Source organism: Syngnathus floridae, chromosome 4 (assembly GCF_059516105.1).
Source record: "Syngnathus floridae isolate MCC-2025c chromosome 4, RoL_Sflo_1.0, whole genome shotgun sequence".
Classification (NCBI taxonomy): domain Eukaryota; kingdom Metazoa; phylum Chordata; class Actinopteri; order Syngnathiformes; family Syngnathidae; genus Syngnathus; species Syngnathus floridae.
This window is the reverse complement of record NC_142416.1, coordinates 8,699,517-8,824,855: the sequence shown is the minus strand read 5'-3', so window position 1 is coordinate 8,824,855 and position 125,339 is coordinate 8,699,517. Positions and strand designations below refer to the sequence as shown.

The following is a 125,339-nucleotide window of genomic DNA, read 5'->3' as shown; positions in this document are numbered from 1 at the left end:
ATTTTCACTAAAATGCTTAACTTTGAAGAAATTGTAAAATATGATAATGGTGGCATTCTTGTTACATTATCAAGTAGACAATTTTAACTGTCTCTATTAAATGGACCTAACTTGTAGATAGATAGATAGATAGATAGATAGATAGATAGATAGATAGATAGATAGATAGATAGATAGATAGATAGATAGATAGATAGATAGATAGATAGATAGATAGATAGATAGATAGATAGATAGATAGATAGATAGATAGATCGGTCGCACCTAATATAGATAGATAGATAGATAGATAGATAGATAGATAGATAGATAGATAGATAGATAGATAGATAGATAGATAGATAGATAGATAGATAGATAGATAGATAGATAGATAGATAGATAGATAGATAAAAAAAGATAAATAAATACATACATACATACATACATACATACATACATACATACATACATAATAAGGCATCAATAGTGAGACAATTTGTGCTAGTTATAGATATTCTTTGCTGAGGCTCTGCAGTTGTTGCATAAGGATCCTATTGAACAAGCTGATTGGCATCACACAACCACAGGTCAAAATTTTGTGAGAGCTGGGGCTTGTGTGGGGAGTCTGGTTGATAGAGGGAGTGAAGCGTACTACTTGAGAGAGAGCCAAATGAAAATGAAAAGTTGCTCTGGTGTGAGCTTTTCTTATTTTTTCTCCTCTCATGTTGATGCCTTACTCGAATGTGTAGGTTTGGTACAGAGGTGAGCAAGCTGCCCTACATCCCTCCCTCAGTACCCCACCCCCACCCCCACCCCACCCCATTGGAAAGCTTGTGCCCAAGAGCGATCCATTTGAACTTCAATGAGAGGCAGCTTTCTTGTGAACACTTGAAACACACACTTTGGGAGGCTGTTAGAAGTGCCTGGGCATGTCTTCTTTACCTGATGTGATGTGAAGCTTTTGTTTGATGATTTCATACATAGATACAAGATGGTGTCCTTGGTTGTAAAAGAGGGAGCGAAGGAGACGAAAAGAGGATGGGAAGAGAGAGCAAAATAAACCACTGATGTCATGCAGCAGTTTTACCAAACCTGTTAGACAACAGTTGAGCAGAAGGTCCCCAAGCTTGAATTATAAACAAGGATTTCGCAACTTATAATATGCGGCTGGATGGTTTAATGGGTAGCACCCATGACTTCGGACAACTGGGACTGGGCATCAAATCAGTAGCATCCAATAGGGTCCATTGGCAAGACTTTATGTGGTATTCGTCGTTTCCCAGCCACTGTTGCGTCATTAGTCATATAAACTGTGCCAAAAATATCGTGCGCGTAACTTGCTGTGGCGACCCCTGACTGAAAAAAAGGCACTGAGCTGAAAGTCAAAACACATCTTTTTATTTTGTTTACTGTGGTTTCGACCTACAATGTTTTGTGGTTGCCAAAGGGCTGAAATAAATCACTGTACTTTTCGCCTCTAGTGTGCAAGTCAATGGCAGTTGGTCTGTTTTTTATTTGAATTATTATACATTTATTATTTATCATTATTATTGCATATTCATAGCAAAGCAGTTTTCCACACAAATGTTTATAGTAATTTTGACTTTACAGCATTAGCAAACATTAGTGTCATAGGGACAGAACTGTCTTAAACCTTCGTAAAGGGGTGTTGCGTAGTATGTGTATATCCTAATTTTGTTGTTGCTGTTGCTTTTTTTCTACTGAATTAGTCAAACACTTTTCCAATTGCGACAAGATTTTCATGTTCTGCTGCCACCCTCTCATTCTAAAGATCCAGTTCCACTGACCCATTTATTTGTAGTGCCTCAGCTTGACACACTTCATTAGTACCGTATTTTCCGGACTATAAGGCGCACCTAAAAACCTGAAATTTTCTCAAAAGCCAACAGTGCGCCTTGTAGTCCGGTGCGCCTTATATACGGATCAATTGATGAATTTGTTGATCCATACTGGTTATACACAGTGCTCTGCCAAAATGTTTAAGTACGTTTTAGTACGACTAGTAAATTACAAGGTCGCATCGCTTCCCAGCATTACAGCAACCGTAGTCAGGGGGGCGTCACTGAATAGCTGTTGTACCCGTGAGGCTATTTCATGTCAAAATAGGCTGCTCCGTTAATGTTTCGAATAAATTTACGGCTCGATATGGAAGGGAAACATAGGTAAGGAGTACCAATGCGTTAGATCGAACCTTAGTTCTGATCATTTTATAGGAGATAGTTTGAGAAACGCGATTGTTTACATTGGTAATTGGCTAGTGCAGGGGTGCTCAAAACTTTTTCAGCTTACGAGCAACTTTTAAAATGACCAAGTCACAAAGATCTACCCACTACAAATAAAATGAATAAATAAATAATATAGTGCGTGTATTTTTGTCACGCACTCAGAAAATGACATTGTGAGAAAAAAGTCCAACTTCCATTCCGTATAAAAATGATACGTTTTTGGCTTCTTACTTGGTCCAGCAACCCCACTAATTTTTGATGGTCATAAACTTTCTTTTGTTCAAAAGTGCGTTGATAAGCTTATAAACGTTGGCGGTTTGTGTGTGCGCGGCCGTTAAACATGCTGCGGTGAGAGGTTGTAATCACTGTCTATTGCGCATGTGCGGTTCACTGTGATTGCCTCCCGATAGGCCTACCTGTATGTCAATCAAGCGATGGGCTTGATTTTAGCATACAGCATTTTTTTTTTTTTAAACGTCATGCGATCGACCAGTAGTAGTTTGGCGATCGACTGGTCGATCACGATCGAAGTATTGAGCACCCCTGGGCTAGTGGATGCATACCGCAACCCTAGTCAACCTCAGTTTGTTGCAGTATAGCTTCTATTTTATGCGCCTTTTACTCCGGTGCGCCCTATATGGGAAATAATTTCTAAAATAAAAAAATCAATGAGGGTGCACCTTACAATCCAGTGCACCTTTTGGTGCGAAAAATACGGTAGTTGCTTTTACCTGTCCCATGTTCTGCCAGTTTGTCACTTGCATTTGCAAGTAGTATGAGGCTGGATGGCTGCCTTTTCCAGCCTTTCTGAAACTGTTCTCTGACCCTGAATGCTTCCCTCACTACTGCCTCTTCTTCCTACATTGTTTATTGACCTTAAATATTGGAAATGGATTTTCAGATTATTTAGGTTGACAATAAATACATGATAACTAGCTTTGACCTGTTTTGGATTTGTTTCAGATTTGGATCGCAGACCACAAAGCACAGCACCATTTTATACAATATTCACCTGTTTGGCTTTCTCTCACAGGTCACCTACTTCAGCCTGCATCCATCAATTAGAGTTAATAAAAATACAGATTTTACTCAGTCCTGTTTTTAGGTCCATGCTGGTACTCAAAACCTCACTACTTACAATATATATATATATATATATATATTCATTAACATTTATTAAACAAATACAAAAAAAACCAACTCAAACGGCAAACTGGTCATAAGCCTGACCTAATCTGTTCTTTAGCCTGCTTCCCTGATAATAACCACTGGATAGGGACCCGAAACCCAGGTTTCAAACCATAAATAAAATGCTCCACCCATCCATTATCATCCGTATATCTGTCACAGAGTCAGGAGCTTCAGCAGGGAAGCCCAAATTTCCCTCCTCCCAGTCACCTCTTCCGTTTCTTCCAGAGGGATCCCAAGGCATTCCCAAGCCAGCCGGGGGACATCTGCAGCGTGACCCGGGTCCTTCCCAGACTGTCCTGCTGGTGGGACATGGCCGGAACACTTTACCAAGAAGGCATCCAGGAGACATCCTAATCAAATGCCCAAGCCACCTCATCTGGCTCATCTCAACGTGGAGAAGCAGTGGCTCGACTCTGAGTCCCTCCCGGATGACCGCATTTCTTCGAAGGGAGAACACCCTGCGGCAAAAAAAACAGCGGTATCTCTGCAATTCAGTACTAAATTGTTATCTTTCCACTTGTTTTATCATGTATCTTCAAGTATATCTAAAATATTTGGAAACAAATCATGAAAATTACTTCACACAATCTTTTATTGTGTTGTGACGACAGTAACAGTAGACAGAAGACAAATAGCCGGCTATCTATTCTATTTTGCATCTCAATATGTATTGCTTGTCTCATGTGCAGTGAATGTCTGATGTCAAACTCTCACAAAAGCTTCTCTGTTGTTCCCGTCTGTTTTTCAACTTTGCATGATGCCCTATCAATTTTCTAAATCAAATTTTGTTTGTTTTGTAAAAATAATAACTTTGTCAATGCCTCTAGGTGACAGGCATCATGTTAAAATGACGAAGTTGGTCAAGTAGCAAAGATGTCACCAAGAAGCCCATCCGGAATTACTTTTCATGAATCTTCCTTTTAACAAGTCTCCTTTTAAGATCTTTCCCCATCATCAAGATCGAGAAAGGGCACGAGACAGCAGACAAAAGAACTCAAAAGCACAGACTTCACTTCTCCCTTGAAGATGTTAAAATTAGTGACTTTAAAAAAATCAAAGGCTCAACATTAAACGTTAAAAGATTCTTAAAACGTCGACACTTCTGTGTTTTTTGAATAAAGGACATAAGATGAGAGGTACTTGGAACACCACTTTGGTGTCACTTCAAAGGCTTAGCTTTAAGAAAAGTGCGCTAATACTGATAGGAGGATCAGTACCTGGCTCTGCTGACCTTTCCAAGGCTACTGACAGTCCCGTCACAGAGCCTGGTACGATGACTCCACACCACAGGGAAAGGATGGCTACCAGGGTCTGTGGGTCAAGGAGGTTCAGTTTTGACGAGTAACCTTGAAGGTCATCTTTTGTGTCTTGCTCTGTGATGGCTTCTTTCTTCTTTTTGTGGCCCCAAAAAGATGTCGGTCTTTGAACTCCAAAGTAACTATAAAAAGGGCTGGATTTCGTCCACTACCAATTGGCTGTCAGTGTCTGACTGTGCCATCATGATGGGCCAACATCATTAGACAATGCCGCACACAGGACACACATTGATACATTTCGTTGACACAGAGTATATAAACGAAGCCCCGTGGAAGAGTCTGTGTGGATGTGTGTTTGTCTTTAGGGGGTAAGGGGTCTTTTTAATTGGGTTGGATAACCAACGTAGGGACATTGGAGAGCAACAGGCCTGATGCGTTTGGTTTTATTTCAGTGTGGTTTGTGGTGTTTTCATGTCAATGATTTAAGACTGCCAAGATGCACATCTCCTGCAAGTGCTAATTGCTGAATCTTTCAAACAACAACAAAAAAGAAGTCAAGGCAGTACAACTGTAACTCCTCGTCATCCAATAGTTGGAGTTATCACTGCTGAAACTTTTAGGGATGCTTTTGAACTATGTGGCACATTCATGACAAACGAGATTACAAAATCTATTTACCAACAGCTATCAGTGCAAGACATCTCAGTAAAAGAAAATCTTTTTCCGTTAATGATTTTGATTTTCCAGTCTGAAATTACGGGTCCACATCCCTTTGAGCGGGTGTGACTCTTCTTTCTGATGCCCTCAATAAATACTGGATGAAAAGTAACAACACATTTTAAACAGATTTCCTCTGTATTTATTTGTAATAGTTATAATTTGCTGGCCTGGCAAAAGGAGGCTCTTATGTTAATCCTCAAGAATCGCAAGGATTTCCATTTATTCCTATTAATAGGGTATTTTTTAACGACTGCTTGCCTTTCAGTCTTACCAAATGAGCTGTGCACTCCAGACTGGTCTGCCTTCATAAATTCATTGGGAGGAAGACGCCTCTGCAGCACACCCCCCCCCCCTTATTACTTTGATCCATGAACGTGTTTTTGAATCCACTGGTTGTGTATTCGAACATCAATGGAAACGCCGTTGCAAGCGCTTGCTTTCATTATTTTTCACAGAGATAAAACGAGACGACAGAGGGAAGGGGCACGTCAGGGGTGCAAGGATGGCAAGAGTTAGACTTGGGTGTCTGTCCAGAAAGGCAATGATCATTCTATGTCAATTAGGAGTCATGTTGTTATCAACTTGTATGATTTGCCTATTAAAAATCAAGGGATGTTGCTGCTAAGGCCTCTCTGCAGTCACTACATAATCAGCGGTAAGGGCAACTGGGGCGGCGTCGTAGTAATTTCCATAGTGTGTCTGGATTTCTGTTCCTGCTGACTCTCTATCCAAGTGCAGGGTACCATCAGCTGTTCTAAGAGCATAGTGGGCGTGGACTGCGTATTTTTTTAATGGTCTTTGGAAGAAAAGAAGGAAGTTAAGTAGGGTAAGGAAGTTTAGCAAGGTAAATAAAGTAAGTCAGATAAATTTGGCAGAATCAAGAACCGTGCTTAATTTCTACATTCGCTGCACCCTGTTCTGACTACCCTCGCCACCTTATGCACTAGCTTTCTTAGGAGACATGACTGACTACAAAAACTCCGGAGGAACTACAGATGAACTTGTCAATATGCTAACTTGCGTTTGCATGTTCTCCCTGTGCTTGTGTGGGTTACCTTGGGTACTTTGGTTTCATCCCACATTCCTAAAGCATGCATGGTAGGCCAATTGGGCACTCCAAATTGTCTGTAGGTGTAGGTGCGAATGGCTGTCCATCTGTGTCCATCATGTGTGCACTGCCGTTGTCTGGCAACCGTTCCAGGGTGTCTCCGGCCTACTGCCAGAAGTCAGCTGGGATAGGCTCCAGCACGCCTGCGAAACTTATGAGGAAAAGCGGTTCCAATGATAGAAAGATGGGTAAAAGAAATATATTTAATTCCTGTCTAAATAATTGCCCCATTTTGGGAAACATACATGCAGTTTTATTACCGGGGTACTTCAACTAACAAGTGCCCCAACTTAGAAATTTTTCGAGTGATGAGTCGTCATGCAATATGACATGTCACGCCGCTTAATCAAGTGGAGTAAAATAAATAAATAAATTGAGCTCCAGTCCCTAATACACGCTCAGCAATTTGCTGAATGGAAAAAAACATTCAAACACGAATACAAAATGAAAACACTCACAAGCAACTGTGTGTCATGCACAACATGCACTTTCAGTCACACTAAAACTAACTGGCTGGCCATACATGTGATTTCACTCAGTAGGTCACAGCCCTCAAAGACACACATAAAAGACTACAGTTGCTGTAACATTGCAAGTTGTCCCTGAAGAATTAATAAAACTAGTTTGTCTTGAGATAAAATTTTATGTTTTACTGTGTTTTTATCTGGACCACTGGTTAGCACGTCTGCCTCACAGTTCAGAGGGAGCGGGCTCAATTCCACTTCCGGCCCTCCTTGTGTGAAGTTTGCATGTTCTCCCTGTGCCTGCGTGGGTTTTCTTCTGGCACTCCGGTTTCCTCCCACGTCCCAAAGACATAGGTGTGAGTGCGAGTGCGGATGGTTGTTTGTCTCTGTGTGTCTTTGGCTGGCAACCTACTGCCCGATGACGGCTGGGATAGGCTCCAGACAAAGCGGTATAGAAAATGGATGGATAGATGTGTTTTTATCCAATACAATGTAAAACTTTAAATGAAAGAAAAAAAAGTTCAAATGTGTTTGATTTCTGTCTTGCCACAATGAAGAGTTGGCCTTTTCCTGGAAGTCCTTCTCAAGTGAGGCACCCTGAGCCATGACTGCAGCAAATGGGGATTGAGGCGTTCCACAAAGTATAATGAGTGATGGGGCTTCTTTGATTCCGAGTAAGCTTTCATCTTCAGTCAAGACCTTGACTGCACTTTTTTTTCGTCCGTTTTTGTCTTTGTCTCTTGCTCTTTCCGTGTTGCAGATGGAGAAAAAGATGTTACATACAGTCCTCATTCAATGAGCTACAAAATCTCTAAAACTACATTTCTTATGTGAAGATTTTTTTTTCCTTGTGATTCCATCAGTAACACATTTTAGTTGTTGTCTTTGGGAGGTGGAAACATTTTGGCATGTGCCACAGTTCAAGACAATTATTTTCAAGTCTCAAAGACAGGCTTTTTTTTGTCGTTTTAGGGGCACATAAAGTCACAGGGGCAAAAGAAAGTGTATGATTTTGAACAAACAAACAGTCAACTTGAAAGTAAAACAACAAAGACACCATTTGTTCTTCTGCTGTGCACGGTCTCAGTTCATGGATTTAATCATTTGTTTCTAACTTGCAAAAAAAAAAAAAAAAAAACAAGAGTCACAGATCAAAACAAATGACTATCACACTATCAAATGAGCACCACACTGCCACAATTGCAAAGGCTGACTGCAGGAGAGTGAGAAGAGCGTTAAGAGTCAGATGGGTCACGTATTGTTTCCACTCACTTTGATGCACAACTTAAAACGCTTGCAAAGAGAAAGAGAAAGAAATCAAACAATGATGAAAGAACGAGGGAGGAAAAGGAGAGGAGAAGAAAAAAAAGAGGACAACATAACACAACGTTTAGCTATGTGCCTTTGTTTCATTAGTGGACCAGCTGATAACCTTTCTAAAGCTTGATCTGGAATTAAACTCATGGACCAACAAAGCTTTGAAGCTCTTTTCCTGTTTGTGCTCTAAATGTAGGTTGTGGTGAGGAGATAAAAAACTTCTGAAGGATACGCAGACTTGAAAGTCTCTTGGCTATTCATCGGGACATATTTGATGTTGTTCTTTTGCTCCTTCGCTAAATTAGCATATCTCTTTCAAAGCATTCCTCCCCCTCCCCATAACAAATGTGATCCTCTGCCATCACATGCTCACCAAAACTCATAAATGATAGAAATATAGCGTGTATGCTACTGACACATCAAAGGTACCATTACAAGATTAACGGCGATGACTCAAGTTTGTTGTCGCCCCTCCCCTCGCCTCTCTTTCTTCTCATCATTGTAATCAGGCACCTTCTGCTCCTGCCTTTATTTCTCGCCACTTTCATTTCAGACAAAATCACAGTCACTGTTGCTGTCGTCTTACCACTTGCAATAGGGTGAGATGACCTTTGCCTCGGTGTGTTCACTTTCATTCAGCTCATTGCCACAAAGCGTTATCACAAGCTAAATTTAGTAGCTATCGCATCGTCTCTCTGTGTGACAGCTCTCTTTTATCCCGCACAGTTCTCTTCTTGAAACGAGCCTTGTGCTGTGGATGACAGGGCAAATGTGGCACACAACCGGGGATGAGCAGCCCCGTGTAAGTTAAACAGCAAAGCACTTTTGGCGCCTCATCACTGTGCACACATCAAAACAAAAGACAGTGACAGAATCATTGTGATCTATTATTTAGCCCCCCTCCACATCAGACCACTAGTGCGTGCCATAGTGATGATCATGCAGATTAGACCTCTTTTCTTCCGGCTGCCCCACTAAACTCCCTCGCTTTTATTTCTTTAGGGATCTGCAATTTTTACCTTGCTTGCAGGAGACAAAGTGGTGTACTTTATAATAATGATGCCATTGGTGAAAGACTGATTTTTCAGTAGGTAACAATGCATTGTTCATCAAAACTATTTTGAAGCTGGTTACACACCACAGCTCGCTGTACTGCATGATTTGACCAGTTTTAGAGGGTTACTTTTAAAAGTCGTAGTTACTAGTTACCTGTTAAAAAAATGACTTAAGTAATGTAATTTAAGTATTGTAATACTAAAGTAATGTAACTTGAATACTTGTAATTACTTTTGGATTCTAAAACCAAACGTGCTAATGAAGGCAAAATAAAAATAAATATTGTGACAATATCCACCTCCGGCCCCCCCTGTGTGGAGTTTGCATGTTCTCCTTGGGTTTTCCCTGGGCACTTGCTGGCTGAGAATATAGATGATTGCGTTTTCAGTTATTTCTAATGGGGAAAATTGCTTCGGAACGCAACAGTTTCGCTTCTCAACGCTCTTTCTGGTAGTGATTTAATCATTTTGAAACAATTACCATGCAATTTTTAAAGTGTTCAGCAACTTCAGAATGATCTTTATTCGTTACAAAAATAACTATATCATCTGACTACATAATAGCCTTATAGCTCTAGCACACAGAAAGTATTGCCAAAACAGAATTTTACCCAAGATTGAACCTTGAGGAACACGTGTTTCAAGACCTTTAGGGTAGATTTTGTATTCTGTATCGTTACACACTTTGTATTCTGTATTTTAACAAACAACATAGGGAAATGGGCATCACACCGGGAGCATAGTCCTAATGATATTTTTCTAGGTTTAAATCGAAGTAGTGATCACAACACAGAGTCTTTGTTCTGTCCTCTTAGTGCTTGATTGTCATACTGAAAAGTGCAGACTTTTTTCCAGACATGCTAATTTTCAAAGTGAATGAGGATCTTGTTTCCCAGCCTCCAGTTTACACTGCTTATCATGACATTTTCATTGAAAATCGAATGGGCATTTGTCTAAATGAGGGTGTAGTAATGAGAGTGGGTGAGCGCATCATAAGGGGAGCTTTCGCCCGAGCAGTGGTACTGAATAGGGTAACAATCCATTGCTGGGTGACAGCCTACATAGGACCCTCCCTCGCCTCTGATAAAAAATGCTAATGTGTCTTCTTTGTACTTTGATGTGGGAAGGACTATTGTGTCTGCATTGCTGGGGGTTACTTACAGCTAGACGATGTAATCCTTTATTTGTCGCCATGCAGTGACACCCAGCCAAGTGGTGTGACAATCCAAATCAATCATGTCACACTGAACCATGTGCACGACTACCCCGCCTCCACACAATTTCCAAGGCTAAGCAACTGTAATTGGTTTCCCTCTTTCACCAGGAGGTTATCAGTTGAGAAGAATAAGATGATTTAGATATTAGATTAAAGCTCATTTTATATTCTTGACAAATCTTAACACAACTCCACTGCAATGATGGATTCCCGAAACATTTATTTATTTATTTATTTATTTATTTATTTATTTATTTATTTATTTATTTATTTATTCATTCATTCATTCATTCATTCATTCATTCATTCATTCATTTATTTATTTATCTATTTATTTATTTATTTAGAGTGAGTGTTCAAAATGTCAAGGATTTTTGAGAGTCGCGCCTTGCTAGAATCCGGACATGAGAGCGCAATACAAGAGAAACCATCACCTCCTGACACAGTTTTTGATTCATTCCAATGTCCCAAAGTGATTGGCCGATGTGAGGTGCAGAGCAGTTTTGTGATAAGTGTGATCACAAAACACAGTTTTCTACTCCACACCAGATTCACCAAGCCAGTAGATTTTGAATTTTCTTTATTTCAGTCATTTTCAAAGGCAGTGTGACCACCAATTGCCTGCTCTGCAGATGGTCAACCTTCATTGTTTTCAGGATGGTCATTATTCCCTCATTCCCAGAAGAGCCAGATGCCATTTTTCTCAGCTTGCATCATAGTGGGGCTTGATCAGACTGATTCATCCAAGAATCAGGAATGCAAAAATATACATGTCCTCTACATCATCAATGTCCAAAAATGAAAAGAGAATCTGAAGAGTTTGTCAAGTAACTGATGCCAGAAAGCGAAGTGTGCTTCGAAGTGTTGTTTGTTAATTGATATGGTTGTGGAAGACTGCCTGACTTTCTGCATTGTAGAGACGAGTGGGTTTAAAAAAAAGGTGTAAAATTATTGAACCCATCTTACATTCTCCTACGTACATGCCAAGTGTGAATTTAAATCAATTACAAGTAGTTCTTCTATTGCTTGTGTATTGTACTTGCTGCTTTTATGTATTTTCAACTTGTTTTTAGGCCCTAAAAGCCATGCCGGAAACTAATTATGATGTTTCCAAGGAGAAGTTAAAAGCCACTGTGAGTATATTATTTGTGGTGAGCTTAATAATCGACATGAGGACCTTCATAAATACTGAAGCATTCCTCGCCATCTCTGTCCATTTTGTTAATGAGAACACCATGTTCAAGTCTGTTGTGCTGGGTGTTACACACTTCCCGGCATCACACACTCCATTGAATTTGGCTGTTGTGATTAAAGACCTTCTTCTACAGTGGGGACTAAATGACAAGGTCACATGCTTAGTCACAGATGGAGCTGCCAGTATGGCTGTGTGTACAAAAGAGATGGGAGCACGCCATCTGCATGGCACATACATTAAATTAGATTGTCAAAAAAAGCATTCTATGTATGACTGAAGAGTGATCAGAAATAAGACACAAATGCGGGAAGATTGTTGGGTACTTGAAGATCGGCATTATAACAAAGGTAATATATTTTCCATCTTTGTCTCCCCATCACACTAATGTGTACATAAGCATAATTTTGATAAGAATAATCTTGCTTGACTTTCACAGGTTCAAACGCCTCCGCTGAAGCTTATCCTGAAAGTGGAAACACAATGGATTAGTTCCTACAACATGTTGCAGAGACTTTGATAAAAAGGAGCCAGTTACTGCTGCCCTTTCTGGCTTAAGTATGGATATCTCTCCTCTCTCCTCCTAGCAGCTCAACCTTCTGATTCATTGAAGGCTCTGGCACCATTCAATGATGCGACAATTGAGTTGTTCAAGGAAAATTATGTGTCAGGGTCTAAGGTCCTTCTTATGCTGACCATGCTTCATGCTGCTCTAGAAGGAGGAAAATTGATAAATATGGCCAGTCCAGAGGGAATTACATTTGTGGGATGTCTGAAATAACGTCTGACATGTTTGTTTACTCTGAAGTCACACTTAATCTCGGGAGGCTTTGCAAAATTTACCGTCCGGTGTGGGAATATTCATGAATGAAATCCCTTCGTGTGTGATGTGTTGGTCTTGTCGTGTGGCTGAACAGCACACACGGTATTGCCAAAATTGTTATACTCATGATTTTTTTCTTATCTCGTGTGGGATCTCTCATAGTTTGGAAGTCAGCCGACAATTTTTAAACCTTACCGTGTGCCCCAGGCTTTACAGACCGATTTTCTCTCTCAGGAAGCAAACTGTGGCAGCGCTTGGACAAATCCATGCAAAATAGTAAAACCCCATGTACATCTGAACAGTGAATGCTACAATTGAGGAAATACTTGGCAGAACCTGACATAAACACACAGGAAGATACCCTGCAGTAGTGGAAACAACAACAAAAAAATCCCTAATTTATTCAAATAGGCTCTCACTTACCTTTCTAAAAAAGTCTATGTGCACATGTGGAGTGGATTTTTTCCTAAAGCAGGAGAAATCCTTGTTTTAAAAAAATTTGTATTTGCTTCAGTGACCGCCTGAGCTGCGTTCCGCTCGGCGCGGTGGTACCTGTGAGCTCCCCACAGGACAAAATGGGCAGATAGGACTCTTTCTTAAACTTGATGGCAACCCTTACCTCTGATGCCAACCAGTGGGTTTAGGGATTGCCGCCACAACAGGCACCAACCACCTTAAGGCCACAGCTCCGAGCGGCCGACTCAACAATGGAGGCACGGAACATAGTCCACCCAGATTCATGTCCCCCACCTCCCCAGGGGTGAGGGCAAAGTTCTACTGGTGATGGGAGTTGAAATTTTTTTCTGACAGGGGATTCTGCAAGACATTTGCAGTAAACCTTCACAATACGTTTCAGTCCACCAGGTCGAACTGGCATCATCCCCCACCATCGAAGTCAACACACCACCAGGTGGTGGTCAGTTGACAACTCCGCCCATCTGTTCACTCGAGTGTCCAAAACATGTGGCTGCAAATCCGATGACACGACTACAAAGTTGGTCATCAAACTGCAGCCTAAGGTGTGGGGCTGTTTCTCTTTCCCACAATCCACAAAGTCTCATTATCATTGCCTACGTGAGCATTGAAGTTCCTCAGCAGAACGATGGAGTCCCCAGGCGAAGCGCTCTCCAGTACACTTCCAAGGACTCCAAAAAGTGTGGGAATTCTGAGCTTCTGTTTGGTCCATAGGCGCAAACAACAGTTAGAGTTTCTAACCCCTCTTGAGAGGACTGGTACCAGAGCCCAAGCTGTGCGTGGAGACGGGTGCGACTATATCTAGTCGGAACCGCTCTCCTTCGCACACTAGCTCGGGCTCCTTCCCTGCCAGAGAGGTCCCATGAGCTAGTTTCAGTAGCCAGAGATCCGACCGCCTTTTTCCCCCGGTCCCCAACTTTAGCTCCCTGTGCACCCTTTGGGCCCTTCCACAGGTGGTGAGCCCATGCGAAGGGGGACCCACATTTTCTTTTTGGGCTGTACCACCAGGTATTCGTCAAAGAGCCCCACCTCAAGGCCAGACTCCAGAGGGGACCCCAGTGACCCGCGTCCGGCCGAGGGATCATGTCCAATTATTTTTCTCATCAAAAGCGGCCGTGTTTTGTCTGACCCCTCACCTGTTTGCCATGGGGCCAAAAAGCCCCAAACAACTGAGCTCCCAGGAACATTGGGACACACAGACTCGTTAACCACAATAATCATTAAGGGTTTACTTTCGAATAATGTAATGGGTTTAGGGCAGGGCTGACACTAAATTAGGCAAGGTACACTTAGAAGTTCGCAACATCTGCTTTACAGTTATTTACCCAAACTCCAGTTTGTAAAGCGAAGACTGTAAAGTTATGAAGTATTTTGAGAAGACTCTAAGTGGGTTATGTGCTCCTCTGACGTTGGAACGTGGGGGAAAGAGGTGGGATGTAAGCAAAGAGGAGGGGTACACAAGGGGGTGTGTTATAGGAGGCCTTTTGTAATTTTACATGTGACAGGAGTGAAATGAGGGATGGAAATAGAACAATGGAAGAAGTGCTGAGCTTCTGAGGAGGCCCTCAAAGGCTTCCATCTTAGAAGCTGATAAAAGCCCCTCCACTTCATATCGCTGCACCCCTCTTCTTTGGCTCAGACACAAGCACACACATATACACGGCTCTCTGAAGAGGAAATCTTTGTATCCGTGTGGCTGAGCGACAGATCGCCAGGATGTGACAAACATGACGGTTTCAAACCAAGTAGATGTCTTGAAACAGAGTCACAGCAATGTCACATCCTGATCGTAGCAGGATAAAAGTAGAGTAAACATGGTACACATACCAGGAAATTTTGGTTGAAACTCTCAGTTCAAAACAGTTCGATCCACAGTCAAGTTGGCGGCCTATTTTATTGATGCAGTTTGATGCTTTTATGGGACTCAGAATGCAACATCGTATAGTACTTAGTGAGGCATGCTGGGAAAACAAAAATATAAATATCTATGTGTGTATGGGGAATTAAGAATGTGGCAGAAGACACAAGTACTACTAGACACTAATCCCTTATCTGTTTGCTACTATAATATATTTTGATTTTACATGCGAATGGAAATAAGAACCCCTCTTTTGTTTCTTGTATTGGTGGACTAGTCTGGACTCCTTTTGTGTTTATAGTGATCTTTCATTTTCATATAATTTCCATCATTTTTTCATTGAGTGTAAAAAAACATCACAATACAAACACCTATACTCTCCAATCCTAAAAGAAGACAAGTCTTATTTATTTTATTCAATTGCTATAACTTAATATAAAAAACTGCTAACTAGACTATTATAGTTCAGTTAATGCCGTTCATGAGAACAAAAATTAAAACAGTGTCCAATCAAACTTGTGAACAGATTTCATAATTCCTTAACATATTGACTTATTCTTTTGATTGTGATGCTGACTTGGGTTCTTTGGTTTCATTTTTCAGATTGTTCCATAAAATGACTCCCTTTGCAGAAACACAACATTCCAGAGTGTTTATATGCACAAAATCAAATCATTAATATACAAATTAAACAATTTTGTGTGTGAGAGAGTGTTTAGCTGTACAACATTAAATCATTATTATACCAATTAAACAATTTTGTCTCAAGGACAGACCCATGAGGTACTCCACAATGAATACTATGCAAGTCCAATCATACATTTGATACTACACTGTGTTTATGCAACTGTTCAGTCTTCTCTATAGTATATGAATTTTGATAAACCCTAAAATAATTCAACCATGTCAGCAATTGTGTACAATCAAGGTGAAAACATATCCAAATGAAAGTAACAAAACACATTTTAAAACTTCTCTCTTGCATTCTATTCCATTGTGTACAGACTGTATCATCCTGTTTAAGGGGTAGCCCTACTACAACACAACTGATTCAAATGATCCTCAGGTAGCACTGTGAAAGCCTGATAACGATATGTTGATGTTTTGGATCAGGTGTGATGCAATTGTGATGCATCTAAAGCAAGCCTGGATAGGACTTGGGCAGCCCAGCAGTAATCTGGGGCAGGAACAATAACTTTGGTTATATTACACCAAATACACACTCATGGACAAGTGTTACAATTGATATTATTCATTCAGTCAGGAGATGCTCCCTTTTGCTTTTTTTGTGCTTTTTTTTCAGGAACTACAAAATAGACTTCTAATATCATTCGTGATTGCATTATCCCACTCAGCATGTATTATTTGATTCCATAATTAACTTGTGTAGTTTTGACTCAACAGTCAGTTATATTATGCAGCACTTTGATTGGTCATGATGTCCCACTGTCGGTGTGCATGTCATAACACACAGAAAAAGGATTACGGTCAGGGCCAGTGTTTACCAAAGTGATTAATTGTCATGTGTCTGCAGTTGTTTTGTGGAATATAACACAAGTATAAATATGATTTGCACTGCCTCTCGTCTAAGTTTGCTTTGGTAGGCTCCCTAATTAGCAGAAGGGGTCATGGAGTCACGCAAAGTGCCCCACCACGATAAGGTGGTGATCCCGTCGGGGCACTTTTTGCAGCCATGAGGTCACCAAAGCCTAGTCCAAGAATATTTCCAAGTGCCATTGTCATATTCCCATCGACTGATCTTTATGGAAGGAAGGTGAAATATCATATTGCACTTGAAGTGAGGAGACGGTGAATATTAACAGCACACATGCCAATAATATAATAATGGGGATTTCCGGAAAGCCACTCGATGTATTCATCCAGCCTTTTGAAGAAATGTGGCCACACAAAACAGGTGTAGATTCACTCACAGCAAAGGCTGACTTCAAATCTTGAAAACATGGATTTTTCTCAAGACTAAGTTGTAGATGTCATTGAATCCTTTCAAGCAGCCAAAACACACTTTCAATTTGAAATTTCCTCATGGAGTGTAGCAGACGTGTACTCTGCTTGGACGTGCAGACTTTTCTAACAACATACTACACAAATAGCATGCTTTTTAAAATGTTATTTCATCAAGTGGCTGCACAAAATAAAAGCATCTGGATCCAAATACATTATTTATCTACTTATAAAATGTATCTAGATTTTTTTTTGCGACCCTACTATAAAGCAACGTGACCTCATGTGGTTGGCGCGTCCATGTAACAGTTCTCAGGCTCATCTGGGCTTCGGCCTTACTGTCCAGACGGACGGACAGACGGGTCACGCAAAGTGCCCCACCACAATAAGGTGGTGATCCCATCGGGGCATGGACGCACACACACACGCACACATACGCATGTTGACATGTGAAACTGTGAAAACCCTGCCTGCAGGCAGCTAAACAAGTGATACCAGTATGTCACATCTGCGCTTCAACAAATTGCCCCCATCCCTTGCTTTCTTATATTCTCTTCAATTACCACCCCTGTTAACCGTCATCTTTCTCCCTTTCTCCTCTTTCCTTCCGCAAGTTTCTGCCCCTCAGTCCGTTCTATTGTTGTCATTTTGACTTTTTACTTCAGATTTCAGTGGCAGACACAATAAAAGAAAATGCTGACCATATCTTTGAACATAAACTGTATCAGGTGTATCGGAATTGGAAATCCCCTGATACTCTTGCCCTGAGGTGAGGATCGTCTGAGTTTTATAGATGACTTGCCCATGAGCATGTAAAAACAAAATGAGCACAGGAATGTAAAAAGTGTTATGTCCCTGTCATAAATACAGAGAAAACATGCTGGTGCCCATACTTGTGAGGCACAGTTTTATAAGGGTCTACGACTATTCTCTCTCTCCTATTTAGCGGATCATATCCAAGGAGTAAGTAAATGACACCCATATAGAAACAACAACTTAGAAGTTAGAAGAGCAATGATTTTAAAAGCATGATCGATGTTGCCCTAGAGCTCATTCCAATGATTTTTAGGGTGTTCCCGTATGCGTCTGTATATAAAGGTATCATTGTTTTGGTTACAGGAGTGTGTCCTTGCCAGGTAGGCTTTACCAGAGGATATAGAGAACAATAGATCACTGTTGGAGTACACACCCAAATCTGTCAGGGATGGGCCTGTGGGGGGGCCCAAATACAGAAAAGCAGACTTAATTAAACCTGGGGCAGGTATGCGAAGAAGTGAAGTGAGACAGAGAGGTGCAGAAAAATACAAGATAGAAGGGCTTTGTATTTTTATGGTACCTTCTTAATGCAGTACAGTTCAATTCAAATTAGTTTGTCAAAAAGGGTTCCAAAACAATTGATTGTTTCAGCACCAAATTGTGAGGAAAGCAAACACAGTTGTACAATAGTGGTGGAGTTGGACAAAAATTAAAACACTGCAATTTGTTGATTGGTCAATACAAATTACATCAAATTAAACTGTACTTTCATTCTGTTATATGAAATGCATCAACAATCCAGTTATGATAAAATTGCATTCGGAGGATTATTGACCCTTAACTTTTGGGTCAATTTGACCCAGCAACGTTGCTACACAAATAGTGTGTATGTCATAGTTTAACCTTTTGCAACTAACTGTGAACCATGGGCACCCATTCAGTGTTTAAATGTCGGTCTACAAACAACTCTTTTGCTTCCATAAGGCTTTTCAATCCTCTTATTGTGCCTTCCTCATTCTGTCTAGCAGTCCTTTTAGCACTGATAAATTGAGATAGATCAATCATCTGGGTCCATAGACTATTGTAGGTCCGCACTTAACGTTGGTGTGAATGTGAGCGGTAAGGCAATTGGTGTCTGGGCCCAGTGATGTCAACCGATCGAGTGGGTTGCCTGTCGCCCAAATTCAGTTTAACAGGCGAAGTGGTAGAAAATGGACGTCTGGATGGATCGCTCAATTGTCTGTAACCAGCTCAGTCAAATCTGTCCACAATTAAGTGGATGTGATCTGACGTCATAGACCAAAAGTTCAAAACCCAACTTCTGACCGCATGATCCAGAAATGTTATTTTAACTAGACACATTTTTACTCAGGTGCAAGTGGCTAACACTGCAGCACAATCAAAGGTTCTGGACTTAAGTTTCTGCTCTACTTGGTTAGCTATCAACTTAGTATATGAGCTCTGTGAGTCACCAACATGGTAGAAAACAGATAAACGTACTACACAATTTAAATAAAAATAAGATATCTTACGGAATGTATTTCTAAAGTAGTTTTTCAATGCAGCTTGAACACGAGATAAAAGACAAGACTAAAGGATTCAATCAGGTGACGTTTATCCACAAACATCTATGGTAATGTCATCACAAGGGTGTTGTACATATGGAAAATATAACAGCACTTAGTCCAAAAATGACACGATTAGCAACAACACCAAGCCAGCCAGACATGTGGAACAGGGCGGATCATGTCACAAGAGTCAAAGCCCAAGACTGTACAGTATGATGAAAAGGGACACACACGCTGCAACTGATTGTGAAAAGCTTTTTTATGTGTTGCAGACCTTGACTCACTGAAGGGAAGAAGACCATCTATGGTCCGTGGATCGGTTGGTGGTGTGTCAGAGTCGGCTGCTAAACAACCGCTTATCACTCCAGCAGTGAAGCAGCCCTTTGTTGAAGAATCCAACCGATCTAAAGTTATCACAAAAACTATGAGCGCAGATGCTGTATGTGCTTGAGCATCTTTACGAAATTCCATTGCGCACCCATTTCAGTGAGATGATCGTGCCCAATCATTGTCAACAGGAAAGATGGGGGGACAAAATGTAGACAAATTCCTGTGTATCCACTTTACACTCACCACAAATGAGTGGATTTCCAGGGCAACAGGGATTAGACTGGGAGATGATGAATCCTATGCTGCAGACACACTTCCTCTATGTGAGTCAGGTATAAATCTGGTGCAGGTACTACCAGAAACAGTGACCAAGTGGAGGACAGAAAGACCCAATACTAATAATATCTCAGTCACAACAGATAATGCAAACCTATAAGCCGAGGAATGCTAAGTAGCTATGTTTCAGTAAATGTTTCAGTTTTTTATCTAATGGGCAAAAGTGTGACATTAAATAAATGGAGAACAAAGTTTTGGTGTCTTTTTAGGCATGCGGCAAGCTCTAGTGCTGCCCCACGGTCCTATTTGCAAGCCACAAATTGTTTTCTTGCATCCTGGACTCTTTTTGTCCCGCCTTCCCAAGATTGGAACCTTTGGGTCGGATTCATGTATTTTTGCATTGTGTGACATTTGCTATAAATGTGTCTTCGCAATCTATTCCTAGAATTTGACCAATAGTGTACCGGGGTGAAATGCCAGTCATTCACTGCTCAGCGTGCTCTATCTCCTTTTTGCCAAGCTCTGGCACTGTCCTGTGGTCCTACATGCACACAAATGATTTTGTATTTTTTTCTTTTTGTCCAGCCTTCTGAATGGTGCCGTCGAATCGTGCGTTTAGTGGCAGCACATAATGATCGAGCAAATTCTGATCACTGAACAGAAATAATTTATGACACCACGTCTGGCAATCTGACATAGCTGCCGTTGTTAACAACAAAAAAAATCAAGTAGTCTAAGCTTGGGATAAAATCACCTAAAAGATATAATATCTCTGAAGGGGGAATCCCACTTGTAAAAGATGCCATTATTTTTACCTCATACATCAGTTAGGTTAACCACTCATGTGTCATGTTGCGTTGTCAGGTAAAATAATGTTGAACACCGCAGAGCCTTTTGTCACTAATTCATGACAAATACTCTGTATGGTTGGATAATAAGGAGGAGATGTGGTGACAAGATGACAAAAGCAAAAATTACATCGAAATACAGAGATTTAATTTTGCTCTCATCTCCCTTCCTCCTCCTCCTCCTCCTCCGACTTTCAATCATGCCTACCTCCTATGCGTTGTTGCAAAAAAGTTCAGAAAGTCAAAGCATCCGTACTTTCCGACAGGATGAGCTCTGTTTCTGTCTCAACTTCTCAAAGATGAAACACAAATGGTATGTAAATGGCATCTTTGATTCTGTTTAATGTAGTCGGGCGACAAAGTGCAAAGAATAAAGACTTTTTTTTTCCTGCTCATACCTTTAAAGCTTTACAGCAGCACATCGTTACAGGACAGTGAGCTCCCTGCTGTGAGAATAATACGAAGAAATTGTTTTGAAGTGAGATGATGTGATAAGGGGAAAAGTATAATTTTTCAAAGACTTGCTAACACCTTTTATTGTGTTCCATCTGGAGCTCGTGAGAGAGAAACGTGTGAGTGTTAATTGAGGCATTGCTGATTGCTGAGTTGTGCATCTTTGAAGTTTATTTTCTTTATACATGTAAATTCGCTATTCGGTTGTGTTGCTGTCATCAAGGAAAATTAGGACGAAATATCTTTGTTTACGGGATTATCACATGACGGAGACGAGACGAGGCAAGACGAGCCGCAACGAAAATACTGATCTTTAATTTAAATGGATATGTGTGTATAACATAGTAATTCAAATCAGAGCATTTTCAATGTATGCAGCGGGTGTACATCTTCCGGCTGCTCTCGTCAGATGTCACCACAGCAGATCAATCATTTCCAACTCACTCTGTCCTCTGTATCTTCCTCTGACGCACCAACCACCCACCTCCCTAAACTTCCTCTTTGGACTCCCTCTTCTACTTCTGCCTGGCGGCTCGATCCTCAGCATCCTTCTCTCAATATACCCTGGGTCCCTTCTCCGTCCAAACCATCTCAATCTCGCCGTTCTGACTTTGTCGCCAAATCGTCCCACCTGAGTTGTCTCTCTGATTTCAGTCCTAATCCTATCCATCCTTGTTACTCCCAGAGAGAATCAAAATATCTTCATCTCAGCTCTGCCTTCTGTCTTTTTGTTAGTGCCACCATCTCTAAGTCCCTGTTAACAATATTTTGTTGAAATAACTGCAATGGGTGTATATAATAAGAAAAAAGCTTCTTTCATCTATGCTTCTTTTGGGATTCATACTGTATTGGGGTTAAATAGTAGTCGAAAACACAATTTTCCATCCATCCATTCATCCATTTTCGTTATCAGCTTTCGTCAACTAAAATGAGACTAGACAAGTCTGAAATCCAGAGGTAGCAAATACAGGTTCAGAAAGTCAAAACTCTTTGACTTCAGGCTTAGTTTATGCTTGACGCATTGGCGCATCTGCACAGCTCCGTGCCGGAAAAATGAAACAAGTTCCGCAACCACGGACCTCTGCAAGGTGTCTGCATGGGCCAAATCTCTGCATCGCGTAAGAGATTTCTGACCCACTGAAGCTCCCGTGCAGAAAACAAAGCAAATGAACAAGAGCTGTTGCAAACAATAGTGTTTCCTACCGCTAGATTCGTTGTTTTCATTCATTTATGTTAAACGTATGTGGACTGTTCACCCATAAACAATAGTTTGTTGAAATACAAAAGTAAGATAACATTGTTTTGTATTTAGGGTCGCTGATGGGTACACTCGCCTGACTTACAGCGAGATGTCGATTCCTGTGCAGTGATGATGTGCATGTGGATGTGGCTGGTTTGTGCCCTGCGACTATCTGGCTACCAGTTCAGGGTGTAGTCTGCCTTTCGCCCAATGTCAGCTGTGAAAAAGCTCCAGCACCCCCTGCGACCCTAAACAGCGGTGTTGAAAATGGAGTTGTTGTTTTTTAACTTTTTTTGTTATTCATATGCAATGGATGCTTTTTCATTGCCTCCTTTTGTCTGGGAGGATATCGACCACACTTGACGGCAAGCCGCGTAGAGTATAGAAAGCGGTGCTGGCCGGACTCTGCACATCTCACATCCACGCGGAATGTGCATGCGTCAAGCATACGCCAAGCTTTAGGTGGTTCTACTCAACTCACTTATCGTGAGCATTTTTGGGAACGTAACCCCTGCAATAACCTTTGCAATAATTGCACTGCGTTTGCATTCATTGTATTTTTTTGCATTTGCTTTTATTTTGCTTTGTTTGAGTCTGCTATCGGCTGTACATTACAAAATATAACCTGTTCTTAATTGTCTTACCTGGATAAATAAACATTTAATCACTACAAATACAATCCGAACTTGTTGGTATTTGGTTGATTAAAGGACTGACTTGAGTATTTTAAGTGACCTGACTGAGCAAACTGGAAGAGGAGAATATGGATAAGTTGCTATACCTGACAGATTCTTATGCAGTCAAAATTGTCACGAATTGGACAATACGTATATTCTTTCTCACATAATGGTATTTACCTGGAGACATTCCAGTTGCCACCACATGAGCTCCACATGGAGAAAGTAAAAACCATAAACTCATTCCAAAACCTCAAGTGCAATAATGTTTTCAGTTCTGTAATAACATATAACCCATACTACAATTAATTTAGCTTTTGCTGTTGGGTTTGTCTGAGCTTCAGTTTACCTCAACACTGAATGAATAAATAATGAATTATTTTAAGAGAAATATTAATGTACTGTAAACATTTTCAGATGGAGGGGGGGGACATACAATGTAAAATCGGACTGAGACGGAAAGGTCTCTTGCAAAAGACTTGATCACTGCTTTCAAACTACTTGTTTCAAACCAACAAAGACTGTGTCTGTCTACACTGACAGGCCTGATCCAGCTGGGCTTGACAGCAGAGCACACATGAAAGAAAGGCACAGAGGAATGGAGTGGCGAGAGCAATAGGAAAAAAGCAAGGGATGAACAGAAACACACACTGGGCTCCTGCTGTTCACAGCAGCAGGTGCAAGAGAGAGAGGAGAGGGAGGGAATTGATGGAAAGGGGGGTCCATGCACCTTTATTTAAAAGAGAAAAAGATTATGCGTGCTGTGGGCGCAAGATATGCGTAGCATTTACTGAATGAAGTTGCAATGAGATGAATTCTCAGCATGGGATTCTATAAAATGGAATCCCTGTTTGATTTTTTTATCATGAGGCTTTTCATTAAGATCCACTGAACTTTAGCTGTCTCGTGATATTTAGACTACAAGAGGCCATAAACAGCAAGAACTGCCACTCTGATGCCATCCCAGTAAAGGCTGAAATATTAAAGGCAAAGCTAGAGCTACGAGCAGCCTTAAAGGGCCTTCCCAACCCTGGCCACGTTGAGGTACTTTGGGGTACTTGCGTGTTTGTGGTACTCACACATAGAGACTTTCTGTCAGGGTTAGCATATGGTATGTAGATGAAACCAGGAATGCTTTGAGAAAATAATCGTAGGGGGCGTAGTGGAGCCATATTTTTAAACTGGCACAAGAAATCTCTGAAATATTCATTTGTGTACCAGGTCAGTTGTGCATGCAAAGTTTCATGATTTTTTCACCCCGGTTCAGACACTAATAGACGGCTTCATTTTTCTTTATATCGCCAAACCAACCGCATGCAACAAAATAAAAAAACTTTCAATAATTTTGCATCCTCAACATGTTTAGATGAAACACCCAAAGTTTGAAAACGTTTGAAGAAAATCTCCAGGAGGAATTTGATCAAATATGACCTGTATAATAGGCCAAAAATGCAGCCTAATTCCAAAAAGTCAAAATGGAAGACTTCCTTTTAGCTGTAGCATATGGCCACAAAATACATTTTTGTTGGTCTTGCATTGTTACACGTGTCCCAATATTCACAGATCCAGGTGACATGTAGAACTGGAAAATTTGTATGGGTTGCTGTAGAGCCATTTTTTGAAGAATGTCTAAAATATTATTTTTAGTACCAGGTCTGATGTATGTGAAAAGTTTCACGAGTTTTTTCCCAGTTTCAGGTCCTCAAATACAGAATTATTTTTCTTTGTAAACAGCATATCGCCACAGCAACAGTGTGCATCAAATAAAAACCTTTTAATAACTAAGAAGAAACACCCAAAGTTTGAAAGCAATCAGATAAAATCTCTAGGAGGAGTTTGTTAAAATAGAACTCCTGTAAATGTGCAAAAATGGGCCCAAATTGTACTTACACCTGTAAAAAAGCCAAGTTAAAACAACCCAATTTGGGTTAAAACCTAGGAAATTTGTACTAAACACTCCTTTTGTGTATATATATATATATTTTTATATATACAAAGTAAAAGCCTCACAACTAGTACTTGTATGGAAATCAGTGCCTTAATTGTCATTTATTCTTAAATTAGTAAAAAATGGTTGTGACTGCTAACTTCATTCGGACTGTGTGTACTGAGCTGCAGTCAGATGACCCTTATTTTATTATATATTTCTTGCAACTGAATAGCCCATTTCACTGTTTATTATGTTTTATTTTGCTATTAAATGGCTTCACTAGTAACTAACAGAACCTGTGTTAACATCCTTACTTGCATTCGCTTGAGCCAGGATGTGTCTTAATAAAAAATTTTCCAAACCCCTGTAGTGGGAAAGCTACGGTGGGTTGGGGTGGGGCATATCAAATTACAGTACATCAATCTTGAGGAGAAGCATCTTTCTTCTAGACTGGGTGTTGACAGACAGCAAGAGAATAGGCAAGGGGGGGTAGCCGCACATTTCGGCGTTTGATGAGGCAGAACAATATCCAAATCCCCAACCGCCTCTTATTTAAGTTACTGAGGACTCTGAAAAAGGAAGTTCTTCCAAAGTCGCTTAGAAGCTTGCGCACTTATAGGTGATGGGAGAGAATGGAGAGAGCAAGAAGTAGAGGGGCGGGAGGAAAGAAGATGATGTTTATGCATTAGATTTTCAAAGCCCCTTTCTCTGCAAGGAAATTCAGATTCAAAGGTGTATTTCTTGCAGGAAGATCTGAAGGATTCTTTCTCCCTGTTATTGCTTGAGTGACAAAGTCTCTGTAGCTTATCCAGGACTTTGTATGCACACGGTAACTGAGCATGAGGAGGCCCTACATAGCAACACTTTATCCGCTCGGGCAAGTGAGTGGTGTGTAACCGTGTATATATAATATTTAATATTTTCTATCCTCCAACTACATATTTGACATCAAAGAGTAGAGTAACGCCGAATAGTAACACCTTGGCTGTGCAATCAAATGGTACTGTTAAATCAATCACCTAGACACCCCCCCTTTCCCACCACCACAAGCATCAACTCTATGCAAACTATTGAGTCTGAACTGCGTGTGCCCGTGCTTGTCGCTGCAAATTCAAACACGCTGGAACAATATTAGCTGAGACTTCTTCTGAGAGGAAGTTTGAACTTCACAACTTCAGAGGCAGAGCACTTTGAAAGAGCTGAAGGAGCAGAGATGAGAGTGTTAGGGTGTGGATGCGCACACTTGCGTCGAGATAGTTGCTGAGTGCAGCAGTCATACAAACGTGTGATTAAAAATTCAAATGAGTGCCTTTAGAATCAATGCAAGGCTTTGAGGCTCCGTAATGAGGCTGATATATGAAGTTTAAACATTCCCATCTGCTGGAAGTGCCACCGTGGAAAAAGAGATGGAGAAAGGGAGGGAGGAAAAGAAAAAGGGGAAGATTTGTGGCTTTGATGCCGGGCTTTCACCGTGGGGCATGACTGCTTGGCTGGCTGTTACTGAGATCCGGAGCCCATTCAGTTTGAAACCTTTCCGAAGATAACACTTTGCGCAAATGTTCACCAAAATGTAAAGCAGAAGAAACACTGGAGTGCAGAGAGGTGTGCTGTAGAATAAAGAGAACACAATGACAACAATGGGCTAAAAAGGGGAGCTCTTGGAAGTAATGGATGAGGGGGGGAGTGGGCTCGATCAACAACAATCTCAACAACAAGAAAATAAAAATAAAAAAACAAGAAGAGAATTTAAAAAAAATAATGTGACATTCAGCTACCGTATTTGCCGGTGTACAGGTCGACTCGGTGTATAAGTCGACCCCCTAAAATTCGACGGAAATTTACGATTTTATGATATATCCTTTGTATAAGTCGAGCTCAATTGTTGCATTATATTAAACTTCAAAATTCAATATGCGAAATTTATTGACGAAATGTGTTCAAATTCCGGGAGGCCGTGCGCATGCGGCTGTTTATAAGCACCGCGGAGGAGATCGCGGCCGGCGAGCTCGCGCACGCCACCCGGCACCAACGGGAGGCCGGAAATAGCTCCAAGCCGAGCGGATCGGCACTTTATAAGCCCCGCGAGGAGATCGCGGCGCCTCATTGGACTTCCAGCGGCCGGCGAGCTCGCGCACCCGCCCGGCACATCCGGGAGGCCGTGCGCACGAGCCAAGTGGCCGAAAATAGCCCCCGCCGAGCGGATCGGCTGTTTATAAGCACCGCGGAGGTGGTCGCGGCGTCTCATTCGACTTCCAGCGGCCGGCGAGCTCGCGCACCCGCCCGGCACATCCGGGAGGCCGTGCGCACGAGCCAAGTGGCCGAAAATAGCCCCCGCCGAGCGGATCGGCTGTTTATAAGCACCGCGGAGGTGGTGGCGGCGCCTCATTCGACTTCCAGCGGCCGGCGAGCTCGCGCACCCGCCCGGCACATCCGGGAGGCCGTGCGCACGAGCCAAGTGGCCGAAAATAGCCCCCGCCGAGCGGATCGGCTGTTTATAAGCACCGCGGAGGTGGTGGCGGCGCCTCATTCGACTTCCAGTGGCCGGCGAGCTCGCGCGCCCGCCCGGCACATCCGGGAGGCCGTGCGCACGAGCCAAGTGGCCGAAAATAGCCCCCGCCGAGCGGATCGGCTGTTTATAAGCACCGCGGAGGTGGTCGCGGCGTCTCATTCGACTTCCAGCGGCCGGCGAGCTCGCGCACCCGCCCGGCACATCCGGGAGGCCGTGCGCACGAGCCAAGTGGCCGAAAATAGCCCCCGCCGAGCGGATCGGCTGTTTATAAGCACCGCGGAGGTGGTGGCGGCGCCTCATTCGACTTCCAGCGGGCCGCGCACTCGCGCACGCCGCCCGGTTCAAATTTTCTAAGTGCAACGCACAATGAGATGCATGAGAAACGGCCTTGGTTACCATCACATTTGAAGCGATGAATACGAAGTTAAATTTTATGACTCGGTGTATAAGTCGAGGTCGATTTTTTTCGGTCGATTTTGGATCGAAAAAGGTCGACCAATACACCGGCAAATACGGTAGTCATTTACAGAGTACATATATGTACCAGGTAAACATCATGGGATGTAATCAAAGGTGGGCATTTGGTCAGTACTTACGGACGGTCCATCAATCCATCTCAGATGCTCATTTTGCTGACCAATGGCAAACTTGCGTCTTTTGCTGACAGCTGACGCAAACACGGGGAGTGCACCAATTTTAAAAAGAAATCTCTGCGGAGACTATTGTGGCTAGCTGTGATTGGCTATGGAAGCAAAACCAGATGATGTCGCTTGACTTCACTTTTACAACACAAATCTGTTTGTTTGAGTCTAAGTCCAATATTTTCTGTGTTTTTATTTACGGATGAACCTTTATGGTTGTTGTTTTTTCGTAATTTTTTAGGAAAATTAGTGGAGTATCATTCATCATCCATATCAGGTATTATATTTTTTATTTTATTTACTAAAGTACTTTAAATCCACTTTTACGCCACTTACGTTCTAAAATGAGGTTTTACCAGCGACACAAGTACTGTAGATAGATTTAAAAATCCTCCCTAAATGTCTAAAGTATAAATAATCCTGGCTCATCTATCCATCCGTCTATCTGTCCGCCCGCCCGCCTGCCCGTCTGTCTGTCCGTTTGGGCAAGAACGCCGAAGCCCAGATGAGCCTGAGAACTGTTACATGGACGTGCCAACCACACGAGATCATTGCTTTATAGTAGGGTCGCAAAAAAAAAAATCCAGATACATTTCATAAGTCGATAAATAATATATTTGGATCCAGATGCTTTTATTTTGTGCAGCCGCTTGATGAAATAAGATTTTTAAAAAGCATGTTACTTGTGTAGTATGTTGCTCGAAAAGTCTGCACGTCCCAGCAGAGTACACATCTGCTACACTACATAAGGAAATTTCAAATTGAAAGTGTGCTTTGACTGCTTGAAAGGATTCAATGACATCCACAACTTAGTCTTGAGAAAAATCCATGTTTTCAAGATTTGAAGCCAGCCTTCACTGTCAGTGAAGCCACATCTGTCTTGTGTAGCCACATTTCTTCAAAAGGCTGGATAAATACATCGAGTAGTTTTCTGGAAATCTCTTTTATCATATTATTGGCATGTGTGCTGTTAATTTTCACCGCATCCTCACTTCAACTGGAATATGATATGTCATGTTCCTTCCATAATGATCAGTCGATGGAAATATGACAATGGCACTTGGAAATATTCTTGGTCTAGGCTTTGGTGGCCTCATAGCTGCACAAAGAAACCCAACATTTCTGTTGCTACTTTTGGCTCATCCCATCAGGGGTCGCCACAGGGAGTCACTCGCATGATCTTTTTAGTTTTCACACGGGATGTCCTTGCTGACGTGTCTTGGTCCACTAGCTGGGAGTGGAACACTTGCTGTCTGCAAAAAAAGCCAGCAGCATGTACTACTATGCAATCCCTCAAAGGAACATGACATACAGTAAACAGAAAGTGGGGCCTCGAATGGATTTAGAGTTAGCTTTCAATACTTCCACGGCTACTACAGTGCAACTAAAATACTTTTCCTACCATGAATGTGAGCACACACACACACACACACACACACACACACACACACACACACACACACACACACACACACACACACACACACACACGCACGCACGCACGCACACACACACACACACACACACACACACACACACACACACACACGCACACACGCATACACACACACGCACGCATGTACTGACACACTTATCTGAGGAAGCAGTGGCAGTCTTGTGCCACTTTGAAGATACCCACCATTAAAAGCTAGAAGACAGAGTTTTGAAGAGGCCTATTGAAAGCGAACCTGTGCATTTATGATGTAAATGTATTTTTTCCAACCCTTTCTTCTTCTTACCCTCTTTTTCTATTTTGACAGCCTTTGAAATTGTCATATGCACATTCAATTTAACAGTCAGAAATTCTACTTTGGGCCCATGTTTTTCTTCACTGCAATAAAATATGAAATAAACTTTAAAGGATTTGGCTGGATATTTGAGCTTGATTTTCCTTTAATTCACTGTGCCAACCACAGTGTATGAATTTTAGGTGAAAAAAAAGGTAATTTTCTGTCAGTTTTACTGTAATAACTGACTCATCAGTGTTCCTGCTTGCCTCTAGAGGCACCACATCCAATTTGGATTGCTCGATGGAAAATGATGAATCAGTCTAAAATATGAAAGGGTGCTACATTAAAATAAATTGTGAATTCTTTTAGCAAAATACAGGTCAATATTTTGACCCAAAATCACACAATTTATACTTGAACTCTGTATTGGACACTGCTGATTAACTAATGCAAGTAAAACACAAAGGACACCATACAATATTCTATCCTAAGGCAAACCAAAACAAATGAAAAAACAATACATGTTGTGTAACAAATAAATGTATAGAATGGAAATAAATACAACTTAAGTGAGAAAATATAAATGCGACGAAAGGTCCCTTTTATCTCCAGAAAGGCAAAGGAGCGAAGTGCCCCTACCTCACAGGTCAAGTTTCAGGTGAGACCTATACTTTAAGTTAGATTTGAGTATTTAACTACTCTGTTAAAACCTTTGTGCATTCCTCAATTTTTAATTTGCATCAATTTGTTCTTTTTTAAGTTGAGTGAGACACCACCATGGTGTGAAGGTCTGGCATTGGGGGTCTCAGCAATAAGGAGGTCAGGTCCACTTATGACATTACATCTTGCAAAGTATTCCACAATGGGCTACATTTTATATTTGAACTTTCCTATCACTGTCACAGCTAAGGTTTATAAAAGACTACAGTACTGCCAAAAAAAGACTTGCTGATCCAATACAGCTCGCCTGACATCTTTTTACCTCACGTGAATTCTTATAGGATTTGTTTATTAAGAAATGCTTGGGATGGGGCTCCAAACATTTGAAGTCATCCTGCATCTCATCCAACCAGCAAAGATACATTCTTCTATTATGAAATTCTTAAGACAAATGTATGACTAATACAGTATTAAAATATAATTTTGGATTACAATACACCATACATGATGAAAAGTTGCTCCAAATGAATTTAGCACTGGTTCAGCAAAATGTCAATAATCACCTTTTTATTTTTTTAAACACAACCATTATAACTAAAAACTAAAACTTTCGACAAACATTGCAATAATTGATGAATTTCACTAAAAATGCTTACTCAGGGGCTTTACTACTCTACACTGGGTTGGGTTATAGTAGATTGGATGTTCTCCCTGTGCTTGTGTGAATTTTTCTTCAGCAACACTATCTTCCTCCCACAATCCCATGACTTGCATGTTAATTTAATTGAACTCTAAATCAATTATATCCAAAGTCAGACTCGGGGGCCAAATATGGGGCCGTTCATTGGCGAGCAATGATTTGAAATTTGAGGAGAAGGAGGATTTTAACACACTGACAAAAGAGGCCGTTGTTAAATACTATCGTAGAAGAGAAAGTGAAATGGAAAGCGATAACTGTGACAGCGTCATGGAAGATCTTGGAGAAGCGGATTGAAAATACAGAGTGGGTATGTTTGTGCACCCCGGCTTCTATATATATTTGCTCTAGGAACGTCAACTCGGAAGCACAACAGCTTTGGAGACATGAACAATCAGTCGTGCTGCGCGTGTAGGATTCACAATAGCGCTTCAGCCGTGCATCAAATGTTAAAATGTGGCGACAACCTTGACTCTTTCCATTCATTAAATGTTTAGTTTTTCTCCAAGAGCAGAAGGTGCTAGATTGAATTTGGTGATTAAACTGCTGTATACCTACAATCTAACAACTTTTAGTGACAGTTATGCATTGCAAAAGGGTTCTAAAGGTCTCAAGAAAAACTTGAATATTTTCTCTCTGACCTTTAAAGCTGCATTCAGAGTGCGCACTGCTTCACTGCGACAGTTGGTAAACTCAAGAGCATTGTTCCATTGTGCTGTTATTCAGAGTGCACCAAATATGTCCTTCAACCCAGGATAGGGTATTTATGCAGCTATTTTATCAATTTTGTTAATTTAGGTGTATAAACAATGATAAATTTGGCACATTGTCAGTAATGTATTGTTAGCGAGACAAAGACATTATAGCTGGTTTGATTTTCACATGATCATTTGTTTGATCTGTTAAACTAAGACAGGCAAATAAGTGATAGAGTAATCATATACTATCCTCCTGAGACCCAGAAATAAATTTTTGTACTCCGTAGAGAACGTATGTTTTTGGTTAGTATCTCTGAGGCCATACGTGTCATTGTGTTAGTTCCTCTTGGGCCTTTCAGAAGACATCCTCGGCTTTTCACAGTTGCTATAACTGACCGATGTCCTCTCAAAAGGACATACACGTACATATTGTAAAAAATAAATAAAAACATGATTTCACTTTTTTTTTTTTTTTACTGCAGTAATGTTTTTTTTCCACCCCTAAGAATTATGTTGTGAAAAAAAATATAAATTGAAAAACGTTTTTTTTTCTGGGTCTCAGGAGGTTAAATTTGTAGTCGATATCACTATGTACAACAATATTCTATACCTCCAGAATACATTGACACTCTGTAAACAAGTACCTGCCACTTAAAGACATGAGATACTTATTAGAGCTGATATGTTTTCACTTGCAGACCACCTATAGGTTTGGAGAAGAGACAGACTTTGTGCTGTATTCATTTGCGCAAACAAGGATGCTGAGTTGTTGTGCCAGTCATTGGCAGGAGAGTCTTAATAAAGGCAAAACCCTGCCGTGCATGCTCTCTCTGTTCTACAACTCCTGCTGGTCGTCAGTCTCAACAGTGTCGTAATTTACTGTCAGAGAACTCCTCAAACTGGCCACCACACAGAGTGCTGACGGGGGACCGCAGACAAGGTAACAAAGATCACAGTCAAAAAGAATGAGTGAAAGAATTATTTCTTTCCTTTGCTGGAAAAAAAGAGTAAAGGCTTAAAAATAATGGAGGAGGTGGAAACAGGACAAACTGACTAAAACACAAACAGCGGTTTGCCTAGCTTTGTTTATGTTTGCCACAGGTTATTTTCCGGGGATGTGGAAAAAGAAGGGGCGAGATAGCAAGGTGGTTGTCAATGGTTGAAGCTACAGCCGCACCTGGCAGTGTGTGACTCGTCTTTGATCACTTGTCGAGTGAAATTCCACCAGTGGATTAGAGTGACTGAGGGGGCAGCTGCAGGTGGGACGGCTAGACGAGTGACAAAGAAAGAAAGAAGAGAATGCATCATTAGAAACAGCTCTGTGTATACAGCCTTAAAAATGCTGCGTTGAAAAGTAAGATTCAGGATTATTTGTGGCCGCGATCAACATTTGGAATTTAATACATGGAATCAGAAATGTATGTACCGTATTTGCCGGTGTATAAGTCGACTCGGTGTATAAGTCGACCCCCTAAAATTCGACGGAAATTTTCGATTTTATGATATATCCTTTGTGTAAGTCGAGCTCAATTGTTGCATTATATTAAACTTCAAAATTCAATCAAAAATATGCGAAATTTATTGACGAAATGTGTTCAAATTCCGGGAGGCCGTGCGCATGCGCAGTGGCCGGAAATAGCTCCAGCCGAGCGGATCGGCTATTTATAAGCACCGCGGAGGAGATCGCGGAGCCTCATTCGACTTCCAGCGGGCCGCGCACTCGCGCACGCCGCCCGGTTCAAATTTTCTAAGTGCCAACGGCTCTTGCGCCATAAAGAGTCCGCCTCGGCTGGTTCCCCATGTCGGCCAGAACAAATGAAAATTCGGCCTCTTCCCCTGGAAGTCTGGCCAAGTTTGGTGAATATTTTCTAAGTGCCAACGACTCAACCGCCGTAAAGTGTCCGCCTCGGCTGGTTCCCCAGGTCGGCCACCACAAGTGAAAATTCGGCCTCTTCCCCTGGAAGTCTGGCCAAGTTTGGCAAATATTTTCAAAGTGCGAACGACTCAACCGCCGTAAAGTGTCCGCCTCGGCTGGTTCCCCGTGTCGGCCACCACAAGTGAAAATTCGGCCTCTTCCCCTGGAAGTCCGGCCAAGTTTGGCGAATATTTTCTAAGTGCCAACAACTCAACCGCCGTAAAGTGTTCGCCTCGGCTGGTTCCTCCGGTCGGCCAGAACAAGTGAAAATTCGGCCTCTTCCCCTGGAAGTCTGGCCAAGTTTAGCGAATATTTTCTAAGTGCCAACGACATTCATTTAGACATGGCGATTGAATGTTTACGTACCGGTAGTTATTGTCGTTGCTTGACGCGCGATGACTCGCACATTCGCTCAATACCCAGTACTTCCCCCTAGCAGTCATCGTCGCTGCCTGGCTTTCGATGTCCGTTATTGAGGTGAGAATATTTGAAATTGTTGCTGAGGATGCGTGTTAATGCGACAAACGCTTTATAATGATTCAGTTTCTCGCTGTTTGATGAGCCTGACGGACGCACACCCACGCACAATGAGATGTATGAGAAACGGCCTTGGTTACCATCACATTTGAAGCGATGAATACGAAGTTAAATTTTATGACTCAGTGTATAAGTCGAGGTCGATTTTTTTCGGTCGATTTTGGATCGAAAAAGGTCGACTAATACACCGGCAAATACGGTATGTATGTATTTATTTATGTATTTATTTATTTACTTTTTTGGAAAACATTTTTATTCCACCTATTATCTGTACCGCTTGTCCCCGCGTGGGCCGCTGGCGAGCTGGAGCCTATCCCAGCAGTTATCAGACAGTAGGCAGGGGACACCCTGAACTGGTTGCCAGCCAATTGCAGGGCACACAGAGACGAACAACTATTCGCACTCGCACTCACACCTAGGGACAATATGGAGCGCTCAATCCCCCTACCAAGCATGTTTTTGGGATGTGGGAGGAAACCGGAGTGCTCGGAGAAAACCCACGCGGGCCCGGGAGAACATGCAAACTCCACACAGGGAGGGCCGGAGGTGGAATCGAACCCGCACCCTCCTAACTGTGAGGTGGTCGTGCTAACCAGTGCGCCACCGAGCCAGCCTATTTATTTATTTATTTATTTATTTATTTATTTATTTATTTATTTATTTATTTATCCATCCCTCCATCCATCATCCACCATCCATCATCCATCATCCATCTCCATCCAGCCATCCATCCAGCCACCCATCATAAAATGAAAATTACATGTATTAACCTATTTACATTTATGTTTTTCATTCATTTTTACAATTTACTTTTTTATTTTACATGTCAAAGATGAAATGAAACAGTATCAGTAATCGTGCTTTGTCCAAGTATTTTGCGTGTAGAGGGGTTCTCCATAGTCTTTTTTTTATCTCGGGCTCCCAGGGGGTCGAGAAATGTCCCTGCTCGTTAGTATCCTGTGATGCATAATGATTTGAGTCGGGAAATGCAGTTCAACCTATTGGCCAGCAGATGACAGCACTAGCAGCAACCTTGTCGTCACAGTTTTAACATTAACAGGATCTGAAGACTAGATTCGTGTAGTGTTTAGGACTGTTTAGGACTGTCACTTTTCTCCACAATGTGAATAAGCTGTAACGAAATATATATATATATATATATATATATATATATATATATATATATTCAAATGTGTCTGTTGAAAAATAAGTATTGACAATTAAATTATTAAAATAATGCAATAAATAATATTAATATTAATGACATTTATTATGTTTTTCTGATGTAGGAATGTAGGAGCTTTATTTTTATGTTTTTGTACACGGTCAAAGACACACCACCTAAAACCATTTACAAACAGAGCACTTAACAACATTCAGAAGCAAAGCCAAGAAAATAGTGGCTTACCAAAATCACTAAAAGAACCTACAAAAACATTTAAAATATTTAACAGAAAAACTTGACCTTTGGCGATTGTCTGTGAGGTCGGAAAAAGCATCAACCACGCCACACTGGTGAGACTCCTCTGGGTGTGTTGTGCAGAGATTCTGTGCATTTTGGGAAATAAAAGCATGGCGAGTGGTCTGTTCATTCTTCCTTGAAAAATTTGAAACAGGATTAATATGGTGAATCAAGACTGTTATATTGCTGCTAAGTTCAAAACAAACCTTTACAATGGTTTGTTGTAAGTCCTTGTTTACATTTCATATGCATGTTGTAGTTTTTTATCTTTTCCAAATTTTTAATTCTTAGCATCGACTGTTTGTGTGACTTTTTATAAATTGAATCCAATTCAATAAAAAATGTGCGTGCAAAAGAAGCTTCATGTTAAGGTTATTAAAATATGTTAATAGATGGATCAGAAAAAAAAATTCAAGGGATTTTTTTACAATAAATAAAATGCATGATTAACTATAAGTTAAATATAAAAACATGTAATTAATCGTGATTAAATACTTTAATTGCTTGACAGCAGACAGAAAGGGGGATGGGGGAGATCTGGATTTAAAAACATTTACAAGACGACTTCAGCTCTGAAGACATCGTATTCCATTATCACTCTCCGAGTCTCCGAGTTTCTCCTGGTCTGCAAATATTCAGCCCCATTTGGTTTTCAGTTGGTAAAATGCTGTTTTAGTGTTTGTGAACACTAGGTGGGGCTAGATGTGTGCACACAAGATCAGTCTAGTAGAGCAGGAGAAGTGGCAAATACATTCCTCATATACAGTGAATGACACAACTTCCAGGATCTTTTTGTTTTTAAAAGAAAAACAAAAAAAATCCACACCAATAAAACTTAGAAGTGGAATGCGGAAAACCTCTGTAGCATTGGGACTTTAACTTTAATTCTTTGTTGATATGTACAAAGCCAATGGATTTACAAACCCATCTAGTGGCATAGAGTGGAACTACGGAACTAGTGTCCTGTGCGACACAAACGTGTTGGGTTAATTTAAAGGGGAACAATGTTTAAGTTGTTCAAGTTGAGATGGGTGTGAATCCCCTGACAAACATCCTGAAACTCGATTGTCACTTTGAAGTAACCACCCAAAGCGCGTCCATGAGGGCTGCTGCATTGAACTGACGCTATGGTCCAAGTGCGAGCTCCCTGGGCTGCCTACCAACTGGATTTGAATGAAAGTCTCAAAGTGGAACACCCTGCAGAACAACTTCACTGGCACTGTCATTGTGGGCTCCGACACAAAATGATAGCTCGTCCAACCGGACTTTGAGGGCCGCATAGAAAGTCCAGGCCTGCGCAGTGAAATGCAGTTCAGCGTTGCACTGCAGTTCAATGAGCTCCATTTGAAGTACAGGAGGGGCATCTTGCACATTAAAGGAGAAAGGGTCCACAAACATTTGAAATGTGGCTCTGTGGGTCTTGAAGTTAGCAAATCTGTGATCAAATTCCTTCTATAGCTTCAAAATGACATCCCCATACTTCTCAGATGCGCCTGCATCCACGAGTGCCTTGCATGCTGGGAAATGGCAAAGGTTTGGCAAAGAATGCTCTCACGTTGTCATAGACAGCGCTGACAAGTTGTCCCTGGCCTTGTAATTAATTGTTCAGTACATTAAACCCATGTGTAATATGAACAAGAAATCTAAGTCCAAGAGCCATTTGGGATCACTTAGCAGAGGAACGGCAACCGTATCTTTCTCTATGAAGGCTTTTACTTCCGCTCTCAACTCAAAAAATCTCTTCTATGTTTCCTCTGCTGAGCCAATGTACTTCGGTGAAATAGAGCACATCCCCCTATTCTGACTCCATTTCCTCTGAAGAAAGCACGGAACCTTTTTGCGGGATCTGATTTGGTTGATGCATTTCACATCGACAGACATCACATTGTCAAACTTCAGGCATTTGCTGCAAAGGGTCTGTTGATGGATAATGCAGTGCAGAGCAATGGCCTCCTCCACACGCTCCTCTTTCAGTTTTTTTTTTTTTTTACCAAGTGCCACTAGTCCATCTTTCCTGCTATTGATGGCGCTCCATTGGTTGTTATTCCAACAAACCTCTTCCATGGCAAACTAGCAGTTTCAACGGCATCACACAGCTGGTGAAATATCTCCTGAGCAACTCCTCTGTGACTTCAAAATTGTCAGCAACACCACGGACATAGATTGCGAGCTGGGGGTGTCGGTGACGTCTGTGGTCTCATCAAGAGCGACTGAGTATGCACTGAAATATTTGAAATTAAACGTCACTTCACAGGTCAGAAACATGCCCTGCCACAGTGTTGGCAGAAAGGCTGATGCTGAGCATATATTTTCCACGCCATAAGGCGCTTTGGGTTAAAAGGCGCAGACTAAATTCCAGGGGTTTTCTGTACTTAATCCACACATAGGATATATCGCATTATAGAGCGCATGCATGCCATGACTTACGGTAAAAAACCAAACCAAACCAAACCAAACCAAACCAAACCAAACTAAAACAAAACAAAACAAAACAAAGCAAAACAAAGCAAAGCAAAGCAAAGCAAAACAAAACAAAACAAAACAAAACAAAACAAAACAAAACAAAACAAAACAAAACAAAACAAAACAAAACAAAAACGTCACAGGAGCAAGGCAGTCAGTGCCATTGTACTATATTCTACTATTTAATCATGTACTGTATTGTACTCACATTGTTAATCAATATTAATACGCAAATCCATCAACATCCTCATCTTCTGTAGCCAAATTAAACAGTTGGGCAAGTTCGCCATTAAACATGCCAAGTTCCCTCTCGTCATTGTCTCGTCACTCTTCTGCAATGTTCCTGGCTTTCCAGAAAGTTTTAATTGTAACTCGTAAGCATGTTTCTTTGTCTATGCCATTTTAGAGGGTCCTAATGCCGTTTGGTTTGCACTTCTTTTCCTTTCAGCTTTTCCCTTCAGGGGTCGTCACAGCGAAACATCTGTTTCCATCGCACCCTATCCTGTGCATCCTCTTCTCTCACCCCAACTAGCTTCATGTCCTCTTTCACTCCATCCATAAATCTCCTCTTTGGCGTTCCACTTGACCTCCTGCCTGGTGGTTCCATCCTCAGCATCCTTCTACCAATATATTCACTATACACATTTCCCTTTATTTTTGCTGATACTCTTTTATCACACATCACCGCTTGTTAAAACAACCAGGCATACGAACACACACGTAGAAAGTAAAAGTACCACAGAACAGGTTCCTATTCCTTAAGGACTGTGCACTATAGACTAATAAAAATGACAACATAGAGTATCTTTTTTGATTCCACTTAATACTGGTGCACAAACTTGAAGTGGCAATGTGCAGTCTTTTTGGCCATCTAGCGTTGAAACATGAGAATGCAATGACCTAAGCTGACACACATGCATTTATTTTGAAGCAAGAGACCACACTTCACAAGGCTATCACCAGATTTTTCAGCAGAGGTGCATACATAATGTCATCACAAGCGACTTATAGCATTCATCTGATGAATGAATAAAATCAGTGCATTGCAATTGTTACACATGATGTAGTCATTTATCCAGAAAATTTCGGATTTCTGTGATTGTCTCCTCCAGGAGAAAGATGGCAACGAAACATGTTAGGGTCCTGTACAGTGAGGGATGACCCATGTAACATAATTCGCAATCACTAGATCTAGGATTATATTTAAAAAGTATGTTGATTGATTGATTGATTGATTGATTGATTGATTGATTGATTGATTGATTGATTGATTGATTGATTGAGCATATTTTTTTAAAAAATACTAAATTTATTGGTGGGTTTTACTTTTTAAAACTAATGAACGTTGAAAAATCAAAACATTTGACACACTGTCTCTTTAAAGAGAGACAGTAAGTGAGAATTAAGTGGTAAGTCAGTAATACGTAGTTGCCAGGCTTTCCTTGGTCACATTTATTTTAATGTAATGTTGAGTTGGAAACTTATGAGAGCTTCATTAATAGATGGATTGAAGAATGTGTTATTTTCCATCACTTTTGCTTTGCACAATCCCTCCTCCTCCAGTTAATGTAAAAATATTTAAATGAGGTCCAGTACAAGTTAGGCACGTAACATTTAACAGATGAACTGTATTGTGGATACAGAACTTAATATCCACAAAACACATACTGCTCCTACTGAAACACGATAAAATATGTAAAGATCATTTTAGACTGGTTGTGGATTTACAGTATATTTTACAGCTGATTATTTTTATACTACAAATTGCTCTTTATTACGTTAACAAAGAAGCTGTGATAATATTTTATTACTACTAGTTTCACTGAGGAAAAAGAAGCAGCATTTCGTGAGAAGCAAAAGCTGTAGGAATATAACTGTTTGCATTACCTTTTATTGTGGCCCTCTGCACCTTCCTTTCGTGAGAATGTGCACTGCTGAAACCTCAAAAAAGGAAGTAGGCGCGGCTTCTTTTGACAAACTGTGATGCACAACATATAGAGTGCACATTCCATGATGTACGTTGTTGGTGAAAGGGCTGGTGTAAAGTAAGAGACTATTATATTCTTAAGGAACTTTTTGTACATTTGAATTTGTTATTTCGACAGACTTGTTTTTCTCTGGAACTCTGAATTGGATTAACATTTTTGAAGGTCATATTGCTTGGTTAACAACAAGTTTTTCTGAGAAATATTTCAAACTACTAAGGAAATAGTGACTCCGAGCTGTTGCCTAGCAACACTACATTTAACTTTGTTGCAATGCCTGTGATTGTACTCGAGGCCCGAGACTTTGCAAGTCCTCTTTTTTTGGTGAGGTCATGGGAGGTGTTATCCAGTTGTACTACCTTCAGTCTGGTGAGTGCACTGGAGTCATCAGAGCTAACCAAGAATCAGCTGCATCTTCAACACCTCCGCACCATCAAGACCTTCTGCATACTTACCTGGTGCTTCTTCTTCACACTTACCCTGCTGATCCACATTCTCAGCACCATCCAGTTTCACAGCCTCCTTCCTGTGTCCTGGAAAAACCTGACTGTGACTGTGGCAGTTTTGGGATCGCTGATGTGTCTCAGTGCCTTTATAGTTTTTCCATGGCTCATTATGGAGCACCAAACGGCCTGGCCACGTCCTGTGGCAGCCGTCATAACATCAGGCCTCACTTTTCTCGCCTATATCTTGGAATCCTACTTTCTATGCTCCCAGGTCCAGGAACAAAGAGGTTTCTTGGGCAGTCTACCTGGTCTTTTCAAGATTGTGGAACTGTGGGGTGGTTTTCAAATGATTCCTTTGTTTGTGGAAGCAGATTACGGCCCAAATCGTTGGCAGCGGTGGATGTCTGGAACGTCATATGGTGTCTGTATCCTCATGTCTCTTGTCACCCTGGTAATAATATTGGGTGAATTTGCAGGAAAATGTCATGTTCCTTTTGACAGATTAATGGTTGTCTTCACGATAATTGGACTGCTGCTATACATGGTAGCTACAGTGATTTGTTTTGACAAGCTACTACACCTAAAAAACAGTGCCAACAAAAGTTCAGAGTTAGTTATAATGGAGATAGTTGTTGTTTGTATCACACTGGTATGTTATACCGTGGACCTTACATTCTCTATTAAAACTTTGTGTGACAGGCTTCACACATGAATGAACTCTTTATGTTAAATGTAAGTGGTAATATATTTTTCCGAGTGTTAAAAATGTTGATCTGAAATGATTTTGTAACCTTTAACATGATTATTTAATGTAACAAGGACTTAAGATGTAGTCTAGTAAAATAACCCTTGCACCTTGACCTACAACCTTGAGCATTTTATTTTATACCTAAATTCCCTTGTAAATGAGGTATCAAACTGTCCGTCCGTGCGTCCGTGCGTCCTTCTGTCCATCCATCCATCCATCCATCCATCCATCCATCCATCCATCCATCCATCCATCCATCCATCCATCCATCCATCCATCCATCCATCCATCCATCCATCCATCCATCCATCCATCCATCCATCCATCCATCCATCCATCCATCCATCCATCCATCCATCCATCCATCCATCCATCCACCCACGCAACAATCATCCATTCTGGATAAAAGATAATTAACAAATTATCATGGGCTTTTAGGAACTGGTACAGAGTTGGTGTGCTACCAAATCTGTACACTAGATGACAACATTTACTTTGAAATGATGGACTCTGATGCGCCTTGCCGAACGTCAATGTTCATTTATACAGTGATCCCTCGCCACGTCACGCCTCACATATTGCGGCCTCGGTGCATCGCGAATTTATAAGTGACGGGAGAACGGCGTTTAAATACACGTTGATAGCGCGGGGCAAAAGAGGAAAAGGAAGGCTGGAGCGCCAGCAGAGCAGATGCACGAGGCCGCTGACAAGGCGGTCAGCGACCTCGCTTCGTGCGTCGTGGTGGCATCTGGTTACACAGCGGATCAGGCAAACGGGAATCCGGTGGTAGGCATGTGTGTGTCAAAGCAGACGAAACGGTGAGGACTGACCGTGAATTTTCATTTTTCAAGGGTGGTTCTGAAACGCATCCCCCATGAAAAACGAGGGATCACTGTATATATTATGTATGTGTTATGTTATATTTTACTTTTAAAACAATTTGTCGGCTTGGCGGTTATGGTAGAATCAAACCAGATTATTTTGTATTTTTCTATTCTTCGTCGCTGGGACAAATACAAAACCCTACACTGTAATGTTAAGAGCCGTCGAGCTGAATCTTTTTCAGTTTTGTGCCCCCTATGAAATATTTTTTCAGCCAAGGGTTAACCAGGGTTGTTTGAAAGTCAAAGACCTAAAACAGAGTGCTGTGACATCATATTCTGATGTATTTAACTTTAGAACTTGTATATTGGTCTCACGAACTATTTGGAAAAATATATCTGTGAAGAAATTAAAAAATAATGAAATATTAGATTTGTGCATCAAACTGTAATCAACATAAAGTGTCGTTTTGGGATTACAGTGTATTATAGACTTGTTCTAAAAATGAAATCATTAAGTTTATTTCAAATTAAGTTTTCAAGTAAGTGACAAGATGCTACACTGGGATATGACAAGGTGGGTCTGCTCTTGGGGATTCTGGGCTTTTCAGATAGTGGAATTAAAGAGCCAACTGAATATAAGATTATTTTTGTGAATTTATATTTCCATGAAATATTTACATAATTTGAGATATTTTAAAGGATATTTGTATTGATGCTACTTGTTAGATATATTATAGAATGGTATACGTATCCCTTGCTTCAAGTACCCACAGGGATACACGTGCCCCCATTTGAGGACTACGGGTTTTGATTATTTTTATTAATTATTTTGAGTGTTTTTGTTCACATCTGCCTCATCTGTTCTAGACTCTCTAAGTAGCTTTTTCGAAACATCGCTCGAAGTGATTGAGCTCACGGTGAGTCTTTGATCAATACTCGGTGCTTGACTAGTTTGGCCTTTCCAACATCCAGTGTTTTTTTTTTTTTTTTTTTTCTATAAGGAATTGAGACAGTTGTCAACAGGCTAAGCAAGACGGTGAACAGTTGGGCAGCTGATGACATTTGCACGAATTGTGCTACGGAACAATTTTGGAATCTGTCACGTTTTGTTGGACATTTGAATCAACTTGGTCACCCGCGGTAAGCTATTCTTTGTTGTTTTGTTTTTTAACAAGCCTGTTCTAGCACTAGTGTCGAGGTAACACTTTGACCAACACAGGGATTTAAGTTGAAGCGAGCTAACCACTTTCTCTTTCACGTATTGTCTAACCGCACGTTTGAGCTAAAGACTTGAGGAAGAATGGCAGTTGACGTTGGTGTTACAATCTGTTTGATTAACCATATGATCGTTGCCTTATATTTGTTAAGAGTTCAAGAAGACATTTGAAGCCCAATTATGCAAAATTACCACTCCTTCGAGTTGGAACACGGGTAATAACAGCTGCCACAGCCTCTAATGTTTGCACTACGCTTGCTAAGTTAACGACCCATTATGTTGCTATTACTGTCCATGAGTTAAATGTGTGTTTTTGTTTTTACGAATAATTTTTTGGGGTGATATTTTACAGAAGTCGCCTGAATATCATGAACATTTGAAACTTGACTCTGCTCTGGGCAGATGTACGTCCCCTGCTGGATTGAATGGCACTGAGAATACAAGGTAAGCACTTTGCCAGTAAATGTGAACTCATCGATCGGTTTCCTGAGCTACAAATGACCTTATGTGAGGACAAAGTCCAGCAGGCTAGAGAACGTGACTCAGAGTGGAATAAATATAGTAGGAAACTGAGTAGGATGAAAATACTAATAAATACACACACACAAGTATTTCTTAGAATCCAAATGCATATTAAGGGATAAAGTACATAACATACAGTACATCTTCATACAGACTGTAAAGGATACGGATGGAAAGTAAAGATGTGCATGAAACCTTTGGAAATGCAATAGGCAAAGTAGCGCTCCAGAAACATAGCCTCAAGGCGATTACTCAAATATGTAGAAAGTTGCAGACCTCGGGGACTAATGAGAGAATAAACCTCTCTCTTACACAAGTTTTCACATGGTTTCCCTTAAACCAAATTTTAAATGGGTTTAAAAGTGTGGATAGTAAATAGGAGAAAGGTGTTTTGCAGGTTTATTTGCTAATAACCCGCTTTGCAAGGTTTTTATCTAGAAACTCAGCCCACACTTCAACAGACAATCAGGTTTCTACTTCTCCTATATATTTAATACGTTCTACTGTCACCTTCTGCCCAGACAACCCAACCTACATTTTTCTAATTATTTTTCTCAATGGCTATTTTTGATTGATTTTTGGCTGTAAAATCCAGTTTCGTCCATCATGTAACATTTTTTAGCTTTAGGATCAATTTTAAGTTTTTGTAAAGTGCTTTGTTAAAGTAAAAAGCGCTAAATAAACATGTATTGTATTGTCCTTAAAAAGATCAAATATATGTGCAGAAATGAAACACTAGGATGGAATAGTTACCAGCTTTGAAAAAAACAAAACGAGCGAAAAGAAAAAAACAGAACTAATCCTCTTAATTCCTACTAGGCTAGCTTTCTGTTTTCAGATATTGATTGAACTGACCTACTGAGAGCTGCACACACACACCTCTCACAGCACTCTCTCAATTGTGACTGCACAAACAAATTGCTGCATAGCTGTAGATGAGGCTCATCATAATTAGCTCTTCTTCAGTTAATTTGTGGTATTTTACTTAGCTGTAGCTGAGGGGGGGAAAAAAATTACATGCTGGAGAAAATCAGACTGCTGCTTTGGAATCAGTGTGTACATTTTTGTTTTAATGTGCATAAAAATGCAACTAGTTAGTATAGTATAGTTATTTTCCCCAAAATTGTTACCCAGTTTTATCGAATGACCACCGTGTTTGGGAAGCTAGCGTTCACAATGACCAACATCATACAGAACAGCTGTTGCCCAAAATAACTTGTCAGCCATGAATTTTGTGTGACTATCTTTGCTGCTTCAGTATTTTTAAAGAAAGACATCTGTTGCAAAAATAAATGTGAAAAGTCAGTGTTTACAGTAGCCTACTTGACTCTTAGAACAATTTTGCTCAGGCATGAGAACTGTTTGGTACTATTCCGTTTGAAATCTAAATGCAAATTAACCACAAATGTGAAACTTGAAGCAGCAATGTTAGTTAAACGCCAAACTTAACATTGAATCAATTTTGTAACTGCAAACATTAGGTCTTGTTTTTTGGTAATACTTGAATTCCATAATTAATCATAAATGGTTTCATTTTTTTGTAAAGCCCGGATAACTGAGTGGCATAGGTTTGCCCCCACATTGAGGTGATGATGGTGAAAGGAGCAATATTGTAAATTTGGTGATGATCTGTGTTCCCATTTTTGTGTCTAGTTTTGTATTTGCCCAAATAATCTCCCTCTCTACCATCTAATGCATGGCGACATGTTGGGAACGGATGACATCATGTAATTGACAGGGCCTTTCAGTCAGCACTTGCTACTGAGTGATACACCAGATTGCTATGGATGGAGGTCTATTTTTAAAATCACTAGGTAACCTTAACCTGTCGTACAAGGATAAAAAAAAAATAATAATAAAAACAAAGCCCACTGCCTGTCAGGCGGGCCACGGGAGTTCGTTGCGCTGCCTGCTTCCTCATTCGAAATGAGATGTCCACGGGATCCACTCGGCCAGTAGAAAGCGCCTGATTGTAACAAATCTGAGTCATTCTCACAATTTTGTTTTTGTTTCATGGCATCTTCTGCGCTGTTAAAAATAGACTTGTGTCTCACCTGGTTAGAAAAAAAGGGAAAACAAATCAAACACCTGCGGCTGCAAGAAAGGGTGTGGGTAGCCTATGTTATGAGCGGCAGGTGAGGTGAGAAGCAATGTCACAGGTTGATTCCTCGAGACAATGCAGTGGTGGCTTATCCAAATGATTGATTGAATCGGATCTGTCGATGAATGTGAGTTAAATATAATTGTGGGCCCAGCATTAAATGTCAACTTGTCGAAGTTGGAGTTCATGCTATCTAGCAATAGTCGAAATACTGAACTTGGTGTGTGGTTTGTTTGAAAGGCAAACAGCTGCGTCTGCTTCTTGAAATGCTGTAAAACAGGTAGAGGCAGTTTTGTTTTAGGTTTTGTTTTCTCTCGTTTGTTGAATGTTTTTACAAGTCAGACTTAGGCAACACTTTGACCATCTGATATAGAACTGAATAGGTTTATTCATTCTTTTCAGGGTTCTTTTGAAAAAAAAAAAACCTCAACCTTCTCCCCACTCTTTTGTATCATGTAACTTTGTTAAATCATTATAATTTTGTTATTATAAAAGACAGTATTCATACTGAAGACAAGCAGTTCTGAAGATGAATGAATGAATGCACGTAAGCCTCTTTTCTTTATTTTTATAAATCGTAATTTTTTTTATAATCCTTATCCCTTCACATACCCACAATTGACACTATTAACGCCATCCCCTGATCTTATCCTGCAGGAAGGCAAGGAAACACAACAACAAAAAGCCATCTGGGGTCAAATAAGAGACCTTGAGATGGGACTGCAGAAGGGTTAATCCCCCTTTCAGGATGACCAGGTTACAATGGATGCCAACATTTAAGACATAGTGTAATACTAGACAAATGTAGCTACGAAAATAATGTGAAAGTCCATTCAATCACGTAAAGCGCTTCAAGAGTACGTCTTGAGTGAAGTGGGTCCCCGCCCAATTGGTCAATGCAGAAATTTCCATAGCGACGGCTTTTTTGTCGAGGGCGCTCGTTGCCCCCAGCCCTCGTCTGTGCCTCGTGTGCAGGGATGGTTTTTGAGTGCCGTTGGCACAACGCTATCCGTGGCCTGTGGACCGTAGTTTCGGGACCCCCTGTTCTAAAACCTTTGTGTTTACATTCATGAAAATATCGCTTAGTTGTCTTCCCTCATAGAGTTAAAATAATCTTTCTGTCTCTATAATGCCAAATTGGCAATGTTTTGCTGGAGAGCATTTAGCCGGATCACCAGTGAACACTTTTACTCATTCAGTTTGTGCCCAGAAAGATCGTGCAACTATCTGTTGCACAATCTAACATAACAGGTTTAAGAATTTGGAGCAGTTATTCATGAGCTCCAGATTATTATTATTTTTATTCATCCCTGCACTGTTTTACTCTGCCATGAGCTGTTTATTCACCTAATAACAATGTCGCCCTTTGTCACTCTGGTCACTCTGTTACCAAACAAGAAATGCTTTGCCCAATTACATTGCCTTGACAACAATGACGTTTTGTCATGGTAGAATGGCCATGGTGATGTATGCTCAGTTCCGATAAGATAGGAAAGAATCTTTCAAGATTCAAGAGTTTTCGCGCGTACATACTACTTTTAACAAATGAAATGAGCATTGTGAAACATGCTATGTCAAGATTTTTACTGTGTTTATCAATAACCCTCCCAATTTATGGACAATCTTTTGCCAAAAGATGAGGCAGTCTTGTACAAATGAGAAATGTCAATACAGAAGGAAATGGAGCCCTTCAACATCAATTCTATTTTTACACGACAACGTACGTACTATGTACCATCCAGTGTAGTATATATGGAGGTTCAAAATACTCATGACGGTTGAAGTACTGTATGTGGTACAATTTGGAGAAAACAGGAGAGTCATTGTCGACAAATTAGGGAGCAGTTTTTCTCTTTTGAACATGTGGTTGTTTTTAACTTGGTTGGAGGTTTCTATTTTCTCAGCGTCTTAATTTTGGGGGATTTAGCGGTACCTGGAAAACAATGTTTAAGCTTTTATATGCCCCATGGTCATCACACTACCTGTCCCTTACCGCATCAATTCCAACTAGGAACTTGGTGGTAAATTATATTGAACAGAAATGTCATATAAAATGAATATGATTTTACCGTTAGAACCTTTGGAGTCAGAACATGCTGTAGTCTATCACTAACATGTCTGTGTATTCATAAAGTTATCGTCTTCAAAGTTGCAAGTAAAACATCTTCAGTCTGTTTATAATCTTGCAAAAGCGCACAAAGGCTGCAATGTAAAAATCAATCATTCAGTCAAATGGCCTGCAACCTTAAGCAAAAACCAATAATGTCTCACCCTTTCTTTGAGTAAAATAATCTTTTTGTTTTTTCAACTCATCATGCTGGTTTGATTACTTATGGTTGTTATTTGATGAGCATGTCAAATTGTCAAGGAAGACGTTGTTGACAACGTGCCTCAATAGTTTGCCATTTTATTATGGCCACCCTTAGTACAGTGAAAATCCAAATACAAAATAACATGCTTTAGCCTGTATATATCAGTTTATCATCTGTTATTTCAATAATCAGTTCACAATTGGTATAAAATTTGGCTGAAGACAGGTGACAACATGTACAAGAGAGAGCGCTAAAATAATAATTAAAGGGATCATCCAGCTGGGAGGGCCCATCATCTTTTTTTGTTTGTTACTACAAAACTTAAATGTCCCTACCAAACTTAAATGTCACTGAAAACTGATCAATCGACACATCAAAATTCATGAGCACATTCCTGCTCTTGTTCACTTCAACCTGTAAAAATATATAAACCATTGGCGTAATATTTTAGATTTTATGGTGATGATGATATTGGTTTCTCTTCATAGAGCTCACTTTTAATGGTAATCAAATCCAGAATATTGTACCCATCGCTTATATATTGTCACAGGTTGAAGTGGATACTTGTAGAGCTGTCGATATGAATTTTGGTGGTCACTGTTTTTAGACACTAGGTGACAACAGACAGTGAGAAGCCAGGAAACAATATTACAATGCTTGCATTCTTCCTTCAATTATGTAGTCAGGCTGAAAAGTGCAACAAAGAGTCCTACCACCCATAAATAAGGGGCATCATTAAGACATACTAAATGTAGTCATAAACATTGCATTCAATCGCTCCTGAGTGTTTAAGTAAAGCCAAATGTGACATTTGTACTAACAGTACAGTATCCAATCAGTCCCAATATTCGACCTAATCAAGTCTCTTCTTTACTACATATTACTAACCTCATATGCTGCTCTGAAATACATTATTTTAATTCTGTACAATTAGACATTGTTTGTATATGGTATAAATTATACACCCAATTATACAAATACATAGTATTGAAGGTTATTTCAAACAATGCAAGATTTGTTTTCTTTTGGAAAGAGTTGGCTGGCAGACTGCCTACCCAGCCTTGTGACAATAAGTGGCCAACTTGTCTGTGTGAGAGTAAGCCAGAATGAACTCATACACAAAAGCACCATTATGTAATGTCATTGCCCATTAACATGTGGTACTGACATAGCCACTGTGTCACAAAGATGCCAATAATCTGAAATGGATGGAGTTGTTTGGAAACCACACCACATTTCATTGGGCCAATTCGTCTGTCTCTAAGCTGTGTTCGTCCTCTCTTCTAATTAGGCGAACTGATCACTTCCCAAGACATTATATCCGTATAACGTATGTTTGTGCGCAAATAAAACCCTCTGCATGCAACATAATGGTAACCGCATGCTGGCACCACATTGGCGATCAAACCAATTGGAGAATGTGCACAAGCAAACACTGCGGGTATCAACAACTGTATGTATTTTTAACAGTTTTACAATGATTTAATATTTTTGCAAAACTAACGAGTGTCTTTTTCGTCTTGGCAGATTAAGTGGGAGTACTGCGATGACTAGCCGGCATCCTAGCCATGCAGAAAGCACTTACTCCACAGACAACCAACCACCTGCTTTGGCCTCTAAGCTCCATGTCCATCGATCTGACTCAAATGAGACCCTTACAATCCACTTCTCAGCCCTTGGGAAGGAGGAAGAGGAGGAGGAGGAAGAGCTGTATACAACATCGGTCTCTTCCACATCTACCACTCAGGATGAATTAAATATTGTGACAGGAGTTGAAGCTAGTGAGGAGATGTTTGAAGCACAGCAATCAGAGCCTTTAGTTGATGTGACTCCCACATCCCACTCTATCAGACCTTCACCACTTTCCACTTCTCACACGACTTCATTGACGAATCTCGCTGCGCAAAAAGGCACAAGTTCGAATTCGTCGCCCACTAAATCTTTGAGCTTTCCCTCAGCTGATAAGTCTTTACTAAATGTAGTGAAATCTTTTTCCTCTGACATTGAGTCTAAAGATGGAGTTTCTTCTATTCCAGCTTCCTCAACAAGGCAGAGGCATCTCATGAAATCTCTGGTTAAATCCTTATCGTCGGACACATCTCAGGACTCGTCAACCTATCGCCTTTCAGAGTCCCGCCTTAATCTGCAACTCTTCAAACAATTCACTCAGTCCAGGATGCAGAATGCTACGACATCAGCAGCTAGTGATTCAAAAACAGTCCCTTCTTCACCACTAGTTTCACCAGACAATCGCAGCTTCTTTAAAGTTTCAGAGGTTGAAGCACGAATTGAAGACACTAAGCGTCGTTTCTCCGAGGCCATTTATGAACCACTTCAACTCCTGAGTAAGATCATGGATGAAAAGAGCGGCGGCAGCAGCCTTAGTCGACCTAAGGCTCTATCTGCCAGTGCATCTGAACTCTGCAACCTCAATTCTGTCACTGGCCAACTTGAGAGCAACAATAATGACTGCATCAAAGAGGAAGAAGGCAGTGTATTGGAGGGGGAAATTCCAAACAGTGGAACCTCTGATCCAGCCTCTGTTGCACCTTTTGACGTTAAGAGCCCCAACAAATCATCCTCATTCCCGATATCTTTGGACAAGTGTTCCATGTCTGCTCTTGCGAAACAAGAGGATGAAGACTTTTGTATTTTGTACAGCGAGGACTTTGAATCTTGTACTACTGACACTGATGCTGATGTTGGTACTGGAACTGGTAGGCAGCCTCAAGAGCCATTAAGCGGTACTACTGAACCTTGCAGCGAGAATGAATCTGAAGATACTGAGCCCTCCCCTAGTGTTCCTCACTATACCCTTTTCATCCTTACCCTTCTGATCTATGGGTGTTTTACATTGCCTTTGCCAGACCACGTCAGAGGGATGCTGCTTGGAGTGGCATTAGGATTCTTTGTAGCCTTAGGAGTTGTGTGGCTGACTGGACCAAAACCTGAGAGACCATTCAGATATTCTACAAAATATGCGAAATCTTGGAATCTTACACAATTAGATATTAAAGAACCAGAAATCTTCAAGGTCAGTGAAAATATATTTGGAAACTTAATATTTTCTTGATCTTAGAAAATGTCATCATTTATGCATTTATTGAAAACTCATTCAAGTCAAAACTTAAACCTGTAAAATGTTCTTCTTCTTCTTCAGGGCTGGATGAATGAAATTACAAACTACGACCCAGAAACCTACCATGCCACATTGACACACTCTGTGTTTGTCCGCTTGGAGGGCTCCGTCATCCGTCTGTCCAAACCAAACCACAATATTGCTCGACGTGCCATACACAATGAACCAAAACCAGATGTGACCTACATCAGTCAGAAGATCTATGATCTAACAAACAGCAAAGTATGTGATTGAATGATTCAGCCATCAGCACGCATGCACGCACATACACACACCACAATGTCAGTCATTCAAGACTGAGAGCTGCCACTTGGCTACTGATTAATGCAAAGGCCTACCTGTTTGATACACACTTCTGAAGTAATAAAGTAACAATACCGATAATAATGAATTGATGAATAAACTTCTATTCATATATGTGAAGACGATCAACGGGTTTTCACAATATTTGAGAAACATAGATATCAATATGCAACACTATTTTTGTAGCACTCTGCCAGTGTTTATATTTTCAGATAAACAGGCCCACTGGCTACTTGTATGTAGTTTTGGGGTCTACCCATTGTCCACGAGTACCACATTGGGTTTTTTTTTGTTTTGTTTTTTTAATTTCATGCATGATCATCTTAAACTGTTTTAGCTCTTGGACTAGCTAATCTTATTTAAACTAAACACAACAACTCTTAAACCAAACCAAATCATCTTCTAGGTCCATCTCGTGCCTCAGAGCCTAGCCAGGAAACGGATATGGAACAAAAAATATCCCATCTGTATTGAACTTGGCAAACAGGATGATTTCATATCTAAAGTGGAAGGTGACCCCAGTGAGAAAAGAGAAGGGACAGGAGGAACACAAGAGCCGACCCGGCCAATGTCTTCCAGTCGAGATCTGACTCTGTATCTGTTTGGAAGGACTGGGAGGGAGAAGGAGGAGTGGTTCCAGAGATTTATGTCAGCTTCTATGCTTAAGGTGGATTTGAAGAAAGTTGCAAGCCCTGCAAGCTCCAAAAGTGGTGAGTAGAAAATATTTTCCTCCAAAACATTTTCTGTGGCTCCCGTACAACTGTTGATTTTAGTAATTGATACATTATTGTTCACATGAATATCATCCATAATAACATTTGAATATCAGATGGGACTGGAAACTGTCTATTTCTCAGTCTTTTCTTTTAATTATTGCCCACAGCTCTGAGCTCTCACAGTCGTAGTAGTAGTCGCAGCAGTATGGATGATGTCTTGGCATCACAGCCCAAGACAAAAGATTCCCCAACAGTAGGCAGTGCCAAAACCCACTTGTTGGACTACAATGTCTACATGGCTTCATTATTGACAAAACCAGGTTCACTCGGATCCTCAACTCCCAGCGCTGAACTCATCTGTCCCCAGAGCAGCCCTGGAGCTGAAAAGAAGGTGTCGCATATTCCAATCTTCATCGTCCACTAAAAAAAAAGTTATTTGTAAGATGACATCAGTTAACATTCTTTAAGTATCTGCTTAAAATACTTTTAAGAAATAATATGTTAGATGGAAAAAAATATATACAATGATGCTTCCAAGTTTTACATACCATGGCAGAATGTGAAATGTGTACCATTGAAACAAGATCAGCTAAACACTTTTATGTCTTTTATGGGATTCATGTTAAACAATAAGTCCTTTTAGAAGAGCAGAATCGTTTGGGACAAAAAATAGGAATGAAGAAAATAATGAGATGGTCCCATTCAAACATTCACATACCTTTTAATAATGGGGTTTGACCTCTTTAGCATCAATGAAGGACTGCAGTGTTTTGTGATAGTTTTTCACGGTCTTTGGCAATTCTTTAAGCTTTTCCTAGTGGCTCGGTTTCTTCAGAATTTATAAACTCGTGGAATATTTTTAACACAGACACTAGTGACAATCAAACAAGTTATGGTCCACAACCTGTGTGTGAGTCAATATTATCAGGCCAAATATTCAAGGGAATCGACACTGATCAAGGCCCTGTAGTTGTCATTGTTATTTTAAAAAGGACACACACTTCTGTAATACCAATAACAAATTCATTCCATCACTATCCCCAAACCTTTCCGCATGGTCAGTGACCACCCCCGCCCCACCACAAAAAAAAAAAGAAAATAGTGAATATTTCACAAACTCTGCCATGGTATGTAAAAGTATCACAACTGTATGTTGCAGAGCATAGCATAACAGTTTAATCATAAGCTATTTGAACCGCATGTAAAATTATTACTTCTGTATATCGCATAGTATAACAATGTAATCATGAGCTGTTTAATAACCTTACTTGTATGCAGGTTTACAACATACTATACTGTTTCTGTAGCTACAAAGCCCCACCTCAATGCAGGAACAGCTCAAGGAGGAGGCAGAGGATCCCGTTGCCTGGGTGAATGCAGCTGTTGGTCGACTCTTCTGGGATTTTTTGCGGGAGCCTTACTGGGCTGAAGTTGTCTCCAAGAAGATTCAAATGAAACTCAGCAAGATACGGGTGAGCAAATTAAGGCCTGTTGCGTCATTCTTTTTAAAAGTGCAACTAAAGGTTTTTTTTGGAAGTTTAATTTTGCATTGTTTTAAGGCGTCAAAAGGGATGTGCAAAGGATTCAGTCAGTTGTGTTTTAATTGTATTAATCTTGCTTTTTTTTTATTAATTTATAGCTTCTTCTCTGTCATTATTTGATAATAATTATTTTAATCTTGAGGTCAAAATTGGTAAAATTGGTTTCTCAGTACCACGCTGGAAAAATGTTTTGTGCACAGACATATCCACAAGGGACTTACACATAGAAACAAGCTGTGTTAATGTGTTGTCTCTGTATCTGTGGCATTTACAAAACTCAATTGCAATTAAGTAGAAACCTGTAAAACATAAAAACAGTATATTTGATTTGCAAATCCTTTTCAGTCTATTGTCAATTGAGTGCACTACAAAAACAAGATACTGTATTTTATGTTCAAATTGACCAACGTTTGTCAGGGGGCACAACATTCAGTTTGAATTGGATACCTTTTAATACGTTCCACAAAAGCCGGATACTATTATGTTGCATAATCGTTCCTTTCCTAATAACACCCAATCAAGCATTTGGTAACTGAGGACACTAAATTGTTGAACATTTTTAGGTGGAATTTTTTCCCCCAAGTGTTGCTTGATGTATCTTCAGTTGCTTAACAGTCCAGGCTCTCTCATGTCTTGTCGGCCAAATGAGACCGACGCCTAACCCCTGTGTCGGCACCCCGTGCTGGAAAAAATGACAAAAATACACCGTAACAGAAAGACAGCGATGCTGATCATTAAGTATGTTCTGCTTTATCTTCCATACCTGGGATCAGTCTGGGTATCGGTGACTACTTAATAATTGAGCACTGGTATTGGCATCAATCAGAATAAAAGAGGTATCTGAACATCCGTTACAATAACATTCATCAGTTGCCACATTCATTACCATTTCTTTGTGGTCAATTCGATTGAACGTGTCAAAATGTGTTTGAAAATCATCGTATTCTGTTTTCCAAATTGACAAAATCGTATTTTTTGTTTTGCAACGAGTAATTTTGTCTTTTTTTCCAGTTGCCATACTTCATGAATGAGCTAACCCTGACAGAACTAGACATGGGTGTGGCTACACCGAGGATCCTTGGAGCATCCAATCCTTTAATTGACTACAAAGGTACGCTTAAGGAAATAAGTAAAACTTTCACCATCAAATCACCATCGATTATTCCATCTTTTTTGTCCTTTGTAAATAAAAGCACTGTTTAAAACCTGCATTTTATATTATTGTTTTGTATTGGTAGAGTGTCCGCCTCGAGACTGGAAGGTTGTGGGTTCAAACCCTGGCCGGGTCATACCAAAGACTATAAAAATGGGACCCATTGCCTCCCTGCTTGGCACTCAGCATTAAGGGTTGGAATTAGGGGGTTAGATCACCAAATGATTCCCGGGCGCGGCACCGCTGCTGCTCACTGCTCCCTTCGGAGATGGGTTAAATGCAGAGACAAATTTCACCGCACCCAGTTGTGTGTGTGTAACAATCATTGGGACTTTAACTTTAAAAAAGAAGAATTTGTGAAGGACAAAAATACTTTTCACAGCACTGTTGCACAGTTGTGTATTATGTAAAATTACAACAATCACAGACCTACTTTTGAAGTTTGTCATGTCGGAGATATTCTGTCGATTAATTTCACACTTGTTCAGGCCCTCCGGAGGCCAGCTATTTGTTTACAAACATCTCTGATAAAGTCAATTCTCCATATCTCATAAGTCCATACAGTTCTAGCCACCTTTGTCCCCATTGCTATCATTGTCAAATCTTTGCTTTATCTTTTTTGGCCTCAAAACAAACAGTATTTGCAGCCATAGCCTAAGCTGATGTTTGACTAGCAGATTACATAACATCCATCTGAGAACAAACAGGCACTATGAGAAAAGTTATGGCTTTGAAAGATTATGTTTTATTACATGCTTGAATGGCAAAACAGATCAGCAAGTACTGGTAACGCCTTTTTGCCAGCATGTGTGTAGAAGCACTGTTACTTAGGAAGGGAATGTCTGCGCTATTTGACTGTTGGTGCTCGACGGCCACGGGGCCTTCGTATTTTTTTTGCGCCTGTGTTGGGCAGCATTTTTCAAGACCCTGTTTTCAACGGAAATATCAGCGCTGTTTGAAAGCCTGCGTTTGTGTGGCTGGCTGGATGGATGGCTGACAGAGCTGAGGCTGAGTTGAGAAAGAGCATCAGTGTGAATGTGTACCTCGAACTGTGCGTCGGCGCTTAGCATTGAAGTGCATCTAAATGGGACAGGAGAACTCTATCCATCAATGCATGCTACTGCTGATTTTTTACCTTTCAAACTTAGCTTTAAGCAGACGTGTGTGACTTCATGGCCGCATCATGATGCATCTGATGGTGAAAGGACACTGATTCCCACTGCAAACAACCTGCTGCATATGTAGGGAATAGTTATAGCTAAATTATTGCCAAGGTTTTATGTAATGTGTCACACTATTATAAAGTCAGTGAAGTACAGTGACGGCTGTTATGAAATAAAGAGGTATTGTTCTACTCACAAGCTTTATGAAACTAAAAACAAATGATTCCATGTACCAACAGGACTTGGTATCTGGCCCAGTGCCAAAACTATCAAAAGCTGGTTACATAACCATGAAATTACTGTGCTTGATTGGCCAGACCTGAAGCCCTTAAAAATATGGAGTATTGCCAAGAGAATGCTGAGAGACACTAGACCTGATTTACTGTCATGACCAAAGCAATCTATGCTTTCATAACATCTCAGCAGCACCAAAGGCTGGTTGCCTTCATGTCAATTTCAATCGTAATGCCTTCTTTTCAAAACATTTTCATGTTTAATACAGTAGGTCATGCCAAAGGAGCTACAAAAAAAGTATTGGATTAACATGAATCTTCAGTTAAACTAACATGCATGTTTGGGGACTATGGGAGGAAACCCATGTAAACATTTGAAACATGAGCAAAAATTCAAGGCAGATCTTTTAAGCATTAATCTACATGTTCCCTTCCAAATAGGCAACATTCGAAATAGTACGGTTGTACCCCACTCATTTTCACTTTGCCCTCACAGGTCTGTGGTTTGACTTGGACATTTCCTACAGTGGGTCCTTCCTGATGACCCTTGAGACTAAGATGAACCTGATTCGCCTGGGCAAGGAAGGAGAAAGCCTCCGTTTCGGGGAAGATGGGTAAAGCATCCAAATGCAAATCATCACTACTTGCAAAAAGGGGCTTAATTGTTTCCATGTTTGATTTAATGGCTTTCCCCCCGGCATATAATATAAAAGACTACCTTTCTTTTTCAATAATCACCTGTTGTCAAGCCAACCTCACCTGTTTGTCTTAATTTTTTTTCCCTATACCTTCTCTTCCTCCTTTCTCTACTTTGCTGGATTCTGCTTTTATGCTGCTGTTAAATGGATACATTTCTGTTACTGGTAAGTGCTGATTGACCTCATTCAACATTCTATGCCTGTCTCATTTAGGGATGTGGAATTTATTATCCATAAATTTAATAAGGGCCTTATTTCTGAATGGCATTATTTTATTCTCAAGAACCACTTCTCATAAATGTAGAGGAATAATTTGTTGAGTTGATAATAATAAATTAATTTACAATGCACCACTATATATTTTTTAAGTCATGACGTTGACGTTAAGTGTTGCATAACACACCTAGATACCTAGATATGGTGGATAAATAAGGGGCCCCGAAGTCATTCCTTTGCGTGTCTGTTGGTGGTGTGATAGGTCCAGACCCCGAACATACTGCCTGGCTGACAGTGACGAAGAGTCTTCCAGTGCAGGCTCATCAGATGAAGAAGGTGCCACTGAGCAATCAAATGAAGTTCCTGGAGCAGAAGGGTGAGGAAGGGTTTCGAAATGTATCAAATAAGCTTGTACTCGGCACTTTGTTGTGTTCTACTGAAGTATTCCATATGAAGAGAGGGATTTCTTGTGTGTTACTGTACAGTGACCCATGTCTACCATGCTCCTGATTAATAATACTTTAGGTATCAGTCACTTGCTCTACTGCGGAACCAAAGAATTTCCTTGTCCCTTTAAACTTGAGTGATTGCCTCATCTTTTGGGCACCATGCTGCCCTCTGCTGATTAAAAAAGTCAATGCACAGTTTCTGTTTGCCTGTGACAATTCATTCAGAAGAGCTGTCAGGCTAGACCTGTTCTGTCTAGTTTATATATACATGAACTGATGAAACCTGCACAGATGAGAGTCAAACAGTCCAAATGTGATCAGCTCAATGACCTCGTAAAAGTGCTCTTTTGTGTGTAATCTGTAAAAGGAATCTTAATACAATAGGCAACATACTATACAGTCATGTCCCTAACAGTGATGTGTGGTGAGGTTCATGACTGGTGAGGTGATGATACTCTGAAGTCGGTTATAAAAATATGAACATTTCAATTTGGACTTTAATTGAAACATTTCTTTTCAAAGGCTTTAATTACTTTTCAATCAATGTAACAGTATTCAACAATGCAATAGCCCAAAAAAGAATATTTAATATCGCAAGTTCATAATGTGTCGTGTCCCCCCCCCCCCCCATCTCTCTTCCCGACCATGCACTTTCACATTCTTTTCTTGCTAATCAAAAAGACTTGTCACACATTCACTCCATATAATTGACAAACTGTTGAATGTGATATGCAGTACATGTGTGATAAAACATATTGGCACGAGGAAGACAAACAGCGACATTTTTTGTGTGAGTGCTTGCGACAACTGCCTGAGTTGACAATTTATGTGTGCATGTTTTTGAAATTTTGTCAAAAATAATTTGTAAATCTTTGTATTCTGTTTTTGTTTTACACAACGTCCCAACTTCAACGGAATTGGGGTTTGCATATTCCAACCAATCAATTCCATCCTAACATTGTATAATTGAGTGAGTAAACAAGTTCCTATTTTAAAATGTTATCTTGTGATTTTTACCTAGCTATACTTTTGTTGGAGGCCACAAACCCAGCAAAATCATGCGCTTTGTTGACAAGATCACAAAGTCCAAATACTTCCAGAAAGCCACGGAGACAGAGTTCATCAAAAAGAAGATGGAAGAGGTATCCAACACGCCTCTCCTCCTAACAGTGGAGTTGCAGAAACTCCAAGGAACTCTTGCTGTCAACATACCTCCCCCGCCCACTGACAGGATTTGGTATGTTTGTCTTCATGACCTGTGAAATAAATGTCACGCATTGCAAATGTAAAACTGCAGTGCGTTATCTGGCCTCTTGATATAGTAAATGTAAACTGTGTTTTTCTTTTTTTCAGGTATGGCTTTAGAAAGCCACCCCACTTGGAACTGAAGGCACGACCAAAACTGGGAGAAAGAGAAGTCACTCTGGCTCATGTTACTGACTGGATTGAGAAAAAACTGGAGCAGGAGCTGCAGGTACTGATGCGTTGTATATTTCTCGCATAGCATTTACATTTCAAGCGCTCTGTTCTGCATAAGACGATGACTCGTACATAAGTCCAAATGTATGAACAATAATAAGAATAATAATGATCTCGCTCTTTCTCATCATATTTCAGAAAATATTTGTAATGCCAAACATGGATGATGTGTGGCTGACTATCATGCACTCAGCTATGGACCAACGAACTGCTGCTGGACCTTCGGCTTGGTCTGCAGTGTACCAAGAGCCGTCTCACCCGGAGAGGGACAGCACCAGCTAGCTGCAAAAAAAATGCCTGTTTACAATCCAGTATTTCCCCCCCACTCCCACACCCCAAAAGATAAAATACAGATAACTCAAAATGGAAGTTGGGGCCAAAATCGATAGAAGAGAAATTACTGACAAAAATACAACCGCCGTGTGTTATCTTATCACCCAACAAAATATAAGCGATCAAGATTGATACACAAATACTGTCACTAATGAGAATGTATATGCTGCTCAATTTTTTAGCATTTGTCATGTTTTTGAAGGATTTTCATGTAAGAAGGAATGTATTGGTAGAGAACAGGCTTAATTGTAGCTCTTAGGGTGCAATGTATGACCTTGTTGCTCTACAAATATAGAAGCATTCACCAGATGTCTTAAGGCCTGCAAATAACGGGACTATTGAGGCCACGGAAAGCGAGCAGGTAATGTGTCGGGTGTTGAGGGTTAACTTTAATGTAAGCAAGTAAAAGCTCAGATTGGTGTTGATCGGGTGTTAAATAACAGTATTCATTTGTGCTGTGACTACAACCTGGATGCCACTTATGCCGATGTCCTTTATCCATCATGTCTGTATGGAAATAATGCTCAAAGGCAGATTTGAATTTACTGTGTACATTCCATATACAAGTGAACACAAGTGCAATGATATAAATGCTGCGTTGACTAATGAATGGTGTGGAAGACGTATGAAGGTCTACTGACGACTTTGTTTAACAGATCTTTTGAATGTATGTATGTGTGGATGGTTTTGTCTTTGTTAATTTTTTTGGATTGAGGTATGCAAGTGTCTGTGCAAAGACGTTTTCCTTTTGACATCTTGTGGTAAAAAGTATACAGTATGTCTCAGTGATTATGCAGCGTAATTATCTTTACATTTATATTTAACAAACTTGTCAGCGTTGGAAGTAAATTGAGTAAGTATGAAGTAAGTTTAAGCAACTTGAACATGAAAGGCCACGCTTCCAGAGAGCGACTCACCATTTGTAAACGTGTCATTTAAGTTTGACTACTTGATGATAATATTATGGTACTTAATAGAAAAACCTCACTTGCCAAGTAAAGGCTTATAGGCAACCTTTATGGAAAATAAAATAAAATAGATATCTCATACAATAATCACCAAAGTCCTCCCATTGGGTATGAAGTGCCAGTCCTCTCTGCTAAAAGGTACACACGCGTCTATTGCAATGTATTGCTAGTTACAATTGCTACAACATATTTACAATTGTTTACAGGATTTTGGTTTCTTCATTTTAAGCATACTAATGAGCTGATATTGTTTATCCGTATGCCTCAGTAGCTTTTTGGAAAGTGTTTTTACATGAGGTGGCATGTGGCTTCTGTTTTTGTCTACTTTGGAATTGATAGAATCACTGTTCTGGGGGTATATGAAGATCACAGCTATTTGTATCTCATTGTGCAATTTTTAAGGCCAAATTCAGTGATTGTGTATCTGCCTTATTTATAAAGTATAAATAAATCTCAATTGATAAAATCTTTTTTATTGGACCAAGTCTATTGTTTTTGTCCCTTGACGTTAAGGGTTTGAATGTAAATGTGAGGTTTCAATAAGCTGTAACAATAGACTGCCTGTCTACCCTTGCCCGACTGGAAATTTTCAGAACATGGTCATCTTGTGTGGAGATAATTCTTTACGCCAAATCCTTAAATATTTCTTGGATTCTATCAAAACACAGACAAGTATTAGGTTCGTTTCGACGATTTGTTATTGCACTTCCTGCCGCGGAAACACAGACAAGTATTAGGTTAGTTTCGACGATTTGTTCTTGCACTTCCTGCAGCGGATGTTTAGGGTTGCTAAGCAACCTTGTGTGGTACGTGACTGTGCGACGAAAGTGAAAGGCTGGTGAGTTTTAGAGGGGCGTCAATATTGTCAGTTTGTTCAGTGTTGGAATGAAATGTGGATCAGGTTGAGGTTGTTACTAATTGGTTTAATTTAAGACACGTCGAGTAGTTTTGTGCATAGATTGCCAGGCAAGCAAAACCTCACTTATTAGCACTAATCAGTCGGTTGTTAATTATTGTCATGCCGTGTCAAAAGAATGATATGATGGTTTTCTTGTTAATTTGACAGTCTCAATGCAGAGAGCCGAAGCGCAATCAGCTGATGGGGATGGATGGGTGGAGGCCGAAGAGGAACAAATTGAGCTGCTTGATGGCAGTGAACAAGAAGCAAACTACGTTGGAGCAAATACGTCTCCTCCACGGGTAAATGTTTAGAATAGACAAGAAACGATTTTGAACATAAGGTATTCAATTTCATGAGCACTAAAACGTTCATCGTTTTCACACCAGCCAAGATCAGAACTTGTTGATGTGACCCCACGGTCTCAAGCTGACGTCATTGATGCTGATAGAGACCCCGCTGCTACTCGTCATACTGGTCTGTTTTATAGAATAACTCAAACTGTCAAATTTATTGCAATAAAAAACAAAGATGTATGTAATGGCATATTCCATAAAGATACATTGTGAGTTACTTTAAAATAAAGTACAGCATACAGGCAAACTAATAATCACAATTGATTTTTGTACAACTCTTCAGTACAATATTTAAAAAAATACTGTATAATGTTTTCTTCTGTATCAGAGCAGGACAATACTTCCCAGGTTGGGTCACCAACCCATTTTGCAAAGTCATCAGAGGACATGAAGGAAGAAGAACCACTGATGGAGGATGAGGATGAGCTCATTGTTCTTGATGCTGAACATGTTTGTAGCTTCTTCAATATTTCTACAAATAATGTCATTGTAGATTTCATTTAAAGCTCACTTCAAACTCAAATGATGAAATCCAATTCAGTCCAACTGAAATTTAGAGGTGTACAGTACAAGGGTTGTACATTCTGCCAAAAACAATATTGATTCTCTGCTGCAGTGTTTCCCAATCTCACAAAAAGTCTATGTATACTGAAATGATGATCTCTGGTGGTTGGGAACCAGTGCTCTGCAGAGGTCAGGATTTCTTGCACACGTGTCCAGAATGATTCAGATGTCATGTTTGGTCTGTTGACAGCCTCTGGTTGCAAAGAAGCAAGCTGCACTGAAGAAGCAACTCATCAAGGATCTGGAGAGACTCAAACTGGATCTAAGGGAAGAGGTTGGATTAGATTGCCATTTTATGCTGAGGCAGATAATGTGTAGCTCACATGCATTTATTGTCAACATTTCTGTGATCACTCATTTGATACTTATAGACTTGTGTGCTATCGGATACCTGTGCAGGTGGGTTTTGAGAAAGCAGAGGCGAGCCAAACAGAGGAAATATACGTGCAGTTGTACAGGGAACAGGAGAGGCTCAAACGTCTCCAGAAAAGACTAGATGACCAACAGCAGACCAAGGTCTTGTCTGAAGGCAAACATCAAAAGGTGCAAGATGAACTTGAGGCAGTAAAGTTATGCCAGTCCAGCGCTACCACCCAGTGCAGTAACACGAGAGCCGATGGTGAGATGCTTGAATTACTCTGAGATTTGTCTACCATACCACTTAGTACTCTGATTAAACACAGAGTCTGTTTTCATGCAAGAGGAGAAAATTCTGAGAACATATTTAGTGTCAATAGACTGAAATTCTGACCATTTTGACAATCTTAAGTTAAGCAATGCTTCTAAGCTATTAAATAATTGTCATCTATTGAACGCAAGGAGAACAGTAAAATGCAGTGGGCACATTCACATTTGACTTATGGTCCCCCACAGCTCTCACCCAGATACAGTTCCTGACTGATGTTCTGTCACTTATCCATGTTGTATAGAAACAAAAGCTTATGACCTGACTTTAAATTCACCCATTGGTTTTAGAAACGACTCATATTAAAGCTGAGACGCTCTCGAGTGAGGTGTAACGTATGAATATAAATTTGCTTCACTCCGGAAATATTAATCATTTAATGTACACAGAAAGGTCAGATTTTGGTAAGACAAAAGTTAGCTACGTACCTCTTATATTCCCAATCATAAAAGGGTCAGATTTTGCAGCAGAATGGCGCTCCATCTCATACATTCATCTCTACATCAAAGTTCCCCAAGGCGGAGTAGATCAAGGTGCTCCAGGACTGGCCAGTCCAGTCATCATTGAGCATGTTTGGGGTTGAATGAAAGAGGAAGCTTAGAAGACAAAAGCAAAAAATCTTGATGAACTCTGACAGCCATGTAAGACGGCATGACAACTTCATCAATAAATTGTATGAATCATTAGCAAACTGCATGGGTGCAGTCCTTCAAGCTCATGAAAGTCAGACAAAATATTAAATATGTCTATAATAGCACAACAACTCCATTCACCAATGTTATGAAAAATTTTTGTATTTGATCTGAATTATTCGTTTGATTTTCACATTACTTTATTGTGGGCGACAAAACTTTTGTCTTGCCAAAATCTGACCTTTCTGTGTTCATTAAATGATCGATATTTCTGTAATGAAGCAAATTATTTCATACATTACATCTCATTTGGGAGAGATGACAGGTTATATATGCTTTTGTTTCTACAACATGGATAAGTGACAGAACGTCTGTCAGGGACACACACACAACTGCCGACGTCACAGACTGTTACCAGACCTTGTCTTGTGATTGTGGACTTAGGATGTAGTATTTGTCAGGAAATTCCTACATGTTCAGCTTGAATTTACATTTTCAAATCACGTTATTGTTAATGCATGTTGCTGGCGTCAGGCCAAAAACTCAGAAGTCACATTTTGGTGGAATTCTCATCTTTTTAAAAGTCTACAGTTTTGGTTAGTCTCGACGTGTGGGTGTTAGTTCTTAGAAAATATTGACCGATCAAAATTGTTGACAATGGCTTGCTCTTTTTCACGGTGGAATGCTAATGGTTGAACAAACCTGCCATTTTGGGCGTCTCCTGAAAAGTGATGATTTTGGAGATACGAGGATCGAGCTAGACACCAGCAATGTGAATGTTAGATATGAATACCGTATCGGCCAATCACGCCCCTATAAAAACTTCATTTTAAATGACTTGTTTCAACCAGGTAAAAAATGGTTTGTCTTTCCACATTTTAAAATGATCTTAAAGTTTTTAAAACCTTCCAAAGATTGGTCGTTGTGATAAATGAGAAGACTTGCACCTTCCGCTGTGATTTCAATCCTGTGCAAGGAAACATCGCTACTGAAGATGATTGTCTTCAGAGAAGTCATTATATGGATAGAGACATAAACATTTGATGGGACATATATTCCTACTAAACAAAATCAGGATATCATCCAACTATTCATTCATTTACTGGAACCTGAGTTCTCAATCAGCTCACGGGTGAGATGGAGCCTGTCCTAGCTAACATTAGCTAACATGTCGGCCCAAGCAGAGATTTTAACCCAGAACCTTAGCTTTGAAGCACACATGTTTACTGCTTGGTGGTGGAAATGATCACATCAGCTTAATTTTAAAAACGTGGTTTTCTTATCCATAGTATCCAACCTACAAACCGAGCTAGACAAACTGAACTCACAGCTCAATTTCACTCAAGAAATCAGTGAAGATCTGCATTCTAATCTAAAAGCCATGAAGAACATCACACGCAAAACAGCAGCTAAAAAGTCCCAAGTCGAAGACCAGAAACTCAACCAGGTGAACACATTATCTGCTCTATCCATGATCAGTCAGTGTTGATTGATTTACTTTTATGACGACACCAACAGGACATGTATGTGGAGCACCTCACAAAGGTCTTGGAGAGACTGACACAACAGAAGGATATGTATGAGGCTCAGACCAAAGCCCAGGCAGAGACAACTGAGGCAACCAAGGAAGCTCTTTCTGAGGTAAGTATAGCACAGCATACCTTCAATTGTAGACTGTGAATTAAATGCAGTTTGTCGTTAAAACAAACATTCTTTATTCAAGCAGTAGAGACCAGCCTGTATACCAGGGGTGTCAAACTCGTTTTTTTCACGGGCCGCATTGTAGTCATAGCTTTTTTCGGAGAGCCATTATGACTGTCAACCCAAATAAATGTATGAGCACCTCATATTATATATAGTAAAAGCTACAAAACAAACTGACAAATAACTCGTTTTCAAATCAGACTAGTAAAAACTGGTCAAATATTTAAAAAACAAAGATATTATTAAAAGTGAAGACAATTTGCAATTCTAGTCATGACACACAAATTTGATGCACAATTTGTCTTCGCGGGCCACATAAAATGATGTGGCGGGCCGTATCTGGCCCCCGGGCCTTGAGTTTGACACCTGTGCCGTATACTATATACTGATGCGCTGTCTCACAAAGGATTTGTTGAAGATCTTAGGTTGACCAACCATTTTGATTGGCCAATATTTGTTTATCTCCAGCTACTCTCTGTCAGAGAAACTCAGACAATCTTCAAAACTGTGAAAATGCAGGAACCCTGTTTGGTATTGGTAAATCAGTGTGTGTGTGCGTGTGTGCGTGTGTGTGTGTGTGTGTGTGTGTGTGTGTGTGTGTGTGTGTGTGTGTGTGTGTGTGTGTGTGTGTGTGTGTGTGTGTGTGTGTGTGTGTGTGTGTGCGTGCGTGCGTGCGTGCGTGCGTGCGTGCGTGCGTGCGTGCGTGCGTGCGTGCGTGTCTGTGTGTTTACATTCGTTTACAGGCGGAAATGCAAATGGTGTCCCTGGCAATGTCACAGAAACAGCTTTTACAGCAGTGGAACAAGAGCCTGATGGACTTGAAGAGACGAGATGAAGACTTCAGAGCAATGCAGGAGGCTATACGGTGAGATTTCTACATCAACAATGGATTGATGTCAAATTCTCTTACAGGTGGAAAAATCATTTTAGCAAAAATGTGATTGATGGTCTGAAAAAAGGAATAAAATACACAAAGCTACTGCTCACAAAACATAAACACGAAAACAAAGGTGTGCATCAATTTCTTTCATTTAGTTACCGCTACTTATGTTTCCCACAGCATGGCTGAGCACCAAGTGATTGTACTGGACAGAGAGATTGGAGGCATTAAGAAATCCATCTCTGGGCTACAGGAAGAAAGCGAGACCTTGACCATGCTGCTGAACTGTGGCCAGATGGACTGTGATGTGACTAAAAAGATGATTACTCAGAAGCAGACCCAACATGAAACTCTGTGGGCCCAATACGGCATCTACCTCCGTGCTTTGGGGCAGACGGAGCGGACACTCGCAGAACTCACGAAGGTTGACAAAACACCTCAAATGAGGCAGTTGTGACTCTATTGGCCTGAGTTTGAGTGTCTCTAATTCTTAAGGAGGACAACATTCTTGAGGCTGAGGTGACTGATCAGAGACGAAAGCTGGAGAAAAACAAAGAAAAACACCTGGAACTGGAGAACTACATCATGACTCAAATGATCCAGAAGCTCATGGACAACAAGGCCGCTCAGTATTACCAACGACTCACCAACAAGAAAGCCTCACTCAAGAAAGAGAAGGTATACTTAAAAGAAGCATCTTTGGTAACGGGCTGTAGTGGTAACAATTACAGGTTCAAACCCTCACATAATTTTCATTTTCAAAATGCAATTCGTTGGGAAAGTATAGAAGCCGAATTGAAACTAGACAACAGGAGTCAAACTCAAGACCCGTGGGAACAATTCAGGCTGCATCATTTTATGTATTGATGGAAATGGATTTCACTGCCAAATGTCTTGCTACTATTTTTCCTTGACTTCTGACTTTAAAAATGCGCTATCCATGAATGAGCTGTCTTAAAAAGACAAGACGTTGCAGGGCCAATAATGGGAACATAAAACACTTTATTTTGAACTGTAATACTCCCATTGTAATCATTCATGCCAAAATTCAATTCTGCTGAATATTTTTTGAAAGACCACACGTGCAAAAAGAGACCGTTGTCAGGGTGCAGTCTAACATCTCTCAAGCAACTACCGGTACATTTACATTACTGTATATGATTTCACACTTTTCATAGGCCCCCAGAAGGCAACCATAGCAGTGATGTGGCCCATGATGAAAACAGTTTTGAAAATTGCTTATCCTAACATGGGTTGATACTTGATACTGTTTCCCCACTCTTATATTCTTCTTTAAATTAATGGCAGATCTGCAACATTTTTTTAAAACTATTAAAAATAGTGTTTTCTTTATTTTTCTTTTTTTTCCACATAAACATAAGTCAGGTAGTCCTATTGTTTATTATCCCTCTCTGCTACTGGCTAGAACATTGTTATTTAAGCCCCACCCACAAGCTGTTCAGCTCACACCTCGTCGGAAAGCGTGAAGGACACATCTCTTTGCTACACTAGACTGGATTAATCAAAGAAAAGTAAGTAAAATGCTTTTATATTTTTTGGGGTGATCATTAGAATGTCTAGAACCTGTGCATATGCTTATTTTGTTAAATATATACCCCAAATGTAAATTAGTGCATGTAGTATATGTGTTGCAGATATGCAACACCGGGAGAGCGTGGTAGCAAAAAAGGCCCGAATTGTGACCTGCCTAAGTGTAGTGTAAATCAGCATGGATCTTCCAGTTTATATTATCTTCTAATATATTTACACGTTGTGTGTATGTGTAACATTTGTAAACAAGGGTGTAGAGCACTTTTGTCAAACTCGAGGCCCGGGGGCCAGATACAGCCCACCACATCATTTTATGTGGCCCGCAAAGACCAATTGTGCATCAAATTCACATGTCAATATTAAAATTACTAATTGTTTTCACTTTTAAAAATAGCCATTTTTATTACCATTCATATTTTTAAAATATGTTAACAGTTTTTCTTGGTCTCTGTTTTGAAAACTAGTTATTCATCTAGTCATTCACTAGTTTGTTGAGTACCGTACACTATATATAATTTGAGACATTCAGACATTTATTTGGGTTGGGAATTTTAATGGCCCTTCGAAGGAAACCATGACTATGACGCGGCCCGCGACAAAAATAAGTTTGACACCCCTGGTGTAGAGGATAGATCCAAGTAAACTCAGTTTATTAACCTCTTTGTCTATGTTCAGGAATGTGAAGGTAGGGTTGTTAGTGAGCGGTTAATTTTACCATGATCGTCACAGAACAATAGGTTGGTCAAACACTTTTGTGTGGCATGTTAATAGACTACTGCAGTGGAATGTGTAAATGCAAATGCACTCATGGTTTTTATTTTTCATTTTCAGCATGGTATTTCCAAGGGAAGCTTCTCGCTTCAGTGTGCAGGATGTGATAGATGCTGTCCAGAATGGAGAGAGTGATGTGGACATTGATTTTAATGAAACTGACGAGGAGTTAGATGAAGAAGATTGTGGTGATGTGAAAGAGAACCAACCACCCACTGACTGCCGAGTAGACACGGACATTGAGCCACAACCATCCAAACAGGCCAACAGATATCGGTAGCAGAAAAAGGATTTCACTAGCCCCAATACTGAATTGTCTGGTCCACCTCTCACCAAAGAAGTGATTTCTCTCCACACACCACTGAAGTACTTCAGCCAGTTTGTTTCTAAAGAAATGATTCAGTCTCTGACGACAAACAAAAATGAGTACAGCTTTCAAACAAAGGGAACATGTGTGAACACCAATCAATTCCAAGGAAATTGAGAAAATGTTGGGCATGTACCTCAAGATGGGCCTAGTACAAATGGCTGGTACCGTATGTACTGGGAGGAAGACACACGACACCATCCTGTTGCTGACGCGATGCCACGGAACAGATTCCAGTCTTTGTTGACAGCCTTACATTTCGTCAACAACTTGACAGTACCAGAGACTGAAAGGAAGGACAAACTGTGGAAGATCAGACCTTGGCTTGATTCATTCGGACAGAACTGCCTGCAGGTGATACCACAAGAGCACCACTCTGTGGATGAGATGATGATTCCTTTCGAGGGGAGATTCAGTAGCATCAAACAGTACATGCGAGGCAAGCCACACCCATGGAGCTTCAAAGTATGGGTGAGAACTGGAGTCTCTGGCGTGATGTGTGACTTTGATGTTGACCAAGGAAGCAACAATGGACTGCGAGCCAAATCAGAACTTGGCTTGTCTGGTGATGTTGTGACAACGCTAGCTTCAACACTGCCAGAAGGTCACAACTGCAAGGTCTATGCAGACAACTTCTTCACCTCTGTTCCACTGGTGGAGAAGCTCCTTGATCAAGGAATACATTACGTCGGACCAGCCAGGCAGGTGCGCCGAACCAACTGCAACCTTGAAGATGACAAGAGTTTGAAGAAGAAGGGGAGAGGAGCCTTTGACTACAGAGTGGAGGTGAAAAAGAAGAAGGGGAGAGGAGCCTTTGACTACAGAGTGGAGGTGAAACACAACATCTCTGCCGTCAAATGGTATGACAACCGAGCGGTCACACTTGTGTCGTCCTTTGCTGAAACTGAGCCTGTGGAGAAGATCCAATGCAACTTAACAAAGTCAACAAGACCTACATAGAAGTTGAAAGGCCTCACATTGTGGGCATCCACAACAAATACATGGGAGGTGTGGATTTGCTGGATTCATTCACAGCCAAATACAAGTTCCCTGTGAAATTTTGCCGCTGGTCCATGTACATCTTCTGGCACACCATCACCCTTGCTGTGGCCAACGCCTGGCTCATCTACAAGCGGGACTGCAAGGCTCTCGGGGTCTCTCCGAAAGAGACACTGAACCTGAGACTGTTCCAGGCACAGCTAGCATGCTCTCACATTCTGAAGGACACAATCCAGACTAATGAGAATCCAATCAGCGTCCCACCCAAGAAAACATGTCCACACCCACCACCGGATGTGCGTAAGGACCTTCTTGGTCATTTCCCAATGAAGACGAAGAAGAGACGGTGCTGCAGACACTGCCCTACAGGATACACCGACACACAGTGCTACAAGTGTGATGTCCATCTTTGTTTCAAAGACGACAGGAACTGTTTCTGGGATTATCACTGCTAATGAAGGAAGAAAAAGAAGATGAAGTGGCTTGATATTTGAAGTAGTGTTAGCCTTGATTCTGCATGCACCTAGTATACTGAGTGTGACTTACAAGCCAGTGTATCTAGCCTGATTGCATTGCAGATGTAATCTTGTTTTTATTTAGCTTTATAAAAAATAAAACCACAAAAAATATGATAAATGTTGTCATTATTCAGGTTACATACTGTGTAAATGAATTTAGCTGTCTAACATAGGAGCAAATAAGTTTACCTTGACTAGACAATGAGTAGGACCACACGAGGCCTACAGGAAATTCTGCTACCCATCCCACCCAACGTTGTAACGTTATGTGTCCATAAAACCTTTCCAAAACATGACAAGTTTGCAAACACTACATTATGGTGCCCAATGGGCTCTAACAACACTATGTGAAATGTTTCTTTTTTTTTTTTTTTTTTTTTTACATGTTTTACTACGTCTGGGTCTTACTTAACATAGAGACCAGCATGACATCACAATTCCTTCTCTCCTATTAGGTCTATCAGCTGTGGCATTTGGAGAGTGAGATAATGTCAGCCAAGGTGGAAAGTAAAGTGATCGATGAGAAACTGAAAAACCTGGCCCGATCTCAGAGGGACCTTAATGAGGAAATCACAGAATACAACAAGGTGGTCACATCTAATCAGGCTGACAGTTCTTCCATTGATGCATTTATCACACAGAAAGAAACCACTATTGCTAACTACAACAAAAAAAAGGATCTCATCGCAGCTCGCACTGGGGTAAGGATTCCTTGATTGGTTAACTTGTTGAACATTTGCAGCACTGATGTCAAATTCAAGGCGCTGGGGACAGATCTGGCTCATCACACCATTTTATTTAGCCTGAGAAAGCAAATAATGTCGTGCTGTTTCTTACTAAATGGATCTGTTACATTTTAAATTTTCACAGGAAATCTGTACCAAATTTGCAAATTTTCTTCACTTTTAACAGACATGACAAACATTTTAATGCAATCCCTTCTTCATAAATAGAAATGGATTAAACTACAATTGTATAATGAAATGTACTTCTCATTACAAATCGGCTGTACACAATCAGACTTTTGTTGCCGATCACGATCAGCAGGTATTTTAAAAAAAACATTGACAGGTCAACAATTTAACTAAAAGGTGGACCAATCTATCTAATCTATTTAAAGTTTTAAACCCCGTTTCCTTGGTGAATGGGACTGGCCTAAATCACAACTAGCCCAGATTTGCGTAAACTTCACATCCATTGAAATGTATTGGGGAAAAAAATAATAATTCAATCCTAAAAAATATCCCCAAAACACTGATAAACACTCAATACACAGAAGAGGAGAATGGGAGGAAAATGAATATATTGGAAATAAATAGTTTGTGTGTGGGAGGGATATGACTGTAGAAACCTTGGATTATTAAGTAAGGCAACACATTACAACCCCGATGTCTTATTTTGCGGATGACGCCATTGATCGATTAACAAATGATGACATTACAAACAATCACCAATTTTGCATAAATGCAAAATATCTGGCAGTCCAATTTAGCCTATCAGATCTGTGTCAAATCTAATTTCAAATACAGTTTGTTGAAAGAAAAAAAATAGAAAGTATGTAGTCGGTAATGCCAAGGGTATGAATATAGTAGGGAATACAAATTAGATTGACACCTTTAGAATGTGTCTTTGAGAATCTAAATTTTAAATGTGCGTGTACCTGTTTTGCCAGCATGAAGACCTCAGTCCTCTGCAAATCAAAGTTGAGGCAATCAAGACTCAATCTGAGGAATTGTCAGAAAAAATCAAGACTGATCAGCAACTGTGGCTGAAGCATCAGGGAACACTTGTCGGATTGGCGCTAGAGATTCAGGCGCACAACAAAGAATACAACAAACTTCAGGCAAAGTACACTGTGATGTGTCAGAAGAAGATTTATCTGGAGCGTACGTTATTTTTTACAAATAAGATCAGATTTACCATTTGTAAAATGTAATTCTTAACATGCTGACTCGAACCCCACCAGGTCATCTTGAAGTCATGCACCGTGACGAAAATGAGGTGGAGAAGAACAATAAGATGCTTCAAAGAGACTTGCTGAAGCTCAACACGCTTCTGAGCAAGAACACCCAGTTGGGCCATGCTGTCAAGCAGGAGAACGCTATGATAGAGACCGACTTCCTTCACCAACTCAAGGCATACCCTTTCTGTTTGACACGCCAACGTTCTTGTTCTCGTTTGAATGGTAACGCTAAATGTTAATGATCTGCAATATAATGTGAGTAGGAGGCAGAACGGGAGTCTATTGCAATGGAATTGAAACTGGAGAAGACCCAGGGGGAAAAAGAGAAACTTCTCAGCAGTTTGCTGGAGGCTGAGTCAGTTGTTTACTCAATATCAATTCACTTATCTTTCATATTAAAAACGTCTCTGGAACAAATGCCGTATTCACTAACATCCCTCTGTGTTTTATGACAGGCGACAGATCATGCTGTGGGAAAAGAAGACTCACCTTATGAAAGAGACACGCTTAGTAGTGGAGGAGAGTCATGGAGAAATCCAGATAATGAAGGAAGACGTTCACCGTATGGAGGTACTGTGCATGTACTGGTTCAATGTGTGAAAAAATGTGAGTGTTGATCATCACATTATAAGAGTGATGTCCTCCATAATCTAGAGCAATACAATGATGGCATAACTGTCCTCATCTATAAAACATTCAATGATCATATAATCTTAATTCAAGGTGGCTCTAGGTAAAATGAGAGCAAGATGTTTAATCTCTCAGGGGTGGCCAGTCAGTAGTGGTGGTTTCGAGGAGGGGGGGCCTAGACCCAAGCCCCCAATGTGGCTCCCCACCATCCTGTTGCGATCGAGGCCATATGTGTCAAACTCAAGGCCCGGGGAACAGATACAGCGCGCTACATAATTTTCTGTGGCCCCCAAAAACAAATTGTGCATCGGTTTCTTGTGTCAATACTAAAATTACAAAATGTCTTCACTATTAAAGAAATACAGATATTGCTAGAATTTTTTTACCATTGATCTTTTAAAATATTTGAACAGTTTTAGTCTCCAGTTTCAAACCTATTTAGTCATCAGTTTGTTGTGTAGCTTATACTCTATATAATAAAAAGCGTTGATAAGAGTAATAAATATTAATAAATATTATAATAAAAGGAAACTATGACTAAAATGCGGCCCGCGACAAAAATTAGTTTGAGACCCCTGATCTAGGCAGTGCTGCAGTAAGACATGTGCTCATGTGCACACTCACCACACAATGAAAATGAGCAAGTAGTGCATATATGTATGTACGTCACAACACACCTGGCCCATACATGCGCATATCGGCCATATTGTGCCCAAACATTGACCTTCTATCATGTTAATTGCTGAAGAAATTATTCAGCTCCAAAGGGACTGTTTTCATATGTGAGGAGAATTTCCTTATGCTCATGGCGGCGAGGGTTTGAAAGCGGCAATGACAAATAATTTCATTAGATTTTGATTCCTTTGCTTTTATTTGATCAATGACCATCAAAATCCATTGAAATGACTTGCCAGCATGTTTGGGCCATGGTTGCTCGGCAATGGCGGACCAACACTCAATCTTAGCATAGTCTCCCATTGTTAAGAAAGGCCTCAAGATACCCATGCAATTTGTTACAACATATCTTGCAAGCAGTCCTCCTACTTTGTTGCGGAAATGGTAAGAGTGGCACCTGCCGCACATTTCTTAACCTGTGTCTGTAAGTCACACTTATTTGCCGGAAATTATTATTAATTTTTTGTTTTGTATGTGGAATTAATGATTTTGCTTGTTTTGTTCTTTGAACACAGTGGTTTTGCATGCAAGTAATGTAAAGAAATGAAAAGAAATTACATTTCTCCAATTAAAAATGTTTTGTTTTGGTGTTTCATTTCATTTTAAATTTCTGCATCTGTGTCAACAAAATGTGTTCTTTTATGTACTTAACAGCGGCAGCTCAACCAGCTGATGAAGCAGCGGGAGCAGCTCGTGAGGGAGAGTGTCGCGGCCGTGGAAAAGAGGGGAAACATCATCGAGCGCAATGATGCCCTGACCGGAAGCGCTAAAAAGCAAATTACAAAGGGCGAGCTAAATCTCATCAATGATGGCTTGCGGCGCAAAATAAGAGAAGCGCAAAAGGTTGTCTGTTTGCATGATTTATGTTACCTTTGTTTTTGTTTTGTTGTTCTTGTGTTGTTTGTTACCTGACATTACCTGACATGTTTTTCAGATGGTCAAAGAGTGGGACCAGGAGATTAAAGAACTGCAGGAGAGCTGGGTGAACCTGAACAACATTGTCGCACATCACAAACAGCAGCTTATGGACCTGTCTGGCATTAGTGGTGTCCTTGAGGCTGATCTTGCAAAAATTCAGGATGCCAAAAGCAGGGTATGACGCAACAAACAACTTTTTTCTTTTTTTTTTCATATATTTTCCTCTTTTAACATAGTCAGGTTCAACCTGAGACTGTGCAGGTTCAATAGCCAGACAGCTAATCTCAACAAAAAGCGTTGTTGCAAATGAGCAATGTTTCCTAGCTGTGAAAATATCTGTGGTGCTATGTGAAATTCATTAGTCTAAAAAGTATTGACTGCAAATAATAATTATCTTTTACAAGGTGGCAGAAGCTACAAATACACCGTGTGCCTTGGTTAAATGAATGTTGGGAAATTAATATATTTTTTCCACAGCAGGACAACATCAGCTTGAGCCATCTATTCTCACCAAAACCACCATATTCACATAGTTTCTTTTCTACCTCCTCTCTAGGACCAAGCTCATCTGATGGAATTTCAGAGCAAGGCCAAGAAACTCCAAGAGGTGACAGATGGAAAGTATCGACCATCATCCTCATCTGGATCGGTGGAAGCAGCTACGCGGAGCCTAAAGGAACGTTTGTTCGCTGTCAGCGCCGTTATAGAACGTGTGTGTGAGGAGCTTCCTGATCACCGAGCAGCTCTCAGTGCGTTGTTACTGCCATTGGCAGCAGGCACACACAGTCTCCTGGAGAAGGAAGCAACAACATGTGAGTGAAATGCAAAGTACAGGAGATATACAGGCTGCATTTTTCAGGTGCATAATGTCAGTTCTGGGAAGACCCGCCCGCACATGGTTTCCAAATTCTAGAAAGACAAGTTGCAGGCTGCTTCTTTTGATATCTTCTAAGGGTCCTCCTTATGGAGCCTCCATGAATGCATAAACTGTGAAGAATTTGGACAGGCTTGATTTGAACACCAAGTGGGGTCGAGTCATGCCGGAAAGTGACATACTGCAGAAACTGCGGCCTTAGGATGATCCAGCCTGTGAATTTGGACACGGGGAGAAAGAACATTTTAAAATTTGCAGTTTCAGAAATATGTTATTGAAAAGGGCGAGGTATCTTTGGCACAAAGGCAGAAAACATCTTGGACTGGATTGGTGACAGTCACGGGGCACATAAAGAGGGCAACTGTCAAATGGAGATCCTCCCAGACTCTCAAGTATCTTTTCTCTTGCATGCTCAAGAGGAAGTACCAAGAACTTGTGCATCTTGAAAGTGAAACTCATAACGTTTTGATTCAATTAACCGCTTTCATTCTCCGTTGATGAAACCTGCGTGACCGAACAGTCGCTGACTTGTCCTGGCGACTTGGAGTGTCTATAAATTCAGCTTACAACTGCACTCATTCTAAGTGTGGTCATGGAAAGCTCGATTTTGAATTATATATTATAATTTGACAAATGCCGATTGTGCGGGAGGAAGCGTTGCTAAGTAACAATTAGCTTCCAGCATGGAACAGCTGCTATATAGAGAAGAAGTCGAGAGATTTGCGCCACCCTATGGCTACTTCATCAGTCACAAAATCAAGCTCATCCCATGGCCATCTCAATCTCCAGACCTCAACCCCATTGAAAGCCCGTCAAGTGAGCTCAAGAGTTTAATGTAGAACCAGGTCGCAGGATGATTTGGAGAATGAGGAATGATTGAGATCCGTTTTTCTGTGTTGTTCCATCTTGTGAGACATTACAGGAAATTAGGTGCTCTTTTGTCAACAAATGGGGATTGTAAAAGGTATTAACATCAGGGATACTTAGAATTGTGGCACACTTGATTTGATGTAAATAAATATTTATCAATTCAGATTTTTTTTCACACTAAATAAATGCCTTTGAATTAAAGGTTGGATTGTCCACTTTTTTCAAATTTGGTCACATAAAATTTTATAGAATAGCCAGGAGTGACAATAATTCTGGAAGGCAGTGTATGTCATCACATCGCTCAGCTCTAACTGCAGCTTAAAATTTGATGACTATTATTGATTGATTGATTGATTGATTGATTGATTGATCGATTGACAACTTTTATTCCGAACATTCAAATACACAAACAATATTCCGTTTGGTATCAGTCAAAATCCCTTCATCGAACCAAATGTAATTGGGGAAGCAAAATAAACAGAGAAAAAAGAGAAAAATTATCCAATACAATAAAATCTAATACAATTATTCTAAATTGTAAGATACTTTAGTGCAGTTATTGCAGTACTACCTTAGTGCAGTTATCCCGCAAGCCCCTCAGATGGAGGAAAAATGTATTTTGGGGCTGCAACATATTTTAATAACAGATTAATCTGTCAATTATTTTATCCTAGTCAGTGAATCGGATACACAAAACATGTCTCAATTTCCACTCCTATATTAAATCGACAGTGCAGAAAATGGACAATCATAATGATTCAGTCCCTAGCTTGGTCGAGAATACTGCTGAAAATCTGATATCTTGATGATTTTGACAGTTCTAAATGAAAAGCAGTATCTAAATGATTAATGACCAAAAATAAATATCGATTGATTTGATAATCAATTAGTCGTGGATTAATCTTTCCAGTCTTATTTGTTATATTTTTTTCAGCAAACCATATACTTTCCTGAATGAAAAGATTGGGATGGATAAAAAAGATGGACAAATGTAAATTTATTTTGTCACTATCTTATAACTGAGGAAAAAGACAGTGGCTAGTACAAGAGGCAGAACATGGTATTAGCACTACAAATACATTGTGTGCTGTCAAAGTAGCTTCAGAGGGGCTTATTTTGGACACAAAGGACAGAACTCCCCGGAGGTGTGCATAAAACCTCTCAGCCGCTTAATCCCTCACTGAAGAAATGATGTAGTAATAAAAATAACATATATATAATAAAAATAATAATGTAGTATCCAAGAAGAGGGCAGTACTGAATATAAAACAGAAAACACTATGCATGTTTAAAATTGATTACAATAAATAAAAACACATCAACTAATGGGTGAAAATAGTCCAAATCAGCGCTTACTGCATTGCTTCCCAACAATTTTGAATGCCACTTTGGAAGCCCAAAAAAATGCACCAACCTGCACAATCCATAAGTGGCTCATTGATATTGTAAGGGAAAACAGACAATCATTCCAATTTATTTGTAACTTGCTCAAAGATATACAAAAGCATTTTTGATGCGCACAAATTAATTCAACGTTTTAGTAAATAAAACAAAACCTAGTCCTTCTAGCGCTAGCTTCTATGTCAGCCCAAGATAAGTTTCTCTCCAACAGTCCCGCAGGATCATTGGCACCATGAATGTAACTCCTGCCTGTTGTAGTACAATCAAATGTCAATCATTAAAGTCAAAATTTCATAGTTTTCCACTGGACTGCTGCGCTACAATAATTCTTTTTCACCATCATCAACAGCAATGTTTGAATTCTTGTCTGCATTTGAAATAATAAGTATTTTCGATCATAGTTTGTGATACATTTATGGCTCCCAGTAAATTTTAAACATGGGCAATTATAATCACTTATAGGTACACCAATATTTTTTTTTAAACATATCGTTAGTCAAGTAAACATTTCTAGAATATGATTCTGAATCTGCCCTTGTGAAATGATACTTGTCCATTGGAATCTATGGAGATGTCTGAGTGTCGTTTCAGCGACTGCAGGTGTTAAATTTGGCGAAGAAGCTTTCATCGATGCGTCCTGTTTTAATGTCAGGTCTATTGCGCCTGTCATATTCAGCAGTGGTGGTGTTGTTATAGTCCAGCTCCTGCCGTTGCTCCTTCTTCAGTCGCTCCTGCTGCCTCTCCATTATCATAGCCGTACGTGTCGTTTTGGAGCACCAACGGTCGTATTGTTGCTTCTCTTTGATCCCCTCCAATTTTGTCATCATTTTCTCCTCAACTTGAAGGTTCCAGAACTTTTTCATTTGCTCAGAGCTCTCGGGACGTGGCCTTCTATCAAAGGCGTGCAACATACCAGGAACCCCCACCTGACTCGGCCGTATCTCTCTGAAGTCATCTCTGAGTTCCCGTTCATACCGTTGCCTCTCTTCAGCCAATGCCTGATTGAACTCGTTCAGTTCAACTGCATTTTTTCTCCTTCTCTCTAACACGGCATTTTCCAGTCCCTGAGCGACATTGTCTATATGTACTCTGAATTTGTCATCGTTCAACCTTTCATTCTTTTGTCTTTCTTTCTCTCTGGCTAGCTCTATTTGTTGCTGGAGCAGCCACTCCCTCAGCTGCTCTTTCTGCCTGCATACTCGGTTTTCGCTGTTTGGGTCCTCGCCTGCCATTCCCGGAGGCATCATGTTTTCAAGCGGCTCCTCAGACTCATCCCGGTTCAATTTCTCCTGAATGGCACGCGCATATTGTTCCTGAAAATTGCTCTTCTCCGCTTCAAATTTCTCCCTTTCTTCTTTGCGTTGAAGAAGATACGCTTGCTTGCTATCATGAAGGAATTGGGCCTCAAAAGTGTCTTGTTCAAACTTTTCTGCATCTTTCCATTTTTTCTTGTCATCCAGCTGCCTGTCAAGGCCTTGCTTGTCAATACCGATGGTTCTCAGTTTGTCATTAAAAATTCTTTCTTTTCTTTGTCGCTCATTGTATTTGCGTCTTTCTAAACTTGCCCGTTCAAAGTTAGAGCCACTCCACATTTTGGCTAACAAAGGTAGTTTGTGTTAAAATGACCAGCTTGAGTGGTTTACAACACACTGATGTACGGTTCACTTGATTTCTGTTATGGCTGGTCCTGAAAAACACACAGAGAGAAAAACATACCATAAGATTTTCACTCCAATGTTCATGTGCTGAATAAGTGTCTACTTGCTGTAAAGAGACAAGACTGTAAAAAAAATATAGATTTTAAAATGGGACAATTAAAATATTTTAATCAATAAAATTAACCAATGCTTCTCAAAACATTATCTTATATTTTTGGCACTTTGCCCATTAAACACACTATACTCATTCACTAAATGCATACTTATTTTGTGCTGAATGGTAATGATAAGGACATTGAACGTGGTAAAATTCAATATATGCAGTATTACACTGCCACTATATTGCCATGAAAAAGTGTTTGCTTTCTTCTAAATTTTTATTTTTGCATAGTTTCACACTAAACATGCAAACAAATAAGAAATCAGGAAGGAGCAATGACTTTTTCAAACTAGACACACAGTATAACTTCTTTACAAATAAAGGCCAAGGTGTAACTAAAAATGCATTACCTCCTCATGCTGTTTTAGTTATTTTCATTTTAAAATCTCTGATGTCTTAAAATTGCAAGCTTGCACAGGTTGTGATAAGGAGAGCACAAAATCAAAAAACATCTATTTCTGACCTTGTGATTTGAAGCAATCTAACACGAAATAGTAAGAGTATTAGTGGGTTAGAATATGAGGGTGTGTCACACATTCCTAATTACTACTCTGCAAGGCTCAGATTATTTGAATTTCCTGAAATTATTTCAAATGAAACAATTGTTGACTGTCAAGAAATGAATAAAATTAAGGGTTTCTAGTGCGGCTTGAATTGCTCATAATTTGTTTTGTTTTTCATTGGAATTATTAAATTAGAATTCCAACTTTTAAAGTAACATAATTACAAGACACAAGTCCAAAAAGTTCCACTGAAATATGAAATACGTTAACAAAAATTGAAGTAGAATGCAATTTGTATCAAAGCTTTTGTGGAACACTGAATTGTTGAATTTTGCTACTTGACGTTCCACAATCAGCCACAATTTTCAAATCCTTTCAACTGTTTTGTAGGACTAGGAACACATTTTTTTTAATTGTATGCAATCCCAGAATGTTACCAATTCAACTTGTCAAGTGTAAGTAAGAGCTCATGCCTTCCTTTTCCTAAATGGAACTGCAGCAGTAGTTCTCGTTGCCTTGTTGTCTAACATCAGCAGTCCAGGTGGCACTTATTTTCTTGAAAAGTGCACCCTGAAAAACTTTTTAAACATTAGCATTCATAAACAGTGTGGTTCTCAATCACCTGTTTTTGTCTCACCATAGGCAACAGTGTTGTCATAGCCTCCTTTTTGTTAAAAAAATTAATTAATTAAAATAAACCCGCTAAGTCCTGGAACTTTCTTGATATAATAGTAAAGCTATAAATGTTCCACCTCAAAATCCTTTCTTTCTTTTACCTCCTGCTTTTCTACTTAATCTATTGTACTCTACTACAAAATCAACACAACTCATCCCATCACCTTCAAACTCAAGGAAATTTACTGTCACCCTTTTGCGTAAAAGACTGACATCATCCTTTGACATAGCCCTGAGTGCCTAACTACCCAGATGAACTCATCCGTTATGTACTGTTACAACTTGTGTCATCATAAAGTTTTCAAAGTAATACATCATCCAGAGTAAGTACAAAGGATGACATCATCGAAAAACAACATCATGACCTCAAGGTATTTTCATGGAGACAAATGTGAAATAAATATTTTTTTTACCGTATTTTGTATCACGGATTTACAGTAATATTAGATGCGATGTTGATGAAAATGTGTCTCAGCCTGAAGTTCGCTGACATTCGGTAACAGTAATTTTGTGATTCTTTTTAGTGCCCCCTTTTTATTTGGGCTTTTTATTGTTGTATTTTTGTTGTTGTTCAGAATGCTGTCATGTATTTCATGAATATTTTGTTCACTGTAAGCAATACTGCAAAACTCATATTGTAAACATTATTTCTACTGTACGTCTTGTGGTAAAAACAATATAAGGTTTGACAGTTTGTGCATCATGAACAAGTCATTGAAGCTCTTCTGTTATGCACGACTTGGCCACTGCGAGGCAGTTTAATATACTTGTGCAGATAAATGAAGAACTAGTCTAGATGACTCATTGATCTGAAGTGAGATTATTGTTATCTGTGAGTATTGTCTCGCTACATGTCTCTTAAGGCAGCTGTTTTCAACTGGTTTTGTCCAAGGGACCTTCATTATAACCAAGAAGCAATTTGGGGACCACTGCTTTGGCAGAATATTTCATTTTGCACCAAAGGAGGACAGACCAATACAGGCTATTTATTTGCACCTGTATGTCTATTTGGGAAATCTCAGCTACATTTCACATCATTTAGATGGGCAAATAGTTCACAAATTTAGCTGGAAAGTAAATTAAAAAAGTTACAATTATTTTCCATTTCAAAATTTGGCAGACAACCTGCAATACCACACCAGACCACCGGTTTACAATCTCTGCCTTAAAGCAAAACACTGCCACATAGATGCTTAATCGTTTGGCTGTCTATGACGTTTACTGTCATGGAATAGCACTGAAATAACAGACTTCAAGGTTTTTCATTTAATTTGACAGTAACCATTAACTGAGAGTGTCATTAAACAACTTGGAGCCTTTTTTGGAGGGGAGGTCACTATGCAAGCCCGCTGCTTGTGATGTAAGCAGGGGGAAGTCCACTGCTTCCCTACGCTCACATGCAGTGTTGGACGTCACGTTACAGTAATATATTGCTTTGAGGCGGTAAATGAGTAAATGTTACTGAGTTACTGAGTCTGAGAATGCATTGCAATACCAGATGTCACCAGTAATGCTGGGTTGGTTTAAAAATCAAAATTGTACAGTATTATATAATCTGAGACATTATTTAGATCTGTGAAATAATCAAATTTCTGTTTCTTCACATATTCACAAATTGTTAGATGCAATGCAAGCTATTAGCAACAAGATTTAGGAAACCCAGAACAGGAATGCCTATTAAGTCGATCTGGGGTTTTCAACTGGTTTTGTCCAAGGGACCACCATTATAACCAAAAAGCCACCTTTGGCAGAAAATTATTTTATTTTGCACCAAAGGAGGATAGACCAATACAGGCTATTTAGTATTTGCATCTGTATGTCTATTTTGGGAATCTCAGCTACATTTGACATCATTTGGATGGGTAAATGATTCACAAAATCAACTGGAAAATAAGACAAGTCTAAATTGACTTGAAGATTGAACCCACCACCTTCAAGGTTGAAGTCTATCACTCTATAAATGAACCACGCCACTTGAAGCTTTGCTTGGAGAGGGGGGCACCTATTCAAATTTCTACACTTGGCGAGTACCCCAAGAAGATCGAAAAAGTAAATTGATGCTGCCATGAATGGCGCTTTCAATGACCACTCACACAGTCAGAAAACTCATTAGCCCCTGTTATAGTATCATATTGTCTTTGCGCAAGATATTGAACTTTATCTTGCTCCCAGTAGGGCCTGGTAGCGCCGTCCGTGGTGAATTTTTAGCTTGACTTTTTCTGTGTCTTCTCAGGGGTATTTTTAATAAGTGTAGAAAATTCGAACCTCCCTAAGCAATGTTTGGAGGTCAAGAATAAAGTGACTTTTATTTTTTATTCTAAAGGTTTGAAAAAGCAAAACTAGAGCTATTGTTTTGGTTTTGTGTATTTTTTACATGGAAAAATAGGGCAAAAAGTGGGACGTTTTGGATAGTCCAGCACGCATTACTTGCTTTTACATTGATTCCGATGAAAAATATTGCTTCTACCTACAAACGTTTCTACTTACAAATCCTTACAAAAAAGTGTGACTTTTTGGACAGTCCGGCACACATTTGCTTTTACGTTGATTCCTATTGAAAACGTTGCTTCTACTTACAAACAATTCCACTTACAAACCTGACCGCAGAGCCAATTAAATTTGTAAGTAGAGGTACCACTGTACAAGGTACACGAGCATTTACTATATATAGGTACATAGATCATTCTGATTTGATCATTTTATCAATAGTTCACATGCTGAAAAAGTACTTGTCATCCACTATCAAGTGGCACGTGACTGTGAGAAACATTTCACAGCACGTGAATGGAAATGACATTTCTCAACCACAGTGTTCTTTCCCTCATGCCTGTGCATGGAACAAAACTACTAATTAACAAAAACTACAGGAGACCCCATTCCTAGTAGACAACACACAGCAAACACCGGTACATTATAGAATAGATAAAAAAGATCTTGAAAGCTAATCATTCTGGAACGTCACAATTGTGACACAAAAGTGTTCCGTCTGGGGAAAGTGAAATGCATGATGTCATGTTTCAACTCCATGAAAAATGGAAGAAGGAGAGAGATTAGCATTTTCAAGATGGAAATCCATGCTATTAACATGGGAGATAAAACATTTAATTGACAACTAAAAAGTACCTCAAAAGTAATAAATCCAATCTGATGCGATGCGATGCGATGCGATACGATAATATTGTATAGTATTTACATCGTACTGCAGTGTCTATTCATGTATCGTTGACACATACACTGCTGCTGTCATTCTGCTCAGTCACATTACTGGATTTTTTAAATATGTACACATATATTTGACTTTTTTTTATGTGTCCTATGATGCTGCATCAGTTGCTTTTTGCAAACTAATGTCCTCTTGAAATGCAGTTTAACTGGCATCATCGGTTGTCACTGCTTAGTCACATTTGTGTTGTACAAAAGTTTTCTGCAGCTTGTTTTCACAATGTTATACAGACAGTTTTACATTAACCAAAAATCAGACACCAGAGCGTCATTGTATAATAAGCTTCAGTGATCCTTAACAGCCCCTTTGACCACAAATAGTTTCTGTTGCAGTCGATTTCACCCTGAGGGAATATTCACTTTTGATGCATAAAAAAATCTTTACTTTAAGAAAAATGACATTTTCTAATAAAGTAATTCCTTTGTTAGAAAATATCATTTTTCTTAGGTACAATAAATATTGCAACAATATCAATATTGCTATAGTCAACAACTAGTATATCGCATATCATGTTTCATGCAGAAAATTTAGTAAGCTCAATGCTTAGCCAATTAATGTTCCATGCCACTTTTTTTTCAGACTGATACAAGTACAATACTCAGTACATGACAAGTCACCAATACCAAGCACCGATACCACTAGTATTTTTGCTACATCAAGTTTCCCTCAAAAACAATGACATAATTTTTTGAAAATACCTACGTATATTCCAATATAGCCATCTACCTTAAAATTGTATGAAAATGAATGACAATTTTCTATTCTTTATAATTTCTCATTTTTAGTTTCTTATCATAAAACTGCCACAATGGGGTATCAGCCGATGTCGTGAGTACCGATAATTGCTATTGGTACTCGCTCATCCCTAGTAATTACCTAGATCAGTGGTTCTTAACCTTGTTGGAGGTACCGAACCCCACTAGTTTCATATCCGCCTTCACCGAACCCCTCGTTAGTGAAAATTTATTTTTTTTGAACATCACCTTGTTCAAAGAACAAAACCAATACAATGCATGAACTCGCAACAAATTGCATACTGGCAAATCAGAAGCTACACGATAAAACAGGTTTGTTCGGACCTCCTCAGTGGGGGCTCTGTCGAACCACTGAGACCGACTCACTGAACCCCTAGGGTTCGATCGAACCCAGGTTAAGAACCACTGACCTAGATAATGGTTTAACTGTGGATGATGATGCACATTTAAATTTGTGTCTGACTGGTGAAATTCAGATAATAATTCCAAAAGAACAACATTCCATATCTTTGCAACATATCGATATTTTTGCTCTACTATATTTGTACTGCCCATCCACTGAACTCTCGCAACAATGCAGTCGCTCTTGAAATCTGCTATCCTCAATTGATTACACTGATTTTATTAGAATTAGTCAAACGGCTCAAAGAAAATGTATGTTGGTCGGCGTTCCATGACATCTGCAGCTGATAGATTTGCTCAATGAGTCAAGGTCATCCAATTGTTGGATACTACAGTAAGGTTATCATGCCCAAGTTCATATGTCATTCTGTTATCACAATAGTCAGACGTGTTCAAGTGTATATATATTATTGGAGAACGATTTAGCCCGCGGTTGCCGTCCTGGACAGGATGCGTCTTGTGCACCATCCACGTGCATTAAACACCGACTCCTACATGGGGCGGGAGGAGGGAATATTGCCGCGACGCTCCAAGTGAAGTTTCATTTCCTCCTGACACCTCTACTGAGAGCCGCTTCCACGCAGGACGCTTCAAATTAACCTTAATAAGAGCTCGCTGCCACTTTCCGTCAACATGGACATCAACTTGAAGACAATGCAGAATTCCGAGGGGGTTTATTCAGTCAACGAGGCGGCTTCCAAGGACTCCTGTCTGAGACGCATTGGCAGATACATTCCGCTCAATTACCGCACTGAACTCATTCAGCTCCTCAAACTCGCGGGACCAGTGGTAAGATGACCATAAACGCAGCACCAGGTTTCATTCCATAGACGTAATTAATGTACTGTATTTTTATTCATTTACAGTGTATTTCTGTGTTTCTTCCAGTCTTTTTAGTTATTATATTATTTATGTTATTATTTTAAGATTTATTTCGAAGATGCAAAAGAGTACAGAATAATTTGTAACTTGTGGGAAAAAACAACAAAATTCAACTCATCTAATACAAAAATAAAGACAGAGAAAAATGGTTCGAAATAATGAATACAAGATGGGTAATAAATGTAACCACTAATAAACCAGTTTATACATACAGATTACTTACATGTCCAAGAGCATCTATCTCGACCCCCATATATTTTGTAGTTACTAGTATATCAGTATTTTGGAATATTCATACCTATCTATACAAAATACAGTATATTTTAATTTGCCATAACCTTCTCTCACAATACCGTATTTAAACACCAATATATTATTTAATTTTAACGTTTCACTGGCTTATCAATATAAGAGTTCCTACATTCATTCTAAAAGCAATACACTACACTTTTAACCCATATTTTCATATAAAGTGAACTATTCATAAAATATTTGCAATAATCAAAGCCTCAAAATTATAAATATTGTACGGTCAGCTAATTCCAAACCCTGTTTTATCGGGCCCCTGTTGTTATTTGTTGAATAACAACAAAAGGGACAAAGAGGGATGTATTTTTATCATACAGTGAACCAAAAATATTCATACAAAACAGAAGACAGGTTTAAATTGATTTTATTTTAATATTTAATTCATTGTGCTTGCCCGGAACTTTGATATCAAACATTTAACATGTGTTATCTTGTTAATTGTCATATTCAGTCGATGCCATGATCAACCATATTAAAATGGGTGCCAGAAAGGTTCCAGGACCTGTTTCTCAAATGACATATTTTAAATGCGCACTACAAATTTCTTTGGTACTTTGATTTGTGCCCCAAATTTTTTAAAGTTTTTTAAGTTACAGGTTGATTTTTTTTGCTTTGAACTGCAAACCAAAATTTGAGGGACACGAGATCATCAAATCTGTCACTGCTTGAGTAAAGTGAAACGTTATTCAAGTACTCTAATATATTTGCTAAGAGGGCAACAGTTGCTAATTCACTTGCTAAAAGAAGCACTTGAATGAAGTAATGATTCCATCAGAATAATGTTAAATTTGGATGACATTGTCACCACTGGAACAGAACAATGGCCCCCAGGAAACAAATACTCCCTTAAGGCTGTCATATTTCTCCTTGCTGGAGAAGGATAAAGTGCGTTCTCTGCAATAGATAGAATGTCAGTCCTACTCCTTCCAACCACAGCTGGTTCATTAAAGGGTTGACATTTCCTTAAATTCTCCATTATGAACGAATGCAAAAAACAATATCAGAAAAACTGCAATCAATTTCATAAAATCATTCAACCCGCTCGCTTATAAGGCTTCAACATGCCCCACACACATTCATATAGGGCTGGAAGGCTTCATCAAGTATTTTGAATAATTTGATTAGAAAAATACATCGATTACATTTACTCTGCCTCAACGATTCGTTTGTCCCAACTCAGCTGCGTAAACGTGTGCCGGGAACTATGTACACGCAGAGTATGTTTCTGCGTATGTTTCAGTACAAGCTTTAAATTACTCTGGTATTTTATGTTTGCACTTTTAATGGCTGTGTAAAGAGCTTTTAGAATGTTACAATGATGGCTGTGCAGAAAAAATACATACAAGAGTACAAAATCTTGAGTAATGTCTTAATTTTCTAAAAAAAGAAAAAGACAAAAGCATGTTTTATCTGATTAATCGATGTAAATAATCGCTAGATAACTAGAATACAAAACTAATCAATAGCTGCACCCCCAGACTCATATAAAGTCTGCCATGCTTGGCATTTCAAATTTCTATTTAAAATTGATGTATTTAATCCAGAAGACCAAGTTGCCAAGCACAAACCAATGTAGTTAGAGTGTGGGGAAAAAATGGGCAGCCATTACTTTAGAAATAGAGTGAAACAAGTGACAATATTTATTGTATTCGTTTTTCTCCTCCAGATCATTTCCCAGATGATGATCTTCATGATCAGCATCGTCAGCATGGTGTTCTGTGGTCATTTGGGAAAAGTAGAACTTGCAGCTGTATCATTATCAATTGCAGTAAGTCATTTTTTCCACAATTATCTGTGATTAATACATTCAGGTTACGTCCACAAATCCACCAACATTTTGGTAGTTTTCTGTCATTCAGGCGAGGAAAAGCATTCATTCACTGGCTTTCAGGTACATCTCAAAGTTGCTCCACTATCTAAAAGTTGGTCTACTATATAACATAAAATACCACACGGTTGATCAGAAGTGGATTAATACCATGTGAAGAGCTCCTTCAGAGTAAGCCAGGGCCAAAATAACAAACACATCTAGCTTTCGCAAATTCATCCATCCAGCCATCTATTTTCCGTACCACTTGTCCCCACAAGGGTCGAGGGCGTGCTGGAGCCTATCCCAAGAGTCTTCACAAATTCAATTAACCAAAAAACTACACCAAGGGTATTCAACTGGTTATGTCCAAGGGACCACCAATATAACCAAGAAGCAACTTGGGGACCACTGCTTTGGCAGAATGTTATTTTATTTTGGACCGAAAGAGGATAGACCTATACAGGCTATTTATTTGCATCTGTATGTTTATTTTGGGAATCTCAGCTACATTTGACGTAGTTTGAATGGGTAAATGATTCACAAAATTAGCTGGAAAAAAATTCAAGTCTAAATTGACTTGACGATTGAACCCATCACCTTCTTGGTTGAAGTCTATCACTCTATAACTAAGCCGACCCTTGTAACTTCACTTTGGGAGGGAGAAACCTGTTCAAATATGCTACACTTGGTGAAAACCCAAGAAGACAGAAAAAATAAATTGATGCTGCCATGAATGGCGCTGCCAAGCCCTATTGAGAGCAAAATATGCCTAGCTCAAGGACACTTTGACATGATCACCGGGCTTGAGGATAGAACCCAGCACCGACAGGTTTGGAGACTTTCACTCTACGACTGAGCCACGTGTTAAATAGGCAGTCAGGAATCACCATTGGGTGGAAAAAGTTGATGGCTAGGAATTTGAAAATGGGAGGGGGTACTTATTTTCACGAGCTGACTTATTCTAATAACACTTCAATTAGAGTTAGTACCCCCCTGTAACTTTGCTTGGGGAGGGGGCAACCTGTTCAAAGTCAGTTGATTGATCACAAAATGATCTGGAAAATTAATCAAGTCAAAATAATGCACCAATTTCATTTAAAAAAAATGTTACAATTATTTTCCATTTACCAATTTTGCGGACCACCTGCAATACTGCCGCGAACCACTAGAGGACCACGAACCACAATTGACAATCCCTGATCTACACTATTCAAGGGCAAGACAATAACAAGAAACTCAAGGTGACGGTGACAAGGAGGGACATGTCAAAGAGGCCAGTCTTGACACTGACAGCAGCATAATTTGAAGCTCGCCATTCAGCAGAGCCCACAACAATCATTCTTCTTCCAGTACCCAATGTGCAGGGTTGTTACAGCAAAGCAATTGTCCAATGATGTGCAGAGATCAATTACGGGCACATAAAACACATATACACACACAAACAAGCAGATGAGGTCTCACTCCAGTTTCCAACCAAGAGCGTCACTCCTCCTTCGGGTGAGGGGATGGGTCCCAACAGTTTTTTTTTCTATGTAAGCCCAAAAAACACACACACACAAAAAAAAAAAACAACCCCCCAAAAATTAAATGTTGTCCACCATAATAGAGGAAAGGTTACAAGATATAGAGGAAAATAGTTTATAATCCCCCCCCCGTATTTATTATTATTATTTTTGTTTAATAAATTGAGTGGTTTGTGCGGCCACCAGTTGCTGATCCCTAGCATACTGCATACTGTAAAATGGAGACTTTGTTCAACTACTTAACCAAAACTTTAAAAAAATGGAGGAAAGGAAAAAGGAAAGGTGGAAAAAAAGGGAGAAAGGATACATTAGTATTTTTTTGTCATGCTAAGATCATTCTAAACAATCAGACAAGTGATTCCATGATCATTCTGAGAAGTGGACCAAGTTAAATGGGAAAATTGATTTCTGTATTTGCATATACATATCCTCAGCATAATTTTATGGCATGGAGAACGTATGTATCTACTGAATGTCAAAATGACTGTTGTGAAAAGGGTCACGGTAAACATTTTACTGTATTTTACTGTAAAACAACATATTATTGACAATGCTTCTTTAATTGCAGGTGGTTAATGTGACCGGTTTATCCATTGGAACCGGGCTATCCTTAACTTGTGATACCCTCATATCTCAGGTAGTGTCCTCAACTTCTTGCACTTCTACTTTATTTATATAAGTGATATTGAAACACAAACCACTCTTACTGGGCTCTCAGATTGTATGGGTTCCAACTAAAACAGTTAAACAATAATATATTGTATCAAGTTAGTTTACATTTCATGAATCTAAACAAATCATTAGTGTGATGTTAGTGTTTCCTGACACTGCTTATTTGATTCTGCTTTTGGGTAGACCTATGGGAGCGGAAACCTGAAGCGTGTGGGGGTGATCCTTCAGAGAGGGATTCTGATTCTACTGCTGGCTTGTTTCCCCTGCTGGGCTGTTCTCATCAACACTGAACCCATTCTAATCGTAGCCAAACAGAGCCGAGAGGTTGCCAGGTCAGTCACTTTTCAATCTGCAGCATCTTGGTTACAATAATTTTGGAAAGAGCCTATTGTTCATAATAATAATGACAATAATAATTGTTGTTGTTGTTCTTATTATCCCATTTTATCAAATCAGTCAGACTCTTGGATACTTTATAAACCAATGCTTCACTGTGTTTCATGGCTTCTTTCAGTTACTAATAGTTAGTAGGAGTAGTAATGGAAGTTAACAAAATAAATATAATACCTATATGCTGTAATGTACAATGTAATACATATGTTCATGTATGTTTCCAACCCAAAATTTCACATGGCTATTTGTGTGTTGGATAGTCTGTCACAACTTTATGTGAAGATCTCCATGCCTGCCCTGCCGGTGAGTTCACATTCATCTTGGTTTGCATAAGTTATAGCACTAGACTTAACATACATTGTGTGCTTCTATCATGTAAGATTATGATTTCCCCCTTCAGGCGGCATTTATGTACCAGCTGCAAGGGAGATATCTTCAAAATCAGGTTCCGTAAAGCGAGGCACACAAGTTTATAATATACATGTAAATAACATGTTTGCGAGTGTGTTTTTTTTCCCCGTTTTTTTGTTTGTTTGTTTGTTTGTTTGCAGGGAATCATTTGGCCACAGGTCATAACCGGTGCAGTTGGGAACATTTTAAATGCAGTCATCAATTATGTATTCCTACATCTTCTGCATTTGGGAGCTGCGTAAGTTTTTTTTTTTAATAGTATTAGTAGTTCATTTGGGAAAACAATATTAGTCAGAATATGTTTTGTTGATATAGTGGAGCCAGACCTGAAATTCGCCTGCTAATATTCCAGAACAGGGTTTTTTTCTCATTGCCTAATTCATTGTAATTGTAGTCCTAATTATGCAAAGCGCATTCCCTTCTGCGTAATTTTAAATCTATCTATAATCCCAAGGATGTTTTTGTTTGACATTTTATTGTGGATGGCACTATTGAACAGATTTCCCTCATTTCTTTGTTGGACAATTGTGATTGCCTCCAATGATTGTCAATTATTATAAAAATAATTCAGGTCAATAAATAAGTTTCTACTTTGATATCACCTTTTAGAAAATGAATAGTTTAAATGCCGTTAATATATTCTAGAATTTTTTATCTATGTTTAAATCATGCTGTTTATGTCTTTGTTCAAGTGGTTCCGCTGCCGCCAATTCAATCTCACAGTACGTGTTGGCTGTGGTCTTATTTATTTACATTAATTGGAAGGGGTTGCACAAGGCCACATGGGGAGGTCAGTTTCCCTCTCACTCACTTTAAACCTGATAATGAATGAATGATTAGTGTTTCTTTATGATTCATTTTCCTATCCAGTTACACTATTTCATTTGATGATACAGTACTTTTGTGATCAAAGTCCAAATGTGTGATGTTTGAACAAAATTGGTTACATTTTGTAACTAAACAATGCAACAGATTCGAGAGGTGATGACTCCCACTTTCATTATTTGCCTATCAAGAAGCACTACATATTATTTTTAACATAACATTACTGCACATATTCAGTGATTACTTTCTGGATTTATCCATTTAAGCACTGTATGCATGCTCAATTTCAATTAATAAATTAATTATTATACTTATTTATCTTTAACACATCAATCTTATGAAAGTTGTTTTTATTATTTTTTTAATGGTTTGATCCACAGGCTGGTCTGTCGACTGTTTACAAGAGTGGGGACCCTTTGTTAAGCTGGCCATCCCGAGCATGCTCATGCTTTGTCTGGAATGGTGGCTATTTGAAGTAGGAGGATTCATTGCTGGTATAATTAGTGAAGTAGAGCTGGGAGCCCAGTCCGTTACATATCAGCTCACAGTTGTAGCTTACATGGTAAGTGAAACAAATTCATCTAAACTTGATCAGCATCATAAGCACAGGCAGCCACACAACAAATTAATGCCTGCGATACCACAATAAAAGTATCTTACAGTGGTGGACACAAATAATAATAAATAATAATGGTAGCACAGGCCATCCAGACTGCCCAAAAAAAAAATAGGGAAGAAAGTGTAGTGGAACAAACACTAGAAGGTGCTAGGCTAACTGTTGGCTTATTTAGAAAAGACTGTCTAGTAAATGACATGGAAGAAATGCATGCAAACAAGCAACACAACCAGTTTCTGGTCTTGCCACAATCAGTGTTTGGCTTGGCGTATCAGCTGTATGCTGTATAATCATTGAAACAAATAATATCCTAAAGCATTTTTCCGAAGTTTGTGAAAGTGGTAAACCTCTGATAACCAAATAAATGATGATTTGCATTCATCTCACAAATCTCGTGTTGGCCACAACCTGATCTAAACAGTTTATTTGATGGAATCCTAAATAATGCATAATTGTTTCTATACATTCTACCTTTGCAGTTTCCACTTGGAATTTCTGCTGCTGTTAGTGTTCGAGTAGGGAATGCGCTTGGTGCAGGAAACATTGAGCAAGCCAGACTGTCAAGCAAAGTTGCCATCATCTGTGCATGTAAGAAAACGTTTGTATGTACGTTTGTAAACTGGAAATGATATCGGTAAATTTTACATTTGCTCAGCAGCAAGGATAAGGCCATAAAAACACTGCTTAATTGGAGATTGGACACATGGCATGTAATAATAGGCAGGTAGTGAAATAGATAACAGAAATGTCTGAATAAGAAACAAATTGTGCATCAAATTCGTGTGCCATTACTAGAATTGCAAATTGTCTTCACTTTTAATATCTTTTTTTTAAAATATTTGACCAGTTTTTACTCATCTGATTTAAAAACAAGTTAATGGACAGTTTGTTTTGTAGCTTTTACTGTATATAGTATGAGGTGCTCATACATTTATTTGGGTTGACAGTCATAATGGCCCTCCGAAAGAAGCTATGACTACAATGTGGCACATGAAAAAAATGAGTTTGACACCCCTGGTTTATACCCTTCCACCACCACTACCTTTGGGACAGTTATTTTCATTTTTGTCATCCTTAATCTGGTGACTGAAATGTAAACATGTATTGCTCTTATTGGTTGTATCTGTTTCCCATTGCAGTTATCGTGGCCTTTTTTGTTGGTCTTACCATCACCCTTGCCAAAAGTGTCATTGGCTACATTTTCACCTCAGACCTGTGAGTTATACTGTTACATATTAGTAACTTTGGCGCTCGTAATACGTACGTGCCACACCGAGGAACTGTCTTTAAAAAATACAGTAGTTCACATTAAAAAGCTATCAGAATATGTAAATGAATGAATTATTTAATTATAATCTAGTAAGCTAAAACAACAGTCATTTGTTGTGGGGGAAAAAAGGGAATAAATATAAAGTTGTGATAGAGATTAAAAACGTGTTTACAGTGATCCCTCGCCACTTCACGCTTCACCTTTTGCGAATGCGCTATTTCACGGGTTTATAAGTAACAGGCGAATGGCGTTTAAATACACACGTGCCTCTGAGCAATGTGCATTACTGTGAACGTGACTGAGTTCAAGCACAGGAGGTGGCAGCTGGCCACACGCAGAAACTGGTGCAGATGAAATCGGAGCACGTGACAATATCACGTGTTTGTTCTTTTATTTACTGTAAAGGTACCATACATGTACAGAACAGTGTGGGAATGGTTATTCAGGGAATGGGAACAGTTTATGTAGCGTAAAACTATTGAGGAGCCTTAAATATTGTGTATATGACCACAATGCAACAGGAGATTCATCCGCAACCGACTCACTTTGGTTTCGCTATGCATGATGTCCCCTGGGTTAGCGTAATGTGGTATTTCTGAAGGCAGACACTTTCTAAATGACTTCCATTACACCTGTGCTCCCTAGCAACAAACTAAAAACATTACGTGTTGGAAATTTCAATAAAATGGTGTTTAATTTTCTAAATAATCCAGATATTGTTTCTACTTTGAAGATTTCAGTTTTTTGCAGGTGGTTCTGCAATGTATCTCCAGCAAAAAGCGAGTGCTCACTGTATTATGTTTTTGTTACAACTAACACTTATTTCCAATAACATATTTTCGTAAAGTGCTAAATCTAATTCAAATGCAAATGCATTGGATGCACCCCATTGCCAGTGAATAATAAAGGAATGAAAGTTCTCGATGAACTATCAAACCAGTGAATGTTAAAAATGTTAAAAAAGAAAAATATTACTATATAAGTGAATAAAATTAAGATGTAAACTGATGTGATTGTAGATCAAAATTGAAAGTCACGCATAATTAATAACATGCTGTGCAAGTGGGAACAAATTACAATGAAAAACAATGAGTTCACAAATTCAGACTACAGCTTGTGAAGAAGGCGTACATATTACATTACATTACGTACATATTATTAGCCATAAATTATTTGGAATATGTTTACATGTCAGCACCTCACAGAGCTTCTTGCTTTTCTTTTGCTAGAATTTTCATATTGTATCTCATCATATTTGTCTCATAACCTTCAGAGACATTTTGAAACGGGTTGCTGAAATCTTGATTGTTTTCATCTTCTTGCATCTTTCTGACGCTGTTGCGGTAAGAAAAAAAAATCCTATCTGACATTTTAGGAGAAGTTTTAAATGTGCTTTGTGTGAACTTGCAACAATCACTGCAGGGTGTGTGTGGAGGTGTCATCCGAGGAGTTGGGAAACAGAAGGTTGGTGCTCTTTGTAACCTGGTGGGACACTACTTCATTGGCTTTCCCATTGGCTTGGCCTTAACCTTTGCGGCAAAATTGAACATCCTAGGTAAGACTTGCAAGTTCTGGAATCAAAATGTGTCATGTGAGCTTCAGAAACACTGCTGTTGTTTCTTCAACAGGGCTTTGGATAGGTCTTACTGTCTGTGTCTTCGTGCAGGCTAATTTCTTACTTGTATATCTATACAAACTAGATTGGAGCAAGGCTGCTGAAAAGGTGGGTTACTCAATTCTCTGAAAACACAAATGTTACTTTATGAAATCAAGTGATTTGCATTGTAACATTTTTTAATGCCTTCAATCAGGCTAAAATTAGAGCCGGGGTCCAGGTCCCCTATGACGACACAGTCAAGACAGAAGATTGCAAGTTCGGTAAGTTCAGGCGTACAAATAGCCACCTTTTTTTGATGATTTAACAAACAAACAAAAAACAATTTACACTACTATATATATATATATACACACACACACACACACACACACACACACACAGTGGTGCATTTTCTGTACTGCTTGTCCTGGGCGTGCTGGAGCTTATTCCAGCTGTGTGTGTGTGTTTGTGTGTGTGTGTGTGTGTGTGTGTGTGTGTGTGTGTGTGTGTGTGTGTGTGTGTGTATGTATATATATATATATATATATATATATATATATATATATATATATATATATTATATATATTCATTCATATACAGTATACCATATTTTCCAGACTATAAGGCGCACTTAAAAACCGAAAATTTTCTCATTATGACTCATTTCTCATTAGAACTATTTAATAACACCATAGATTGCCCATAAATGTGAGTGCGAGCACGGTTGGTTGTTCGTCTCTGTGTGCCCTGCGGTTGAATGGCAACCAGTTTAGGGTGTCCCCCGCCTACTGCCCGATGACTGCTGGGATAGGCTCCAGCACGCCCGTGACCCCAGTAGGAACAAACAGTACGGATGGATGGATGGATATATATATATATATATATATATATATATATATATATATATATATATATATATATATATATATATATATATATATATATATATATATATATATATATATATATATATATATATAAAACCTAATCTTTAGAGTACACAGGTATTTTTTACCTGATGTAACCAAAATTTAACCACTTAAACCAGATGGCTGAAAAATATAAAATATTATTTGGGCACCAATGAATACCATGAATACACAAGGAAGAAAGTAGGTCGGCAAATATCCATCCATCCATCAAATATAAATAAATAATACTAAATAAAAATAATAAACAGTACTAAAAATATTTTCAACATGGAGATGAATACAGACATTCTGAGGTGACAAAGTTCAATTCACCATTAAGTTGCGACTGCAAATACTCGGATGTTGGCCAGAAACTGTGTCAGTATCTCGAGTGTCATTTCCGTATATGGAGCCATTGCAATGCGATATATCGTAATATGAGTATTTTGTCTCTGGTCGAGTACAAAGTGAAGCAAATATGTTTGTCTGTTAAGTGTTAAAACTATAATTGTGTTTTTGAATCTTCAGAGTCAAACACCAACCAGGACCCAGTTACTTCCCCTACATCCAGGTGTGAGAGCGCTTCAGAGGGCCAACAGATTCCAGATCAACATAAAACTGCAACTACCATAGTCGGCAATGTTCTCACAGTAAAACAGCTGCTTTTGAAGCGTGGCTTGATTTTACTTATCTTTGTTGCCATCTTAGCGGCCGGAATTATCGCCAGTCACTTCCTTGTCAAACTGCTAAAATGAGCCTCGTGTTGGTTTGTAACGGACAGTCATTAAGTGAACACTGAAGGCCTCAATAGTGGGTTTTTATTAGTTGCTTCTAATATCAACTCATCTCTTATGTCATGAGTAAATCATCACGATCAAACCCACGATCATAAACGTGTCAATAATGTATGTAAATGCAATCCCTTTGCATTGTGTTTGGTGTTTATTCAGCAATAGTGTTCATTTTGCACCTTGATATGGGCCAATGATTGCAAGACTGAAAACTAGGTGCAGGCAGAGCGTGCACAAAAGTGGAGCTTAAACAAAACAAAGCATTGACTGAAGAATACACTCCACCTGAGAAAGAAAAGACAATCAAGCTCTGTGAGTGGGAACGGCAGTTTAACTCCAAACGGCAACTCAAGGAGACAAGTCTTGATTAATTTTTTTCAGATGAGAAACATGTATAAATTTGGGTTGCTTATTCAATGGATGAGACAGTTATGGTGATAGCAAATGGGCTCCTATTGTAAAAATGTTTTTTTATACATATTTCTTACATGTAATATGCATCGTATGTCTTACAGATGTGGCAGATTCAATTCAATTCAATTATTGTGCAATTAAATGTTTAACATTGTATTTTACATCAGAAAGATTTTATTCTCGTAATAATTTTCTTCAATTAAATCCAGATTACTGTAGATGCTGTTGTTGGTTTAAAAAGGCTCTTGCTGTAAACCTCTCTGACATTTTCCCCCCAATGTGTCAATTTAACATACTCAGCCTGTTTGCTGTGAAATCTTGCAATAATGACAATACATAAATAATTCAGACAAATTCAGTCACATCCATGTGCCCCTTCCTTTCGTAATTAGTCTGTACTTTAAAAATCTTGCATGCATACAGATTTTCTCTGGAATAATTGCAGTCCAAAAGAAAGACAAGCAGCCAAAACTAACTGCATGGACTGACGAGCTCTTGCTAAGAATGAATAATGTCCTTGAGATGTAAATATTTTTTCATATAAAATCTTTTCTGCTCAATCAGGGGAACTGAAAGTATGTTGTAGAAATTGTGAAAATACATACAGTAGTTTTTATGAAAAGGTGTTTTACTGACATTTATGTAGCGCATAACGGCCTGCTGAGCAAAACTGTAACTAGTTCGGCATGTACTCAATTCAAGTAGCTAAACTGAATGAATACAGTAAAGATTTTCATGTAGATAGTCACATACTGCCGAACAACCATCCACACTCGCACCTAGGGGCAATTTGGAGTGCTCAATTGGCCTACCAAGCAGGTTTTTGGGATGTGGGAGGAAACCCACGCGGACACGGAGAGAACATGCAAACTCACACATGAATGATCGGAGGTGGAATCAAACCCTCTGAACTGTGAGGCAGACGTGCTAACTAGTACACCCACACCCACACACACACACAAACACACACACAGTTTTACATAATCTACATGGCATAATTGTCTTATTTCATCCATCCATTTTTCAAACCGCTTCTCCTCTCAAGGGTAGCAGACGTGCTGGAGCCTATTCCAGTTGACTTCAGGCAGTAGACGTGGGACAACCTGAATCGGTCGCTAGCCAATCGCAGAGCCCATAGATTTGCACTCACACGCATTCCTATGGGCAATTTGGAGTTCACAATCGGCCTACGACACGTTTTTGGAATGTGTGAAAAAACGGAGTTGTTGGAGGAAACCCACGCAGGCATGAGGAGAACATGCAAACTCAAGAACTCTAGACTGGAGCCGGAACCGAACTCACCACCTCTGCATTGTAACCAGTGTTCCACCATGTCAACATTGTCATATTTCAATGTCATAAAAAAAACACACATTTTTAGCACGTTTTATCGATGTAACAAAAGACTAAAAAGCAAAATGTTGTGCTTCTCATTTACAACATAAACAACAGAGGCAACAAGAAAGTTTTCCCTTAACTGTTCAGACCATGTGTTTTCTGTTAAAAAAAAATTGCAGGTCTTTTTATACCTTGTAATTACAATATGTAAACATTCTGTGATGTTGCACAACAGGTTTTCTTGCCAGGAGATTGCGGTATCATCAGGCAGCAGTATTTCAGTCTGTAGTGGCTTGGGCTTTGGGGCTGGAGGACATTTACAGGAACTAAAATGTAGATGAGGCAACTGTCGTTGGAGTTGTCAACCAACTTACCGATTGTGCGATTTCTACCACAGCCTAAACAACACAGCGCCGTTCCATGTCTGCAGGTAAGACACTAAGTTTTGCTTGAATTGAAAACGTTTCGATGGGGTAGCACTGTGAAGACACGTTAGCTCATCCAAAAAGAGCGGTTGCATGGCAAGGTTAGTTGAAAATTGTGCAAATGTGCGACTGTAGAATGTTTCACACTGAAAATGAAAAAAAGATCAAATGCAATTGAAAATGTTACCTTAAATTATGAACAAACTAGCAAATACACACACTTCACTTGTAAAAGGTGTCCTCCTCATTACTCTGGCTGGAAGCTGGGCAGCCAAGACACAAGCTATATAATGAAGCTATATTTTGGGGAAATAAATTTATACAATTTAATGTAAGTTGAAAATGCAGCTCAGTGCTTCTGAGTGTATTTAGACCAGCAGAGAAGACCTTGAAGACTGTGACTGCACAGCTACTGGTTTTAATTCTCATGGGATTATGCTGTCCTCCAAGTTGACTCCCTTTTCCTCACCCTCCCTTCCACTGGTGCAGTCACAGCAAGATCAAGTCACTTGTATCACTGGCACTCAACTGCACAGGAGATTAGCTTCAAATGAGCCTTTGTATGATCTCCTACTCTGCCCACTATAAGCATCATGGTTGAGACTTCTGAAGAGGTGAGGCAAGATTCAGAGGCGAATAGAGCCTCTTCTTGCGGCTTGTGTTTGGGACGCATTAGAGGATTTATCCCGTCCAGTTATCGCACCGAAGTGATTCTCCTTTTGAAGCTGGCAGGACCTGTGGTAAGATCCCTAGATGAAATGATTGACAAAGCTTCATTTGGCTCGAATTGTGTAATTGTATATGTATGTGTGGGTATATTTGATCAATCTTAATACTGGTGATAAGCCATTTACCACTTTGTTTGTAACTACTCCAGGTCATTTCCCAGATGATGATCTTCATGATCAGTATCATCAGCATGGTGTTTTGTGGTCATCTAGGGAAAACACAATTTGCAGCTGTATCACTGGCAATTGCGGTGAGGACCTTTGCCCCATTGTTATTTCCACTAGTACATTGACACAATTAACTTGCTTGACAAACGTTACTTTCAGAAAAAAAATCAATGCATTTTTGTTTTATTGCTGTTGTGTTTTTACCTTAAAGTGCTCTGTAATTTGTCAGCTGAAACAACGGTTGGATGGGGAATTGTCAGAGCAATCATTTTGCTCATTTTGATTGAGCACGTACAGCATGACTCAAGTGTGTTAGTTTGTGGAACTTTTGAAATGTTTGCTAGGGTTTTCAAACTGTGAAGTGGCTTGTTTAAAGCTGGAAACCATTGGGCCATAATTATAGTTCTCGAAATGAATTACTTTTATCACTTTTAACCTAAGGCACAGATTTCATCATGCATCAGGCATAGATGAAATGACGTCATAACATTTGCTTGCCGCTGTAAAACAAGACATTGTATTCCAAATTTATGAGCAACGACGTATTAAATGTTCATAACATTTGCTTGCCACTGTTAAACAAGATCATTGTATTCCAAATCTATGAGCAACAGTGTATTAAATGATCATAAAATGATCTTAGAATGATGTAATTGGCAAGATAATGTATAGACAAAATTTTGATTTCGTTGGAAAGAAAAGATTGACTCAACAGTGAGATGTGATCGTTTCTCTGTATATTTTGTGGTGGTTCTTTACTACGCAGATATTCTGTGAGCCAGCCTCAAGTGTTCAGGGGAGGACAAAGAACAAATACAGTCTGTTTTGTCCACACCACTTGTATGATTTGAGACAAAAAGAAAACAACACTCCCATCCTTTTGACGTATCTAAATTGTTTTCAAAAATTGTAGCAAAAAAAATAAAATAAAACAAAGTAGCTGACTGATACAAAAATATGTGAGGGTGGTAATTTCCAAAGTGACGCAGAGCATTCCTGAACTTATTGCTGTAAAGCAGCAGCAAAAGTTACATTATTATGTTTTGTGGGTTTTTTTTTTTTTTTTTATTGTAGAATGCCAGTTGAGTAGAAGCAGCTGTGGTTGAATTCCAAGTTGTGACAAGGCTTTGCCATTCTGAATCTGGATTTGCCACCTCTAATTTTACTCAACAAAAACTGGTGACATTTTGAGTCAGGGATACTATGAAAAATCATATTTAACGATCTGAAATAGATGGTAAAACATTGCTTCTCTGACTTAATTGTTGGGTAAATAGTGATCTCACCAGCGAGAGTTATAGACAAACTGTGTTTGTTTTATTACAGCGTGTATAACATATACAGTATACACAGACATAATATACTATAAAAAGATAATTATTTCATAACCTCTGTTTTCAAATGGGCGGGATAAGTGGTATGCATTTATCGATGAGTAAAACTGATTGAAACGACCATGCAGTAATATCAAAATAAATACATTTTAAATCAACCCCAAAAGCTTCTGTATGAAACTCAGTGCGAAAGATAAAAACAAAGGACATTTTCACGATAATTATTATTAGTTTTAGTTAGTTTGGGGAAATGTAAGAAGTAAGTTGTTAATTTTTTGTTTTCATGTTTACTTCGTTTCGTTAACAAAATGTTTCTTCAATTTTAGTCTTAATTATTTAGTAAAATAACCTTGCCTGGCAGATGGTATGCTCTTTTCTGTAGTTGGCCGTTGTAATTAAAGATATCGGCTAAGGTGTAATACTTCGATGCAAAGAGTGACAATGGCAATTCCACAGTTAAGAGGTAGTGCTTTTTGAATGCCAGAAGTTTGGATTATTTTTCCATGAGATGGTGCCTCGGTGACAGGACATTTACTATGGAAAAACATTGTAAATTACCTTATTTGAGAGAGACGTTTGACTGAATACTGTGCTCAAACCTCTATGTCAAAGAAATATCGGCCGTAATACGCCATGTCTTTATTATTGCTTCTTTAATTGCAGGTGGTTAATGTGACTGGCATTGCCGTTGGAACTGGCTTGTCATTGACTTGTGACACCCTTATATCTCAGGTAGTGCCCTCACGAAAGGTTGCACTTTTAGTGAAACAAAACCTCTTTGGGCTCACTCTCAGCTCCACTTCAAAACAGTTCAACCTTGGATTTTTCTATCAAGATTTCTTCCATCTATCAAAACCACAGTATTCATTAGTGGGCTTCCGGTAATTTATTTGATTCTGCTCTTGTGTAGACCTTTGGAAGTGGAAACCTGAAGCGTGTGGGGGTGATCCTTCAGAGAGGGGTTCTGATTCTCCTTCTGGCGTGTTTCCCCTGCTGGGCTGTTCTCATCAATACTGAACCTTTTTTACTTGCCGTTAAACAGACCCCAGAGGTTGCCAGGTAAGTCACGTTTTAATCCTCCCATCACCTTCAGCCTACTATTTCTTATTCATTTTTATTTTTTATTTTTTATTAGTTAACAATTGGTATAATAAATACATAAAGAAGGTAATGCGACTATTATTTTTTAGTGGTCAAGCGATTAAAATATTTAATCATGATTAATTCCTTTTTTATTGTTCACTCATTGTTAATCGCACATTTTATTTATTGTAAAAAAATCCCTTGATTTTTAGCAAATTTTATTACCATTAACATGAAGAAGAGGTTTGATTTTCCTATGCAGACTCATTTTTTATTGAATTGGATTCAGTTTATAAAAGGTCACACAAACAGCTCATCAACAGTCCATTCTAAGAATTCAAAATTTGGGCAATATTAAAAAATACAACATGCATTATGCATGTAAGCATCCATCTCCATGCATGATGATGCACCACACCAGTGCACACAGTTCTTTAGCCTTAGCCAAAGTTGACAACAGAGTTCAGTTATTCACTTCAATCAATATCATTGGTGACGTTTGTCCGAGCGTGTCTCCAATATAATGGGTAGAATTTTGAAACCGAGATACCTTGCGATATCGTGACACCCCAAACATTACTATAATATAATAATGCATGTGATCTATATTTTAATGTCTCTATACCACAATTTCACCTGACGTTTTGTGTGCTTCACAGTCTGGCACAAATGTATGTGAAGATCGTCATGCCTTCTCTGCCAGTGAGTTCACTTTTGTCTCTGTCCATAAGTTATGTAGACTGCTTCTATCATGTAGTCGGATTATGATTTTTCTCCATCAGGCGGCATTTATGTACCAACTGCTGGGAAGATATCTTCAGAACCAGGTGCTGTGTAGCAATACAATATTTTTTTACATGAAAGTTAATAATAGACATAATACATTTCACTGTGTGCGCGCGTGTGTGTGTGCGTGCATTGTTTTGTTTGTTTTGCAGGGAATTATTTGGCCTCAGGTCGTAACCGGTGTAGTTGGAAACATTTTAAACGCATTTGTCAATTATGTTTTCCTCCATCTTCTGCAACTAGGAGTTCCGTAAGTTTCCCAGAATATATTTTTTTTTATTTAGAAAAATACAGATCTTGTATGTTTTGCAAATACGGTGAAGATCAACTTTTAATTAGTGTAATATTTACTCAGTATCATTAACATGCAGAGGTGTTTGATATTTTTGGGCTGATATTAATTGCCACAATGCAATGCACGCTCTACTTGCCTAAATGTATTTTGAAGGTATTTTTATTTCAGTGTTACTACACAAAATATGATTTGTAAAGATGCCAAAATGTGACTGTTTCCTCCTAATTAGTGAACAATTGACCAATTTTGCCAGTTCGCCCTCTGTCCTTCGTCCAGCACCCTTCCGTCCTCCACACTACAGGGAGACGGGGGTCACACTGCAGTCCTGGTTTATTTGGCACTCGTTCTCTTCTTGCTTCTAACGTTCAACTCAATATTGTCTCATTTGCTCTTAACCACTCTAACTTCACACCCATGTTTAAAACATTCTTTGTTTATGTTTGTTAAAGTGGGTCTGCCGCAGCAAATGCAATGTCACAGTGTGTTTTTTCCATCATCCTACTGGCCTATATTTGGTGGAAGGGGTTGCACAAAGCCACATGGGGAGGTCAGTTGCCTTCTAACTTTCAATGCAATGATGAATGGAGAAGTGGATGTATCTTATTAAGTTAGTACACTACCTGCACAGTGTACAGTATTTATTGTTCCTCCAACAGTTAGTGTAGTACATATGTGATGATGTTTCAACTAAATTGTTAATGACTGTAACTATACATGGAGATGGGCAGATTAAATGATGGATGCAGTCACGATGGTCAAAAGTAGTGGTTTCACATCTTATAGTCAAATGTAACACTTCACAAATATTTGTTGATGACTTTAATTTTTGACCCTCAGGCTGGTCACGTGAGTGTCTCGAGGAGTGGGGACCCTTTGTCAAGCTGGCCATGCCAAGCATGCTCATGTTTTGCCTTGAGTGGTGGGCATTTGAAGTGGGAGGATGTCTTGCTGGCATAATTAGTGAAGTTGAATTGGGAGCCCAATCTGTGATCTATAACCTGACTGTTGTAGCTTTCATGGTAACTCAAATGGAATTCATGTCATTCAGTGGTGGCCAACTCAATTAGCATTGAAAGTCTGACTGTGTTTCTTGAACCTAAACATTATCTTTGTAAGGAGATATTGTGAAGATTTTGTGTCCACAACAAATAAATTTGCTGGTCTGTGGATTTAGCTATGGGACATATAGTAAATTTCAAACCATAGCTGAATAGCGTTGATCTTTTCTGATCTCAGTTTATACAGTAGGAGATTCAACTATTTTTTGCAATCATTTTTAGGTTTGGAGAGCAGAATTCTCCATTTCGCTGCACAAAATATACAATTTTATAATGCAGAAGTCCCTGTCTGTGATTATATCCTAAAGTGGAACATGTGCCTTCATTCAGCCACTGAAAACTAAGCCGTGTAGAGAACGGAGCAGGCTAACAGGGATACCGTATCTTTCCAATAGTAACTATAAGCCAGTCAATCAAGATTTAGTACCAATTTTGAAATATAGGAGCAATCTGCTCAGTTCTTTTCCTTCCAATTTCCAAGATGGCTGTGCAGATGAAACCAGGCTTCACAATATTAATATATAAAATATGAAACATTTAAAAATGGACCGACTGACAGAAAAAAGACAGCCAAAGAGTTGCATGTGTTTTATGAGCGTTATGTTGGCCACTCTGATCGACATTATGGAATTTTGAATGACTCAAAAGTGTTTCTGATTCTATCCATTTGACTTTTTCAGTTCCCCATTGGAATGGCAGCTGGAGCTAGTGTCCGTGTAGGGAATGCTCTTGGTGCAGGAAACAGTATGCAAGCCAAGCTGTCTTGTAAAGTTTCCATCATCTGTACATGTAAGAGGCAAAAACACAGCCGAGCAAGACAGCTAACGGCCAAACTATTCAGCCCACTGGTTGTCACTGCAATAAAAAGAGAACATGCCAGTGACGTGGAATGACATTTGTCTCATGGCCCCTCAAATGAGCTGATTTGCCATCTATGCCAAAAATTATGCTGTAAAATGAATTTGGAGAGTGTTAAATGCAAAAACATTCTTGGATCACGATGAGTTACCATTTCACGAATTTTATTCTGTTTGTCTCTTTCCCATTGTAGTTGCAGTCGCCTGTTGTGTTGGACTTAGCCTTACACTATCCAGAAATGTAGTTGGCTACATTTTCACCACAGATCCGTGAGTCATCTCACCTTCACTTGATAATATAACAAATTTGTCGTCAAAGGATGGCGTGGTTACTGATGCTTTACAGGCAACAGCCACACTCTTATCTGAGCGTGAAACAAAGAGCAACCGATAGCCCATTCCGTCACTGGTACTGAATGCCCACCTCTGACATTAACATTGTATTGTATTTTGTGTTTTTTTTCCAACTTCATCTTTCCTTCAGAGACATTTTGAAGAGGACTGCTGATGTCATGGTTGTTTTTGGTGTCATGCATCTTGCTGATGCTATTGCGGTGAGAAAACTAATTTCATGCGAAAGTGATCAATGTTGACATCTAAAAGAATTAACTGCAATTCTCATCACAGGGTGTGAGTGGAGGTGTTTTTCGAGGAGTTGGAAAACAAAAGGTCGGTGCTGTGTCCAACCTGGTTGGACACTACTTCATTGGCTTTCCAATAGGTGTGTCGTTATTGTTTAAGACACAATTGGGCGTTGTAGGTAAGAAACAAGCATAATCGTCTTTTACGTTACACAATCATCACAACAGTGTGACTCATGAGATTCTGTTTGTTTCTGTTGATTCTTGAACAGGACTTTGGACTGGTCTTACGATCTGTGTGGTACTGCAGGCTATTTTCTTCATGGCATATTTGTGCCGTCTTGATTGGAGAAAGGCTGCCGAAGATGTGAATAACTAATTTGCTGGAAAACACAAACATGGCATGCAATTCAAATGATTTTAATTTTGACATATTTGTATATCTCTGGTCAGGCTCAAAGGAGAGCAGGTGTTCAGGTCAAGGTTGAAGACACGGTGGAAATGCAAGACTGCGAGACAGGCAAGTCCACGTTTAGAATAATGCAGATTATCCCCATGTTGCAATTACGTAATATACTTGGCTTGAACATGCACATACTGATGGTTCTCTAGTTTTAACAACAGATATCAGTAACATCAAAAACTGGGCAATAAATTATCCGTCCGTCCGTCCGTCCGTCCATCCATCCATCCATCCATCCATCCATCCATCCATCCATCCATCCATCCATCCATCCATCCATCCATCCATCCATCCATCCATCCATCCATCCATCCATCATCTGTACCGTTTGTTCCTACGGGAGTCGCGGGCGTGCTGATGCCAATCCCCGCCGTCATCAGGCAGTAGATGAGGGACACCCTGAACTGGTTGTCAGCCAATCGCAGGGCACACAGAGACGAACAACCATCCACACTTGCACTCACACCTATGGGAAATTTGAAGTGCTCAATTGGCCTGCCAAGCATGTTTTTGGGATGTGGGAGGAAAAAGGAGGACCTGGAGAAAGCCCACACAGGCACAGGGAGAACAAGCAAACTCCACACAGTGAGGGCCTCAGGTGGAATCCACGTACTAACCACTGTTCTCCCGTGCCGTCTGCAACACATTTTGGTGTTTTCCATGTTCCATGAAACTAGGTTTTAATCATCCAACATAATTACAAAATGCAATGGACCATTAGAACACTGGAGGGAAGGCTGTTAGAAATGGGCCTTTATACCCCTATATTTTTATTGCATCAAAAAATAGACGTTTGCAGCTTGTTAGGTTACGGATTCTAGTTATTGATCTGACTCCAAATTGCGATCAACACTTAACACATAAATTGCTATGTCCTAATCCACACACTGGCGCACCTAACAATTTTGCGAGTTCGTTCTGTCAAAGAGAAGACCAGTAGATCAATTAGACCAAATTTACCAATTATTTATTCCTGACAAAGCGCACTAATACAGGCCTGGGTCCCGGGTCCCTCACACTAAAACTCGTGCGTTTTTGTGACCACCAAAAGACGACACATTCTTCCGGGTTGCCCAGTTTTAAAGAAACACAATATGAATATTAAAGCATGCAAAATATTGTGAGATGATTGGTCGATGGCCATCTCCTCCCCGGTCCAGGTGTCGCTGAGGTCAGACGGTTGGGTTTTCCCCTCGAAGGCCGGTCTCATAGACGTGCTGTTGTTCTCGTTCCTCACCGACCTTGAGACGGTCTCCTCCGGTACTCCCTATCCGGGCCTATTCCACAACACTTCGAAGAAAACAAGTTCATGCAGTTTGCCTGCACATTCCTCGGCCCCCACCAATCCACACGAGCACTCCAATACTAGATATTAATATGATTATAAGTTTAACACAACCTTAAAAATATGTTTGCAAACTACCAAAAGCACATTTCCCTTTATTCCCTCTCATGACCTCATTTATGAGGTCATCACCCGTTACTTTAGCAAACAGCTACCAGCGCGCTGTCGATCCTTCCTTCCCCCTGCTGCTCATGTTGAGTCACCAGGGCATATTGGCCCATCGGTGGCAACGGGCCAACGGTTTTCTCGATCAACCGGACAGTGAGTGACCTAATACATGGAATACAACAACAATCGCATAAAATCATAATTGTAATAAAAATAGCTACAGCAACAAGCACAGACATGATGAGGCCTTTCCAGCTTCCGAACGTTTTCATCCAATCAGACCAAATATCGGTGTGTACGCCTGAATGATCTTTCATCTTTTTGTTCAGTGTCCTTAGTCCTTCCAACGCCCTGGTCAGTCGGCCTCCTGGTGCCGTGTTGTTTGGGATGAAAGTACAACATGCATCACCAAACATTCCACACACACCATGTTCCTTAGTCAATAGCCTGTCCAACGCAATTCTATTTTGGAACGCCATTAACGACGTTGCAGCCAATTGTTCATGAACTGCGGCAAATGATTCAGCTGTATAATTACCCAGTCGTTGGACATTGTAATGAAAGTAATTAGTACGGTCTACATTTTTATTGGGAGTGATCCATAGGAAGATACTTTCGAATCCCGAGAACACTTGATTAACGAGTTTATACTTATCTGGCACACCCCGGGGCACTCCTATAGTGTCAATATATGTTGGATCGTCGTTGCTCAACCACTGGGGCAAAACGTCTCTTTTGCTTGCTTCAGGAGCCCCGCCAGTGGGGACTCCAGGTTCCAATTGAGATTCTGTATTTCAATGTGGACAACCACCACAGGCATTATCAACGACACGAGGGCACAGATACCTGATGCATTCTTCGGCAAGCGATCCTATAATTTGTCATCTCCACACCACAACCAGATGTCACTGGTCTTCCTCTGCTCCTTCCATCACTGCTGGGTGAATTCTGGCATGTCCTGTTAAAGCTTGAAAGCAAGTGAATTTGGAAAAAAACTTTGTATATCACAATTACAAATTGAAACCTACTCACCCATTTCTATTTTACCACTCCCCCTTTGACACATTCACCCAATGTGTCATTACGTATCAAAAGGAACCTGCAAAGCGTCCCCTCTCATCACCACACTCATTGTAGACAGGCCCACGGAACCTCTAGTTACCATCTGGGCCCCGGGACCATCACCCCAAGTCCTTGAAACTTGACTGTCCACCACACACACTCGGCAACACAAACAAAAATCATCGCACTCCTGTCAGTGAGCTTATAGCCTGGCTGACAGCGGACATTTGTACACACAAAAACAGACATCAAGTATCAAAATAAAAACAGTCATAAAATGAATCGTGGCGCCCGCGGATCATGTCCTGAAAACCACGTCATCAACAAGTTCATCATAAAAACCAAAAGGGCAAGGGTTAACATATTCTTGTAAATCCAACACAAACTTTCCACGAATGCAATCGACAACCTGCAAAAAGGAAAACAAGTTACGCAAGCAACGCGCAATCCGCTCCTTAGCTGGTGGCTGATGCTGCAAAAAAAAAAATCAAGTCACACAGAAAAACAAAGCAGAGCGTGCTATTGTCGCAAACACGTTCAAGCGTCAAACAATTGGTCACTGTCCACCTAGTCCGTCACCCCGTCGGGTGAGCTCAAAGTCGTCACACGTCAAATCGTCCAAAGTCTTGCTGTTCGATACTAGTTCTGTCTTGTCTGACCATATCAATGGGCCTTCTCCATCACACCGTTTTGTTGTCGATGGTGCCCCTGATTGATCATTGAGCCATGGTTCCAGTCAGAACTCATCACTTACTCATCACTTTTATCCTCAATTGCAAACACATCACCCCAACTTCAGACCTCTCTGGCCAATCATACTGCGCACACAGTCATAGATGATCTCATGCGCACGCACCCATCCACACACTCGCAGACACACACATCCGTCTCTATCACTCAGCTCTCCTCCCACACTAAGCAAAGTTAGTATGTTAGTGTGCAGGCAAACATTGACTCCTAATAGTAACTCTTCACATTTGGACATACTTGTCAACATGACCTATTGTAAAATCTCCAATTCAATTTTCCATAAACTCGCCCACCAGATTCATCGCAAATTGTCATATATGTCTATCTGGGGGGGGACGACTGTGGGACCCGCGTGTCAGGGGAGCCTCCATAACCTCAGATTGCGCCTACAAACTCGATCTCTATTAATTATCCTAATTAAATTCAATAAAGATGGGTCCGACTATTCCCTCTGGATTTTTACGTCATCATTTGGCTCTCCCCCTTTTTCCTGTTGTCTAGCTCAAATATGTTTCTCAGTCTGCTTCTCTTTATTGCCCATCTTGGCGAGTCTAACTCCCCCCTTTTTCTCTTCCTAAAAATCCTGCCTGTCACACCATCCAGCACCTCTCCCTAGAATGGGCAGTTTTTAATGTAATTTACGTCATTGCTGTCCAGATCTTCTATCCTCAATCTCCCTTGCTGTGAATCCCTGTTAAAATGCCAAAATGCCCCTCTTCCTCTTGACTGAATCCACTTTAGTTCAAATGTCCTATTCTAAAATGTATCTAACTCAACTTCTACTTCTTAAGCCTGACGAGCCAAAATATCAGATCTCGCTCTTGTTTCTTACCGTTTTAGCCTATTTGTTTTATCCAAATCTGTTCAATCTCTGACTATGATGCTTTTCTCTGTAGCTCTACGCATTATTCAATTTTTTATCAAATCTCCTCAGTTCTGTCAAACTCAGTGCACAATGAAGCTCCTGTCCACCTTGACCCAAGCTCCACCCAGTTTGGTAACGCCACAGCAAGGAGTGCGATTTGGCCGTCGGACACTTCCAACACCCCTGCGTCCCAGAGGCCACACAGAGTGTCTTCCATGCCTTGGTCCGCCTCTTTCGGCCAACGATATTGAGGCCGTTTGATAGGCTGCGTCTCATCCATTTGGAGATCAATAGGGGCCACCGAATGACAAAACCCGACATCAAATGGACCCCGGGACCACAGTGTGTCGGGCAAGGCCGCCAGCATTACTTCAGCGTCCTCATGATCAGTTAACTCCCTACCGTGTGTGCGGGACACCAACATCATCTCCAGCAATCCTGTGTCTGCCATGGGTTGTTTAATTTGGTATGCATTCTGAGACTCAGACCAGTACAAATTAGGAATGTGAGTTTTCCGCCAATCGGTCTGTTGCAACAACTGCTTGACCATTGAGCCCAATTGTCTGGCCTCGTGTCCTGGGGCAAGAGCCAGCGAAATGTGTGGCACCCCTTTCTCTGTCATTTTGAACCACTGCATTTGTTCATATGTCAATTCAGTTGCCGCTGCGACTCCCTCTTTACCAATCAAAATGGATGATCCCACATGTGCCCTTCAATTTCTCCAAACAAATCATCACTTTTTCGGTCATAATATAGACTGCAATGCAAAGGATCAACAGGTGGGTGGTATGGCGCCAGTGAGCAGATCCAGGGCTTCCACAGTAGGTAGGTCGAGAACACACCGCCACCAGCAGGGGTCTCTGGCTCCAGCCTGGCCCAGTAGATGGTTGCAGTTTCTGCTTCTGCCGGTAGGGGCGCCATCAGCCACTGACCATGTTGTTGTAGCTGCTGTGAGCACTGGATGCTGACGCCATCTGGAAATTGAATAATCACTCCCTCTGGCCCACACAGAATTCTGGCTTGAACGGCTGACAGCAAGTCCCTTCCCATCAAATTGATCGGAGTGTCTGTGGAATGGATGTATTTGTGCCACAGTCTACACCCTGTCCGGGTGATCACAGTTTCAAGTGGTTTGGTGAAAGGCAGAGTACGTGGTTGTCCCGAGAAGCCAACTAAAGTTGTTGTTTTCTTTGACAGTGAGGATACAGGAAGGGCAGTGTTTATTGATGAATAAGTTGCTCCTGTGTCCACCAGCATCTTCACAGGTTTTTCCTTCCACTGTCACATGAAGCATTGGCTCCGCCGGGCCACTGCTTTCCTGGCTCCCCGGGCAGCCCTATTCAAATTGTCCACACCAGAGATCATCATGTTGGTAGTACTGACCTCCGTGCGTTTGTGGGCGGGTGGCTCCGCGTGGTCGATACTGTGGGCATTCTTTTGCCCAGTGGTCGGTTTCGCCGCAGATGAAACATGCGTTGGGCGAATGGGGTTTGTATGCTGCCCTCCCCGGGTAAGCAGGTGCACTCCCTCCCCGGCCTCTGTATCCGCCCCGGAACTGGCCCCTTCCGCGCCCCACCACCTGAAGAGCCTGTGACATTTGCATTTCCTTTTTCTGTGATTTAGACTGTTTAGCTTCACCATGCATTTTTGCCAACTGTAATTTCAACAACTGTTTAGATAATGCGTCTGTCTCGTTTTCAACTTTAGCTTGTGACTCAGTGAACATTCTGCAGTGATGCAAAAGATGACGTTTAAATCGTTCTTCGGCACAAACCAGAATGTCAGGATCTGACATTAGCTGCTTCTTCACATCTGGCGGAAGTCCATCCAGCAGCGCCGTTCGGAAGAGCACCTCTGCCTCGTGCGTGAGAGCCGGATGGCGACCTGTGGTTTCAATCCAACTCTCCACACATGTTACATAATGTTGTGCAGGTGACATTTTCACATCATAAGGAAACATAGTGGGGGCCAGATCGGTGGGTTGTGGGAAAGTCAATTTAATGTTTTCAAACAGGGGCGCTGCTACTTGTGGCAAGGGCACCTCCCTCCCCAGTCTCGCTGTGCCTGCTGCGTCCTCAATTGCCTGCAATTGCACTAGGGAGCATGCTCCTGCCAACATCTGGCGCATGTCACCGAGTGTACAGCTCTGCCCACTCATCAGAGCCAAAAATTTGTTTAGCCACACCTTGCCTCCTCTGTGAAGTGGGGGCATCTTTTCCATCATCGCGGTCACATCACGGAGCACCATGGGCTCGTAGTGCTGACCGCCCGATGTGGTCACCAGCGGACACATCAATTCAATATTTCTGCACCTCGGCCTGTGTCATCTGTCCCTGACCTATGTCTTGACCTCTCAAACGTTATTACCTGTGTCATGCTTGCTCAAAAATGTGCCTTAGAATATGGTGCTGGGAATTTCCAATCTCCCCGATCAAATTGGCTTCTCAGCTCTTCTTTCTCATGCTCCTGTTAGCCTGCAATTGTCCAAATCAAAAATGTTATTTTCTTTTAACTGTCTTTCTTTTGAACTTCTAAATCGCTCGTGTTGCTAACCTAACCTAACCTAACCTAACCTTAAAGAAAGGACAAACAGATTACTCCCAATAGCTCCTCATTATTTACGAGTTAGCCCCCCTTTCTTGAACATTCTCTGATCCATGCCGTCTTCCTCCTCACACGCCTGCACCCACACAGGGTGTGCACATAAACGCACACACCGAGCACGCACACAACCGCTCAATCTCACTGCTTCAAACATTCACTGAGAAACTCACACTGTCCCTGCCCCGCCCGGGCCATAGCACCCCCCTCGTGCGAGGGGGGGTCGCGGCATCAATGTTGACCGGTTACAGGCTGGCCATTTCCTGCAACAATCATGATGCCGGCCCACCGCCCGCACGAGCATAGCACAGGCCCACGCACACAGCCCAGACCCACGACTACGCGCGAGTGCAGGCACGCTCATCAGTCTCAACCTCTCAAAGGGCAAGCCAACTTTGCTGTTGCGCCCTTCATCATGTTCACATTCGACATCTTTCAATGTCTTCTACACAACATTTGTTGTCTCTTATTCTCATCCTATCAAGCCACCGTTCTAGTAACTTTCTGTCACACGCCTTATTTTCTCTACTGCCACACCTTGCTCATCTTAGTTTCTCTAACCAACTTAAACACACCATTGTCCACTTCTCAATTTCCCTATTATCGCTCAAAAGTCTCCTAAACATTCTCCATTACTGATTTCTTCCATAGAACACACATCTCACTCACACACACTGATATACACACCCACTCATGAGGATCCTCTGCGCGCACACACACTCTCCCCCCAATTTGGTTCATTTTGGATATTTTAGCAGTCTGATCTCTCACAGGAGGAACTGTTACCACCGGATATTTTTTGAGGAGGCCTCACTTCCCCTCGGGGATCTCTATTAACCCCAGCTATTTGAATACGATCGTCACCGCACCCTTGTCCGCCACGACAAAGCACTAGGTCCCTGACCTATCCGTAGTGCGCGTAAGTCCCTGACTTTACCGTACACGTTACACACGTAAGTTCCAAACTTATTCACCGTATGTATCTTAACTTCATGCACACCTTATTTGATCTGAACGACAGTCTCCTCTTAAATTTCCTCTTTCAATTTGCAGCATTTCGACTTATAGTAACAGGTATTCTGCTTACCTTATCGGTGATGAGCTCAGGGTTGAGGAGACGTCGTACCAGCTCAACGTTGTGCGCTTATTCCAAACGGTTCGCCGACCGGGAGACAGTGTCCCTGACACTGTCCGGTGTCTTGGCTAAAGACCACGAGTTGTCAATTACCCTTCTCTTGACATCACGTCCGCGGTCACCAAGAAATTGTGAGGTTACGGATTCTAGTTATTGATCTGACTCCAAATTGCGATCAACACTTAACACATAAATTGCTATGTCCTAATCCACACACTGGCGCACCTAACAATTTTGCGAGTTCGTTCTGTCAAAGAGAAGACCAGTAGATCAATTAGACCAAATTTACCAATTATTTATTCCTGACAAAGCGCACTAATACAGGCCTGGGTCCCGGGTCCCTCACACTAAAACTCGTGCGTTTTTGTGACCACCAAAAGACGACACATTCTTCCGGGTTGCCCAGTTTTAAAGAAACACAATATGAATATTAAAGCATGCAAAATATTGTGAGATGATTGGTCGATGGCCATCTCCTCCCCGGTCCAGGTGTCGCTGAGGTCAGACGGTTGGGTTTTCCCCTCGAAGGCCGGTCTCATAGACGTGCTGTTGTTCTCGTTCCTCACCGACCTTGAGACGGTCTCCTCCGGTACTCCCTATCCGGGCCTATTCCACAACACTTCGAAGAAAACAAGTTCATGCAGTTTGCCTGCACATTCCTCGGCCCCCACCAATCCACACGAGCACTCCAATACTAGATATTAATATGATTATAAGTTTAACACAACCTTAAAAATATGTTTGCAAACTACCAAAAGCACATTTCCCTTTAAGCTAAAATAGTCAATTACCACATTAACAATGTATAGTGTTTTCTTGATTAGTTTAATGATATCCGCATTCAAAAATAAAGATTTTATTTGAAAAACAAGGACATTTCTAAGTGACCTCAAACTTTTGAATGCCTGTTTTAGACAACATGAAAGTGGATACAATGATTTGGAGGTCAAATTTGTCAAAACTGCCAGCAAGTGCAACATACTTGGATGAGAAGCTACATCAATGTAATATTATTTGGCCATCAATCAATACATCACGCTTTTATTTCATTTCTAGACTCTGAAGTGGGTCCTGCTCCTGCACCCAGATGTGAGAGCACTGCAGAGGACCAACAGATTCCAGACCAGCATGAAACTGCAGTCACCATAGTCGGTGATGTTCTCACAGTGAAACAACTGCTTTTACGTCGTAGCTTGGTTCTACTTGTCATGATTGTCATCTGTGTGGCTGGAATCATTACCAGTCACTTCCTTGTCGGACAATTGAAGTGAGTCTCGGCTTGGTTTATATTTGAGAGTTATCAGGTGACCATGTTATGATGAACCGAGCATTGTGAAAGAGCTAAGTTTCTGATTATATACCACTTCTAGTAATCACGTGCTTTATCATTGTGATCAAACTCAATATCATAAATCACTGTATCATAATAATTATGTGTGTACAGTACATTAGAATGGCTTCGAATTATGTTAATTTAGTATTTAATTGACAATATAGAGAACCTTTCTACATATTGCCAATGATTTTTTTTTTCATTCCTTGGCTTCTGACTCAACATTAGACTGACTATTGTTATTTTTCTATTGGTGTCTACTTTATAAATATAGAAAGTACTGAATATTAACTTGTTTTAATTAACTGTTTTGCTGTCTTTGTGGTTGCACCATTATGAATACATAAAGTGTTTTGTTGCACAGCTGTGAAATATGCTATATAAATAAAGTTATCTTGTCTTGTAATTGTATTGTAATTGTATTGTAATTATATTGTATTATATTGATTGCAAAATGGGCCGTCTTTTCCTCTTTGTTTCTTTCCCAAACTGCCAACAGAGGTTGCTGTCTGCTCAGTTTACTCGGAGTTGTGATGAATTCAGTGGTGTTTGGATGCGCCTATATGCTGTATATGTAATGTAAAAAGTACATGATGCTAATTGAAATGTGACTAACAACCAAAGAGTGATACATTATTTTGTAACATTCTGTACACCGGGAAATCACGAGTGTCAAAGTGACCAAAAAGACAGTGACTGATTCATTATGCCAATGTTCATTTGCTTGGCATCTCATTTGCTTTTGTCAAAGAAGACCACTGAATACTATATGTTGTACACCACAAATAAATAACCAATAATTTCAAGTAAACCCCTCTGAATTATTTGGTATTATAAGACTGTCACCTTATATCGCTGACAAAAATTGATGAGATTGTTTACACCCTAAAAAGGCTGCTGTGCTAAGAGATGGCTCAGCCTATTTTAAAAGCACATATACTTACATCATACATTTAAACATGATACCTTGGCACACATTCTTCCTTGTATGATGAGAGTGGTGTTGAATGATGTCAGAACAGCCATTGATGACATCAAAACAACTGTGGCTGTCGCTAGGGTGCTGAAAAAGAAATGGCTTGAAGTCTAGACTTTGGAAAAGCGGGTCTTCTTCCAAGCTCAGGTTGTCAAAATCGATTTTAGAGACAAATCGGAATACTTACTGGGGGCGATTCCAGGTTACTTAAGCCGAAAGACAGGGTACTCACTGTCTGAACAGACTGACAATCGCAGGGCTTTTGTTGTGAATGGTCGTATCTCGATGTTGCAGTTGCTGATCCTTTACGCTCTATCCTTTTATTGTAAGTTCATTCTGATTCTGTCAAAAGCCTAATTACATAATGTATCTGTTGCTATGAAGTTGCTGTTTCCCCTTATGTGCTTTGTCCTGTTATGGCAACCTTTATTCTGTCATATAGGCCTGATGTCTGACAGTATATACGCATGCTCAGGTTTTCAGTCTGTCGAGATTTCTTCCAGTTGAAATGTCTAGTTTTCGTTCATGTCTTCTGCGTCCAGCCCTGCTCTTTGTTGATAGTTGGTAAAGACTTACTTTTCAACTTTCGTGTCATGTCTGCTTCTGGGTCCAAACCTGCTCCATATGTGCGTCTCTGACCTGTCATGGACCCAGCAGACTTACGACACATTCCATCGAGACAGAGTTGTCACCACCTTCTCCTAACAATCCCTTCACCTCCAATCAGAGAGTGATCATCTTACCAGCTACTGCTTCGCCTTTTCGCCAGAAATCCCTCTTGTTGCTCCTCCTTGATGGGTCACTCAGACCATCACAAACTCCATCTTACTCACCACTACCACCCTCAGCCTGCCGACCACCCCCACGCTCTTTGTGTAAGCTCAGTCTTTTCCTCCCATAATTGTTTCATTGCAAGCATGTGCCCAAGCCACTTCATTCAGAAACAGAATCCGATCAGAATTAGCTTTATTGCCAGACTCTGTTCCAGAGATGCATGCCCTGTGACCACCACACAACCCTCGCCAGCAATGCACGCTTGGCGACCGTCGCCCGAACATGCCCCAGTGTTGCGTGCACCGCGGCCGTCCTCCAACCCTGCTCCAGCTGCCCAAGCCTCCAAGACCCTTCTCTGGACGCACAAGCCTCCAACCCTCTCTCCAGCAACACAAGCCCTGCGGCTACCCTCTGACCTCACTCAGGCGGCACAAGCTGTGTCGCCGTCTTTCTACCCTCCTCCAGCAGTGCAACTCTTTCCGCCGCCCTCTGAATCAGCATTAGTTTCTTGATTTCTTTAATTCCTTTGTCTTTGTCATTTCTAGCTGCTGTTTGTTTTCTGTTCTAGCAATGCTGGTTGTCTTGTGTTTGTTTAGTTGCTTTGGTTTTTGTTCTGGACTTGGGGCTTTAGGGTGACTGGTCGGTCGTTTATCGATGTAGCGGTTGCGATACAGTTGCTGATCCTTTATGCTTTGTCCTTTATGTCTTAATCCTTTATGCTATGTACTTTATTTGCTCATTCCATGCGTCAGAATTCCTTGCTGTATCAGTTGCTATGCAGTTGCTGTGCTTTGTTCATTTATTATGTCACCGTTATTCTGTCATAGGCCTCATGTCTCACAGTATATGAGATTGTGTTACTCTGACAAGTGATCAGTGTGTCAAGCAGCTTTAAGTGATAGTATAAAAGTAATTGTTTTAAAAGTACTCAAATTATAAAAGTGGATCATGTGTACAGCTGACCATTGATGCGTGTTAACATTTACTGGAAGCTAAATGTTCATCCTAACTTTGCTACGGGAATATGTGAGGACCACAGACGTAAGATGATAAAACCGGCCACAAAAAAATTATTGTTGCTTACAAATATGGCAATAATAGAAGTATATAGTTTCTTAACTGATTCAAAATGAGTGATTTTAGAATTTAAGTACAATTTTTTGCCTCTGATCATGACATGCTGCCCTATGTCTTGGCATCTTTCACAAAACTGTTAGATGTAATAAAAAGTGTAAAAATTTTGAACATCCTATTCTCAGTCTACTTGCCTTGGACATCCCTTCTGGCTACTGCCTCCTCTACTCATATTTCCCTCTTTATTTGACTGCTTGTCTTCATTTAGTTTCCTGATTCAACTGTTTTCATTAAGCATTACTTTATTCCCTGTCACTTGCTTCCCTTCTGTTTTTGATCGTGAAATCAACATATCTGCTGCTTCCCTGTGGTGTGTGTGGCTTTTTATCTGCTCTGTAATTGCCCTGAATCAATGTATGCACATGGATCCATATAAAAACGATTACTTTGTTGCGCTATACTTGCTTTGAATCTTCAGGAGTTGATGGCGGAACTTAATGTAAGTTCCGCCATCAACTCCTGTCTGCACCTGGATGTTCATTCTGACACTTGATACCATTCTGGCTGAGACACTAGCCTTTCAAATTCCTTGATCCTTTGTCCACTCTAAAGATATTCTTTTTGCATACAAATCTATCGTATGTACAATAACCAGGGGAGAGTCAATTTATTTTAATAATTTGCTTTGAAGAGCAAAACTCGCAGGCTATAGTAGTTCATCATACTCAACGTGAAATATGGTATTTAGTGGTGAACAGATTGAAGCTGTATGATAACAATGAGATGAGAGATTGCTTTTTTTTTCGCTCAATCGGCTGTGACTATTTATTCATATGAGTTAATTATCAGGCAGCTCCACTACAATTTAAAATGTTGTGTGGTAATATTTAATTCTCAAGCTTTGACTGGAAAGGGCAGCATCTTTTAATTTACGTCATCAAAACAACTAGGCATTTGATGAATGACTAGCTGGAACGGTGTGTCTGTTTTCATTTCCAAAAGATTTTGAAAGACTGAGCAACATGAGATGAAGAGTTCCTTGCATAGTTATTAATTGGTGATACTTTTAACTGATGTTTCATATTTGGTGTTGATAATAAAGAATGGGTACGTTTGTTTGCTTGACCATAACGATTTGACCTCTATCCTTTAGTTTTTTTACAGGAGGGTCATGAGCTTGAGCTTCGGAAAAGCCTGAACTTGAGTGAATCGCATAAAAATTACATCAAAAATATGTACAATTATATAAACATAGGTGTTACAGTGTCAACTGGGAATGATAATTTCAAAATCAAATAAAGTTCCATTGATACGTATTGGCCAGATTTTAGCCCTAAATCTCGTAATGGCTTCAAAGATAAACTTAGCAGAGAATGTGCTCGGACTGATCTCAGCTGCTTGGAGGAGGGACAACAACCTCCCGCTGAACGTCAATAAGACCAAGGAAATCGTTGTTGACTTCCGGAAGGGTCACACAACACACCTGCCGCTGATCATCGACGGTGCTGTGGTGGAGAGGGTGAGCTGCACCAAGTTCCTAGGGGTGCACATCAGTGAGGACCTCTCCTGGTCCGCAAACACCTCGTCACTGGCAAAGAAAGCTCAGCGCCGCTTGTACTTCCTGCGGAAGCTCAGGCGTGCATGTGCTCCTCAGGCAGTCCTGTCTACATTCTACCGTGGCACCATTGAGAGCGTCCTCACCAGTTGCATCGCTGTCTGGGGTGGTAACTGCACTGAACAGAACTTGAAGGCCCTGCAGCGCATAGTGAATACGGCTGGTAAGATTATTGGTGCTTCGCTCCCCTCCCTGAAGGACATTTACACCTCCCATCTCGCCCGCAAGGCAACCTCGATTGCGAGAGATGTGAGTCACCCGGCTCAATCTTTGTTTGACCTTCTGCCCTCTGGGAAGAGGTACAGGAGCCTGCGCTCCCGCACCACCAGACTCGCCAACAGCTTCTTTCTCCAGGCTGTTATTCATTATTTATTCAGCACGCTTTTGTTATACTTGTTTACTTGTTTGTCTGTTGTGGGCCATGTCTTGTCACCGTGGGATAGGGGGGAACGAAATTTCGGTTTCTTTGTGTGTCTTTGGCATGGGGAGAAATTGACAATAAAGCTGACTTTGACTTTGACTTTGACTTGACGTCCGACCTCAAATTGGGGATATTCAATGAGTTGGATTGTTTTGACCTGACTTAGCATTGTGTGGTGTGTCCTCCGAGGGCGAATGAACACGCAGCTGGCTGACAGTACGTGCAGCCAATCACAAAGTGAGGTAGTGAATAATAATAATTTAAACCCTTTCAAGTTTAAAGTGTTCATATCATTCTTTTACCTCCTTTTTTGGCGGGAAGAGGGTGCAAAATTTAAAAATAAAAGTCCAGAATAAAAATTGGGGGCTTTCTCTGTCTAAATTTAACATTTTTTTAAACTGACTGAAACTTTTCAACCTTTAAACTATTTAGCTCATTGTAGTAGGGATGTAACAGGGAAGTAATACACTGGAAAGTTCTTTAGCTTCAGCAAATGAGTTATGAACATTTCAGGGTCAAAAACAAAGATATGACAACGGCTGATAGAGAAATGTGACACCCGGTCATTGCGAGGACAACACTGGTTCAGTGGGACAGCACACAAGGACAGTAAAATTCCATAACGCATTTAGGTGATCCCGTTTTGGTGATCGTGGAAGTCTGTAAAGGTGACCTTCGCATCTTTGCGGTTCTCTTCTACGGTTGTAAAAATGGAAGCACTCAAAAACTGAATGACAAGCAAACAACTTTGGAGAGCCTCTTCAAAAATGAAACAAAAGAACAGCCTCCAATAGCCAATTTAAGACATCACAAGTAAAAAAAAAAACTTCAATAAATGTTTAGCACTAAAGGTGATTCTCACACACCAGCCACTAATGAGAAAATGAGGCCTTCAAAATTGCTTTGGCACATATTGCACATTCTCATCTATATTAGCAAAGTTGACTACATTAAGGCCATTAAGATGCAACTTTCAACTATATCTGAATATAAAAATGTTTCTTGCTAACCATTCTTCTGTTAAAATCAGTGCAGATTGTCCTAACTTGTTTGTGGTACTTGCCAAAACAATAGAACCCCTTCATTAGGGATCATTATGAAATCATTATATTAATTTCAGGATCTCAATGCTGTATTTCAGTCATTGTTTTTGACAGGGTCTGAATTGTACATGTAGTAAAAGTTCAATTACTGTGAAGTTCAAATTTGTAAATGTAACTTCTTTCCCAAGCTTTAACCCCGTGGCTTAAACACTAAAGATGTGTTTCATTTGCAGATGAAAACGTCACATTATTTTCTATTCCCGGCTCAACAAAATTGTGTTTACTGTTTATGGCTTTTTAAAAAGCTCCATGTTGTTATCAGTTCACCGTTTTAAACCCGTACACATTGAAGCATTTGGATTATATTCAGATATGCTCTACTGAAGTGCATGCATTCTTCATTCCAAAAAGGCAACATAATACTTTTACTGCACATATTTTGTTGTGACACTAGCAGTATATTATCATGTGTGTTGTGCTTTGTGCCATTTCCAGTTATTTCCTACAATAAGGTTGTCAGTTCTTGTTGTTCTCTTGTATATTGTCTGCCCTCCCTCAAAAGTGAACTGCTAAAAATGTAATCAGTTCTCCAAATGAAAGGCAAAGTGTTCTTTCACAGCTTCCATTCAAAGTACTTACAATACAGCATTACTGCCATTTCCATCTATTTGAGTAGGAAATGCCATAGATCAGGGGTAGGGGTGTCAAGCTCATTTTTGTCACGGGCCACATTGTAGTCATAGTTTCCCTCGGAGGGCCATAATAACTGTCAACCCAAATAAATGAACGCCTCATATTATATACAGTCTAAGCTACAAAAAAAACTGACAAATATTTTTTTTCAAATCAGACTGGTGCAAACTGCCATATCTGGCCCCCTGGCCTTGAGTTTGACACCTGTGCCAAGACAATTTGCAATTTTAGTATGACATAAATTTAATGCAAAATTTGTTTTCGTGGGCCATAGAAAATGATGCGGTGGGCCATATCTGGCCCCCGGGCCTTGAGTTTGACACCTGTGCCATAAATGGACTAACTGAGCTAATTCATTCTTGAGTCACTTGCAAACAGCAAAATTTAAGATGTTGACTCACTTGGTGCAGCCGGTCCAGTAACTGAAGGGTCGTTGGTTTGAATCTCAGCTCTGAATGAGCAATGTGCCCTTGGGCAAGAAACTCAACCCTAAGTTACTCCAAGTGGAAATTTTGTGGTGTACGTGAAAAAAGTTAAGATTTTTGATGTTGTGGACGTGGCTATTAACGGGTACACTCCATATTTTTTTTAAGTACATAGATGTACACATCTTCATCTCAACTCAAATGAAGAGCTATGAAAAATGCATCAATGCCACACAAGGAAACCAACCAATTTACCAATTATTCACAAATTATCAATTAATGCCTTTCCAATTCGAGGTCATCATTTGGAAGGTAGAGAACTGACACAACTACAATCAGCATGTGTCATAGAGTTTTAGTAGAGGTTTCTCAACGGGCACATATCGCCAAGATGAAATAAATCCACAGAATCAGAATGTGTTCACAATGCCACTCACACCCTATCCTTACTGGGAACAACAATAATAGTTGCAGTGACCTTATCAAAGCTATTTAATTACGCAGCAACACGCCAAACACATTAAGTCAGGGTACATGGGCCGTGTGGGTGACTCTAAGCACACCTGCTGCCGAACATGTGAAGGTTAAGGAATACGATTCAGAGTAAACACGGTAACATAAAGCAACCTTCAATTTGACAAACACTCACAAATGACTTTTAACATTACAAAATGTTTGTTGCATTCACAAACTTCAAGGTCAATCTATTACAGAAATCAAAGCATTAGAGCAGTAAGTATTGACAATAGTCAACGGACTGAAGCTTCACTTTACATGTACTATTTAGCAGCAGAATTTGGGTAAGTAAACAAATAAACAAGTAAATAAGTAAACAGCAGAATATTTGTGAATGAATAAATAAATAAATAAATAAATAAATAAATAAATAAATAAATAAATAAATAAATAAATAAATAAATAAATAACTTCAAAAGGGCATTAGGTTCGGTTCATCCTCGACTCTGTGCTCAAAATAATGCACAAAATTTGTAGTAGTGGTAATCTAGTCGGCCTCATTGTCAAAAGGTTCTGGCATCAAATCTGAAGCCCTCCTATATGGAGTTTTCATGCTTTGCTCTTACGACTAGTGTGGCTTTTCTCAGGGTACTCTTCACCGTTTACTAATTGAAATTCATCCATCCATTTTCAATTCATTTACAACACTGCCTATCCTGTTCAGGGGTGCCAGAGGCGCTGGAGCCTATCCCATTTTATATCGGGCGAAAGGCAGATTACACCCTAAAATTGTCGGAGGGCACATATGGAGACGAACAACCATTCACACCCACATGCACACTGCCACTGAGCAGGAATCAATCCCACATTGCCCGCACACAAGTCAGCTGCGTGTACCCCTACACCATCAGCAATATTGCTAATTGAAATTCCAAATAAAAATTCTCGCATCTATTTAAAAGGCTAGCCTCTGTTTCATCTTTGAGCTTCGAAAGTCTTTCCAACCCTGTAAAACCTTTCCAGTCTTTCTTTCTACCCCCCATTCTAATTATGAATGTGTTGAGTCATTTTGATACCAAGAATGATCCACAGTTGCCACATCCAATAGTCTGGATCAAATCCATTTTGGACAAAAATCTGAAGGCCCTCTCTGTCCAATGACATTTATACAGTATGTTTATGAGAAGAGTGAGCTGTGTGCACCCATACTCCCCTTCAGTGCGGCGGCCACGTGTTCCAAAATAGTTTTGAAGTCTCTTTTTCTCTGCCTCCTTTACTCGTGTATTTGTTTTGGTGAGGGGAAATTGTTTACGCAAAAGTCAGTCTAAACAGGGCAAAGAGCTGGACTGAAATCCAAGAATCTGAAACAATAAAATCCCTCTGACTTCATTCAGCACCACTGCAATAATAATTTCCACCTTGACCAAGATTTGACCCCCATTCTTTCAGATGTGTTTTGTCTGGAAAGCCATAGTGTCTGTTGATTCAGTACATTGTCAACATTGCTTTTTCCTATTTTCATTGCCTTTGCATGCTGTGATTGAACTCTGCATTGTGAAGAGTAACAGTTTTAATTTTTGCAGATTTAAATATAGCTCCTTTTATCAGCACATAATTCTCTGTACCTTTCCTTTTTTCAGGTTGTAATCATTAAAGTGAAGCGAGCATGAATGTTTACTTCTTACCCTTGG

General features: G+C 40.1%; 7 protein-coding genes and 1 long non-coding RNA gene across 29 annotated transcripts; 5 read left to right on the top strand and 3 right to left on the bottom strand.

The window, feature by feature from the left end:
• The first annotated feature begins 40,274 nt into the window (after window positions 1-40,274).
• LOC148398769 (myeloid-associated differentiation marker homolog) lies at window positions 40,275-41,545 on the top strand. The gene has a single exon (XM_088372972.1). The coding sequence runs from the start codon at window positions 40,513-40,515 to the stop codon at window positions 41,395-41,397; it is 885 nt and encodes a 294-aa protein (XP_088229098.1). The 5' UTR covers window positions 40,275-40,512; the 3' UTR covers window positions 41,398-41,545.
• A 504-nt stretch (window positions 41,546-42,049) lies between these two features.
• Window positions 42,050-61,270, top strand: LOC148398768 (testis-expressed protein 2-like). 2 transcript variants are annotated; one of them, XM_088372965.1, is made up of 15 exons: window positions 42,050-42,251; window positions 43,125-43,174; window positions 43,259-43,397; window positions 43,826-43,917; window positions 49,936-51,442; window positions 51,569-51,769; window positions 52,257-52,560; window positions 52,734-52,957; window positions 53,874-54,038; window positions 55,119-55,218; window positions 57,153-57,270; window positions 57,839-57,946; window positions 59,041-59,256; window positions 59,373-59,493; window positions 59,637-61,270. In XM_088372965.1, the coding sequence occupies exons 5-15, from the start codon at window positions 49,955-49,957 to the stop codon at window positions 59,778-59,780; spliced, it is 3,189 nt and encodes a 1,062-aa protein (XP_088229091.1). In that variant the 5' UTR covers window positions 42,050-42,251; window positions 43,125-43,174; window positions 43,259-43,397; window positions 43,826-43,917; window positions 49,936-49,954; the 3' UTR covers window positions 59,781-61,270. The 2 variants fall into 2 exon arrangements, with proteins under 2 accessions (XP_088229091.1, XP_088229090.1); XM_088372964.1 differs by having other exon boundaries at window positions 42,051-42,251; window positions 57,833-57,946.
• A 278-nt stretch (window positions 61,271-61,548) lies between these two features.
• LOC148398766 (coiled-coil domain-containing protein 40-like) lies at window positions 61,549-76,855 on the top strand. 4 transcript variants are annotated; one of them, XM_088372969.1, is made up of 19 exons: window positions 61,549-61,637; window positions 61,866-61,999; window positions 62,087-62,174; window positions 62,382-62,503; window positions 62,808-62,891; window positions 63,017-63,236; window positions 65,224-65,381; window positions 65,453-65,575; window positions 66,382-66,503; window positions 66,699-66,942; window positions 67,017-67,196; window positions 71,180-71,425; window positions 72,397-72,610; window positions 72,691-72,860; window positions 72,951-73,042; window positions 73,143-73,257; window positions 74,647-74,835; window positions 74,927-75,085; window positions 75,467-76,855. In XM_088372969.1, exons 2-19 carry the CDS (start codon window positions 61,871-61,873, stop codon window positions 75,728-75,730), a joined length of 2,919 nt encoding a protein of 972 aa, XP_088229095.1. In that variant the 5' UTR covers window positions 61,549-61,637; window positions 61,866-61,870; the 3' UTR covers window positions 75,731-76,855. The 4 variants fall into 4 exon arrangements, with proteins under 4 accessions (XP_088229095.1, XP_088229092.1, XP_088229094.1 ...); XM_088372966.1 differs by having other exon boundaries at window positions 67,014-67,196; XM_088372968.1 differs by lacking the exon at window positions 61,549-61,637 and adding an exon at window positions 61,640-61,765 and having other exon boundaries at window positions 67,014-67,196.
• Window positions 62,256-63,894, bottom strand: LOC148398767 (uncharacterized). Its single transcript, XR_015857915.1, has 3 exons — window positions 63,731-63,894; window positions 63,009-63,140; window positions 62,256-62,879 (listed from the first exon to the last, which is right to left on the bottom strand). It is a non-coding gene; the product is annotated as an uncharacterized LOC148398767 (long non-coding RNA).
• Window positions 76,856-78,097: 1,242 nt separating the features above from the next.
• LOC148398765 (RIB43A-like with coiled-coils protein 2) lies at window positions 78,098-81,226 on the bottom strand. 4 transcript variants are annotated; one of them, XM_088374538.1, is made up of 3 exons: window positions 81,014-81,226; window positions 80,850-80,954; window positions 78,098-79,742 (listed from the first exon to the last, which is right to left on the bottom strand). In XM_088374538.1, the coding sequence occupies exon 3, from the start codon at window positions 79,645-79,647 to the stop codon at window positions 78,643-78,645; it is 1,005 nt and encodes a 334-aa protein (XP_088230664.1). In that variant the 5' UTR covers window positions 79,648-79,742; window positions 80,850-80,954; window positions 81,014-81,226; the 3' UTR covers window positions 78,098-78,642. The 4 variants fall into 4 exon arrangements, with proteins under 4 accessions (XP_088230664.1, XP_088230662.1, XP_088230663.1 ...); XM_088374536.1 differs by having other exon boundaries at window positions 80,850-80,946; XM_088374537.1 differs by lacking the exon at window positions 80,850-80,954.
• Window positions 81,227-85,955: 4,729 nt separating this feature from the next.
• LOC148398764 (multidrug and toxin extrusion protein 1-like) lies at window positions 85,956-98,218 on the top strand. Its single transcript, XM_088372971.1, has 16 exons — window positions 85,956-86,220; window positions 88,289-88,390; window positions 90,524-90,592; window positions 90,811-90,959; window positions 91,281-91,323; window positions 91,421-91,465; window positions 91,572-91,669; window positions 92,124-92,221; window positions 92,637-92,818; window positions 93,352-93,460; window positions 94,012-94,087; window positions 95,416-95,485; window positions 95,565-95,697; window positions 95,771-95,865; window positions 95,954-96,020; window positions 97,180-98,218. Exons 1-16 carry the CDS (start codon window positions 86,065-86,067, stop codon window positions 97,404-97,406), a joined length of 1,719 nt encoding a protein of 572 aa, XP_088229097.1. The 5' UTR covers window positions 85,956-86,064; the 3' UTR covers window positions 97,407-98,218.
• A 1,881-nt stretch (window positions 98,219-100,099) lies between these two features.
• Window positions 100,100-116,982, top strand: LOC148398763 (multidrug and toxin extrusion protein 1-like). 6 transcript variants are annotated; one of them, XM_088373151.1, is made up of 17 exons: window positions 100,101-100,359; window positions 100,497-100,598; window positions 102,513-102,581; window positions 102,760-102,908; window positions 103,592-103,634; window positions 103,715-103,759; window positions 103,871-103,968; window positions 104,267-104,371; window positions 104,463-104,560; window positions 104,851-105,032; window positions 105,752-105,860; window positions 106,123-106,198; window positions 106,413-106,482; window positions 106,556-106,688; window positions 106,782-106,876; window positions 106,963-107,029; window positions 115,895-116,982. In XM_088373151.1, the coding sequence occupies exons 1-17, from the start codon at window positions 100,213-100,215 to the stop codon at window positions 116,107-116,109; spliced, it is 1,803 nt and encodes a 600-aa protein (XP_088229277.1). In that variant the 5' UTR covers window positions 100,101-100,212; the 3' UTR covers window positions 116,110-116,982. The 6 variants fall into 6 exon arrangements, with proteins under 6 accessions (XP_088229273.1, XP_088229272.1, XP_088229277.1 ...); XM_088373148.1 differs by having other exon boundaries at window positions 104,243-104,371; XM_088373147.1 differs by having other exon boundaries at window positions 100,100-100,359; window positions 103,715-103,968.
• LOC148398762 (uncharacterized) lies at window positions 106,077-118,586 on the bottom strand. 10 transcript variants are annotated; one of them, XR_015857936.1, is made up of 5 exons: window positions 117,335-118,575; window positions 117,138-117,234; window positions 107,590-107,645; window positions 107,298-107,509; window positions 106,077-106,892 (listed from the first exon to the last, which is right to left on the bottom strand). XR_015857936.1 is itself a non-coding variant. In XM_088373153.1 (2 exons), exon 1 carries the CDS (start codon window positions 113,393-113,395, stop codon window positions 112,439-112,441), a length of 957 nt encoding a protein of 318 aa, XP_088229279.1. In that variant the 5' UTR covers window positions 113,396-113,927; the 3' UTR covers window positions 107,914-109,392; window positions 109,458-112,438. The 10 variants fall into 10 exon arrangements, 1 of the variants encoding a protein (XP_088229279.1); XR_015857934.1 differs by having other exon boundaries at window positions 107,590-107,608; window positions 117,116-117,234; window positions 117,335-118,569; XR_015857932.1 differs by having other exon boundaries at window positions 107,298-107,438; window positions 107,510-107,608; window positions 117,116-117,234; window positions 117,335-118,566.
• Between the last annotated feature and the right edge of the window lie 6,753 nt (window positions 118,587-125,339).

Excerpts from the sequence above, each read along its gene's own strand:
- LOC148398769 (XM_088372972.1), top strand. The coding sequence starts at position 40,513 with ATGCCTGTGATTGTACTCGAGGCCCGAGACTTTGCAAGTCCTCTTTTT.
- LOC148398768 (XM_088372964.1), top strand. The coding sequence starts at position 49,955 with ATGACTAGCCGGCATCCTAGCCATGCAGAAAGCACTTACTCCACAGAC. Across the intron at positions 57,271-57,832 it reads CTCCGTTTCGGGGAAGATGG|GTCCAGACCCCGAACATACT; the intron begins GTAAAGCATCCA and ends GTGGTGTGATAG. Across the intron at positions 59,257-59,372 it reads CCGCCCACTGACAGGATTTG|GTATGGCTTTAGAAAGCCAC; the intron begins GTATGTTTGTCT and ends TCTTTTTTTCAG.
- LOC148398766 (XM_088372966.1), top strand. The coding sequence starts at position 61,871 with ATGCAGAGAGCCGAAGCGCAATCAGCTGATGGGGATGGATGGGTGGAG. Across the intron at positions 63,237-65,223 it reads CAGTAACACGAGAGCCGATG|TATCCAACCTACAAACCGAG; the intron begins GTGAGATGCTTG and ends TCTTATCCATAG. Across the intron at positions 74,836-74,926 it reads AAATAAGAGAAGCGCAAAAG|ATGGTCAAAGAGTGGGACCA; the intron begins GTTGTCTGTTTG and ends CATGTTTTTCAG.
- LOC148398765 (XM_088374538.1), bottom strand. The coding sequence starts at position 79,647 with ATGTGGAGTGGCTCTAACTTTGAACGGGCAAGTTTAGAAAGACGCAAA.
- LOC148398764 (XM_088372971.1), top strand. The coding sequence starts at position 86,065 with ATGGACATCAACTTGAAGACAATGCAGAATTCCGAGGGGGTTTATTCA. Across the intron at positions 95,698-95,770 it reads GGCAAAATTGAACATCCTAG|GGCTTTGGATAGGTCTTACT; the intron begins GTAAGACTTGCA and ends TTTCTTCAACAG. Across the intron at positions 95,866-95,953 it reads GGAGCAAGGCTGCTGAAAAG|GCTAAAATTAGAGCCGGGGT; the intron begins GTGGGTTACTCA and ends GCCTTCAATCAG.
- LOC148398763 (XM_088373146.1), top strand. The coding sequence starts at position 100,213 with ATGGTTGAGACTTCTGAAGAGGTGAGGCAAGATTCAGAGGCGAATAGA. Across the intron at positions 100,360-100,496 it reads TGAAGCTGGCAGGACCTGTG|GTCATTTCCCAGATGATGAT; the intron begins GTAAGATCCCTA and ends TAACTACTCCAG. Across the intron at positions 106,877-106,962 it reads GGAGAAAGGCTGCCGAAGAT|GCTCAAAGGAGAGCAGGTGT; the intron begins GTGAATAACTAA and ends ATCTCTGGTCAG.
- LOC148398762 (XM_088373153.1), bottom strand. The coding sequence starts at position 113,395 with ATGTGTCCGCTGGTGACCACATCGGGCGGTCAGCACTACGAGCCCATG.